The sequence below is a fragment of the Podarcis erhardii genome (genome assembly GCF_964252035.2).
Source record: "Podarcis erhardii genome assembly, chromosome: 3".
NCBI classification, from domain to species: Eukaryota; Metazoa; Chordata; class Lepidosauria; order Squamata; family Lacertidae; genus Podarcis; species Podarcis erhardii.
The window spans coordinates 98362315-98505337 of NC_138507.1; the positions used below are offsets into that span (position 1 = coordinate 98362315).

General features: G+C 43.7%; 5 protein-coding genes and 1 long non-coding RNA gene across 12 annotated transcripts; 3 read left to right on the forward strand and 3 right to left on the reverse strand.

Annotated features, from left to right (window-relative positions):
• Positions 1-2280: 2280 nt before the first annotated feature.
• VASH2 (vasohibin 2) lies at positions 2281-40495 on the reverse strand. 2 transcript variants are annotated; one of them, XM_081854947.1, is made up of 9 exons: positions 40342-40495; positions 38995-39456; positions 31914-32002; positions 29311-29367; positions 23358-23432; positions 12271-12652; positions 11585-11700; positions 10283-10321; positions 2281-3047 (listed from the first exon to the last, which is right to left on the reverse strand). In XM_081854947.1, the coding sequence occupies exons 2-9, from the start codon at positions 39262-39264 to the stop codon at positions 2975-2977; spliced, it is 1101 nt and encodes a 366-aa protein (XP_081711073.1). In that variant the 5' UTR covers positions 39265-39456; positions 40342-40495; the 3' UTR covers positions 2281-2974. The 2 variants fall into 2 exon arrangements, with proteins under 2 accessions (XP_081711073.1, XP_081711074.1); XM_081854948.1 differs by lacking the exon at positions 10283-10321.
• A 16587-nt stretch (positions 40496-57082) lies between these two features.
• Positions 57083-70449, reverse strand: FLVCR1 (FLVCR choline and heme transporter 1). 4 transcript variants are annotated; one of them, XM_081854781.1, is made up of 11 exons: positions 70198-70449; positions 68807-69681; positions 67441-67585; positions 66069-66209; positions 65238-65305; positions 64219-64322; positions 62242-62352; positions 61878-61983; positions 61041-61152; positions 59368-59432; positions 57083-58260 (listed from the first exon to the last, which is right to left on the reverse strand). In XM_081854781.1, exons 2-11 carry the CDS (start codon positions 69500-69502, stop codon positions 58186-58188), a joined length of 1623 nt encoding a protein of 540 aa, XP_081710907.1. In that variant the 5' UTR covers positions 69503-69681; positions 70198-70449; the 3' UTR covers positions 57083-58185. The 4 variants fall into 4 exon arrangements, with proteins under 4 accessions (XP_081710907.1, XP_081710908.1, XP_081710909.1 ...); XM_081854782.1 differs by having other exon boundaries at positions 68807-69676; positions 70368-70447; XM_081854783.1 differs by lacking the exon at positions 70198-70449 and adding an exon at positions 69928-70013 and having other exon boundaries at positions 64219-64318; positions 65234-65305.
• Positions 70450-70569: 120 nt separating this feature from the next.
• On the forward strand, positions 70570-79865 carry LOC309338082. The gene is made up of 2 exons (XR_014154681.1): positions 70570-71144; positions 79774-79865. It is a non-coding gene; the product is annotated as an uncharacterized lncRNA (long non-coding RNA).
• An 8786-nt stretch (positions 79866-88651) lies between these two features.
• Positions 88652-101384, reverse strand: TATDN3 (TatD DNase domain containing 3). 3 transcript variants are annotated; one of them, XM_081854982.1, is made up of 10 exons: positions 101251-101384; positions 99353-99385; positions 98676-98749; positions 96965-97049; positions 94425-94487; positions 92964-93073; positions 91995-92050; positions 90234-90346; positions 89723-89800; positions 88652-89052 (listed from the first exon to the last, which is right to left on the reverse strand). In XM_081854982.1, exons 1-10 carry the CDS (start codon positions 101299-101301, stop codon positions 88915-88917), a joined length of 801 nt encoding a protein of 266 aa, XP_081711108.1. In that variant the 5' UTR covers positions 101302-101384; the 3' UTR covers positions 88652-88914. The 3 variants fall into 3 exon arrangements, with proteins under 3 accessions (XP_081711108.1, XP_081711107.1, XP_081711106.1); XM_081854981.1 differs by having other exon boundaries at positions 89723-89803; XM_081854980.1 differs by having other exon boundaries at positions 98676-98751; positions 99354-99385; positions 101159-101365.
• Positions 101385-101411: 27 nt separating this feature from the next.
• On the forward strand, positions 101412-122842 carry NSL1 (NSL1 component of MIS12 kinetochore complex). The gene is made up of 6 exons (XM_081855007.1): positions 101412-101701; positions 106149-106227; positions 108684-108814; positions 112371-112425; positions 120137-120204; positions 120460-122842. The coding sequence occupies exons 1-6, from the start codon at positions 101510-101512 to the stop codon at positions 120733-120735; spliced, it is 801 nt and encodes a 266-aa protein (XP_081711133.1). The 5' UTR covers positions 101412-101509; the 3' UTR covers positions 120736-122842.
• A 5490-nt stretch (positions 122843-128332) lies between these two features.
• Positions 128333-142664, forward strand: BATF3 (basic leucine zipper ATF-like transcription factor 3). The gene is made up of 3 exons (XM_081856024.1): positions 128333-128696; positions 133781-133885; positions 141835-142664. Exons 1-3 carry the CDS (start codon positions 128478-128480, stop codon positions 142018-142020), a joined length of 510 nt encoding a protein of 169 aa, XP_081712150.1. The 5' UTR covers positions 128333-128477; the 3' UTR covers positions 142021-142664.
• Positions 142665-143023: the final 359 nt, after the last annotated feature.

The window sequence follows — 143023 nt, forward strand, 5'->3', positions numbered from 1 at the left end:
CTGCCCACCCTCCACCTTTAGCCTACACACATTGGTGTGAACGCCCAATGAGGCTAAGGCAGCCCTTATCCATGGATGCCCTCCAGATCTTCCTGGGCTACAATTCCCATCGTCCTTGGTCACAGGCCATGCTGGCTGAGGCTGATGGGAGTTGTAGTCCAAGGCATCTGGATGAGGAAGGCTAGGCTTTTCAGGAATACAGTCACAAAGCAGGAAGTCCACTGAGCCTCTCCCTTCCACCCGCTGGCTCTCAGCAGGGGCTACACTGCGGTGAGGCCCTGCGACACACCTGGCCATTTCCTTGAATGTGAGATTCTTCCATGATTACACAGATCTGGTGCAGACACATCACTGCTGATCTCTTAACCTTAGTTAAGAGAGCTAGAGGAGAGTAAAAGCTGGCATGCTTCTTTCCACTGCTTCATCCCTTCTTTTGCTCTCCCTCCTTTCCCTTGTCATCATGCTCCTGGTTCCACATTAGGGATGGACAAACGCCTCCATTCTGGATCTCTCCCTTTCTCATTTTCCCAATCTTAAATTCAGTTCTCTACATTCCTGCAATTTGGATTGTTTTTCAGGGGCGTGGAGAAATCCTCATAAAAATTAATTAGCATTTTGGCGCAGATTTGTGTTTGATTTTGGCTAACATACACTTTTTTGCAAGCCATTTCCCCTTAAATAATGTTGATTCGTCAGGATGCAATCAACATTATTTAAGGGGAAGGCTGGTGGAAATTAAATCCGATAGGAAAGGTGAGAAAGGAAGAGAGTTTGCCAGAGGATGTCGTGTTCATAGGCTGCAATCCTGTTACATGTGAACTTGGGATTTACCTCCAAGTCAGCATGCATAGGGTTTGAGGACAATGCAAATTTAAGACGTGTCGGCTCAGAAGAAAGACCCGTGAAATTCCATGGGGCTTATTCCAGGGAAGACTGTATTGGACTGAAGCCACAGATCTCTTAACTGTGTTTAAAAGACCAGGAGTGTTATTCTGCATCAGGCCAGTCATCCAGTAGCCTGCTCCTCTCCAAACCACAATAAGCAAAAAAAAAAAAAAAAAAAATCATTTGTCCAAATGCAAGGTGCATTCTAAAAGACAATTCCTTGGCCAGGGGTATCTTCCCTCATTCATTTTTCTCTGACTGCACTCTGCACAGATGGCTGTTTTCCCCTAATACTTTGGCCATAACAGCATACAGGATGTCTGATCTTAATATAAGATGCCAAGACATCATCAGCTTGGAAGTATCCATCCTTTTGAAGACTATTATTATTAATCATAATATTATAGGCATACAAACAGAGGAAGAAGAGTACATTCTTGAGGGAAGCCCATAGATTCTGACATTATTTTTAAGAATGTTCAACACACATACCTGATAGGACTGTCACTACAAGGCTCATCTGTACAAAACAGCCATCTATGGTTCTTCGGCGTGATCCAAAGGTCCCTAGGGCTCTGTGGCACAAGCCGGACGCCCTAGTCTTGTCTCCCTTGGGAATGCTCCCCAAGCATAATGGGGAATGCTCATCACATGCGCAGAGGACTCACCATTGCACAGAAGACAGTGGGCCAGGACCTACATGCACAGAGCAAAACGCAAACCTGACAGCTCGCAGATACGCACCAGAACCGCTGGGCCATTCCACTTGTGCTTAAAGACCAAGGGTAGCCAACGTTTGGTGCCCTCCAGGCCTCGCTGGACTACAACTCCCATCATCCTTGACAACTGGCGCTGCTGGCTGGGGCTGATGGGCACTGTAGTCCAACAATATCTGGAGGGCACAACTACACTGGCTACCCCTGCATAGCCTGACACAAAATATTTTCAAAACATTATTTTTTTAAAAAAAACACACCAGGTATCAGTCATTTGTTAGGCAGGTGAAGTCAGGATGATGCTCTCCAGGTGTGTCTGGACTGCAAGTCCCACCAGGCCCAGCCAAGCATGGCGAATGGTCAATGAACACCTTATGGTAGGCAAACAATTGCTTCAACTGTTAGCTGCATCCTTAACAGAATAATTGTAAGACTTCAGAGCTCTTAAGAAAACCCTTGCATATCATGATACTTTCTTTTGTCACACACATGCACATACGGGGAGTAAGGCGGAAGAGGTGGGGTCAGAAAGGGCCCAGTGAATGTTCTGCTACCAGAAAAGCTGGGGACACAGTACAAATCCGTTATAAAATCAAAATACTGTCAGCTTTGCATATCTATTGTCAAGATTCTTGAGGTAATACTGATATTCCGAAGAGAGGAAAAACCCACTCGCATGACTTTTCCGGACTGCTGCTCTTGTTGTTTTTATTGCTGAATGTCACATTTAAACACCAGACCGGAGAGACAAATAGCCTGCTGGCCTCTTCCTCTTCCATTGAGCTCCACTGAAATGGGGAGGGGGTTGCTCAGATCCCGTTAATTCCAATGGAAGTCGTGCAACGAAAGTTCCTGCTGGTCTATCGCTTCCTTTGACTCGCAGGCAACCGACCACACCCCCAGCCCCCTTTCCAACGCCGCGGGGGGAATATACTTTCATCGTCGCCGGTTTCTAAAACCCTACAGACAGCACACAACGCTCCGAGCTCCAATGCAAAACAGCCACGACGGAAACAATTATTTCAATCCAGACCGGGGGGGGGGACGGGGGGACCAAAGCCACACAACCACATCACCTCTCTGCTTTTCAGCTTGATGGAGAGTAACAACATTATTGTAGACAAAAAAAACAGTTTTCCCCGTTCCCCCTTTTCCTTGATTCCCACTTCACGAATTGAAAAATAAAACATAAAAATAAAAAAAAACCCACCAATGTCACTACTAGGACCCCTAATTCCTAGGATCTTAAATAAAATCCTCATGTTCATAATAAATAGTCGCAGCTCCCTCTTTCCACCCCTTTGTCCACAGATCGCAGGGTAAAATTCAGGAAGAAGCACCCTGGAAGCTGTCTCATTTGGCTTCTGGCTTTGTCAGATGCGGAGCTGATAGCCAACGTCGTTCAGTGTTGAGAGCTCGCTCACTTTCTTATCCAGCGCAGCGGGCCTAGAATCAAGAAGGGGAGAGGAGATGTTCAAAAGCAAATGATTAGATTTCCCTAGGATGAGACCACTGCCAACAGCGTTGCAGAGTTGTATCTGAAAGTCATTTTTTAAAAACATTCTTATTCCGTTTTAACAGCCGTGAATTTTTTTTTTCAAAGAAGAGCTCTCAGCTCTACAATTCTCAGCACCCATAACAAACTACAATTCCCAGGATTCTCCATGACTCCTAAAGTGGTACATGAGTGTTTTAAATGTATGGTGGTGGTGTTTTCAGGTGGTGAGTAATGCACCACCATTCCTAAACACCAAGTGTCACCAAGTCGTTTATTAATGTGAGAGTGCTCCTGTGGTCTTCCAGTCTATACCACCAGCAGAAGGCTATCATGCCCATCTAAATCTGGGGTATCCAATGTGATGGCTCTCCAGCTGATTTTGTTGTTGTTGGACTACAACTCCCATAATCCCTCACCAATCTTAACAGGATGCTCTGCTTCACTACACATCTGTGACATTTCCACCAAACAGCATCTCCCAGTGGGAGTGGATTATAATGGCAGCTTTGGGTATTAATAAGAACACAAGGAGTCTTCTGTATCAACCCAATGGCTCATCTTGTGTATGTTTAGCTTGGATAAGAGGAGATATGATAGCCATCTTCAAATGGCTATTATTTTTAAGCAGAGGTTGGATGACCATCTGTCATGGATGCTGTAGCTGAGATTCCTGCATCGCAGGAGGTTGGTCTAAATGACTCTTGGGTCCCTTCCAACTCTACAATTATATGATCCAGTCCAACATCCTGTTCTTGCAGTGGCCTAACAAGATGCCTATGGGGAAACTGGAAGCAGGATTTGAGCACAAAGCCCTAGACCAAATAGCACCCCATACGAAGTTTTAAATGCCTTATTTCTATTGCACTTGCACAACGTTGATGTCTGAGTTGCATATATGATTTATCCTTCTCGTATGAGATTATAAATAGGTATATAGAGTCATAACAATCACTCACATGCACACAACTTGTCAGATAGGCACTGATGTTGTAAATCAGGAGAGGGGAAGATGTGGCCTTACAGATGTTGCTGGTTTATGATTCCAGTCATCTCTGACCATTGGCTGGCTGAGGCCAATGGAAGCTAGAGTCCAACAAAGGGCCAAGGTTCTCCCACCCTGTTTGTAATTTTTTCCATCAGGAAGAACACAGGGTCATCATTCCTAGACATGCAATAGCTTCCAGTCAAATTGCAGCAAAGAAGGTTGGGGGGGGGAACATATTTTCCACCTTACATAACAAACCCAATCTAAGCAGAAGCTCACTTTGCTGTCGCACTCCCAAAGCATGCATTTCCAAAACTTCACTTGGAATCAAATGTGAATATAATCAATTCTGCTAAGTGACATTCTCCAAGCAGCTGCAGCTGGAGGCTGCTGTTACTTCCAGTTCTCAAGATTAATAACAGAAGAATGTTGCCTGGTTTTATAACCATGAAGTCGAGGAGTTAAATCGGAACACATAGACCGAAAACGGAATGGAAGCCAATGACTCCCAGTTCATGAGAGGACTCTATATCCCCACCTTCAGCCGTTCCTGTTGCTAGTCGACAGGTACACAGGTACCAGGCCTCAAGCAATCAAAGTTGCGATACTAAATTGTCTCACTCCATGTTGGACAAAATGGCAGCAACCTTTTATTTCCACAGCCAGAATACCAGCTGATGGGAATTGCAAGTGGGCAGAGTGCTGCTGCGCTCATGTCCTTGCATGGGCAACTGCTTGGCCACTGTGAAAACAGGATGTTGGACTAGATGGGCCTGATCCAGCAGGCTCCTCTTGTGCTTGGTATATAAGCACCATCAAGCATTGAGAGCTTGCAAACCCAACTTTCAGAATGTACAGGTGTCTCCTCTCCCACTTATGTGCTATCAACTTGCGCATGACCACATACACTTGTGGCACCAGGAAATAAATAAATAGATCAATTCAAACCTGGAAATGGTGGGAGAGAGATGGAGAGTCTTCATGGCTCACAAGGAGACTCTCCCCAGAGCCCAAAGAGGGCAGAGGACGCCCCAAGGAGACTGGAGGCACAGCAGGGCTCTGTTTAGTCTGCTCAGCCTCCCTGTCTAACAGCTGACATGCACAGAAACCTAACAGCTGCAGGCGCTCTTCCATGCATCCTCCTGCTCTTTAGTGCTAAACAGGAGCAAACATCAATCCAGATAAAACCCAAATGGCTGTTTGTTCTGACTGAGCGCTAAAGAGCAGTTTTCCACAGGGGAAAGCAGCGGGACAGGATGAAGTGTAGAGGAGCCCAGAGTTTAGAATCAGAGGTGTTAAAGACCAGTATGTAACTGCAGTCTCAGAGAGAATGAGGTGCGGGTCTTTACAACTTGGAATTCAATATCAGCATTGGTAAAGTCCAGGAAGCTGCTGCAGAACAAAGATACTCTGAGTAAATTATAAAGTATTGGCTGGAATTGCAAGATGTGCTGGTCCAGGAACCTAAGATCTAGTCATTAATTGGGCAACCCCAAGTCCCTCCTTGCATGGGGAGGCAGGGAAGAGGCTGTGGGCTCACAAGGTGGTCTTGGCAACAACTACCAGATAAGGCCAGAAGGTGTAGCTGGCTTCCTGCAGGGCTGTCTGGCAGCCAGGGGCAAGGAAGGGGCATAAAAGGTTTCCCGATCCCCCTTTGCTAAAGGGGAGTTCACAAAAGTATCTGATAAGACAAAAGTATCTGATACCGAGTTTTGTACAGTACTTGGGTTTTCAAAAAATGGTAAAGTGAATGTTGGCCCCGAAAGAGGCTTACGTAATCTAATTGTTGACAAAAGGCATTGACTAATCACAGCTCTCCATTAAGAAGGTGAAGCTTCCCCGTGGGGAATGCCAAGTCTTTTATTCAGCCCTTGCCAATGAAATTATGCAGCCCAGGGGAAGGCGGGGAAAGTGCTGACTGAGGGCTTGTTTCCTACCTTGTCACTTGATCAGATTTACCGTAATTAGCATGCCCAAGTAAAAAAATAATATCATAAATAAGGAAGCAAAGCAATCTTGGTAGACATTCATTATTTTAGCTGCGTCCGTGAGGGGAACCAGGAGTTGAAACAGCATCCTCCTAATTAATTTTGCTAGAGTAATCCCATTACATTTAAAGGATTTTCCCTCTGGGTTAAGGGGCCTGAAGGAGGCAGCTTGAAAATGATTACCATCTGATTAGGAATTTGAAGCCACTCTGATATACCAGGTACAGTGGTACCTCAGGTTAAGTACTTAATTCGTTCTGGAGGTTCGTACTTAACCTGAAACTGTTCTTAACCTGAAACTGTTCTTAACCTGAAGCACCACTTTAGCTAATGGGGCTTCCCATTGCTGCTGCGCCGCCGGAGCACGATTTCTGTTCTTATCCTGAAGCAAAGTTCTTAACCTGAAGCACTACTTCTGGGTTAGCGGAGTCTGTAACTTGAAGTGTATGTAACCTGAAGAGTATGTAACCCGAGGTACCACTGTATCCGAAAATTAAAAACTAGCCCCATTATGGGATTTAACTTATAACATAAGAACATAAGAAGAACCTGCTGCAATGGCCCATGTATCTAGCCCAACATCCTATTCTCACAGTGGTCAACTAGATGCCCACAGGAAACAGGCAAGTAGGACCCAAGCACAAGAACATTCTCCCTTCCTGCTGCTTCCAGCAACAGGTATTCAGACGCATTGCTGCCTCCAAGAGCACTAGATCCCTGCTCCAAGGAGCTTACACATTTCAAAGGGGAAGGAGAACAGAAAGAGAGAGGATGTGTAAGAGAGGCATGAGATGAAAGTGAGCAAAACCAAACGTAGTTGGGTCTACTTTCACTTCCTTTTGGTTGGGGTGTAGACGGAAAATTACAGGCTGTGTTCAGAAGTTTATCATTCGAGTGGCAAGTCCAGTGTACTCAGTACCTTTTGAACACTTGTACAGCTTTCATGCTCAAATTAAAATAGAGGAGAACTATTTTTTCCTAGCTTTCATAGAAGCTGGATTTGCACAGAGCCGATTGGTGGGCCTTTGTGTAAATCACAACACTACTGAACTGCTGCCTTCAGAGTCCCCTTATGAGTGTCCCAGAGGAATTTTGCTGGCCGCCATCAGAAACAGAATTCTGGGTGAAATGAACCTTTTGACCATCCCAGCAAAGCAATCCTCATGATCAAGGGTGGGGAACCATCCAGATGTTGGGCTCCAGTTCCCACCATCCCTCACCACTGGCCCAACTGGCTAGTGTGACAGATGGGAGCTGAAGTCCCCAACATTTTACAAAGCCACAGGTTCCCCATCCTCACTCATGATCCTCAAGCTCATCCTACTCCAAAACTGTCTTAAAACTTTAAATATGCTATAGGATCCTGTCACGTTTACTTCTAAGAACTAGAACAGACTTGGGTCTCCAGCTTTTCGGGGACTACAATTCCCATCATCCCTAACCACTGGTCCTGCTAGCTAGGGATGATGGGAGTTGTAGTTCAAAAAACACCTGGAGACCCAAGTTCGGGAAACACTGCTTTAGCTGTTTTGGACTACAACTACCATCGGCCCCAAACAGTATGCCCAATGGTCAGCAATGATGGGAACTGTAGTCCAGGAACATTTAGAGAGCTGCTGTTGGGAGTTGCACCCCGGGTTCACAAAGGCTGAACTAAGTCACACACTATTCAACTTTCAACTTGAACTTAGCCTAATCTTTTATTCCCCTTCCTTCCCTCCCCCTCCCCTTTTTATGAAGATTACCCGCTCTGGGATCCCACAGCTAATTCTCCCCTGGTCTCCACACTGGCCCAAATAGGACTAATTTAGCCAGCAAGCTCTGGTGATCATCTAATGTTTATTGGATGGATTTTCCCCCTAAACTGATTTTTGAATGCTGAATTTATTGTTATTCATGTTTTATACTGTATTTTATGCTGTTTTTTGTTGTATCACAATTAAGTGTTTTAAATTTGTTGTTAGCCAGCCTGAGCCCAGTTTTTGAACCAGGAAGGGCGAGGTATAAATAAAAAATTATTATTACTACTACTACTACTACTACTATTACTAGTATTATTATTATTCTGGAGTTCTGACCCTGCTGCTGACCAGCAAGACTTAAGCAGCCCCTCAGCCTACCTGTGGGCCATAAGTGCTGCAACCCATGAGCGTGCCAAGGGATGGATTTCAATTTCCCTTGCCCCTGTCCTGGGAGAAATTTAAAAGCAGGAAAGGAGCTAGCAACAGTGCACCTGGCGTTTGGCTCAGCAGTTGGCGCTCCAGAGAGGCCTGCTGAGCTGACACATCTTAGTCAAACACACACCTCCCCCTTGAACACTTGTGCCACCCTAGCAACTGTGGAAACAGCCACAGAAACAGGGAGATTAAAATACTCCCCTAAAGTAGGCGCAATGAGGCAAGAAGAAGGAGCTAGAGATTTGCAACCTCTGACAACTATAATTATCCAGACACTAAATGAGGCCAGGCACTCCTACCGAGAGGCCCCCAAGAATGCTGGTGGTTCAGCGATAGTATGAATTCGCGGGGAAAATAGAAGCGTGTGGTTAATTTAACAGCTGCAAGGAACATTGGGGTATATTTAGAGAGACAGTCTAGTGACACTTTTCACTGCTAAGAAACTGTGAAGAGACCCCTCCACAGACTTATTTAAAATGCAACTATCATACACATTATGGACCTAAAGGACACATTCAGATGTCATTCTAAACCATCGTTTAGACACAAGACACAGAAGGGCCAGAACAAACCTCAGTGAGTCCCAGGCTTATACAGTTTCCCTTTCCCTTTTGCTTCTTCCTCCAGCATGACTATTTGACTTGTGTTCACTTTGCTACAGCTTTGAAACAAACCAACTTGCAAGGAAAACCTCACCAATTTAGGAGAGGGGCAGAGGAGAGTGGGCAAGGCCGAGGCTTACTGTAGCTCAATCGCATCACAATAAGGCAGCCTTCTGCAACCTGGCGCCCTTCAGGTGTCCCCTGAAATATGACCAGCCCCAGCATTGCTAACATTTCAGTGTAGGTTGAAACATGTCTGTTTCTCCAGGTATTTGGGGATGTTACTCCACTGCTGCTTTGGGTGTGCTGGAAATTCTACTTGCCATTTAATTTATCTAAGAACCAATTCTAACTGTAGATTGCTGTTTGGTTTAAGGGATGTTGTAGCCTGCCCTGGGATCAGCTGGTTAAAAATATCCTTAATACATAGTGGGTAAATAAGTTTCGCTCTTGCAAACTTATTGCCCTGACCTTGTCCTTGTATTTTAAACTTAAGAGACAAGTTTTAACTTGCACACAGCATTTTTTAAATGTCTGGATCACCAAAGGACCACAAAGTGCTTCAGGGCTGCCCGCTTGCACAGCCTTGAACAGAACCCACTTTAGCCACACCCCAAATCCCTCAAAGGCACCCTGCCTCCGTTCAAGAGTCATTTCAATCCAGTGCCATAGACCTGAAACATATGGTGTAAAATGTAAGTGGGAGCCTTTAAACACGTACAGAATGTCTTCTTCTCACCTCTGCAAAGGCCCTATCAAATCCCAAGGATCTGGGTAGGGTTTGAAGGGGACCTGGGCAAAGTGTCATCTGAGGCAGGGACGAAACTAGGCTTTACTTCACCCAGGTCAAAGACCCAGTTTGGCACACGCACACCGCCTGCATTCGCACACACACACACACAGGTTGGGAGCCTCAGTGGTGCCCCTCTGGAGGCTTCACCCGGGTCAAATAAAACTGGCTAGCCCTCCCCTCCCCCTCCCGCCGCGTAGCTATGGCATTGCTCTAAGGGCCCCCTCCTTTAACAGTGGGTATACCTGGCTGTGGTGGCAATGCTCTAACCTGTACTAGTCAGCTGGGTCTAGTCACCCTTTCAGTTTACTAGAACAATGCTAGGTCAGGTGCATTGTGGGAAATTGGAACATGGCTATATCTGGCAGCCTGGTGCTGCCCGAAGCGCCAGGCCTGAAAAATAATTCAAGGGGGCTCAGGACTGGCATCAGCCACAGGCCCTGGCAGCTAGCCAAGGACATCAGGTGCTAACTCCAGTTCTCCAGAGAAAGCAGCGATAACGGTTTTTAAGTCAGAGGGTACAACTTCAAGACAAGCTGCCTGGCATTTTCCGTCTTAGAAATTAAGACTATATCTGATTGCCTCTTTCTTCCTAATATCTGAACGTTCTCACTATGAAAACCTGTGATGTCACGTGATACCTGAAGACTCCAGTCCGTTGGATAGGATTCAGTTTCTGCCTAAAAAGATCAAGAAAGCAGAATCTGCTGTGGGATGCATATTTTTGCTTTAAATCCACTACATGTGCTACATTCAGCATAGTCCCAGGCATGTATACTTAGAAGTAAGGCCCCTTCTTTTCAGTAGACCTTACTCCCAAGTGATTATGCACAGGGCTGAAATTTCAATCTTCATCTCTTCTCCTCTCTCTCTACAACAATTAAATTAGGTTAGGTCTGAAGTGTAACTAAACTCAAGCAGTTTCAACTTCAGGCACCATTTTAAGAAAAGCATTAAGTTGCAACCAAGTTTGGTGTTCAGTCAAGTTTGGTTTTCTGCTGTGGAACGTTGCGGTGTGGGGAGCTATTTGTTGTTGCTATTATTGAACAACTCAGAACAGCAACAAAATGGTGGTGTGGAATGCACCCATTCGTTGTTTCAACCATCCAGGAAACTCCATTCCATTCGCCCTCTCACACATCCCCAATTTCCCACCTGCAACAGACGCTTCACATTCTGTGACCACTGAGCATGTCAAGTCCTCACTGGGCTGTTTTGGGAAAGGCACTTGCCTCCTAGGTTTTTCATATATATGACTCCAGCAAAACTTGGAGTGCACCCAAGCAGGCTGATGCCTCCTAATTTGTCAGCAACCATGCTTTAGCTACATAGTCAGCAGCCAGGCTATGAGGCCACCACCTTGCTGAAGCTAAACATATCCAGGCCTGGTCAGAACCTGCCTTGGGTTCAATGATGGAAGCAAGGTGGGGCAGAAATGAGGGACAATAAATACCTCAGCATCTGAGCTCACTGCTAGTATATGACTGGGACTCAGAAACTCTTCCTGATCTACAGCTAATTCCCTAGAGATCCATCAGCAGAACCAAGTCTAACTTCTGCCCACCTGGTCCCTAAAATGTAGTCTTCCCTGCCCCTCTGGATTTGCATGTTGTAGAGGAGAGGTTTGGTCTGAAGGTACAGGATAAAGCAAACTTGCTGAAGTTCAGCCATTCAGTGCCAGGATGGGAAACCATCTGAGATTTTCAACATAAATTCCATTATGGAAGGAAGGCAAGCAATGCATTTTAAATCTTAAATAATAGGCAAGCCGTCTTCCAGCAAAGATTTTTCTACCACTACTTTTGTTTGAGGACACCTGAGAAGTTTCCAAGGAGGCTCAGGGTTTCCCAGGTCGGAATATAGCCTGAAAAGCATTGGAGGTGATATTCACCACAAATATCTGACCCAGTCAGCAGTGCAAAACGCAACATGACTATACTCACGATTTGTCTCTTCGGCAGGCCCGCCTCTGAGGGCTGGTTTGTCTTCTTCGGGGGGAGAGGGACTTCCCCCGTGTTCTCTGCTTGACTGGAGAATGGGCACTTGCGGGCTTCAAAATCTGAAAGAGGGAAATGGGTGGGTTAAGAAAAGTTTTCCCGTGCAAGTAGTTCATTGTTGGATAGGATAGAAAGTGCACCTTTCATCTATGAAACTGCATTGTGGTTTAACACAGCTGAAGGTTTTCTTTTCCATTCTGTTATAGATTACTCTGACAAAGGCAAAGGGGTATTTTTGGGTTCTTCTGAATGTATCTGCTGCTGGCTTGTGATTCAGCTTGTCTCCGCAGCCTTCTATGGACTCTGCTTATTTGTTTTAGTTGTGCTCTTTTTGGTGGATCACCTTAATATAAAGACTTAAAGGAGAGCTATCGTTCAGCATTTATACACCATAAAATATGGTGTATTTTAGGGGTCTGTTGAAGACTTTCCTGTTTCAAGTAGCCTTCTAAGTGCAGATTGTTGTTCCAGTCAGTATCTGTATTAGATATGAAATTGGTTTTATATACTTCATCGTTGTCAGTGGTTTTTAAAATTGTTTTATATGTAATTGCCTCTCTCTTGCTCCCTCCCTCGCGCGCACACACACACACACACACCATCTCCAGGCATCACACAAAATGGGCACATACCTTCATTCTCATATCTCTGGCATATTTCTCCAGCTCCTTCCTTATCTCTGACCTCACCATCTTTGACACATTGAGCACCAACTGCCTCCATTCGATGGGCTGAAAGCTGTGTGGTTCATGGGGGACATACAATCCAATTTTCACTTTTTTCACAGAGTGTAAATACTTTTTGTAGGACTCTTCAAATTCAAAGATGAGGTCACTCAGAGTTCGGAAAATCAAAGGCTTGTCCATCAGCTCCGATCTTCTGCTCATGCCCAGAGATCCATATCGACCATTGAAATAAATTCCAAGCACCACATGATGAAAATTGTTCCCTGAGAAGTGGGATTTAAAACTGATTGGGAATCGTTCCACTGAAGGCTGCCCATTGGTTAAGTATCTGGCAAGGCTACCGTTAAGGCAACAAAGACCCTCTGTTGACAGAAATGTCTTCCATGCTGCATATCATACACATATAACATTTGCCTACACTACTGTATTCAGACATCATGATCAGCTATGGTTTGTTGCAGTAGGAACAAACCTAGGTGAGCCTTGAGTTCATACACTCACGCTCCTACTGTGACCAAGAGATCAGAAGCCATTTCAGCTAACCACAGTTTAGCATTACATCCAAACGATGGTTCACCTCTTAACTGTGTTTTGTTGAAACAAACCATCTTCATAACCCACGGCTTGTAGCTGGCTTGTGTCAGAAGACATTACAAACTGTAGTTAGAATAAAACCAGAAGTGAAAGCTTTCAAACTCCTCTGTGTTGCTGTGATGGTGGAGAGGAGAAGAAAGGAGAGGAGAGGATAATACCAGTGCTTTCCTAGTGTATAATACCAGTGCTTTCCTAGGCTTGTTCCTGTCACAATAAGCCATGTTTTATTGTGATATCTGAATGCAACCGTTGGTCATTCTAGCCCTATATTATCTATTCCAATTAGCAATGCCTCTCCCAACAAGACACAAGGGTTTCCCAAGCACTACTATTGAAGATCCCTTTAAGTGGATATGTCAGAGATTGAACCTGTGATCTTCTACAATACATGAAATGTGTGTGTAATGGAGCCAATTACCTTCTACAGGGCAACCAATTTAGGCAGCTTCGCAGCAAATCTTAACCACCATTAAAGAGATGCTATCACTCAATTTATACTATATGAGGAGTCAGTACTTGGGTTTTATACCTCAGTTGCCAAAACGCTTGAGTCAGCCCTAGCCTTCTGCTGAAAGGACTCAAGATCACAGCGTACGTAAAGTGAAAATAAGGAAGGAAGTTTATAAAGATGGTGTTTGTTCTATAAAGTACAAAATGTTCAGAGGGGTCTCAAGAGCAACAATCACTCCATCAGTTCTGAGAGATGTATATTCTCCAACCTAATTGGAAACACTTCGGAGCAGTTGGTTAATGGAGTGTGGAAAGCAGTTTCAAGAAAGGGATTGTCCCTCACAGGTAGTTCTTTCACCTCTGCTTAAACAGGTTTTATAAAAGTATGAAACAGTATAAATGAAACCTGCAAGAACAGTTTAACAGAAGCTGTGGGACAAAAGATTATTTTTTAAAATTATTATTTTCTATGTATTTCCTTCCCTAAAGGTTCCGTGGTGCATTACAACCATTTAAAGTAAAATCTCACAACAGTCTAAAACAAGACACAGACACAAGCATAGTGTGGGTCCTTTATGTGTATAGTGTGGTTCCATTGTCCTTGCCAAACCACTTTTAATCCTCAGCTGCACATGACATACGTTTAAAGCACATTCCACCACCACCCAAAGAATCCTGGGAACTGTAGTTTGTCAAGGATGCTGGGACCTGTGAGGAATGAACTACAGTTCCCAGGATTCTGTGGGGCATGTGTGCTTTAAATGCATGGTCTGTATGCAACCTCTGTAAACTACTATCTGCCTTTAACTTCAAAGGGGTTTGCAAAGGAACTGTTCCCTTTTGAATGTGGGTTCTATGAGTGCCAAATTCTGATCTGAAGCTCTATTCATCTTTTTAGAACTCAAAGTTATCAAGATGACTGGGCTGCAGTCTTAAATAGATTTTGTAGAGGGCAAGTCCCAGGGAACCCAGAGCCTTTTAACATCCATGTATATTTGCTCAGGAAGGATTGTACTGTTAAAACACTCTGCACAACCTCTTTTCACCCACACAATATTTCCCCAAGTAATTATCCCAGCTGAGGGTCTGGATAATTATGACACTTAGGGTACAACCTAAGGAGATGAAAAAGTGAACTCAGGAGCTAAAGCATTTCCATCACTTCCAACATTGCAAAACGCCTTTGCAAAATGAAAAACAACAACAATAGGCTTTGTCTAACTGAAATGGCATGGAACTCAGCTGCGAGAAACCTGCCCTCCATTGCATTCTCACATAAACATGAACTCCCGAGGTGCCAGGAAAGTGCTTAAAAATGGAAGGACTTTTCAGCAGTCTTTTTTATCCAGATCAACATGTGTCATGTGCACACTAATCTTTATGCGCCACTGCTAGCACAATATCATTTTAGGATACGTCAGTACCCATTTATAGGAATCTGCAATATTTGCAGTCATGGTTTTCCCACATCGCTCCTACTGATCCTTTAAGCAAAAGCTACATTGAATGCAGGATATGCCATAGCAAACACTCCCTTCCTCCTTCTGTCACTCAAGGTTATTGATAGACCTACAAGGCTTGATCCAACATCGAATTAGAAGCAAAAACACGCCCGCTTCCAGGCAGGAGTTTGTTGTGGAATTGATACAGCTCACGCTTGGAGGCTGCTCACATCATCCACATAACATCATCAACATCAAAACGCTAACCTGTCCTTTTTCCTCAGAGGTTCCCCATTGCACAAAGTCCACTAAGTAAAAAGAAGCCGTTATGCAATCCTAGTCACTGCTAATGCGGAAGCTCTTTAGCAAAAAAATTTGGGTGAGCACCACATGTGTGTGTTGATGTTTCAGTGGGTTCTATCGTCACACCTCTCAGTTCAGAATAACTGTTCTCTCAGGATCTCCACACATGTGGTGGATTACCTCAGGTGTCATAAGAAAGCGGCAGAGATAGTGCAGGATAGTACACACCCCAGAAATGATCTCTTTCAGCTTCTGCCTTCTGGAAGAAGGTACAGGGTTATAAAGACTAGGACTAGCCGCCTGAGAAACAGTTTTTATCCAAATGCGATTTTGGTTTTAAACGCAGTGTAAGGTAGTCTCTGTGGGAGTATATTGTATTTAATTGTGGGGTATCAGTTTTTAGGGGTTTAACCAGGCTGGGATAGCTGGGATAGCTGGCTTGTTGGTTTTTGAATGTCTGATGTAGGTTTTTTCAGTTTCGTTGTTCTGTATGGGGCAATGACAATAAAGATTATCGTATCGTATCCACCAAGATGGGTGTGCATATATACACACATACACAGACATTTGGAGGTGTTGCACAAAACCTCTAAATCAGAATTCCAGAATTTCATTGCTATTGTGTATGTTTTGGATTGGGGGTGGGAGAGAAACATGACTGTGCTCCTAATAGCTATGGGGGCCTATAGCGTATTCCTAGTTTGAAGGAGGTATAGTGCCAGTCCCCACCAAAGCAAGCAGCAGATCAAGATAGTGAAATTATATCACACTCTGGACCAAAATATTCATTAAAAAAAACAAAAAAAACACCAAATGGATATGGGGGGAGGGGAGGCCAAGCCTCCATTTTGTCTGCTGTGAAACATTATAACTAATGGCTGGTAACACCTGCTCTTGTGCTCTTGCACACTTCTGGGGTACAGAAACAGCTGCACACATGCCTAGAACAAAAAAAGGGGGTAGCAGAAGGCAATGGAGGAGTGATTATGGGAAAAGATAAAGCTACACAGCACAGGAACATGCCACTTGGTGTGGAAAGCAAATGATTGAACAGCAACACATACCCAAACAGAATATGCTTGGTGTTGTTTCAGGTCAATCTTTTCTGTTGGGGGGATTTAGAGGCTTTGAATCCTGCAGATCCATGAGCAATCTGACACCTTTAAACACACACATGCACACACACACTATTGGTAGGACACAACAGATGGGACATTATGCTGGGAGCAATACTTTTTTTCTTAAAAAAATGTATAGGGGTACTCTCATTTTCCTACTCATATTGAAATACTGCCCCTCAATGAGGCCAAACTTAGATTCACAAAACATTTAGGTTTGTGTACCCCTGCATCCCCCCCCCGAAAAAAGCAATGGCTGGGAGAGTTCCAGCAATATTAGTTTTGTTCCATGCAAATACCTCCCTCTCCACTTGTGGGGTGGAACTCAAGCGGCCTCCTAAGGCCTCTCATACAGCTCTCAGCTAGTTTTAGAATCTTAAAATCAAAATGCCTTCTTGCTAATTAGAACTTTAAGTGCTTTGGGGTAACCAGAAGACAAGTAAATGTAGACTTCATCTCAGATAAATTATAATGCCAGTTGCATTTCTTCTTCAAGATCTGCCCTTTCTTTTGCTAGCATCTGTCAAGTCTTTCAGGCACTGATCTGATCCGTCACAATTGTTCCTTGCATCTCAGAAGAATTTAACTCCATTTGCCTCCCAGCAGATCTTTGTTAAGTCTGAACAGCTGCCCCCTGTCGCCACCTGCCCTTGTGTCAGAGCCATAAAGCCTTCAGGTCCCCAAATCCTTGCTATTTAATCCCATTAAATTCTAACTAGGAGGAGGAGAATCACCTTTGACTTTGCACTCTTGTGTACCACAGAAACAATAGCCAGAGAAGGGGACCTTCAGGCGTAGGACGCTTTGGTACCTAGTGCAAGTCAATGGCTGGGGTCAACCTCTTCTTTTGAAATGAAAAGTCTCATGGTGAATACAGTACAACCAGACACAGACCATGCCTACTCCTGAGCCTACTCTGAAACAGCAACGGCAGGAAAGAAAGCTTGCTTCCCCACCAGTGTTGTGTCCGCACAATGTACACAAACAGAAGTAAAGTTAACCCTCCACCCATATGGGGCTTGTCTCAGAAACGTACAGAATTTTCAGCTAGTCATAAGTGGAATTCTGTGGCTTTTGCTGGGCAGAAGGCATGCAACATCCATTCTCGTTCACTGTTCATGATTGACAGGTTGCTCCTGATGCAAACCACTCAGGGATGGCGCCAAGGGGTCAGCATAGTTAGGCATCTGCTGAGGACCCATACCCCCAGATGGGCCCCACGGACAAGAGCCCCTTGCACTTGCTGTAGTGTAGCAAGGGTGTAGATTCAGTGAAGAACAGGACGGAGTCCTATGTGACCGTCTTGCCCAAGAATTTGTGGCTGACACCGAAAGCACTGATAATAACCTTAATAATTTGGACATGTCTTCAGACTGATGCTGTGCACATCGGGGGATGATTTTATCTGCGTGAGCATTCATGAACACTAACTTCAAGATAGGGACATTGTTCCGTGCTTCCTTCAGCCAAGACGCAAGATCAGGAAGGACGGAAGAGCAGATTACTGCTTGTAACTGCTCTACAAATACAGAATTCATTGCCTAAGCCACACACACCCTGTGTTTTCTGGAAAATAGTGAAGTCTCACCTACACTGCCAGCCTTTTTATCGGCTTACTTTTGGCTCAGTAAATATATTTGCCTGAAATGACTGCATTGGTTGATACTGATTGAACCTCTGATTGCTTCTTTTCAAAAGTTTGTTTTTGAATTAAACTTTAATTTTAGTGACATTTTATCTTGCTTTAAAATGAAAATTGTCTTGCATGTTTGTTTAAAAGGGAAGGATGCAATACATAGAGAGAGAGAGAGAGAGAGCGCGCGCGCAGAGGATTGGATCTAGACTTAGCACCCTATGGGGGTGGGAATTGGGTGAATTCCCATTCCCCTGCAGCTCCCAACACCGCCTTCCACATGTTTCCAGGGTTTGGGAAGCCCCCAAGAACTGAACAGAGCAGCATTCCGAATCTGGTGCTCTCCAGGTTTTTTGGAACTGCAACTCCCATCATCCCTGACCACAGGCCATGTGCGTAGCAGGTCTGATAGGAATTACAGTCCAAAACATCTGAAAGGCATCTGGTTGGGAAAAGCTGATATAGAGGGTGGCGCTGGGGGCTACAGGGAGAAGGGGAGATATCAGCAAAAGCCACCTCTCCTCTGCTGGTGAGACCCCTCCATTGGATCAAAAGCCTTTTTTTTCTTTGGCAGAAGCCAAAGGCTGGATCCAAGTTAGTATAAAGAAATCCAAAGATACCAGCTATTGCATGGCTGTTGTTAGATCAGGGCCAGTGCACAACATGGGGAAGACATGGCGGAAGCAGTATGCCTCTGGGTACCTGTTGCTAGGATTCAGAAGTGGGTAGAGTGCTATTGGGTTCAGTTTCCACTTCAGGGTGTTGGACTAGAGCTCTTCTTATGTTCTTAAACAAAACTGAGCATGTTTCTTATCTCAGGAGGGCTGTAATCCAGGGAAGATTTTTGCAGGCCAAACAAATAGATGAGGAGAGGAAGCTATCTGGATTCCTTTGAAAATCTCCAGCCAGGCAACCCATATAATCTCCCCTGCTCTGTTTACTGAGAGTCCCATATAATCTCTCCTGCTCTGTTTACTGAGAGTCTGATATCCTGAGGGGGTGGGGAGGGAGTTTCTGATAAGGACTCATCAGCTGTGCCTTCAACCAATCTTGCAGTGAATTGAGTGCTTCAACTCACCGCCTCACAAAACTTCAAGAGGCTTCTAAGCAGGAAGAGAGTGCTCCAAAACCTAATTTGACACACAAAGAGATTACAGAAGTGATCTTTTTTTATAAAAAAAAGAAGGAAAATCACTTGTAAAAGCTGACAGTGCAAGCTGTCAAGAGACCTGATTAAAATGACAACTCAGTAATCTGCTTGGCGCTGGGAAGCTCCCGTGTTTTTTTAAGGACTGCTGCTTTGGCGTGATCCTGCCCCGAACGCAAGCAGCAGCGAGGCCTGTCAGCGTAATGAGGTTATTACTGCCTATATCTTATTTCCACAGAAGGAGAGGGACTCAGGAAGCTCAGTCATGATCTTGACATTCAGAAAGGAGGGGAGTGCTAATTTCTTGCTGACTAAGGGCCCCTCCAGACTGATGCATTTTGGTGGATATATCCTGCAATAAGTTATGGGTGCAATAATAGTGTATTGACCTTGACAAGGAGATAATAGCACTGCCGGCCGACTGGGGAGGGGCCCTCTCAGGGATGCTGTGACACCAAGCCAGGGTGGAGAGGTGTGATTTTTGTGAGGGGCCCCACCCGAGACTTCACCCTTGGTGGAGGCCAACCTACCTAACTCCTAGGTATGATCCTGGCACTGAGCGGTGGATTTATATTGGACCATGCCATCTTTTGGGGGGAAATATTTGTGACAATCATGGATCACTGCCTTGCCATGGCGAAGGGGCTTGAATAACTCAGAGAAGCTATGAACTATGCCGAGCAGGTCACCCAAGATGAACAGGTCATAGTGGAGAGTTTTGACCAAACGTGATCCACCTGGAGGAGGAACCGGCAAGCCACTCCAGTATCCCTGCCAAGAAAACTCCATGGACAAAGACAACAGGCATACAGTGGTGCCCCGCAAGACGAAAGCCTCGCAAGATGAAAAACTCGCTAGACGAAAGAGTTTTCCGTTTTTGAGGTGCTTCGCAAGACAAATTTCCCTATGGGCTTGCTTCGCAAGATGAAAACGTCTTGCGAGTTCTTGCGAGTTTCCCCCCCTTTTTTTTTTCCTTTTTCTAAGCCGCTAAGCCGCTAATAGCTGCTAAGCCGCTAATAGCCGCTAAGCCGCTAAGCCGCTAATAGCCGTGCTTCGCAAGACGAAAAAACCACAAGACGAAGAGACTCACAGAACGAATTAATTTCGTCTTGCGAGGCACCACTGTATAAAAGTTATGACGCTGGAAGATGAGCCCCTCAGGTCGGAAGGTGTCCAACATGCTACTGGGGAAGAGCGGAGGACAAGTACAAGTAGATCCAGAGCTGATGAAGCGGCTGGGCCAAAGCCGAAAGGACGCTCAGTTGCGGATATGCATGGAAGCGAAAGGAAAGTCCAATGCTGTAAAGAAAAATATTGCATAGGAACCTGGAATGTAAGAACCATGAACCTTGGTAAGTTGGATGTGGTCAAAAATGAGATGGCAAGAATAAATATTGACATCCTGGGCATCAGTGAACTAAAATGGACGGGAATGGGCGAATTCAGTTCGGATAACTATCATATCTACTACTGTGGGGAAGAAACCTGTAAAAGAAATGGAGTGGCCCTCATAGTCAACAAAAGAGTGGCGAAAGCTGTACTGGGATGCAATCTCAAAAATGATAGAATGATCTCGATACGAATCCAAGGCAGACCTTTTAACATCACAGTAATCCAAGTTTATGCACCAACAACTGGTGCTGAAGAAACTGAAATTGACCAATTCTATGAAGACTTACAACACCTTATAGAAATGACACCAAAGAAGGATGTTCTTCTCATTATAGGGGATGGGAATGCTAAAGTAGGGGATCAAGAGATAAAAGGAACAACTAGCAAGTTTGGCCTTGGAGATCAAAACGAAGCAGGGCAAAGGCTAATAGAATTCTGTCAAGAGAACAAGCTGGTCATCACAAACACGCTTTTCCAACAACACAAGAGACGACTCTACACATGGACATCACCAGATGGGCAACATCGAAATCAGATTGATTATATTCTCTGCAGCCAAAGATGGAGAAGCTCTATACAGTCAGCAAAAACAAGACCTGGACCTGACTGTGGCTCAGATCATCAGCTTCTTATAGCAAAACTCAAGCTTAAACTGAAGAAAGTAGGAAAAACCACTGGGCCGGTAAGATACAATCTAAACCAAATCCCTTATGAATACACAGTAGAAGTGAGCAACAGGTTTAAGGATTTATATTTGCTGGACAGAGTGCCTGAAGAACTATGGGTGGAGGCTCGCAACATTATACAGGAGGCAGCAACTAAAACCATCCCAATGAAAAAGAAATGCAAGAAAGCAAAGTGGCTGTCCAACGAGGCCTTACAAATAGCGGGGGAGAGAAGGCAAGCAAAAAGCGAGGGAGATAGTGACAGATACAGGAAACTGAATGCAGATTTCCAAAGAATAGCAAGGAGAGACAAGAAGGCCTTCTTAAACGAGCAATGCAAAGACATAGAGGAAAACAACAGAATGGGAAGAACCAGAGATCTGTTCAAGAAAATCGGAAATATGAAAGGAACATTTCGTACAAAGATTACCATAATAAAGGACAAAAGTGGTAAGGAAGTAACAGAAGCAGAAGACATCAAGAAGAGGTGGCAAGAATACACAGAGGAATTATAGCAGAAAGATATGGATGTCTCGTATACCCCAAGTAGTGTGGTTGCTGACCTTGAGCCAGACATCCTGGAGAGTGAAGTCAAATGGGCCTTAGAAAGCACTGCAAATAACAAGGCCAGTGGAAGTGATGGTATTCCAGCTGAACTATTTAAAATTTTAAAAGATGATGCTGTTAAGGTACTACACTCAATATGCCAGCAAATTTGGAAAACTCAGCAGTGGCCAGAGGATTGGAGAAGATCAGTCTACACCCCAATCCCAAAGAAGGGCAGTGCCAAAGAATGCTCCAACTACCGCACAATTGCACTCATTTCACACGCTAGCAAGGTTATGCTTAAAATTCTACAAGGAAGGCTTAAGCAGTATGTGGACCGAGAACTCCCAGAAGTGCAAGCTGGATTTAGAAGAGGCAGAGGAACCAGAGACCAAATTGCAAACATGCATTGGATTATGGAGAAAGCTAGAGAGTTCCAGAAAGACATCTACTTCGGCTTCATTGACTATGCAAAAGCCTTTGACTGTGTCGACCACAGCAAACTATGGCAAGTTCTTAAATAAATGGGAGTGCCTGATCACCTCATCTGTCTCCTGAGAAATCTCTATGTGGGACAAGAAGCTACAGTTAGAACTGGATATGGAACAACTGATTGGTTCAAAATTGGGAAAGGAGTACGACAAGGCTGTATATTGTCTCCCTGCTTATTTAACTTATATGCAGAATTCATCATGCAAAAGGCTGGGCTGGATGAATCCGAAGCCAGAATTAAGATTGCCGGAAGAAATATCAACAACCTCAGATATGCAGATGACAGAAACCTTGATGGCAGAAAGTGAGGAGGAATTAAAGAACCTTTTATTGAGGGTGAAAGAGGAGAGCGCAAAATATGGTCTGAAGCTCAACATCAAAAAAACGAAGATCACTGCAGATGGTGACAGCAGTCACGAAATTAAAAGACGCCTGCTTCTTGGGAGAAAAGCAATGACAAACTCACTTTCCAATTATAACCTTCAAAACCTTGTTTTCCTTACTTCCACCCGCCTCCTGATCTTGTATTCTATGTAGTAATTAGTTCAGCAAGATCATTCTTATTCATTTTCATTCTTAGTCCCTCCCTTTGTAGTCTTGTTTAACTTAATCACTAGAACCCCTTCTTTTCCTTTTCAATGTCCTGAGGCTCCAATACTTTGGCCACCTCATGAGAAGAGAAGACTCCCTGGAAAAGACCCTGGTGTTGGGAAAGATGGACGGCACAAGGAGAAGGGGACGACAGAGGACGAGATGGTTGGACGGTGTTCTTGAAGCTACCAGCATGAGTTTGACCAAACTGTGGGAGGCAGTGGAAGACAGGAGTGCCTGGCGTGCTCTGGTCCAGGGGGTCACGAAGAGTCGGACACGACTAAACAACAACAACATTTGCGACAAAGTGACTGATGTGAAAAGCCTGAGTTTTCCATCACAATTTCCTACTTTATTTAAAATTGAACCCTTTGCTCCTAGGTAATCTAACTAAACTAGGCCACACTAAACTAACTAAACTCTGCCTCACAGATGTGTAGCCCAGATGTTGCTGGACTTCAGTTCCCATCAGCCCCATTGTTAGCTATAATCCAGCAACATCTGGAAGGAAGCAGGTTCCCCAAACCAGCTGTGTTTTAACTCACCTTTGGCCAGTGCTGTTACACAGCATCCAAGTAGTGTAGGTTACCATTATATTATTATTATTAATAACAACAACAACAATGGATCCAAGCAAAGAACTTGTAGGTAAAAGGATACATCCCCAGGATAACTGCTTCAAGGCATTTGATAGGTAAAGATTCCCTGGTCATTTCTTTTGCCGATTCCATTAACCTACGAGAGTAGGGGAGGAAAAAGAAAACAAATCATTTATACAAATGCTGGACCAAGAATCACTGTGCCTGAAATCCACGGCCATGTACTATAGTCACTCAGAGAAAGCAACTGATGTTTTCACACCAGGAAGCTGCACACAGACTTTTTATTTCAGAAGAAAACAATGTTGAGAACTGCTTGATCCGGCACTGATGACTTCATGACTAAACAAACCTAACTGAGTTGTGGAGGAGTCTTGTGGAGCAGGCAGCCTGTTTTATACTGCTTTATTAATCCCTCATCGTGACTTAGTTCCACATAAGTAACTGGAGTTGTGAAACTGACCATATTGGCTTGCCAGGGGAAGGATGGCAGCTCAGTGGCAGAGGATTGCTTTGAGTTCAGAATGCCCCCGTTTCAGTCCTCAACATCTCCAAACAGGGCTGGGAGAAAACCCTGTCTGAAACCCTGCAAGCCAGGGGTGAAGAACCCCCAGGTCTGTGGGACAAATGTGGCCCTCCAATCCTCTCTTTTTGGCCCTCTGAACTCTACCCCCAGGTCAGCCCCCTCACTGGCGCTGCTTTGCACCCTCAGATCTTTTGCCTGGCTGAGATGTGTCCCTGAATTCCGGTGACGCCTCTTGCTTGTCTGGATGAATAAGGTGGGATGGGTGGGTGTTTAGAGGCTAGCCTACTGTGCAAAGTCAGTAGATATTGTGTTATGTACTGAGCTGAATCCTAGAACAATAGGATCCAGAATGCCGCAGTCTGATTGGTCCGCAGGAGCCACCCAATCCAGCTCCAGGTGGAAGTGAATCAGCGACCTGATTGGCCTGCAGGAACAGCCAATCAAGCTTCTGGAGGAAGTGAATCCACAACCTGATTGGCCTACAGGAGCAGCCCAGAATTAGCCAATCATGTGGGGCCCGTTGTGTAAATAATGTATAAATAGTAGACGTTTGGGGAAAGTTTCATTCATTGCTACTACGAGCTGAATAAAGAGTATGAAATTCACACTCGACTCCGAGTATATTTCACATTGGCACACTGCCTGGCAATCTTCTGGGCCTTTCTCAGTGTGGCAAGTGCCTTTTCGCAGGGCGCACCCTTGTAGTCCACAAGAGCTTCGCACTTTGCAGTTCCCTGTCCTCAAACCAGATGGGGATCTGTTGCTCTTTTTGGCCATAGGAGGACATAGCTGTCTTGCAAGGGTTACATTTGCATTCCTTGCTCTACCCAGGCTGCCCAGAAAGTCATGTAGACCTTGGGCTGCAAAAAACATTCAGGTGTAGACAGTATCAGGCTGGCTAGACCATTTCCTATGTTTCACCCCTTTCTGGTCTAGTCAGTTTCATTCCTAATAGAGACTTTCTCCTGACTGTTTGTAGCACACCAGAACTCCTGCGGATAAACAAATTTCAGACACAATAAAAGTTAGAACAATTCCCAAAGTGTTCCAGTTGCAGCATTAGAAGGGCTTTTCCCAGCAAGGTTCTTCTTATACTCATATGTTAATTATAGCCCTGCAATTCTGACTTGACGTCTCTGTGTGCTGCCTGCTGAACCTTGTCTGCTTCCAGATGGGCAGCTTCTAGCGCTCATAAACATTGCTCTTTCACTGCAAGCTGAATTACAATTGACTTTCTCCACATTACACTTCTGGTGTATGTTCATCCCGCTGGTTTCCATTCACACCAGTGGCTGTAGCATAGTTGCTGTAGTGCAGGAACATTCCCATTCACCTGAGTGCCACTTTCCAGGCATAAAATAGCAATTCCCTCTTTTCATAGCATCATAGAACTGTAAAGTTGGAAAGCACCCTGAGGGTCACCCCCTACAATGCAGGAATCTCAGCTAAAGCATCCATGACAGATGACCATCCAACCTCTGTTTAAAAACCTCTAGTGAAGGAGTGTTCCACTGCAAAACAGCACTTACTGTCAGAAAGTTCTTCCTGAGGTTTAGCCAGAATCTCCTTTCTTCTAACTTCAAGCCATTGATTTGGGTCCTCCCTCCAGAGCAGTAGAAACCAAGCTTGCTCCATTTTCCAGGTGACAGCCCTTTAGATCATGGGTAGGCATATTAAGGCCCGGGGGCCAAATCCAGCCCAATCGCCTTCTCAGTCTGGCCCACAGACGGTCCGGGAATCAGTGTGTTTTTACATTAGTAGACTGTGTCCTTTTATTTAAAATGCATCTCTGGGTTATTTGTGGGGCCTGCCTGGTGTTTTTGCATGAGTAGAATGTGCACTTTTATTTAAAATGCATCTCTGGGTTATTTGTGGGACATAGGAATTTGTTAATTTTTTTTCTTCAAAATATAGTCCGGCCCCCCAGAAGGTCTGAGGGACAGTGGACTGGCCCATGGCTGAAAAAGTTTGCTGACCCCTGCCTTTAGATATTTGAAGAGGGCTGTCATAGCTGCTCTCAGTTTCCTCTTTACCAGGCTAAACATACCCAATTCCCCCAACCATTCCTCATAAGGCACGCTTTAGGCTTATATGGTAAAGGGTAAAGGGACCCCTGACCATTAGGTCCAGTCGTGACTGATTCTGGGGTTGCGGCGCTCATCTCGCTTTATTGGCCGAGCAAGCCAGCGTACAGCTTCCGGGTCATGTGGCCAGCATGACTAAGCCGCTTCTGGAGAACCAGAGCAGTGCACGGAAACGCCGTTTACCTTCCTGCCGGAGCGGTACCTATTTATCTACTTGCACTTTGACATGCTTTCAAACTGCTAGGTTGGCAGGAGGAGGGACCGAGCAACGGGAGCTCACCCCGTCGCGGGGATTCTAACCGCCAGCCTTCTGATCTGCAAGTCCTAGGCTCTGTGGTTTAACCCACAGCGCCACCCGCAAGTCCTATACTAACAAAAGTCACGGCAGTAAACAATTGAGTCCCCAAACAGGACATCTCAGAGAAGCTCCATGTAAAAGTAGATGGGTGGAGTTGGAGAATAAGCCTTGTTTTAGTTATCACACTAGCCCAGTCTTGACAGCAATGTGTTTTTTGTTCACAGAAGCTTCAGATGTGACGAGGATGCATATGGAACAGGAAGCACAAATACCTGTCCATGTGCTTCTCCAGTTCACTCAAAAAAAGGCATGTCTGCATCTCCCCTGCAGGGAGACAGAGAATCAACTCTCCCCCCCCCCCCGCCCCTCACATCCCATCTGTCATCACAGCCAAAGCTGCTTACAGACACAGCTTCAGCGTTTTTCAAGGTCCCCATTCTGAGCATTGCTACAGGCACTGGCTCACCACGTTCACAACAATTCCTATTCACAGATAGGGATCACACTAAGGAAACGCAGCAGCTAAAACACAGACAAGCAGCCTGCTGTGCTGGGAGGAGCTGGCACAAACAGGCCCCCCAAGTAACACTGAACAATATGTCTCCTACAATTGTCTTCCAGCCAGTCCCGTCTGAGACTTACCAAAATGTCAAAATAAGTGGTGGACCCTGCAGAGCTGAGACATCTGCACTGCTGTGTCTTATGGAATGTTCCACCATATAAACAAAATTATTTATTATTATTATTACTATTATTTGCCTTTATTATTTATTTAGCTATTAAATTTGTGAACCCCCCTCACATCCGAAGATCACAGGGAGGTTCGCAACTTAAAAATACAAAATAAGAACACAAAATACATAAGACAAAAACAAGGACAAGGACAAAACAAACCACCGCTGCTGCCACCGCAATCACATTTAAAAGGCCACTGAATGTTTAGGGATGATGGGGGCTGTAGATCAACAACATCTGCAGAGACACAGTTTCCCAGTCTCTGTGGTTCTATTTTATATTATACAGTTTTACTATATATTAGTTTGGTGCCCAGGTAGTCCTTTGATCTAACTCAGCTTAGTAGAAATACTATGCACTTAGGTGAGAGGTGGAAGTTTAAAGCTCTTCTATTACACCAGTTGGGAGGAAGTAGAGGCTAGTTGTCGATCATCTTCCTGACTGGGTAAAGACACACAAAGAAGGATAAATAATAGTTGACCTTCTGGATCTCCACAGGAAGCTTCAGAGCCCCCTGCCTTGAGAACTTCTGACACCAGGCTCAGAAGCAGCAGGCCATGTGCATGCAAAGCCATGTGCAGCAGTCTCCTTGCTAGCTGGGGAAAAGGAGCGCGTCTTGGCAGCTTTTCAATACAGGGTTTTACAAGATGGTAATTATTATCCCCGCTTCCTGAAGCCATCAGGGTGGGCAGAATATTAATGGTTTCAGTGCCTGACAGTCTTCACCAGCTGAGCAGAGCAAACGCAAGCAGCAACTCATCCTCCTCTTACTGTTGAAATACCAAAGTCATGTTTTAATGTATGCACCATTTCCAATGCAAGACCTCACTTATCTGGATCCTCCGCTCACCAACATACTGAAGGCAGATATTTAAAATCCAAGACGCCGGGCATTTTGCTAGCTTAATTTAAGTAGACACATGTTGTCTGTCAGGTCACACAATACTTGCATAATTATTGATTGATGGATTGATTGATTTTATTTACTTAATTTATATCTCACCCTTCCTCCCCAAAAAACCCCAGGGGGGCATGAAGATCCACAATTTAAAAAGCAAAAGCAAAACCATTCTAAAAAATGGTTAAACACTTTTATATGGTATGATATAATACCCTGCTGCCACACTTTTGGGTTGTCAGTAATGAAAGGATATATATTTTTAAGTTAAAAGCTTCTAAAAGCAATTGCAGTTAGAAACATATCAAAGCAATTAGTTTAAAAAGTTGTAAAAGCAATTAAAAGCATTATTCCATCCAGTGATCTGGGGTTGTTACTGAAGTCAGCAGAACAAAAGCTTGCCACTCGTTACACAAGGAAGACTCTTCTGCCCCATTGTGGGACCATTGACTCAGCAACAGAGTTGCATTCTAAGGCCAAAAAACAGCGGCACTGTGGAAGGGAAATACAGGGGAGTGCAGCTCTCGACTTTTTTCAAGATAGGAGCAGTGATGTCATTGGCCAATGCACCAGGGTAATTGATGGACCCTTCTTGCTCTGGCAAATGAATGGGGCCTCCAAGATTATTTGTGACAGATTAGTATAGAGGAGGCCAGAGAAGGAGAAAAATAATCAAGGAGAGGCTGCATTCTTCTTTCTGTTCCCTGATGGGGCTCCCTTTCCTACTTCTCCCTAGCAGTTTAAATGGTAACCCTTCTTTGCAAGATGGTTTGCATTTCCAATCAAAAGCTAAAGAGGTTGCAATTCAGCAGACGGGGATCTTTTGTTTAAACCTTGTCTCGATGTGTTTTTCAAGATGAGCCTATGGGTTGTAGTTACAGCGAACTATAACGCGGAGTAGACCTAGTGAAATTAACAGACCTAAGTAAGTCACGTTGAATGCAATCCTAGGCAAGTAAACACTACTGAGTTCATTGGAGCTTACTCCTAGGAAGTCCTGCAAATGATGGCATGGCATCAGTGGATGAGCCATATAATGCAGTCTTTGGGACAATTCACACAATGACTTATCACATAGTGTTGGTCCACGATGAAGCAACGACAAGCTGGCATTTTTTGGCTAGGCAACTGGCCTTGTCACTGGTACAGACCTGAGCTAAGATTGTAACTTTCCACTTCCGGCCTCCGTTCACCTGGCCAAAGTTTCTGAGTTGCTGGAAACAGTTGTTGGAGAGGACAGGGCTCTTGTGCTTGCATCCTGCTTGCAGGTTTCCCATAGGAATCTGGCTGGCCATTGTGAGAACAACATGCTGGACTAGATGGGCCATTGGCTTGGTCCAACAGGCTTGTCTTATGTCGAGCATTCTGCCCTGTTTTATCCATGCAGACAAGTTACCCAACCTTAGGAGCTCTCTTTAAAACCCAAGCCCACCAGAGCATCCGGCATCCCCAATGAGTCCAATTTATACTTACCCACTTAGAGGTCTTGATTTCCTAATTTCAAAAAATTGAGTCCCTGTGTGATTATATCTGGGTTTCATTGGTTAAGGCAAAGTAACTGCATAACAGGGAGGAGAAATCAATTGGTTTGAACAAGTGATATGACCATCATCACTTCTAAAAATGCATACCTGAAGGAGCGTCTCCACCCCCATCGTTCAGCCCGGACACTGAGATCCAGCACCGAGGGCCTTCTGGCGGTTCTCTCATTGCGAGAAGTGAGGTTACAGGGAACCAGACAGAGGGCCTTCTTGGTAGTGGCGCCCACCCTGTGGAACACCCTCCCTTCAGATGTGAAGGAAATAAGCAGCTATCCTATCTTTAAAAGACATCTGAAAGCAGCCCTGTTTAGGGAAGCTTTTAATATTTAATGCTGTATTGTTTTTAACACTTGATTGGGAGCCGCCCAGAGTGGCTGGGGAAACTCAGGCAGGGTATAAATAATAAAATTATTATTATTATTATTATTATTATTATTATTATTATTATACCACCTATTAAAAGTTATTACCTCCAATTTAATCACAGATTTAAAAACATACACAATGGAAATGTATTTGACAATGAACGTGGGGCTACCTTTGAAGGTGACTCAGAAACTGCTATTAATCCAGAACGCAGCTACTAGACTGGTGACTTGGAGCGGCTGCTGGGACCATATAGCACCAGTCTTAAGAGATCTACACTGGCTCTTGGTATGTTTCTAAGCACAATTCAAAGTGTTGGTGCTGACCTTTAAAGCCCTAAATGGCCTCAGCCCTATATACCTGAAGGAGCGTCTCCATCTTCATCATTCAGCCAGGCCACTGAGGTCCAGCTCTGAGGGCCTTCTGGTGGTTCCCTGGCTGCAGCCAACAGAGTGGTTTATTTTCAGCAGTGTTTTAAATCACTTTCTGACTCAGAGTTGCAGCTTAATAGCCAGACACGGGATGGCCGCTTAATAGCCCAATGGGAACATCTGTTTCCAGCATGGAGAGCTGAACTGTAATGGAGTGATGTGTCAAAAAGGAAGCAAAGCATCAGGTTAATTTGCTGTTTTAGATGCGTGGGAAACTGGAGAAGCGGCTCTGCTTTAGAGTGGGGGTTTTTTGTAAGGCAGATCCTCAGGAGATTTAGAATGGTCAATTTTTTAAAAGCTGGTCAGGTTCGTTGCAATGTCAAACAAAGTTCACTCGGATTTTAAGACATCCTTAATGCTTTGTATACTTAAAGCACACTTCTCCCCCTCCAATCCATATACCACTCCAATATGCTAGTCTGAATTGCAGGCAATTATCTGGGAAAGGGCTGTAGCTCAAGAGCAGGGCATCTGCCTTGCATGCAGATCCCTGGCATCTCCAGGTAGAGCTGGGAAAGATGCCCTCCCTGAAAGCCTGGAGAGCTACTGCCAGTCAGGGTAGGCAATACTAAGATAGATTGGGCACATCCACACTGTACATTTGAAGCACATGGCTTCCCCCAAAGAATCCTGGGAACTGCAGTCTTCTTCTCACTCAGCTGCAATTCACCACACCCTTAGCAAACTACAGAGCCACGGTCTGTAAATGTATGGTGTGGGTTTCTCCTTAGGTGAAAACTCAGCTTCCTTCTTACAGGACTCCAATTTGCTAAACCGTATCATCTCCTCTCTTTCCAGGCTGTGAACCGCTCATGGCACTGCTCATGTACACGAGGATAGCACCAGTAGGCTTGGGGGGAACCCAAAATTTGCAAAACAGCACCTAAAAGAGGGGGAACCCAAGAAGCAGCTCAAGGAGTACTGAGCATGCTCAGTAGTCACAGAATACAGTGGTACCTCAGGTTACAGACGCTTCAGGTTACAGACGCTTCAGGTTACAGACCCTGTTAACCCAGAAATAGTACCTCAGGTTAAGAACATTGCTTCAGGATGAGAACAGAAATCATGCAGTGGCAGCACAGCAGCAGCGGATGGCCCCATTAGCTAAAGTGGTACCTCAGGTTAAGAACAGTTTCAGGTTAAGAACGGACCTCCAGAACGAATTAAGTTCTTAACCCGAGGTACCACTGTAGTACTGATTTGGGGTGCAGGGGAATGGCAAAATTTTCTTGCAGATCTCACTTGTTCCATCTAATGATCTACCGCACCAAGCTCCTAAGGCTTCACAGGCCCCTTCATCTCAATACAGGCCGCTCTGGCATTTCAAAGGTATGGCCGCCACCTTTTCTTCCTCAGCAGCAATTCATCACCACAAAGACGTGAAAATTCTCTTCCCAATGACCTTGGAAGCAGAGTTCACAAAGGACATTTTCAATCGATTGGATGCTAAATCTCCCTCTTCAATTACATCCTCATCAGTGTCAGCACAAGCTAATTGCATGGCCCTCAAGACCAAGCGAAGCAGGCCAAAGCTTAGGTAGCCTCACAAATCTTCCCTAGTGCCGGGGAAAGGCAGCAAAGAGAATTTTACTCCTCCTTCGCTTTCCATTCTCATGTCACATTTTACCCTTTTCCCTCCCTCCCTCCATTCATTCACTCACTCAATAGCTCGATGGAAAAGCTTAACATTGCAGATTTGGGTCTCCAGAACATATTTATATATATTAAAAAAGGATACTGCAGCATCTTCATGTAATTCTGTATTGCCTGAAGCCACTCAGGGATGGTCATGGAATCCCTGTAGCTTGGCAAGGATGGCATTGAAGGCTGTGGACGAGGAGAGAGAGAAATGTTAAGAGGTTGTTGCTTATTCAAGCAGGAAGGGGGCAGAGCTGATATCACCTCAGGATAACAGTGTTCTGCTCACACCAGAGGTCCGGTTATGGGGTGGCTCAAGCCCTGGGTCTTTTGTGCAGTGGCCCCACATCTCTTGACTCTTCGCTTCCCTGCTTTTTACCATTATTTGTTTTTTATTTATAGTTATATGGATAGGTATATGCGAGTACATTGAAAATGCAAGTACTGACATGGAAACAAGCACACAATAATTGCAGAGTTTAGACAGGATACATCAAATTGCAAGTAAACTTTAAATAACAATGATTTGTATAATCCAGAATACCCATAACCATGGACAAAAAATTAAAAGGGGGGGAAGCAAAGAAAAAGAAACCAGCATACTTAATAAAGTTAATAGGGGGGAAGTATTGGTTGGGCCCTTTGATTTATAAATGTATACATTTATGATATTTTGTTGAAGAAGTATCATATTCATTTGTTCTCATAAAATTGCAAAAAGTGTCTTGTCTAACTAACCATCTCTCTGACTACTGCTCCAAAGTTCTCTAAACATTTTCCATTCTTCCTCAAATGCTCTTTCTTAATTTTTTTTTTAAATGCTTTGCCAACAGGATTACTGGCCTTCATCAATGCCAGGAAGACCCTAGCCACCTACTCTCAAATTTGCACCAAGACACACTTTCCATTTATGCAGATACATGGTTCCTGAGCCTCATGTCCCAACTGGCCAGCAGCATCGCTGGTTTGCACTAAGGAAGTTCGTGCAGCCCAACCCTATCCAGGCGTCTAGGGCAGGCTTCAACCCCAGCCCTCCAGATGTTTTGAGACTACAATTCCCATCAACCCTGACCCCTGGTCCTGCTAGCTAGGGATCATGGGAGTTGTAGGCCAAAAACATCTGGAGGGCCGAGGTTGAGGGAGCCTGGTCTAGGGCCTTGTAGATGTTGCAGGACTCCCATTATCCCCAGTCAATATGGCCAATGGTCACAGATTATAGGAGCTGGAGTCCAACCACATCAGAAGGGCCACAGATTCTTTACCCCTGGCTTATAGCAAGTGCATAAGTGACAGGAGCCAGCCAGCAATAAATCATATGGAGTAAGCAAAGTTAACTCTTTATTAGAAGCATAGTCTGCCAGGCCTAATTAGCACAGCAATTCTTCTTCGGAAGGTCTTGCCCCTATGAGGGAGTTGTGGAGACTGAGGATACCTACCTTCCTACAGCTGTCAAAGTCTCATCCTCTCCCAGGTCCTTCCCAAGCAATCTGAGACTACGCTGGCATTTCTGCTTCTCTCACTTCATGCCTCTCCTGGTCCTGGGAGACCAGGGAGGGGGAAGCTTGTTGCAGCCGGATGGAGAGACACTCTTGCTTCTTCACCACCCTGACTCATCTCTGCCTCATGGCTTCCCTCATCCCGCTCTCCTGCTGCAGCTTCCGATTCAGAACTTCTCTTTACCTAAGACTCTCCCTTCTCACTGAGCCTTGTTACCTCTCCAGCTTCCTCCTCCCAGTTTGCTCCCTCTTCTCCCCCTGAGCACTCATCGTCGTCCCACCACCAATCCCCAGGTTCGGGGGCTTTCTTCCCTTTGGGGTTCCCCAGCCTCCCACCATTCTGCTCTCTTTCCAGCCAGTTCATGACAATAGGATTGGACAGTCTTGGGCAGAATGTACACATTAAGTGCTGCAAAGAGCCAACTTCTCCAGGCTCAGTTTGGTCTTCATTCCAGCGTCAGGCTAGCTCTGCCAAATCAAGTAACTGTTTTCTTAGTTTGGCCTTGCAATGCACAGAAGACAGTTCCCCATCACTCAGCACTACTCCCTGAGCCATACTTTCCCCAGAATATTCACCACAGCTGTTTGCGGCACTGTCAAAGGGAGCTGGTTATGATGCCACATGTCACTCTTCTGTGCCAGCAATTGACAAACGGACATGGACACATGCCTTCAGCAGCCGGACTGCTGGCATATGTGACAGGAACCAGTGACCAGATGCTGAAATGTCTGAAACACAAATAAGCTTCCTTTGCCATGAGAATTTCATGCTTGGTTTGTGAACAACTTTTTAAAGAAGTTTACCATTTAGAGCTGCATAACATATTTACAAAAGAATGTTGAGCACCCGCTCTTAACAATCTGATGTCGGCAGTCAGGGATTCCAGTACTGTCGCAGCTCTGGATCATGCCTATTCCTAAAAATGGGACACCGGTTTACAAAAATATGAAATATTGCCCCAGCCCTTTGATGCTGCTGTTCTGTTCCCCCAGGGTGCTAGATTTTGTTTAAGGAAGTTGTAACTTATTTATTTGTCTTTATTGCATTTTGCACCCCGCCTTTTCTACAAGAAGATTAAGGTGATATAGCATAGCTATAGCTCCTCCTGCCCATTTTTCCCTCACAACAACCCTAGGAAATAAGTTAGGCTGAAAGGCAGTGATTGGCGCAGTGAGCTTCATGGCCTAGTCGGGATTTGAACTCTGGTCTCTCGGGTCCTATTCAGACACTTGTAACCATTACACCACACTGGCTCATTAAGGAAGAGAAGGTCACCTACTAGTCAGAGAACCTGGGGCCCTCCATATTTATTTCTGCTGGACTCCAACTCCCATGAGCCCGAGTCAGCAAGGGATGATGGGAGCTGTAGGTGAACAACACCTAGAGGACCACAAGCCCTCAACTGAATTCACCAGAGGTGGAGTACTAGATCTTGACAGTGTAACAGATTGTTTTTTCTCCCATCCCCCATGGGCCAAGTTTGATGGTGGGCAACTGTGCCCACTTGTCAATCACCTGACATCACAATAAATAATCTGATCCGGGATGTGGCAGATTTCCACGCATGACGATGGAAGGGGTTAATTCCTGGTTTGCACGGGAATTGCCTTGTGCAGATGTGCATAGGATATTAAAAAATTAGTTGCCGCCCAGGGATCTACTGTAGGATCAGGCAGTCCAGTGGGTATCAGACCAGGTTTTCGGAGGGTTTTTTGTTTTGTTATGTTTTTGTATAAAAGAACAAATGGTCAGAGCAACTCTGTGGCACATAACAAAATGTCAACCTTCCCAGATGGACAACATGCTTGCTCACGACTGCTAAAACACAAGGGAGTTTAATAGGAAAGCCGTCTCACTGCCTGCAGTATGTAGCCTTGCAGACATAACAGGTGGCTGGAAGGGCAGCTATCTCTGGAGAGTTTCCATCGCAAGTTGTCTCCATCACCAGCTGTTTCATCAATCACCAGGCCAGCCGCAAGTCACATGGTGCAGAATTAGAATTCGGAATGGAAAAAGCTGAGGGAAGTAAGCATCTGCCTTGACCTCCTGCAATAGCAACTGGGGCGCTGGGATGCTCATTGAAACACAAATCCCGATTCCTTTCTGGCCGAGAGGAAATAGCGTGCCTCTGACACGCTAATAAGAAAATCATCACTAATTACAGATTTAATTTGGGTGGCATATGCCAGATTCCCATACATTGCAATTTAGCACTTACTTTGAATAAGTCCATTCACAAGGATTTCAATTGGGATCTAGCAGCTGATGAATTAAAATGGAGGGATTGGAAAGAGGGTTGCCAACCATCTTAAAAAACAAAAAAACTAAACCCAGCTCTTTCTTTCAACCCAGTGTTGCTCCTGTGCCTTTAATGCTTTGATTGTCATACATTCATAGCTGGTAACGCTTATCTGCATGATGCTTCACTCAGTGCCCTTCAAGCTGCCGTGACAGGTACAGGAGAAAGCCAGGTATGGGGGTTTTCTGGTCAGTTGGCAACCCTAATTATCACCCTCATTTTTCAAAGCAAAGGGGAATGCTGAAATAAATACACAACAGATTCTGGGCAGAATGGCTAGGGGACTATATTTTCATTTTGTTATTTATTTAAGGCATTTATATGTGGCTTTATATTCAGAATTTCTAAGCTGTGTACATAGAATGTTAAAAAAAAATCATACAAAGAATAAGATTAAAATTCATTCTAAAAACAGGGGTGGAAACCACTTTAAAATTCCTGCTGCATTAGGAAAGTCTTTGTCAAGCTCCCCACATTGGGCAAAAAAGATTCCTCCATTGGAGGGGGTTGGATAGATGACCCTAGTTGTTCCTTCCAACTCTACGGTTCTATGATTCTAAGCGTCCCAAATTCATCAGGGAGGGGTGTGCATGGCATCAGAGATGTAGGACATTTGCTTTTCTTTGAGGACTAGTAAATATATCCTACTTATTGTTAGAGTTATAATGCAATCATATTATGTAAGCCTGTTGCATTTGATGTTAGCTTACCCCGAATAGACTGAAATGGACAGGACTAACTTAGTCCATTAATTTCAAGAGGTCTATTCTAAGGATAACTTAGCTGGATACAGCCATATACGTTTCTGGGCACAATTCAGAGTGTTGGTACTGACCTTTAAAGCCCATAAACGGCCTCGGACCAGTATACCTGAAGGAGCATCTCCACCCCCATTGTTCAGCCTGGACACTGAGGTCCAGTTCTGAGGGCCTTCCGGCGGTTCCCTCACTGTGAGAAGTGAGGTTACAGGGAACCAGGCAGAGGGCCTTTTTGGTAGTGGCGCCTGCCCTGTGAATGCCCTCCCATCAGATGTCAAGGAAATAAACAACTATCTGACTTTTAGAAGACATCTGAAGGCAACCCTGTTCAGGGAAGCTTTTAATATTTGATGAGTTATTGTATTTTAATATTTTGCTAGAAGCCGCCCATCTGGCTGGGGAAACCCAGCCAGATGGGTGGGGTATAAATAAAAAAATTATTATTATTATCATTCATATTCATTCTTTCCACACACAGCGCTATATAAGGGCCTGTTTTATTTATCCATATGACCAGCCAGCCTCAGTGTCCTGGGATGCAGCTGCTTGGAAAGCTGACAGTGTAATTTGCTGCATATTCATGCACAATAGGGCTTACACCTAATTAAATGTACATAGGATTGCAGCAGTGGCAAATTCAGCCCACGTGGGTTAGTAGTGTCAGACTAGGACCTAGGAGACCAGGGTTCAAATGCCCACTCGGCCACGAAGCTCCCTGGGTGACCTTGGGCCCAGTCCCTGCCTCTCAGCCTAACCAACCTCGCAGGCTTGTTCAGGGGATTAAATGAGGAGAGGGAAAACCATGTATGCCACTTTGAGCTCCTGGAAGAAAAAGGTGGGATATAAATGTGATATATAAATAGATAATACCACGTCCCAAATGTTACACAAGGTTCTTAACTAATTCTGAAGGTAACTCCTGGAGGCCATTTGAATGCCCTTCTCCAATCAACTTATATTGTTGGGTATGTGTGGAGGACCTTGTATAGGGCTGAAGAACCATTAATCCATCTTGAAGTGCAGTCCGTCATCCTTAGTGCCGCCATGACTGCAAGCAATATCAGGCCTGCCTCTTTGCTCACCAACAGTGCAATTTTGCTTCTCCTTTATATTGAAGGTGTGGGCAGCCTCTGGAGATGACTGTAGCCCAGTAGCAGAGCACATCTGATAGAAAAGGGACCATAATTCATTGATAGAAGATCCCAGATTCAATCTCCAGCATTTGCTGTTCTAGGTGGTAGGAAAGACTCTGAGATCCTGGAGAGCCACTGCCAGTCAGGGTAGGTAAGACTAGCTAGATGATCTAGCCTAGACAGCTTCATGTAGTACTTGTAAGTGCACAGAACAAGCTTGGAGCAGCTGGTCAGAGTGAAACAATCCAAACTGCCTGGTTTGAGGGTTTCTACAGACTTCTCTTTGCATCCCATCAAATCCGAAATTCAACACAATCCTGAGCCAAGTGTCATTTTTCCTGCCAAACTGCAGCTGTTGTGCCACCTGTGATTTCATTTCATCACAAGAGCTGTTAGCAGAGAGCTGCAAACTTTCACAACTGTTCATGGAGGGAAACGACGAGACCCGACATTTCCAAATGCATGGAAAGCAATTCGTTGCTCAAAATTAAGTACTTAGCATGGAAATGCCCAGATGACTGTCGCTGTTAACCACCTCTGGCCTCCGCTCTAATGTGCAACTACAAGCATTTCCTCCAGGGATGAAAATGAACAGCTGCTGGGCTGCGTTTATAGATGTCTCAAAGGTCTACTAACGCAAGTATAACCAAGGCTGGGAATATTCTACACTACACCACAGTACTGCACGCATGCATACAAACTGGTACAAGCTTCTTCTTTTAAAGCAACTTACTAGTCCTCATGGTACAGGAAAGGCCTGGAAACATGTGGGCACTTAGGCAAAGTCTCAAAGACCAAAGGAGGCTGAGCAAGGCATGCACTGGTCCCTAGCCAAGACTTCAGTGCCCTCTTTAGAGCTGGTGGGTTGTGTCTAATGTTAGACCTACTCAGAGCAGACCCATTGGAACGCATGAGCATGCCTAACTAGGGTTTGCCAACAGGTAACTAGGGTTTCTTTTTCCCATTTCCATGGCTACCTCACCCAATGCCTGACTTCCTTACAGTTAATCCTTTGCTTGCAAAAGAAAGAGCTACCGACCTTCAATTAGCCTGCGGGATAGCTCAGTCGGTAGAACACGAGACTCTTAATCTCAGGGTTGTGGGTTTGAGCCCCACGTTGGACAAAAAGATTCCTGCAATTCAAGGGGTTGGACTAGATGACCCTTGTGGTCCCTTCCAACTCTACCATTCTTTGAAACCCTCACTGGGGAAAGCAGAAATGATCGTGCAAATGAGTAAATACACCCACACCCACAAGCTTGATTCACACACCTGGCCTAAGCAGAGGTGGTTAACCTTTGGCCCGCCATGTGCTGCATTGGACTCCATGTCCCATCATCCCTGACCATCTACCATGCTGGCTGGAGCTGATGGGATTTGGAGTCCAACAACATTAGGAGATCCGTAGACTAGCCACCTGTCTGGGCTAGAGAATCTGCGGACCCTTGCCACAGAATAAGGCCCATGCCAAAGGAAGCTGCAGTCATAACTTACTTTTGCAAGGTTGTCAGCATTCCTTATGGTCTCCACCATCTCTTTGCCCGACGGATGCACCTTCGCCACGTGGCCCCACATCCTCTCCCAGGTCTTCCCATCAATAGGGAAGCCACTTTTGTTGACGAGGAAAGCCACCCCCCCGTCTTTGTCTTCCTCTTCCGAGCCCCCGCTGTTGGCAAGGCCAACCGTCCGGGCGTGCGAGCTCCTCGAACGGCCCCCTTTGTCTCCTTTAGGGTGGCGGGAAGCATTGGAGCTGGACCCCGTCATCGCTGAGCCTTCAAAGGGACGAGAGGCACCTCTCCGGGGCAAAGCGGGAAGAGACGGACAGCTCAGTGTCCCAACCAGGTAGCACTCCCCATCCCCTCTTCCCCCACCCCCAAGGAATCAGGTTGGCATGAAGTTGCTTGCTAACAGCAGCCAAGCAGATCACCAGCGGGTCTCTCCTCTTGCAGGCAGAATCTATTCGAAAATAACAACAGAAGGTGCAAGACAGCACATGTTAGCGTCATGGTCAGACAAAACAGCCCGTTTCCCACTAGGAGAACTACCGAGCAAGATGCATCAGGCAGAGGCTCTCGTTGTTCTCAGCCAGAAATGGGAAACAATGGAACAGCAGTAATCAAAGCAGACACTTATCGGATACACCTATGAAACAAAAGAGGAGGACCCTCAGATCCTTCTCTTCCTCAGCACCCCGCTCAGGTTCTCTCTCACCGGAGCGCGGCAGAAGGCAAGAGGGATCCTGATCTCCCTCTAAGGACGCGCATCTACACATTTATACGCACACCCTGGAATAACCCTCTGGGAACTGCCACACAAAAGGAAGGGGGAGCCTGCTGCTGCAGAGCTTGGATCCCTCTCTTCCCGCATAACATTGTCCCGGGTGATCATAAATCTGTCACCCCCACAGCGAGGCTGGATTCCGCCAGATCTCCCTGCTTGTTGTGTCTGGCTACCCGGCTCCGCGCCTGCATGGAGCCTGACTTGGGGGCGGGGGGCGGGGAGGGGGGCGCACCACTAAGGCCGTCGGAACGAGGATCCGACCGAGCATCTCGGCGAGCCCCGCCGCCGTTCAGCAGTAGCAGCGGCGCGCTTCCTTCTCCCGGGGCTTGCATGCGGCAAACAGCCTCGGATGATGCAGGTAGGAAGGCTGGGTGCATGCACGCATGCAGGCGAGCTGGCACCGGTCTCGGGATCCCGACGTGCGGGGAGGAAGGCGGACCTGTCTGCTGTGATTACTGCAAGCCCTTTTTTAAAAAAGCAAGCGGTGCCTCCCTCTCTCGGCCGCCGGGCGACCGCACCCATCCTCGGGCTCCCCTTCCCGCAAAACCCGGCCCGCCTCACCTGCTCCCGCAGCGATTCATTGCACCGGAGCCTCTCCCGGCGGCTGCGGCTGATGCTGCCTCTGCAGCTGCCTCGGCCGCCCCGGCCTCAGCCCATGTTCCATGATCAAGTGTTGCTCTCTGACATGGAACCATGTTACCCGGCAGCCGCCGACGTTCCGAGCGCCCCCATTGGGCGCCGCAACAAAGAAGGGCGGGCCTCGCGGACCCGGGCAGCGGCGCGAGGAAGGCTGGCCGGGCTCCGATTGGCTGCCGCGTTCGGCGCCGAGCTAGGCCAGCCCGGGAAATCTGATCGCTCGTGCTGCGAGTCAGGCCTTGGTGTCATTTTTATAAAAAAATTAATATTAAGCGGGGTTCTCCCAGCAGCGCCCCATTCAAAGTGGGTGTAAGGGTCTATAAAATGAGGTGATTTCAATCTGCTTTAGTATTGTAACTTAAAAAAAAAAAATATTTTTTTTTAGTGCTTTCAGGAATGGTTGTGAATTTCCATTTTTATCTTTTGTAAACCGCTTTGGTGCTTCGTTTTTGTTTTTCAAACAAGCAGTGTATAAATTTGATGAAATGAATCCATTCGCTGCTGCGTATTCATAGCGATTCGAACAGATCTGAAGGTATCGCTTCCAACCCCACCCCTCCTCTAGGATATTCCACAAGTAAAGCTGAGCGTTATTTATGACTCGCCCGCCTGAGCTCATAGCTGATTTCAGTAGCAGATTCATATACATACTATATATACTAATCACCAGGCAGACGATTAAACATAAACAAGAGTCACTGGCTATTCTTTCCTGGTGCCGTTCATGTTGCTGGTGGTGGTTGCTTATAAATCCCTATGCAGCTTAAGACAAAGCGGCTTGAAGGACTGTCTCTTCTTATTGCGGGGAAGGGCCCTCGCTCCTTGGAGGAGCATCTGCTATGCCTGCAGGAGGCCCCTAGTCAGTGGCGTAGCGTGGGTTGTCAGCACCCGGGGCAAGGCAAGTTATTTGCGCCCCCTAACCCGCGGATTTGCGCCCCCTAACGCTAACCCCCAGATGTTGTGCCCGGTGCGGCCAGCCCCCCCTGCACCCCCCACACTACGCCATTGCCCCTAGTTCATTTTCTGACATCTCTAAGTAGGTTCTAGGAGAGACCCTGGAGAGCTGCTACCAGTCAGTGTAGACAATACTGAACCAGATGGATGGACCAATGGTCAGATTCCACAGAAGGCAGCTTCTTGTGGTCCTATGCTTCCTACGGGAATCTGTCTATCCTTTAACATCAGCTGTTACACTCCCTTGTGTGTGCCATTGCTTAGGCGAGACTGGTGGCAATGCATGATGGGGCTTTTTCTGTGGTGGCCTCTTGTCTGTGGAACTGCCTGCCCCAAGATGTTAAGCTACCTTCCTCTTTACCTGGGTTTCTCTGGCAATTGGAAGTGTTACTTTTTAAACAAGCCATTTTGGCCACCTTAATGCAGAGGCGGCCAGATGTTGTTGAGACTCCAATTCCCATCTGCTACGGTCACCAGGGCCAATAGTCAGGGATTATGGGAATTGTAGTTCAGCAACATTGGGCAAGCACTAGGTTGGCTCCCTCTGCCTTACTGCATTGATTGTGAGCATTGCTCTTTGTGCTCCTAGTTGGTGTTTTTTCTCTTTCTTTCTTTTACTGCTGTTTATAGTTTTTATCATTTGTGTTTTAATAGCTTGGTCAGTTTGGTCTTTCTGTTTGCTTTTATATTTTGTGCCACGTTGAGCAACTCCTGTGGAGTTGGAAAGCAGAGTAGATTTAAATATATATATATTAATGGGTAAAAATTATGTATGGAAAGAACAAAAGATAACCCAGGTTCTGCAGAATGAAAGCTCAACTTTTAACCTGACATTGCAAGAGTGTACTTTGATCAATAGGACCATAAAGAAATATAACAAATAGCATATATGTAGTCTCTTGCATGCTACATCTCCCAGGTCTGAGTTCTGGAAGTTTTCATTTTATACATTAAGAACTGATTTCTAAATATGCCAAACTCAAAGGGTTCGTCCACACTTCTGCTTGTCCTGTGCCTAAAAACCTGACTGATGTTTGCTCCAATACAGCAGTAAAGATTGAGCTTCTCTGGGAGCCAAGCAGAAGTCTGGATGAACCCAAAGTCTTTTCCTCCCTCTCACTGAATCCCCCAACCCCAATCCCATTTCATACATGTGAGATCTACTGTATTTTAGAGTCTTAGGGTAAAAAAGAAAGTGGTTGTTCTGTCTTCCGACTATAAACTTAAAATGTAATTGCTAAGATGTAAAATGCCTCCAAAGTAGCCCAGTTGGATTTCTTTTCCTTTCACCCTGATGGGCAGTGGCATAATCTGGGGTTTAGGAAAGTCCCATTATAGAGATCAGCAGATTTGATCCGTTAGACCTCAGATTCCCTTTTCATCTACCCCAGATGACAGATGGGGAGGAGGGAGGTGAAAAATGAACATATATGCTAAACTCGATGAGCATGTCAAGAATGAAAGCTATTTGAATGCTAACGTTTCTTTTTTTCTATACACCACACAATGGACTTACTCAGGACTGAACAAGATTCGTCCTTGGCCAGGGCACCATCTGCATTCCAGGGGATTTGGGTGTGGGGAAGTAATCTTACAAACGTTCTGATATGTGCCCATTTCTATGGGCAGAGCTGGCCTGACCATTAGTCAGAGTGAAGCATCTGCCTCAGGCAGCTCATTTTAGGTGTCATTAAAGGGCAGCAAAGGGTAAATCGTGTAAATTATTATAGTGGCATTGTTACCACCAGAAAGGGAGAAAAGTCCTTGTGAGACTTCCTGCCTCAGGTGCCAAAATCACCTGGGTAGTGTTTGGTACCTTTCCCCTTGACAGAGGACGGGGTGTGCCATTACGGTTCTTCCTCAGGCAGCAAAATGTCTTGTGCCAGCCCTGTGTCCAGGGGTGGCTGGTGGCTCCCTCTGGGACTGGTGGCATCAGGGGTGGATTTAGCAGAACGGGACTGGTGCGCCCCATTGGACACTGAGCCAAGAGGGCACTGCAGGGGGCATCACAACAAGGACAGACAATGGAAGGCTAGAGGCCAGGGGGCACTGAATTTTGGCATCACACAGGGAGCTGCTGAAATTTGAAAGCCCAAATTCCACCACATAAGTCAGAGCCAATGACAGGTGGACCCGACAGATCTAGCAGGCTCTTCTTATGCCCTTATGACTGGCATCTAATATTCCTAGGGAGCTTGGCCCATCCAGGAACCTCATGTGTTTGCCAGGACGGATATTGCACCTCCCTGTTCTCTTGGAAGCTTGAAGAGGACCACTGGGTATCTGAGCATGCATGGTTAGATCAAATAAACTATGCCGGGTTACATGATTGGTTAGGTCCCAGCCTCTGAGCAAGATCTTCGCGGCACAAGCCCTGAAACTGTATTTCTGGAGATGGAACTGACAAGTGTGGGTTGCGGTGGCATTTGTTTGTTTGCAGATCTGCATAATGAAAAGTTTTAGTGCTACCGACTGTGTTCAGGTAACCCCAGAGCCCTAGCATTGTTGACTTGAAAAGGCAAGCTGCCTCTTTTGCTTCCAGTGGCGCAGTCAGGACAGGACTGTAGGGCAGAAACGGCAGGAGGCCTGGCCACATTTTGTAGTCAGTGAAGTTATGCACATTGAAGAAGGGCTCCTCTCTTCAGTCTAATATTACATAACTGTTACAGCTTGCTCTGTAGGTATGAGCACACTTATTTTATGCTAATGCCACTCTCCGGCACTAAGTAATCCCCAGAGGAGCCAGCTCCCCTCCTGACTGTCTCCTTGGCTCGTGTTTCTCTCTCGGTGGAATTGCTGAACTCCATCATTAGCATGAGCAACCGGAAGACCATGGAGGTATTGTTTGAGGAGCTAAAGTAAACCAGCTGTGTGGGTTTGTGATGCCTGCAGAGTGTTTGGTTCCAGGAGAAAGAAGGGCATTCAGGAAGGGAACTGAAACAAAGATGCTTCTCTTTGCTGTGAATTTGCTGTGTGTTAAGGATTTTCGGCCCTGTTAACTCTTGGCTTCTGGGTGTGCTGACAACAAGCGAAACGGGACTGGTTTCGGACTAGGTTTCCTAGGAAGCTGACTTAATACTGTGTCAGACCACTGACTCCATTGAGCTTAATATTGTCCACACTGACTGGCAGCGGTTCTCCAGGGTTTCAGAGTTTTTTCCAAACCCTACCTGGAGATAGATGGATTCCTGCCTGGATTGAACTTGGGACCTCCTGTACGCAAAGCAGATGCTTTGTAGCTCTTCAGTTTCTCTGCACTGTCTGCCAGCATTCCTATTCCTTGAGCTGAAAGCGACAATGGCAGGTGAAAGATGCTCAGTTCAGCTTTGCTGCTTCTATGGGACATAGGTACATGTGTGGAGGGAGTAAAAGCACATTTATATCAGCAGCCTTCCTACACTGCAAGGACGCTCTCTATGGAGACATGGCTTCCGGCACCAGGCCTGTTGGCAGACCAACTCTGCATTACAAAGATGTCTACTAACATGGCAGGAAGACTGGCAACATTAACCCTGCCATGTGGGAATCCCTTGCAGATGGACCACACTGCCTGGAGACAGGCAGTCAAGTTGTGTATCCAAAGTGGTGACCAGAGGAGAAAAGGCCGCTTGGAGGAGCACAGAGAGAAGAAACACCATGTGCATCTGCAGCAGCACAACTGGACCCTTTCATCTTCCCTAGATGCAACAAAACATGTCTCTCCTGTATCGTTCTCTACAGCCACAGCAGGCACTGAAACATTCGAACAGCTTGACATCACTCCAAAGGCACACACCTCCATTGTCTCCCAAGACAGACAGTTGCCACAGCTCCTTTTTCCTCAGCCTCTGAATCTCCCTCCTTGGCTTGAGTTTTGTTGTTGTTTTTAAACTGTAACATGCATTAATTTTGATTAAATGTCATTGTTTTCAACAACATAGGAAGCATAACACACCAGCCTAATGATAAGATATATACACTCAATAAGTGAAAACTAGGGTAATGAAAACAAAAGGAACTTTTTTATATACAAAAATAAATAAATACTAACATTTTAGTCTTGTTCCAGCAGGTAGGACCCAAGCAAACCAGTTCACATTTCAAGAAGGGAGATCTTTTGACTGAACATTTGAAGATCTTCCTGATAGTACAAGCTGTTCAACAGTAGTGTTAACAGATTGTCTTGCAAGGTGGTGGACTCTTCATCATTACTGAGGCTCTTAAGCAGAGGCTGCATGGCCAAACTATCAGTGATTTCCTCTATTGACTAGATGACCTTGGCTGTCTCCCCCAATTCTACTATTCTAGCATTAATCAGCTCATTTTCTTTGTCCCATAAGACAGACAGAATTCCTCCAACCGGAAAAAGTCTTTTCACTGAGGGAAGCACTTCTCACATCAGAGGAAGGGAACATTTAGATCCAACCTAGAGTTACGAACTCTGTGGCAGCCTCACAACAGACCCTTCTTCTCCAATGGAAGCCCTCTGGTCATGTCGTCATCTGCCCTGCTGGCATTCCCCATGTTGTGTTGCAGCAGGAACTTGGAATCTTCAGCTTGGCTGTTTTCACCTGGAGGAACCCAAAACGGTTGTGGTTAAGCAGCACACCACATGTTTATAATAATAATAATAATAATTTATTATTTGTACCCCGCCCATCTGGCTGGGTTTCCCCAGCCACTCTGGGCGGCTTCCAACAGAGATAAAAAATACTCTATTTTAGGTTCTGGGAGATGGAAAGAGCAGAGTAGCACATATACTTTGCACACTCCCTAGTGGGAGAAACAGTCGAGCCAAATGACGCCACTGCAGTGGTACCTCGGGTTAAGTACTTAATTCGTTCTGGAGGTCCGTTCTTAACCTGAAACTGTTCTTTCTCCCCTCCATAATTTTTATTAAATTTTCCACAATTATAACAAATATTGCAACAAGCATTGCACAACTGAAGGGCAAACCAGAACAAACACAAAAAATACATCAAAGAAAACAACAACAACAAACAAACAATAAAAACAAACTTAATTGTTTTAAAAATCCAACCTTATGAACATGTTAATTGACTTCCTCTAGTCCCTCCCTTCTGAGTTTCCTTGTATCTCAATGTAACAGCTTTCCAATATCATTATTAAACAACAATATTCCAATTATAATCAAATTTATTCACTTTTCTTGCTGTTCTAAATCCCATTTATTTAATTAAATCCTAAGTTAGTCCTCTGCCTATTTGGTACTTTCAAGTAATTTCTAATTTTTTATTTTACAATATTTATTCAAATAGTCCTTAAAATTCCTCCAGTCTTCTTGATATTCCTCTTCTCTCTGGTTGCGGATTCTTCCAGTCAGGTCAGCTAGCTCCAAAAAATACATCATCCATGATGGAACCTGAAACTGTTCTTAACCTGAAGCACCACTTTTAGCTAATGGGGCCTCCCGCTGCTGCTACGCCGCCACTGTGCGATTTCTGTTCTCATCCTGAAGCAAAGTTCTTAACCCGAGATAATATTTTTGAGTTAGCGGAGTCTGTAACCTGAAGCGTCTGTAACCTGAAGCATATGTAACCCAAGGTACCACTGTATTCACATCGCACTTCACTCTGTAGCTGCGTTTTTGTGAGAGATGACGGTATTACCACCACAGTTATGTGGTTCCAGGAGAAACAACTTCCTTCTAACATGTGCCCCTGAGGCTGTTTTCCCAACGCTCCGGCGTGATTTTGTGGTTTCTTCTTCAGTCAGATTTTCCCTGCAGCTTGATTTCCAAGTGCAAGAAAAAACTGCTGTGAAAGTGGTGGCTGGGTGATTTATCATAAGCCCCCTGACTGGCCAGCGCCTGTGATGTCACTGATGCCAAAAGACCCTTTCCCAAGCCCACACAATTCTTGGAATTTTCAAAGGGTTTAGGATATAAAATACGTTTTAATAAGCTCTTCACGGGGCGAACAGTTTCTCTCTGTACAGCTCATGCAGCCCCCAACCTTTAAACACAAGATAGGAGAACTTGCTGGAGTTCCTTGCTAAAGGAGCAATCCTATACACAAGAAGCTGGTGTAAACTGAGCCAGTGTAAAGTTATACCAAATCCAGACCCAGTTCAGCAGTTGGGGCTTCTGCTGCTGCTCTGCCTAAGCCTGGCAGAGGGGAATAAAGCTTTTTAAATAGTGCTCTGTGCTGGGTTGCCAGGTCACATGGCCAAGCTGCACACGCTTCAGATCCAGCCCAAGTCCTGCTTCTCTGGTCCCACCCATGCCATGCCCCCATAATCTCCCTTTGGGGGGACTTACACTGGCTGAACCAGGAAGCAGCCAGCTGAACTGTAAGGGGCAGACTTTGGTATTTCAAATTTCAGCAGTGCCCTGTGCCAAAATTCAGCACCGTCCTCCCACTTCTTGCCTTCCATTCTGCTCAGTTGTCATAGTTGTAACGCCCTGTGTCGTCCCCTAGGCTCAGCACCCAGTACAGAAGAATTGGTCACACTGCTCTAAATCTGCCTCTGGAGCTGAGGATCTACATCCTCAACAGCTCGTTCCAATGGTTCTTGCCATAGATTGCCCCCTAAGTGAATAACATTTTTTTGAAAGCCTCCTTTGCTGGATTTGCCCTTTGTACACATTCCTTGCACTGACAGAACATTAGCACTCCTTTGAATATAACCCTGAGCATTTCCAAAAGATTTGTAGAAGCGAAGCGGAGGCAGCGATCCCCTCGGTAGCAGGAGAATGCTTTCATGGGATGAAGTGAGCCACATATTCTGCTTCTAGTCTGCAGAGGTGAAATTTCATCTCCTCCCACTTGCTCTTCGCCATTGATGCTCTGCTCTGGCAATTCCTCATTAACAAGGAGGTTTGCTGAAGGAGTGAAAGCGTCAAAGCAGCAGCAGAGCATTTCATTAGCGACTTTCATCTGAGGATCTCATAGCACTTCACAAACACCCATTGCCCATCACCCCACTTATTAGTGTGGATGCAATGGGTGAGTCAGAGATGTGTAAAGCCCCATGGAATATCATTACATTTGATGAAACTCTTCATGGAAGTAAAAAGTGTGGGCAGATCACTTCACCATCCATGTAAGTACTTTGGTTTCAATTGCTAGCCTTTTACTGTACGCATATATATCTAGTTTAGTAAACACTTGCTCTGTTTGGGATGCTCTTTTCCATCTGTAAAATGGGTATAACTATGACCTACTTCTCAGGGCTTTTTGTAAATAGATGATAAAGACTGGAAATAACTTTTCCTATTATGAAATACTGGGCTTTCACCTTTGATATGGCTTCAGTCTGAGGGAGGTTTCTTTGGGGGAGCATATTCATATGGGGTGGAGCAGCAGGCTGGGTGCTGAGTGCAAAGGGGTTTCTCTGTACAGTAGCACCTGATCTAGATCTAATCTGTATGTAGAAAGGTCTTTCCCTCTGCAAATAGCCTTGTCTCAATTAATAGCACAAGTCATCCTAAAGAAATGCTGCCACCTACTGAATAAACTGCCAACATCATTCTGCCTCAGTTTGATTTACTGAAGGAAAGTTGCAACATACAGACCCAGACCAAACACTACAAAAAGTCAAGGTTAGTATGCTCCTTGTGGCATCCTAGGCACCTCTTCATTTGCACTCCCCCAAGTTTTGCTGTAGCTTGGTCCAGTCTATATCATTTTCTAGTTTCCACACACACACACACACACACCACAGCCTAATAACCACGAGGATCAGAAAGCTTAGAATCAGCAAAACAGATTTGTCACCTATAAGGTCAGGAACTGATGTGATATCCAGCAGGCGGACACTGGTGCCTCCCATCAGAGGTGATGGATGCCTCAGTGAAGTCCTGAATGGATAAACCCTCTGTACCATACATATATGTGATTTCATGTTTCTATAATAAATTATTATTATTATTTCTACCCCGCCCATCTGGATGGGTTTCTCCAGCCGCTCTGGGCTGCTCCCAACAGAATATTAAAAACATGACAAAACATCAAACATTAAAAACTTCCCTAAACAGATGTCTTCTAAAAGTCAAGTAGTTGTTTATTTCCTTGACATCTGATGGGAGGGCCTTCCACAGGGCGGGCACCACTACCAAGAAGACCCTCTGCCTGGTTCTAGCCTTTCCAACAAACTACACACCGTGTCCCCCACCAGAGGTAACACCCCTCTCCTAACACCCCATAAGCCCTCCACCTAGACCATCTAGGAAAAGGAAAACCCTGGTCCTAAACCTCTGCTGCCTTGCAGGATACCTTTGGAAGACGAAAAGGCTAAGGAGTAAACCATACACAAATCCAGAGTGGAGTCCCTAAGACTGTTGGATGGCAACATATACGAAGCAACTCTGGCAACTCCTGCAGCTAAGCTGGCACCAAATGTATTGCTCTGTTTTCCTTTGGACCACATCAGCGAGGCCAAGAAGCTTCTTGTCTGGGCAGCCCAGGACCTCCAAAGACACTGTCCAGGCTTGTGCCCCAGGGAGGTCACTTTCCTGCTGCTAGTTTGGCTGCACCCCGGAGGCACACTCCATTGTCTATCGAGACAGGAAGATGCCAGCAACCCTTTCCGAAATTGTTTTCCCAAATGCTTAACTACACTTCTTCTTCTTTTTCTAGGATTCATTTGTATAATTAAGACAACATATGGATAATGGCTTAATAGGTTCTCAAAGAAGAATCCAGATTTCCAGGTTATGTCATGTTGCACTTTGAGTGCATAATTCAAGATGCATGACCCATTAGCAATCCCAGATAAGAGTTTTGAAAAAGGGAATTGAAATCAGCAGGAGAGGAAAGATTGGGGGGGGCACAGTAGTTGTACACATCTTGACAGTCGTTGCATATCTAAATCGGGCACCCTACATTCTAAGGATTTTGTTGCTAATTTGGTTTAGCAATCCTTCCCAGGATTTTTGAAGCATTTTCTTAGTGCTGAATAGTCTAATCCGATGTATGTCCCACTGAGTTCAATGGGATTTACTCCTGGGTAAGTGTGCACAGGACTATGACATACAGCAATTTTTATTTTTTTTACATTCACCTATAGGGCGCAGGTGGCGCTGTGGGTTAAACCACAGAGCCTAGGACTTGCCGATCAGAAGGTCGGCGGTTCAAATCCCCATGACAGGGTGAGCTCCTATTGCTCGGTCCCTCCTCCTGCCAACCTAGCATTTCAAAAGCACGTCAAAGTGCAAGTAGATAAATAGGTACCACTCCGGTGGAAAGGTAAACAGTGTTTCCGTGCGCTGCTCTGGTTCGCCAGAAGTGGCTTAGTCATGCTGGCCACATGACCCGGAAGCTGTACGCTGGCTCCCTCGGCCAATAAAACAAGATGAGCGCCGCAACCCCAGTCGGTCATGACTGGACCTAATAGTCAGGGGTCCCTTTACCTTTACCTATAGTCCACAAAGAGTCAAGTGTGTGAGAAGTTTGAAGTGGCTACGAGAAATGGTCAGGAATCAGGGTGCCCAACCAATGGTCCCCTTTTCCATTGAGGGGACAACCTCCAGAATCCAGAATGCAGCAGCTAGACTTGTGACTGGGAGCGGCCGTCGAGACCACATAACACCGGTCTTGAAAGACCTACATTGGCTCCCAGTATGTTTCTGAGCACCATTCAAAGTGTTGGTGCTGACCTTTAAAGCCCTAAACGGCCTCAGTCCAGTATACCTGAAGGAGCGTCTCCACCCCTGTTGTTCTGCCCAGACACTAAGGTCCAGCGCCGAGAGCCTTCTGGCAGTTCCCTCACTGCGAGAAGCCAAGTTACAGGGAACCAGGCAGAGGGCCTTCTCGGCAGTGGCACCCGCCCTGTGGAACGCCCTCCCACCAGATGTCAAAGAGAAGAACAACTACCAGACTTTTAGAAGACATCTGAAGGCATCTTTAGGGAAGCTTTTAATGTTTAACAGACTACTGTATTTTAATACTTTGTTGGAAGCCGCCCAGAGTGGCTGGGGAGGCCCAACCAGATGGGTGGGGTATAAATTTATTATTAGTATTATTATTAGTATTATTATATAACATTAATCAAAGGCCTTCCACTCAGTGCTTAACTGTGTAGCATGCTGAGTTTGCTAATATCACAAGGCCTTATACACGCTATATGCCAATCCTTTATCCTTTTATAGGATACGTCCTCATTTCATTATATGTTTTGTGGTTTTACAAGGAGTTGCCAGCCTTGTTCAGCAGCTCAGACCATGTCATGCTGTCTGCACTTGGGCTGCCTTCCAGCTGGGAGAGTGTTTAGAAGCCAGCTAGTAATTTAATTCACTTACCGCTACGGCAGTCACATATCTTGGGTCTCCAGTCCATTGATTGCTATTGGAGGCATGGAACCAATGCTCAAAGCTAACAGCAGAGGTCTCCCTCAGCTGAAACTTTAGCAATAGACAGTGATCTCCATGCAAACTCAGCCTTCACGAAAAAGAAAAAAAAAATGGCCAGCTTTTTACTAGAAAAGGGCATTTTAAAAAAACTTTCAGGGATGGAGAAGGAAGGCAAGAAAAGATGAAGAAGAAACCCTACTGGATTGGGACCATTAGTATAAGTAGTAATACACACACCCCAATATAGGCAAGTACAAAAATGGATTACAGTATTAATACAATCAAAAAGACAATGATTTTCCCACCTCACTCTTCATTTGCTAGCTTGAAACCACCTCCATTATGAAGGTTATGAATCCAGACTTTAAATGAAAGCCTTGCTAGGATCAGCAACCCTGAAATGACATTGTAATACTTTGGGTCTTACAACTCTGTAGAAACAGTTACAACACTTTTTTGAGGTGTCAGGAGGGAGTGGGAAAGCCTATTGGTAGAATGAGCTATATTTACTTTCAGCCATACAAGATAGTAGGGACCATTTGGTTCTAAGCAAGGAAGTAGAGGGTGCTGTAACACTACTGGGGCAAAGGTAAAAATCTTTCCACCCTAGAATCTGCCCGCAATGTTCGGTGTCAGAAATCAGTTACATCTTCAAGGAGGTCCATGTCCTTCAAAGTCTGACCTGCTTATTATTTAATCTTAGGAGCTATTTCTAGCACAGGATTAGGAAATAAGATCATGTGAGAAGACGGTACATCATACTAGCATATAGGAAACAAACCAGGTCGTTGTGTACCTAGAACGTAGCAGTAAGACCTTGCTGAATGATATGCTTAGCTGCAAAAAGAAATTGCACAAGAATGATGACTGTTTATACACAGGGAGAGCTATCAGATGAGGGGAGGAGGTAGATATGCCTAGCAGCCAACAATATTTTAAAAAATCAGTGGGTGTTCTCTAATTGTTGCAGAATTGTGCCAAACAGTGCCTGGTAGTTATAACAGCAGCAGTAGCCGGATGGCTGCTCACAAATTCTCTGCACTTGCAACTGAGTAATTAGTGTAGCACCTATTCACTAGATTTTGTTTATAGTCTCTCATGCTGCCATACCTGTGCCCACTCAAAACACTGAGAACTGTTAAGCAAGGGAAAAAATCACTTCCACTCTGAAATATTAATGACATGTACAGTTAGCTAGAATATGCAAGGCTTTTTTTTTTTTTAAAAAAGTGACTACAGTGGTACCTCGGGTTACATACGCTTCAGGTTACAGACTCCACTAACCCAGAAATAGTACCTTGGGTTAATAATAATAATAATTTTTATAAATAATTTTTATTTATAACCCGCCCTCCCCAGCCAAGGCCGGGCTCAGGGTGGCTAACAAGCAATAATAAAAACAAATTGAACAAATACAACTTAAAAAACAAGATTAAAATACAACATTAAAATATTGAAACATTAAAATATTAAAATGCAGCCTCATTAAGAACTTTGCTTCAGGATGAGAACAGAAATTGTGCTCCGGTGGCGTGGCAGCAGCGGGAGGCCCCATTAGCTAAAGTGGAGCTTCAGGTTAAGAACAGTTTCAGGTTAAGAATGGACCTCCGGAACGCATTACGTACTTAACCCGAGGTACCACTGTATTAAAAAAAAAAACCACTGTCAACTACACTGGTAAAGTTCATGGTTCACGTCTGGATGAATCCTTCCTAATAATGACTCAGAATCAAGTTATAGATCAGTTTAGGCCCGGCAGTGGTATCCAAGCTTTGATTTTTTTAGGATTTTATCCCAGGCAATAAACTGCCACAGGGGCCAAATTGGGCCCCCGAAACAGACTTTGGACATGCCTGGAGGGAGTTAATTCTGCTGTCAGAATTCTAACCAACTTGAAGCAGTTGCCATGATCAGACAGCTAAATAGGTCAGTATCCCCAAAGGTCAGGAACACGAGGAGGGTGAACAGCGAGTGACAGCAGGAATAAAGGGAGCCCTGAAGCAAATTAAACCAAGACATAGAAGTGTCTTTGTACTAAGTGTATATCAAGTTTTCTACTCAAACAGCTGTTTAGCCTCAGGGCCAGCTGAAACCCTAGTTGCGAGGTCAACATGACACAGCATAGAATATCAAGATCATTCCCTGGCTTCCTTGATCTCCTGAAGTAGTAGCGAGGCATAAATGTTTTGTCTACATACCTACAGGACCTGATGTTTGTATCTAGCAATGTCAGTGCTTAACTTACAGATATGTTTCATCTGTTTATATTTACCAAGGGGTGCGGTGGGGAGACAATGTTCATATTCCAAGTACAGAATAAAAAAATACTTGGTGTTAATGACCACACTTTTATGAGGACACAGTCCAAAATGCAAGCATAGCTACTTCGTGGTGTTAAAAGAATACCGAGCCACAAACCACCATTTTCTATTTATTATTATTTATTGAATTGCTACCCCACACTTCCTCCCAATGGACCCCGGGACAGCAAGCACATCAGCATTTCTCCATAGCCTTCACCAACCCAGATGCCTTGAACTACAATTCTCATCCACCTCAGCCAGCACGGCCTTGCCAGCTAGAGCTGATGGAAGCTGTATTTTTCTATTTTGTTTATTCATTTGGAGGGCCCCAGATCAGTGAAGGCTGTCTGGACATATTGTCTTTTAACTGTTTGTTGCATATTACCACATCAAAAATGTACACACAATGTAGTAGAGAGGCTTGCTCTGAAGCTGGATTTGCTTGGGAGGAAAATAAGGTTATGGAAACGACGAGAACTGGCAGAGAGCACTAGGGTCAACATCAGGTTCTTTGAGGATACACAACATGAGGGACTTGAACCAACATCTGATACAATGATTGCCATAGTAGATTTCAAGATTATAAATACATTGTGTTAAAGCTGTTCAAATTTATACAGTAATTCCGGGAAATTCCAGAACATTCCTCCTTTGCCTGTCAGAGTCCAGCTCCACCTTCCATGCGTGGTGTAAAGGGTTCCCCCAACTCTCCAAAGCAGATTGCGGGGAGCACAGTGGCTATGGGGTGAAGGGTTAAAAATATATCCTGCCCCCCTTTCACCCACAGCAGTGCCCAATAAGCAGAGCTCCACTCCAGCCCCAATGTAGATGAAATTAGAAAAAAAATAACATGACAAAAATCCACCCACTTATACCTCAATGGATCACTCAGACACTGCACATTTGAGAAAGCTCAAACCTGAGAAAGTATGGATTCCACATAAGATAGTGAAAGCAAAATGAGTTCCTAAGAGGCCGTAATGGAGACCCTCAGTAAGAAGATTTTGGACCCACTATTTATTGAAAGGGCTTCTGGCATGTTTTAGAGATACCGAGTTTAACTATCCAACAGATACAGGGCCGGCCCAATACATGTTGGCATCTGAGGTGAACCTCAAAATGGTGCACCCCTCCCTGCCAGGGAAGAAGGGGTAAGTGAAGAGCTATACCCAGGAACATGGAGGGAATAAAGATCAACATAGGGATCTGCTGCCCCTGTGGATTCTGCCGCCTGAGGCATTTGCCTCACCCTGTCTCATGGGTGGGCCATCCCTGAACCAATAGCACAACCAAGAATCCTGTCAAGTAATCAAAGCAGAGGGGCCAGGTTTCCAAGAACCCTGAATCTCTAGCCATGTGAGCCATTGTTTTTCTCAAACAGAAGCAACCCAAGCTAGATAACAAAGTGGTTTTGAAATAGAGGGGAGCATCAAAATTAGTTTGAGATACATTCTGGAGGTAAAAAGAAAAATCCCACTGGCTAGTACAACCAGCTAAGCAGTTCTTTGAAACCCAGCAAGAGAACTTAAAACGCCAGTTTTTCTAAGCTCAGAGATCTGCCTATAGATTCCCTTGTGAACTGAAATGATGCAAAATTCCACACTGTTCGGTATACATACAAGTAACATGTCGCCAGCTCCCCATTGACCAACAATTATTTAGATAGCAAATAAATTTGCCTATTTAAACTATGCAGCACACTTACCCCTTTTTATTTTTTATTTAATCCAGAACATAATTTGCCAATGTATACCTGAAGTCCCAGGGAAGAACTTGCACAGTCCCAACAGGGAGCCATTGTTGTAGCTGCCATTAAGCACTCATTACAAGGAACACTTGGATTTAAAAATCCCCACAGGCATTCTGCCAGGTCAAACTTATTTGGGAGCTTTTCAGAAGGCAGCTCTGCAATTTGGCAAAAGACATAAAACAGGGGATTCAGCAGGATTAAGGTTTTAACGTTAATTCTGGAAGGAAACTAACTTACTTTAAGCTCCAAATGTCATACTAAAGGTATGGTGATTTTTAAAGGTGGCTTTTGGGGGGGGTGTCAAAAATTGGCCATTTTAAATTTATATAACAAGTTTAGCTATAAAGCTATCTCTCTTATGAAAGATGTTCCAAGGCAAGAGATGGCAGAAAAAGAATGTTTCCTTCAAAAAAACAAACCACCCTAGATTTAGGGTGGGATTCACTTAATGAACAGCAGAAGGGCAACACTTCCCCACCAGAAAAAGTTGTCTGGGTGGGGTTGGAAACAGTATGTGGGGGGAGGGGAGATCATTCCACCTGCCAAGCCAATATGCTTGGGCAAACAGAACATTTTAAATGGCGTAACAATTGAATTCCACCTATGGGGGGGATTTTTTAATTGATGGATTTCTGCAGCATGTGGAATTACAGCTATAGATAATACCTGCATGTTGGTATGTGTCATGTGACAAAGGTACTTGAGAGCAGAAGCAGTAAAGGAGTCTAGAAATGTTGTGAAATGCTGAAAAGCTGCAGAATCATTTAGCATGCTGGATCACTGTGACTCATATTTAGAAGAAGAGAAGAATTTGGATTTGATATCCCGCTTTATCACTACCCAAAGGAGTCTCAAAGCGGCTAACATTCTCCTTTCCCTTCCTCCCCCACAACAAACACTCTGTGAGGTGAGTGGGGCTGAGAGACTTCAAAGAAGTGTGACAAGCCTAAGGTCACCCAGCAGCTGCATGTGGAGGAGCGGAGACGCGAACCCGGTTCCCCAGATTACGAGACTATCGCTCTTTACCACTACATCACACTGGCTCTCCACTTTCCTCCTCCCTTTAAAGCAGAGAGAGATCTAAAAAGGTAACCATCATTTACTACCAGGCAAGTTGTATTCAAGTGACATGAAGGAAGAACATTTAACAGACAAAATATTTCTCCAATGGACACACAAAAATTTCCACCAAATCAGCAAGCAGCAGAGGCTGAATATGTACTTTCAAGTTTTTCCTTAACTTCACAAGAGGGCATAAAGCACAAATCTGAGGCCTGATTCATTTGCTACACGATTCAGCAGGAAAAGGCACAATATTATAAACCTGCACACGACTCTAACCAGGTGAAGCAGTAGATATACATTCACTTTGTGCTCTTGCAATACTTTTATTTGCCCATTACTTTTCACCAACAAACATATAGACACACAAATGAAGAATGGCTGCACGTACATGCCTTTGTACGGTCTGGCAATGCTTTTTTTCACCATTCAAACATTAAGAAAAACACAGCTGCATTTTCAAAATGCAAAGGAAAAAAATATGGACAGATGAGGATCTGGTTTTGTAGCTCAGAAATCCAGACTCTCTCAAACAAGAAAAAAAAAGTATGAGCTTATGAAGCTCCCACATCAGTATTTAAAGACAAGAGGTTTCATAAACTATAATCCTTTCAAGGCCAACAGAAATGGCGAACAGAAACTACAGTATAACACATTCAAAATCTGAATTAAGTATACTGCATGTTGTGCTGGAGGAAATGCCACCTCCTGTAGAAGTGGCGGATTAAAATTTCCAATATATTTACAATAAAAAAAGTTTTAAAATGCTCCTTTAATTCATGCTAATCTTAAGAGCACACCTTCATATAAAAGATGTGTGGATTAATTAGTTGTGCAGCTTTTAATTAGAACTTACTCGTACTTGCCACAGTACTCAAGTTCCTTTGCAGCAAAGATCAGGACCTGTGCCCCCCCCCCCCAAATAACATTGGACTCCAATTCCCAGTAGCCCCAGGCAGTATGACCACTGGCCAGGGACAATGGAAGTTGAAGTGCCACAGTTTCCCCATCCCTAGTTTACATTACAGTACTATGCATCCTAACTTGGAAGTAAGACCGGCTGCATTTGTTCAATGGTGCTTATCCCACACTATGTTTATGATTGCAGTTTTTCTGTCTCTGCTGAAACTGTACAGCTTCCACAAAGGAATGACAGACTGCTGGAGATCTTAAACTGCACAACTAATAAATAAATAAAAGTTAAGAATCCCACTATAAATAAGTCGCCATAAAATTAACAGGTGCCTTCAGCAGAGTGTATGTGTATCTTGAGTTCATATATAAGCAGTACTGCATGATCATGACTGCAAACACGTTACTTCGAGACAGTTCTTGTTCTCTATCTGTCAGGTTGCTTCTACTTGGTCTAACTTGAAAATTATGAGTATCTGGCACTTCTTTCTTCCATCCTAAATGTTTAATTCAGACTGGCTTTTCGATGCGGTTTTACTCAGTTCATCTTCTGTAGGACCGTCAACTGACATCTGTGAGAAAAAATAAAATTGATGGCTGATTCAATCCATTCTTGACAGGGTTGCCTGGGCTCTGAGGCTACAATAATCATAATTTTAGAAATCAATAGTGAAAACTAGCTTGAACATAATATGAGTAGGGGGGCTTACAAATTCTGAAGAATGGAGATATAAGGAAAAAGCCAATAAACCTATTGCTTGGGCCACTAATTATTCCAACTCCTAAAACCAGCATTATTAATTCTAGTATCTGGTTCAGCTGGTGATAATGGGTATCAAAGTGAGCCCACAAAGACAGAAGTGCCTTATATTTTGGAGCTTTCTCACTGTATAAGTTTGAGAGTTCTCTAACTTTACATGCCTTGTAACTGATTTGGGATAGGCTATTGGATTGCTTGTTTTGTGTGCAATGTTCTATGATGTTTTGATTACTTTACAGGTGACCATTTCCCTTTGATTAAGATATTACTGAGACGAGTCCATGCAGCTCTCTCTTTTGTAGGTGGATCAAAGCATGGCCGTTAAGAAAGAAGTGCCACTACTTCTTGCTGCCTCTGAGTAACTTGTGACAATAAGCTACCAGTGTCAGAAACACCACGGACAGAATAATTGCCACACACAGGAAGAACAAGGATATAGTTTGAGTTCCTCACTTGCAGTTTTATATACCATTCAATGTGTCAGCACGAATAGAAGTTATTAATATTGCAGTTGTTGTATAAGGGATTATTATTATGACCGGAATGTAATTGAAACGAATTAAGATTTTAGAACGCAGAAAATAAGAAAATAATCAAACCATCCAATCTGGCACGTGGGAGGGCCACTTTAAGTAAATTATATAATTCGGTATTTGAATGATTGGTATTAATAGTTGTATTATAATTTGGTATTGTTATAATGAGGCTATTATTGGACTGTAATTGAAAACTAATAAAAATTTATCATGGGGGGGGGGGAATACAACCACAAAGCTCTTTTAAATAATGGCAAGCTGAACTTGAAATCTGCTACTCAAAGCAATAGAACTCTAAAGACATTGTGTTCAACAGTCTACTGCCGAGTGCCAGGTATTAGTGGTCGATTATGCCAGCAAATTAAAAGATTAAAACTACTTACAGATTTAATGTCAACACTTATCCCTGAATTCACATTGTGCCTTCGCAAATCTGATTTGATTAAAGCTAAAAGGAGGAAAGAAAAGAAGCATATGAATACCAGCATATTCACTGCCGTGCATATTTTTGCAGGATAAATTCTGTTGGTCTTTAAGGTGCTATGAGACTATTGCTTTTGCAGCAAAAGACTAACATCATTATTGCTCTGCAGACCACATGATACCTGCCTTATTCCTAGCTGTTGTTTCTCAGTCTACAACAGTGATTTTCAGACAGGTTCCAGGCTGAAACATGCAGCAGTTAACAGCCCTGGATGCTGAAACACATTTATCAAATGTTGACGAGGGTCAAATTTGACAATGGTGCAGGACTCAGCACTCTGAAAACTTCAGCTTTCATTAAAAAATAAAATAAAATAAAATGTTTCATGTGCTGCAGGCAGGAAGAGGAGGAGCTAGAACATATAATAATTTATATGATAATAATTTATTATTTCTACCCCACCCATCTGGCTGGGTTTCCCAGCCACTCTGGGTGGCTTCCAACAAAAGGTAAAAAACACATTAAAACATCAGTCATTAAAAACTTCCCTAAACATATTGTTGTTATCTTTGATATTAAACACTAATATTGCATATTTCTAGTTTCCACCTGGCTAAATTGATCTACCAATTTATACACACCCAAATAATTATGAACCGCTAGCCTATAATGGGGAATGAATGGGAGTCTAGATCAAGCATAGGCAACCTTCGGCCCTCCAGATGTTTTGGACTACAATTCCCATCATCCCTGACCACTGGTCCTGTTAGCTAGGGATCATGAGAATTGTAGGCCAAAACATCTGGAGGGCCGAAGGTTGCCTATGCCTGGTCTAGAGCCAAACTGTAGAAACACAAAGACCAAAAAGCCCATTTGTTGAATGAACAGAAGACGCATTCAACTTACACAGCAACCCTAAGCATATATACTTAAATGTACTGTGTTTAATAAGGTTTATTTCCAGTTGACCATGCTGGACATGTTTAAATCAGAATAAGTTTCCCCGCTTCCTGAGTGTGTTTAGGGCTGCAGCCTGTGTGAGTTTAGCATCACAGCACAGCTTTCATGCTCTTCAAGCAGTTTTGCTCATTCAACTATTTAATAACCTTGCTCACATTTTACTTCTTAGTGCAGGGTTCTACTGCTATCAGACAAAGGAAGATTTAGTTTTCTTTGTTGTCACAATAGTTTGGATGGCAGCCAGTAATCCTAATAAGCTTTCTTTACTCACATCCCACTCTTAAATCTAACTAGCTCTTTTTTTAAAAAAAAAGCAAGCTACCCACAGGCCACTTCCTCCTCACCTCATTTTTCCTCTTTTAAAGTAGATATAGCCAGGCAACCAGCTGTTTTTTATCACTTTTATTGATATTCCCCTGCTTTTGAGAACTTAATTATTTTCATCCATCTTACTTTGTCATATGGCTGCTTTTATGATACATTGTTGTTAATGTTGTTATTGTTGTGAGACACTTTGGGTATGTTTAATAGAAAGTCAGGATAGAAATGTTTCAAATTAATAAAACAGAAATAAAATATGAACGAATCAGGTCTTTGGGATGGACTGCATACTATTCCATAAGAAGAAAATACATTTATACACTAATTTGAGAAAGAAAGCCAACTCGTTACCTGTTAAAATGATACCTATAAACATCCATACGAAGAGGAAGATGTTTCCTGCACGGGGATTGTAATCTGTTGTGAGCTTTCCTTGAATCAGCGTAAAGATAATCCCAAATATCTGTAAATAGACCATAAGAAGGAATTTCAGATTGCTTCTCGATAAAGAGTATCTTCACTACAATGCTATCACAGTTAAAACTTGCATGGTGCTTGTTCACAGTGGTTGTGTTGCAGCAGAGGGAGAGATAGGAAACAGGGCAGGGTCATCAGCTCTGCTGAGATACTAGCTAAATCTTTCTTCACTTTTGGATGGTTTTCACTTGAGCTGGTCACTGTAAGAATTTTGTATTCCTATGAACTGGTGCCCTAGTTTGCCTTTCTTTCCTTTTCACATATTGCCTGTTGGGTTGTGTCTTTTAGAGTGCAAGCCTAAGGGCAAGGGCTGCCTGCCTTGCCTGTTATTGATTTTATGAAAGCTACAGTAGGAGCCTTCTCAGCAGAAGAGCCTGCCAGAAATGTATTTCATAGAATCATAGAATTGTAAAGTTGGATGGGACCCCCAAGGGTCATCTAGTCCAACCCGCTCAAATGCAGGAATCCTGCCCACAGCCAACCCTTGCTGGGCTCAAATCACCAAGCTTCTGGTTAACAGTCAGGTGCACTGGCCCACTGCACCACCTGGGGTAGAGAGTTTCACTTCTGCATTCTCTGGGTATGCCATTTAGAGACAATGTACGGTAAGTCGGTCTATCATGCCTGATAACAAAACAGAGTGCTACCAGAACTCAAAACAGAGCATTAATTATTGGAGCAGATTAGTTTTACAAAACATCCCATTGTTACCTGCGCCGAAGCATTCAGAAGCCCTGAGGAGGTGCCCTCTGATTCAGGGTATGTAATTTCCACAGCAAATTCAAAGCCAAGGGGGAGGTAACCAGTCATGAAGAAGCTGCCATAGAAACCCAAAGTTCAAATGAGCAACAGTTGTTATGGGAAAAAAAACAGCTATTTTTCATCCACAGGAAATACATATTGGCGCCAGAAAGCTCGTAACTCTTTTAAATGAAAAGTTATTAGACCCAGTGAAATCAGTTGGTTTAAGTAACTTAAGTCCACTGCGTGGCTTAGATCAATAACACCCAAGAGATTTAATTTAGCCTGCATTATATAATACACCAGTGTATTTTATTAATTTGTAGATCCATACCCTAGCACTCCACCAGTCACAAACACAACAACGAGGTGTCCACAGTCCAAGGTGAATGTAAATACAACCATCCCAACAAATGAGAGGATGTACACAACAAATGTAGTCTGCCTGTAAACAGAGTAAGAAGAAAACACAACGCTGTCAGGTTCAGATTGCATCAGTATTATTATTTTTGCTACAGTTTAAACCAAGCTACTTTGCAGTTCAAACACACATGCACAGCACTACATTTCAGTGACAACCTGTCACTTCCCTGCTTTGTCTCAGGACAGGCTGTCACAGTCTTGTGCTACTTGGTCAAAAAAATTTAACGTACCTTCCCATCTCTCAGGATACAGACAATATAAAAACCACAATAAACACCAATAATATTAGCAATGCAGGAATGCAGTATAGTTAGACAGGGTCTAGGGACAACTGATTATCTATAGAAATGCATGCCATCTCAAACAGCTCTCTTAACCTGTCACTTGAACCTATTCTGAGATCACCTTCTGAGGTCCTCCTTCATGTGCCTCTTCCTCGAGAGGCCCTGAGGGTGGCAACAGGAGAACGGGCCTTCTCTGCCGTGGCTCCCCATCTGTGGAATACTCTCCCCAGGAAAGTTCACCTGGCACCTTCATTATACACTTTTAGGCACCAGGCAAAAATGTTCCTTCTTAATCAGCCTTTGGTTGACCTGATTGACATCCTATACCAGGCATAGGCAAACTTGGCCCTCCAAATGTTTTGGGACTACAGCTCCCATCATCCTGTGCAGGACCAGTGGTCAGGGATGATGGGAGTTGTAGTCCCAAAACATCTGGAGAGCCGAGTTTGCTTATGCCTGTCCTATATTCTTTTAAAACGTGGCTCTTTTTCAGGGGGTGTTATTGGGTTATTGTTCTTATTTTGATTTTATACACTGTGATCTTTTCTGTGAACCACCCTAAGATCTCCGGGTATAGGGCAGTAATGTGTTTTGTGTGTGTGTGTGTGTGTGTGTGTGTGTGTGTGTGTGTGTATCTCAAGGGAGTCTGGCAAGTCCCTCTTGGAAGGGGCTGACACACTTTAGATTATTAGGATGAAATTTATGATATTTAAACCATACAAAAAAGAAGCTTAATAGAGAAAAAGTGTTAGCTACAAGCACATCAAAAGCACATTGACCACAAGCCCGCATGCAAATGTTGATCAGCTTGGGTTGCAGTAAGTAAAAAATATTTTTGTACCTTAAAAGTTAACTTGCATGCAGCTATTCAAAGCTTAAAATTGTCCTGCAGCACATAATCTACCCTACTTCCTGACATTCCAAGCTCCCTTTATATGTTGAGTTACTGAATTCCGCTTATTTATTGCTTCAGTACACCTTTCCTTATCATTTAACATCATCGTTAGTTCCCAACAAATAATTCAGTAAACAAAATAGGGGGCCCATAGGAATCTGAAATATTTCACTTAATATTCTCTTTACCATTCTCTGGACCACACTTCAACCACAGGCTTTCTCACAAAGCTGCCGCCCACAAGTGAAATAACAGGGAGATATGAGGGAAGGCCTCAAAAGGTAATGGGGAAGCAGGTTATTTACTAATTTTCCCTTCTCTAATGGTGGGAAGTTCCAGATAGGTTTGGTAGCATCCATTTACTTTGGTGAAGTCAGCAGTCAGCGGTTCGAATCCCCGCATGGGGGTGAGCTCCTGTTGTTCGGTCCCTGCTCCTGCCAATCTAGCAGTTCGAAAGCACATCAAAGTGCAAGTAGATAAATAGGTACCGCTCTGCCAGGAAGGTAAACGGCGTTTCCGTGCGCTGCTCTGGTTTGCCAGAAGCGGCTTTGTCATGCTGGCCACATGACCCGGAAGCTGTATACCAGCTCCCTCAGCCAATAAAGCGAGATGAGCGCCGCAACCCCAGAGTCAGCCATGACTGGACCTAATGGTCAGGGGTCCCTTTACCTTTAAGCCTTATTCTATGGTTTCCCACTCGCACACTTACTTGTATGTTTTGGTGTAATCCAGCCACAAGCCACAAATAACTGAACCCACCATTCCAGCTACCACAAGAGTCAGGCCGATCCTTCCTGCATTCACTTCTTCTCCCTTGGAATAACATTGTTGTGTAAGTATCTGTAAGCGGCACCCTCTTTACTACAATGAATATGTGCATACAAACTTATTAGAAAAGCCAAAATCTACGTAAACATAGCTGCTGTAGCTAAGTGTAAAAAATAACTGCTAGAGCAGGCTTACTCAACCTCTGCCCTCCAGATGTTTTGAGACTACAATTCCCATCATCCCTGACCACTGGTCCTGCCAGCTAGGGATCATGGGAATTGTAGGCCAAAAACATCTGGAGGGCCGAGGTTGAGGAAGCCTGTGCTAGAGCTTTTCACAGATGGGTTAATCCAGACTATAAAGACATTTCAGTGTACTCAAATCAATGAAATAAATGTTGGTAACAGGAGGCAGCCTGCCAACGTACTGCACAACCATAGTTTTCACTTTGTCATTTTAAAGTTTTCGATTGCTTCCGATTCTAACAGTTCCCATGACAGCATTAAAATCAGGCTACTTGCTTATAAGCACAGTGATTTTAAAATGTGTAGAAGCCAACCAACATATATAAAAAAATTCACAAAAGGAACAAACAGGTTCCAATCAAGTATTTAAAATTACAGCAGATTTGGGAGATGTACTCAGAGGCCAGAAGATGAACTACTTGTTACTCTTTAAGACTTCCCCAAGAAACTCAATCCTCTCTTTTGTGGCCACGAATATCACAAAGATTCTACCCTTTCTTCATATGTGCTATTGCACTATCCCTTAGTTTGCAGCCTGGAAACTGCTTCAAGGCATGACATACACATATAATCACCAATTCCTTAGGTCAGATCTGTTCCAGCCCTGAGCAAAACGACCCTCTCAACCCTAATTTGACAGTGATAACTGAAACAAGCATGACATGAAATTCTTTAAGAGAATAAATTTATCATCAGACAGTCTAGAGAAACTTGCCTCATAGTGAGTTATTATCATTTGGTTTAGTAGAGTTGAGACTGAATAAAATGCCCCAGTCATAATTCCTGCAATGAGAAATAAGACTGTTTAAACTACTGGTATGGTTACTGAAATGAAATCAAGCAAAATTAATTTTTATTTTTTAAAAGGAGAAAACTTGAATCATTGGTATCTGAAGGCTAAAAAAACAGTTCTATCACTTCATATTGTTTTAGTTTATTACAAACATAGCGTAGTTAATTAAGCTGTATAAGGCCATAATCTGATTAGACATGTAAACTTTATTTGAGTACATGAAAAGTGAAACAAAACACCAGTTTAAAGTAAGAATGACACAGTTCTACTGAACTTTCAAAGAAGAATTTTATATTGAACAATAAATCTTTGCTGCCACATGTAGGCTAAATATATTTGTATACATGTGGTGTTGACTTTACAAAAGTTTTTTAAAAGATGTGTGAATCTACTAAAAAAAATTGGAATAGTTAAGGAAAGTATCAGATACTACCTAAGTATTCAGCAATATTAATAGACTCTAAATGGAACTGATTGTACAGAAAATTTTTAAATGAAGAAAAACATTGTTGAATAACTGAATAAACTATATAAAGACATTGTTATATTGTCATCTGCTTCTTGTCACCCGTTTTTATCATTTAAAGTTGATAATGGTTAGATTTTATTGATTTATTTTAAAATAAAAAATACATAGTAGCATAAATCTTTACCTCCTAATATATGAATCTGTAGTAAGGTACATTGGGGGGGGGGGGTTACGGCAACTATGTTATACAAGACACATGAAAAAAAGATGCTCAAAATACTCACCATAACTGATCAACAAAAGAACAAAAGGAACATTTCTGAACAGGTTGATCATTGATTGCTTGTAGGAATAATTATCAGGTGAGACATCAAGAAGAACAGCCTGAGACTGACTTGGGGGATATTTAGGTTTTTCCTTAAACGCTAGGAAGAAGGTGACACAGACATAAAAGTTTTGCAAACCAGCTATTGTTATTCAAAATATTAATTAGCACCATGCAAATCATGAGATGAGGATGAGGTCACAGGGCGTACCTTTCCCATCATTTATCTAATCTGGCCTTTCCCAACCTGGCCCCCTCCAGATGTTGTTGGACTACAACTCCCATCAGCCCCAGCCAGCATGACAGGATTGGTAGTCTAGTACAGGGGGCACCAGGTTCAGGAAATCCAATCTACACACACACACACACACACACACACACACACACACACACATCTGACAAAGAGAAGAAGCACGCTTCAAGACCAGCAACAGTGTTTTCCCAGCTAGCAGAAGTTCTTTGATTCATTCCTCCCCTCAAGTTCAACCTGTTCTTTATGCTTCTCCTCATGATTTCCTTCGCTGTCAAGTAGTGCAACCGTTTATTTTCATTGTATCCAAAATGTATACTTTTTTTCCTACTGGAGTTGCTAAGATGTTGCTCCAGGCTCTCAGCTAGTGAAACATTTTATCCGTTTCCCCCAGCTCTCATTTCTAACTACCGCATTGGACTTGTTCTCTTTTATGCAGAGCTTTGATTTACTTGCTTCTATTCCTCTTCAGTTCAAACTCCTTTTGTCTGAATGTCCCCTTTATCTATGCCCTATTTCTGAGAGACGCACCGCCGCAAAAAAGAAATACATCTGGGTTGTTGGTTTTCAAAGTAGAAGATGGCAAGATTCCCACTGCAGATACTTTCAAATACCTGGTACAAAATGAATTGACCGGTAGGACTGTTTCACGGCAGCCCAACATAAACTTTGGAATTTTCTCCCTTCCTATTCCCGGAGTTAAGTGAAAAATATAAGTCAAGCTGCACTTTTTTATCTGCAGGTAACCCTAGAAAGGAAAATGATGAAGCAGCTATAGCCATGAAGGCAAAACTTGTAGGAATGTGTTTTAGAAGGATGGGGGGTGGTTAATGGAATCAGGTAATAATTTCGTAACTAGGCAAAAAGCATTCCAAACAGTATTTTTTATGTACTGTGAAAATATTTACTCTGTTGCTATTTTAACTGTTTTCCAATTTTAATTCTTTTTAATGGATTGGAATGTTTTGTCAAGCATAGCCTCATCTATGATATAAATATAGCCTTTGACTGACTTGGATTTGCTTTATTTGAGAGCTTTCTTCAGCTTTGACAAAACTGCTTACAGAGATATTTTACTTACCCACTGCTGCTAGTATAAAAAGGAATGTGGATACTGCTGCCGTACCATAGAACATAATGCGGATGTTATGTCCCATGAGGTCTATGTCATCAGCTGTGTTTGGAACTAAAACTGGTGGCAATAAGAAGCCGATTGCTGTGCCCAGCTGTAAAGAAAAGGCAACCTAAATGAGGTTTGGCAATTGAAACATATAACTACAAGTAAAAAAGAATGTTTGAAATCAAAGTGTTCCTTCATTAACCTGAAGGGGAACAGGTCCTGGTGGATTTAACTACACTTATAGTGTTTAAATAGTGCATCATTATTGAATTAAAATGCAAGGCATTTATAGTGGTAACAGAGAAAGTGTGTCATCCCATTTCTATAGGTATGTTTCATAAAGCGCTATCCTCTATTAGCATTTCTGTAAGGTGTTGCCTCTCTCTGAATATTGGTGGCAATCAAGGCATTGGCTGAAATTTCATATCTTGAAATATACCAGCTTCTCCATTTTATTGATACAGCAATAATTGATACAGCTGAATTTCTTTACTATTCTCTGTCAGCAGAATTAATTGAAGCACGTGGTTTAACTGCAAAAAAAAAAAGCATTAGATACTTCGTGCCTTTAGTTCAGAAATGCTACAGGCAAACATGGAAGCTTCGTAGTCAACACCCTTTTAAAACTGTAAAGCTGTTGTCTGCTTTTACAATGTTTTATCTTTGTATAATTCAGAACAGTTCTACATTAAGCTGCACAGGATACCATTATTGGGGTGGTAGGCAGACTAATGGAAATGAGACTGCTACAGTACTGCCTTTAGCTTCAAAGTCTTTCACAGCTCATGGAAAAATGTTTTAAGTTACAATTATATTGAAACATCATTCTCCATGGACGAAGCTGCTTTGACACACCACTACAGACAGGGCTTTTCTTGTCATCAACCTGCAACTAACTACAGTGGTGCCTCGGGTTAAGTACTTAATTCGTCCCGGAGGTCTGTTATTAACCTGAAACTGTTCTTAACCTGAAGCACCACTTTAGCTAATGGGGCCTCTTGCTGCCACTGCGCCGCTGCTGCACGATTTCTGTTCTCATCCTGAAGCAAAGTTCTTAACCCAAGGTACTATTTCTGGGTTAGCGGAGTCTGTAACCTGAAACGTATGTAACCTGAAGCGTATGTAACCCGAGGTACCACTGTACATGGCACAAACAAAACACACTGCTAGGCCTTCCCACCCCACCCGCATCACAAAAATTCTAGCCCTTTCCATTTAAGATTCCCTCCTGCCTTACAAATGCATGATTTCTCCAGATATTCTCCTGATGAGCATCCCTCACTGACACACCCCTGTCCCAAGCATCTTCCATTCTACATCCTCTTACCTGGTTGCCCAGAACAGCTACAGCACAAGCAGTGGACACTTCCTTGGGCCCAAACCAGACAGAGGCAATGCGGGAGGGCAGCCCCAGAATAAAGACCTGGGCTATGGAGCACACAATCTGAGCCACCAACGTGACCGCATACAGGTTTGGTTGGACGCTGGTACACTTAATCCAGGCACCCAGGCAGTTGAGTCCAGATCCCAGCAAGGCAGTGATGCGAAGCCCCCGAGTGTCCAGCAGCCAAGTGGCAGGGAAGATCAGGGGGATGTACGTCACCATATAGGTCATGGACAGCCAGTCTATTTGAGAGTTGGAGACGTTGTAATAACGGGTGAAGACATTGGTCAGTATACTGTACTGGATCCACTGGAAGGCGTTCACCAGCGAGTACAAGCTGAAGATAACCAGCACTACCAGCCTGCGCTTGGACAGCCGAGGGATAAGCTTCACTTCCGATGTGGAAGCAGGGAGCATGGCTTCTGCCTCAGGGTGCTCCTCGGACGCAACAGCTCTTCCAACCTCCACATCACTCACTGACACCAGAGGTGCTGAGCTGCTGCTCCTTTGTGTCTCCCTGCCAGGGAGGCACCCGTTCTGGTGCAGGGGAGGCATCAAGGCTACCTCCACAATCTCCCCACCCTCTCCCTCCTCTCCGCCTTCCCCTGCCTCTGACATGTCAGCACCATCCCCACCCATCCTCAAGCCTGGGTCCGTTTCCTTTAAGCCGGCTTCCCTGAACACACCCACAGGTCACACACAGGTGATCTACTGGAGACCTCCCCTTGCCCACCCAGAAAGCCCCTCCCCTCAGTCACACACCCCAAAACACACTCTCCTATCTTTTGCCCCACAGATACACCCCCAAAACGCCTATCCTTTGCCCCAGACCCCCCAAAACACACTCTCCTATTCTTTGACCCACAGACGCAGACACAAAACACAGATACACCCCCAAAATTCCTATCCTTTGCCCCTGACCCCCCAAAACACACTCTCCTATTCTTTGACCCACAGACACAAAACACAGATACACTCCCAAAATTCCTATCCTTTGCCCCAGACCCCCCAAAACGCACTCTCCTATTCTTTGACCCACAGACACAGACACAAAACACAGATACACCCCCAAAATTCCTATCCTTTGCCCCAGACCCCCCAAAACACACTCTCCTATTCTTTGACCCACAGACACAGACACAAAACACAGATACACCCCCAAAATTCCTATCCTTTGCCCCAGACCCCCCAAAACGCACTCTCCTATTCTTTGACCCACAGACACAGACACAAAACACAGATACACCCCCAAAATTCCTATCCTTTGCCCCAGACCCCCCAAAACACACTCTCCTATTCTTTGACCCACAGACACAGACACAAAACACAGATACACCCCCAAAACTCCTATCCTTTGCCCTAGACTCACACTCCCAAAACACACTCTCCTGTCTTTTGCCCCACAGATACACCCCCAAAATACAGATACAGCCCCAAAACTCCTATCCTCTGCCCCAGACTCACACCCACAATCCTTTGATGCACAGATACGCACACAAAACACCCCCCCACTCCTATCCCAGACACAGGCAGGATTATTCCCCGTCCTCCAAGGGACTAGCCCCTTTTATTGCCTCTATTGACCCCCCCACACACACACACACACCTCAAGGTCGCCTCCCCGCCACCTGTCCTGCCTCAGGTTCGCTCCCCTTCCCAGCCTGCAGCACAAAAGAGGATTTGCACGAGCGCCCACACGTCCCTGGTCCTTCCCCACCCAGCCAGCCCTCTTCTGTCCCGGGGGGCCTCTCGCTGCCACCCCGCCCCGCAGCACGGAAGGGCCAGGAGGGCTAAGCAACGGACGCGGCGCCCACCCTCGCTCCGCAACGCTTTCCGCCCCTCTAGCAACTCGCGGCCGGCTCCCGCATGCGCACACGGCGCTCACCCCCCTCGGCAGATACGCCGAAGCCGCTTCCGCAGCCAATGGGACGGCCGGGCTCGGGGAAAGGGGGCGGGGCTTAGCCCACCTCTCCATCCGTCCGAGGCTTGTGCGCCTCTTCCCTGTCACCGGGGGCCACGTGGAGCTCTCTACTGACCCCTCCCCGCGGGGGTTGCTGGGATCCTCGCCTTTCTCAGGCCCTCGTCCGGCGCAAGAGAGGTTTCCTCCCCCCCGCCCCCACCCTTGCCATTCTCCGCGCACCCCTTCGTGCCTTGCAAAAGAAGGATGCTACAGAGACACCCGGGCAGCTCCTGGAAGTCAGAGGGTGCAGTAAGGCGGATCCAAAAACAAAATTAAACTGTCCACAGAGAAGATGACTCATTGTTTTTGTATTGCCACGGGGTAGGTACTGTGTGAAATGTGCATTTGCACTGCACTGTTGTTGTTTTTTCCAGGATGGGTGGATGGAGGAAAGAGATAGAAAGTAGGTAGTGTGTCATTTTAGGCGCAGGGAAACACAGGTTCAGAAGGGCCGGATTGAACGTGATGTGAGAGATCCGTGACTGCATTTTCTGGCTTTTTCTTCTCTTGGCTAGAAGCACCCTTGCTTAAGATCACGGCTCAGGCATTTGAGGGTAGGGGGTGTCTCTAACCCTTCTCCATGAAATATTATGAAATATCAGGGCAGTAATATAAAAAACCCGTCAAAAGATGTACAAAAGGAGAGCCAGTGTGGTGTAGTGGTTAAGAGCGGTAGTCACGTTATCTGGGGAACCGGGTTCGCGTCCCCGCTCCTCCACATGCAGCTGCTGGGTGACCTTGGGCCAGTCACACTTCTCTGAAGTCTCTCAGCCCCACTCACCCCACAGAGTGTTTGTTGTGGGGGAGGAAGGGAAAGGAGAATGTTAGCCGCTTTGAGACGCCTGAAGGGGAGTGAAAGGCGGGATATCAAATCCAAACTCTTCTTCTTCTTCTTCAAAACCATCCTTAAGAGGACTGGGTACTCAGTAATATGTTAAACTGCAAAGGGCTTTGGGCATAAAATGTCTTCAAGAGATGTTCAAAAGTGAAGATGCCTACTGAATATCTGCTGGTAGTATGTTCTAGCGACACTAAACTGAGGCCAGTCATGCCTCTGTAACATGGTGGGGGGAATAACAGTCCTCCTCCAGATGATCTCTGCGATTGAGCTGATCTATAAGGGCTCAGGCAGTCCTTAAGGTCTCCTGGACCCAAACAGTTCAGTGCACAAGATACACAACTTATGCCACTCATGCCTGACCTAAATCATTCCTCTAAAGCTACATGTTGCACTAGAGGGGATACTATGCAGAGAGTTGGAAGGTAAAATAGTATCTTATTCAGTTTGTCCTTGTTTTATTGTACAGTATACTGTATCACTAGGTTCAGAGAAACCTCACACTCTTATCTGCAAGATCTAGGCTTTGCAGCAACTACAAAGACCTCTTCCTTTCCAAAAAAAATTTAAGACAACAAGGTTGGACAAGCAAACGGAAGACTTATTGCTAATTTAGTCATGATTTGTTTATTTATAAATATTTATATACCACTGTATCATAAAAATATATCACAGCGGCTTACAAGAATATAAAAACATAAAACCAAACAATAACATAACGAAAGTTAAAAATAAGTTTTAAACAAAAAGAAATTAAAAATAAACATGAACAGACCATTGTGGGGGATGAGTTCTTAATTGCCTACATAGGCCTGGCAGCACAGAAAAGTTTTCAGCAAGCTTTTAAAAGCTGGTATAGAAGGTGACTGCTGATTCTTTGAACTGCCAGTTGCTAAGCATCTACGGAACTTCCTGAAGTTCTAAACAGTCCCTGTTTTTCCATCAGGAGATCTAAGTTGGGAGTCCCACTCAATAATCTCTCAGGAAATCAAAGCACTGCAAGGTATGTGTTGCTCAAAGGTTGAGCTGGTATAGGAGGCCTCCACCTCTAGTTCCAGCATATTGGTAAGAATATAGGAGTACTTTTTGACAAGACATGTAATCTAAGAAACAACTACCTAATCAAGATTGGCATGCTGACCATGGTTTGCCAGAACAACCCTCCCCGGTTTTGATCTACACTTCCCATCATTCTTGGCCACTTGTCTTTGCTGGCAGGGCTGGCGGGAAATGCAGTCCAAAACATCTGGAGGGCACCAGCTTGGGAAAGGCTGTTCTGGACACCTAGAAATTATCATTTCTATCATGAATCAGCTATAAATAAAATGGTGCTTCGAACAAGGAGCATTTCTAGCACCCCTTCATGAGTTGGATGGCCAAGTACCTTCTTTTAAAGAGTTAATTTCTAGCCTATTTCACAACTTAGATGCATCATCTGTAAGAATTATTTATCCCTGTCATATTAGATATGTGTTTTCCAAAGTGGGTGATGCCGCCCCCTGAGGGGGTGTTAGAATGATCCAGAGGAGCAGTTAGTAGCCTCAGGTGCAATTGGGGGACATTGAATAAAAATAAGAGGGCAGTGGAAGCATAGAGAAGAAAATTTCAACAAAAAACACGTTTGTTGTGTAATAATGCTTACTACCAGGTCAGGCACTGTTGCAGGATGGCAACAACGCCTCCCCTGGATCTGGTGGTCGGGCTGCAAGTGAGGGGTTTTCCTGGGCTTAGATGAGCTCTTTTCAGCTTCCCATACCTTGGAAGTAGATCACAGCTTGCCTATTTGGCCAATGGCAGGCAGGCTGTGGCACCAGCCCTGCCCCTGGGGCAGATCAGACTGAGTTTGGGGTCGCTGAGTATTTTTTCTCTCTGAAAAGGTGGGGGGTAAGCCAAATAAGTTTGGGAGCCTCTGTATTAGATGATGGATTTAACCCAAAGGTAGCCAACAGGGTGCCCTACAGATGTCATGCCCCTTCCACAAGCGCACTCTACTTTAATAATAATAATAATAATAATAATAATAATAATAATAATAATAATTTTTATTTATATCCCACCCTCCCCAGCCAAAGCCAGGCTCAGGGCGGCTAACAACAATAAAACAGTACAACAGTACAACACAACACTCTAAAATCATTCATTATAAAATTAATTCAAAACAAACCACTGGCAACCATTGGGCCAGAGCTCCGCGAAGATTGCCGAAGGAGGGAGTCAGGCTGTGCCCTGGCCAAAGGCCTGGTGGAACAGCTCTGTCTTGCAGGCCCTGCGGAAAGATGTCAAGTTCCGCAGGGCCCTAGTCTCTTGTGACAGAGTGTTCCACCAGATTGGAGCCACAGCTGAAAAAGCCCTGGCTCTAGTTGAGGCCAGCCTAACCTCTCTGTGGCCTGGGACCTTCAAGATGTTTTTATTTGAAGACGGTAAGTTTCTCTGTGGGACATACCAGGAGAGGCGGTCCCGTAGGTACGAGGATCCTAGGCCGTATAGGGCTTAAAAGGTTAAAACCAGCACCTTAAACCTGATCCTGTATTCCACCAGAAGCCAGTGCAGCTGGTATAGCACCGGGTGAATGTGATCTCGCAGCGAGGACCCCGTAAGGAGTCTCGCTGCAGCATTTTTGCCTGGCTGGTATGGGGCCTTAAACTCAGATAATGCCTCTTGCTTTCTTGAACGGAAGACAGAGAGGGGTGTGGGAGTATCATCGCTCCAACCACTTTTTGCCTCTGGTCCCACCCACCTCTAGCATGCGGCCCTCAGAAGGTTGCACACAAGGGAAGGTGGCCCCTGGACACAAGTTTCTTATCCTTGTTTTAAAGCATCCTTATTATTTGATCCCAGAAACAGTAGTACTGATCAGCATGGGGGCGGAGGAAAAGAGCCGATTGTACCATCTTCTGTTGCACAACTGTATCTTAGGTTTCATTCCTATAGCAACTGAGCAGGGCTAAGGTGTCCTGCTTTCACATGGGCTAAAAGCATTTGAAGTTACTGAGGCTTGCTTATATTTTTGCTCTGCTTTTAAAAGCAGGACTTATCTCGGGATAAAGAGAAGTTCCAATTGACCAACATGGCCGAAGATGAGAAAAAGCTCTTGATTGAATATAACAAGTGGAGGGATCCTGGATGCTTGTTGGAAGGAAAGACCGAAACGGCCTGGCTCAGGCCTCAGAGGAGACATTATCCCTTTTCTAACCGCAATTCGGCAGAGATTTTTAAAATAGTGAAGCATGAGTACATCAGTGACAGGGCCTCCTGGATAACAATAGGCCCTCCTGAAAATAAGGAAAAGAGGCATTTCCCGGAAAAAAGTAAGCTAGTTTGTAATGTAGTGTGACACACAATATCGCCAATCTCCACAGCAGAGATTATACGGAGTTCCAGGCACTCTTTACCCCAGGTTTGTGATTTCTTTTGGACAATGAGGAACAGCGGAGACTGAGGTGTCTTTATGATATATGGTTTATTTACACATCTATACAACCTGAGCCTATGATGGAGGAGTTTCCAGCATTACAGTTCTGTTTCTCCCTTGGATTCTGCCTTAGATTCAAACTGTCAGCCCACATTGTGCTCTGACTCCCAACTTTCTCTACTTGCAAACTGCAATTATCTTTCCTCCAGCTTACACCATGCCCACTGCAATCCTGAAACTCCTTCCCTGAAACTCTGGTGTTGTCTTTGGCTAGCCATCCAGAACCTGGGGTGGAGATCCACCCATTTACTGGCTGGCACATAGTCTCGGCCCAGTGTACCTGAAGGAGTGTCTCCACCTCCATTGTTCAGCCCAGACACTGAGGTCCAGCTCCAAGGGCCTTCTGGTGGTTCCCTCACTGCGAGAAGTGAGGTTACAGGGAACCAGACAGAGGGCCTTCTTGGTAGTGGCGCCTACCCTTTGGAATGCCCTCCCATCAGATGTCAAGGAAATAAGCAACTACCTGACTTTTAGAAGACATCTGAAGGCAGCCCTGTTTAGGGAAGTTTTTTATGTTTGATGTTTTATCGTGTTTTTAATACAGTGGTACCTTGATTTACAAACTTAATTCATTCCAGAAGTCAGTTCTTAAACCAAAAAGGTTCTTAAACCAAGACACGCTTTCCCTAATGAGGCCTTCTGCCGCCAGTGCCCTTTCACCGTTTGTATTCCGTTTTTAGACCAAGGTAAAGTTCACAAAGTATTTTTTATATATATATAAATATTTATTAGAGTTTTTGAATACAAATGCACCAATAATAAACAATCTTACTTCTATCACAACGTAGTTTCATCACTTCTTTGGACTCCCTCACGTCTCCCGCTCCCATTTACATCGTTAAAAGGTTTTTCCAAGCAAATTATCAACTTGTTTACGATCTTATATCCACTCATTTAAGTATAATCTAGCAATTCTCCATAAAATTTATGTTTTCTTTAATCTCACTTATCATCAATTTCAAAATCTAATTTAGTGGTGGCCAATTTTTTATAATCTAGCATCCTTCTTAACATTCAACCAAATTACAATGTTTTTGTAAATACATCTTAAATTTCTTCCAGTCTTCCTCAATCCTCTCTTCTCCCAGGTCTCGGATTCTGCCAGTCATCTCGGCCAGTTGCATATAGTCCATCAGCTGCATCTGCCACTCTTCCAGTGTGGGTAGATCTTGAGTTTTCCAGTTTTTTGCGATGAGTATCCTTGCTGCCGTTGTTGCATACATAAAAAATGTTCGGTCCTTCTTTAGCACCTTCTGGCCGACAATACCCAAAAGGAAGGCCTCTGGTTTCTTGGTGAAGGTATACTTAAATACCTTTTTCAGCTCATTATATATCATTTCCCAGAAGGCCTTCACCTTAGGGCATGTCCACCAGAGGTGAAAGAATGTTCCTTCATTTTCTTTACATTTCCAACATTTATTATCAGACGAATGGTATATTTTGGCAAGTTTAACTGGGGTCATGTACCATCTATATATCATTTTCATTACATTTTCCTTCAGAGCATTACATGCAGTGAAGTTCAGCCCAGTGGTCCATAACCTTTCCCAGTCCTCAAACATAATGTTATGCCCAATGTCCTGTGCCCACTTTATCGCTTCTCGGCCTTTTGGCTAAGATCAAGTGTGGTAAAGTTCACAAAGTAAAGGTAAAGGACCCCTGACAGTTAAGTCCAGTTGCAAATGACTCTGGGGTTGCGGCGCTCATCTTGCTTTACTGGCTGAGGGAACCAACGTTTGTCCGCAGACAGTTTTTCCAGGTCATGTGGCCAGCATGAGTAAGCTGCTTCTGGCGAAACCAGAGCAGCACATGGAAATGCCGTTTACCTTCCCGCCAGAGTGGTACCTATTTATCTACTTACACTCTGACATGCTTTCGAACTGCTAGGTTGGCAGGAGCTGCGACTGAGCAACGGGCACTCACCCCACCACAGGGATTCGAACCACCAACCTTCCGATTGGCAAGCCCTAGGCTCAGTGTAAACCAAATCGTTCTTAAACTGGACTGTTCTTAAACCGAGGTACCACTGTATTCTGCAGGGAGCCGCCTAGAGTGGCTGGGGAAACTCAGATGGGCAGGGTAATAATAATAATAATAATAATAATAATAATAATAATAATAATAATATATTAGCCTTCTTAATGGCTTTCTTAATGGGTCATTACCCTTCCCTTTCCCCTCTTTCAATGGCCCATCTTGCCAGGAGATTGTTTCATCAGGAAGACAGCCTGGCTTATAATATTTTAACATTTGCTGGGTACAGGGATTAAAAGGTCTGTCACCCACAAACACATAACAATATATTACATTGCAAGTAAATGTTGAACTGTAGGAATCTGTAATTCCACCCCTCTCCACACGTCAACTTTGGAGGAGTAATGAGGGACATTTCCGCACAACAGTTTATCATGGATTCGGTGCTGTGCATGGATGCAATTTTTCATAGCATCCGCATGATGACATCCTTGTCAAAATACCAGCCCATATTTCCCTCTGTTTAAATCCAGATTTACTTTTCCCACAATTTATTTGTTTTTTACTTAGGTTTTCTTCTCTCACATTAATTCCAGATTAAATGGAGAAATAATAAAGGACAGCATTTTTATGTGATTGATGCAGTGGCGTAGTGTGGGGGGTGCAGGGGGGCGGGCCGCACCAGGCGCAACATCTGGGGGGGGGCGCGTTCGCACTTGCAGCTCTCTGCCCCTACCTGGCTCACTCTCTCTCTCACACTGCATTGCTGGCTGTGGGTCGCCGCCCACTGTGGAGGGGGGGGTGCCAGGCGTGCGGTGCAGTGTGGAGAGAGAGCAAGGGACTATCTGTGGGAGGGACAGTGCAGCGGCCGCCCAGCGCAGCGCTGAGGGCGGGAGAGAACCACACCAGACCAGACCAGGCAGCAGCAAGAAGAAGCTGGCAGCTTCATGGGTTAGGGGGCACAATCCACGGGTTAGGAGGTGCAAATTACTTGCCTTGCCCCGGGTGCTGACAACCCACGCTACGCCACTGGATTGATGTCATGTGCTTTGCAAAAATTGTGTGTATGCGTTAACCCCTTAGTTTGCAATGGGCCTACTGCTCACTCTCTGTCCATCCTGCCTCTTGTGCTCTTAACACCCATCTTTTTTGTTCCATTCTCCTTTACCCAGCATTAAGCTGCTGAAAAGTATGGCATTATCTTTCTTTCTCCTGAGGTGCAATTCAGCTGCATTGCTTCCCTATGTTGTAGAGTTATGCTTGCCTCACTCCCCCAAAGTGGTGAAAACTTTCAGGGGTACACACAGTGCTTACCTGGGTTTGGTGTCCTTTGGAAGAAGGGAGTAAATAGAACGAATATACAAACAGTGACAAAGAGGGGTTGGGGGTTGTTCAAAGAAGTGTATTCCTCTGAGGACATATTTCCCAAGCCCATCTGCCCACCCCCACTCCATGTGGAGACTGGTTGTTATTGCTCAATAGCAAGGAAAAGACAATCAGCTAAGAGACATTGTTGTTTAGAATGGGTGGGCATATTTCATGACTGAGCTTTGCTAATGCAAACAGGTACTGGGGATTGATCACTGACTCAGCCACCAACTAATTCCTTGTAAAACAAAACAGAAAACTGATATTGAGTGTGGGCTGAAGCAGCAGAACAGGTGTTACATCATCATCACTGAATTTATTTTAGATGCTGCTTGCAAAACAATGAGGAGAAAGGCAGAGCTTATTTATTTAGCTTTTTGCCTTATCTTGCCTGGCCCACAGTTCCGTGCATGATTAACTTTTAAGACTGGGAGAAAGGACACTGAAGCAGAGTTAAAACAATTTGGTCTGAAAAATTCCCTCGAGGTTAGAGATAGATGACTCTTGTCAGTTTTGCTTTCTAGTCTTTCGAAACTTACCTTTGGTTCTCCAAATTTCTGCAGCAACTTCCATGAACAAATAAATAAAATTATCCATGAAAATTCAGCAGCAATATAGTGCAATTTTCTCCTAATAAGCACATTTCTGTTTGCAGTTTTTTCACATTTTTGCAAGCAACTTTCCCTAACTTTTTGTGTAATTTTTCACTTATATGCATTTTTATACACATTTTCACCTAATTTTGTTTTAATTAGTTGGAGAACTAGATCACAACATTTGTAGAAGTGTGAATTTTGAATCATAGTGGCCAGAGACTGCTGGGATAGGGGAGAATGTTGGTTCAGTTTGCATTTTCTGAAAAGCAGCTTACCCTGGTCTCCCAGGTCCTAGACCAGCACTTTAACCACTACACCACAATGGCTCTTACCAGTACAGGTTACGTCATGATGGGAGCTTCCCACTTCAGACAGTAGCTCTCCAGCTGTTTGACGGGTTGGGGAAGGTGGAGCTGGCAGGCTGCTCTCTCTCTCATGTTGCTTTATTCCAATTCTTGAACATCTGTAGAGAGCTTGTTGATTTAACTCAAAAGTTAGCCAAGATGGTGCCCTACAGATATTGTGGACTAAAACTCCTATCATCCCTGATCATTGGCTATGCTGTTTGAGGCTGATGGGGCTTGTAGTCCACAACATCTAGACAGCACCACATCGGCTACTCTTGCTTTAACCGAATGGTTCTAAGAAAGTCGTCGTCTCCTACTGATTCTGTTTTATGCTTCTTTACTTTGTATCTTGCAGGCCATGCCATCTTTGGATGATGTGCTCCTCAAAGGCAGTTTCTCCTGGAGTGCTGGGCATTTCTCAGGAGCAAATAAACAATTATAATACTGTCCGTGTTTGAATTAAATTGGTTACCAAAAAATTAAATACAGTAGTTTGAAAATAAGTTATGTAAAATATACCAGTACGTTTTTTTTAATTTAAAAATTTGTATCTATTTCCTTGGTCCAGACTAAGTGAATAAGAAATAAATTTAACACACTTGGCTTGTATCTAATGCACTATTTAAGAGAACATTTTGTGTTTGTTGTTTCAGTAATCAAATAATTAAAGACAGTTACATAATATTAAAACATGGGGCAACTGAAATACTTTATTCTTACTGCTCTCAAAATTGAAAGAAGGGAGCTGCAGTTCAGCAGAAGAACATCTGCGTTGCATGCAGAAGGCTCTGGGTTCAATCTCTGCTATCTCCAAGGAGGGCTAGGGAAGACCCCTTCTCAAAATCCCACAGACTGCCAAACACTGTTGACAACCTGAGTTTGATGGACCAAGGGCCCTCCAGATGTTTTGGGCTACAACTCCCATGATCCCTAGCTAACAGGACCAGTGGTCAGGGATGATGAGAATTGTAGTCCAAAACATCTGGGGGCCTGAAGATTGCCTATGCCTGGTCTGACTTGATATAAGGCAGCTTCCTCGACAACAAAAAGTGCCATACCTTAACTAAAAGAGCAGACATGGCCCATGAGCTGCTGCTAGACAGATCTGCATGAAAGGAAGCTGAACACATTTTATTCTGCCTTAACTGAGACAGCAGAGCAAAAAAATATTAAAAAAGGGAATTAAAATGTAGCTTGGTCCCCAAAGTCAGCAGATGCCACTCTGAGTAAAACAGAAGGTGCCCAGATCTGTTATGTAAGAAGATGTTATTTTTCCTATTATTGCTTTCCAGAGTAGATCAGCTGTGCACCATGGCACCTTCAAAGGCTTTCACTGGAACACCTGGGCAGGTGCCCAAGACATTGAGCTTTCATTGAGGGAGGGGAAAGTACATCTCTAGCCTGCTTTGAAAGAAAGTTGTGGGGCAAAATGTGCAGTTGCCTTCTGTCAGGGACTGGCTGGATGAGGAGGAGTGGTAGGAGCTTCCAGCCCAGGAACTCCCCAGGGAGGGCAGGGAAGATGAGGACTTAGACTCCATGTCAGGAGTGCGTGCAGGAGCCAGGCCCTGTGACCAGTAGGACTTTGCAGGACTGGGGCCTTCCTATGTTTGTTTTGAAGAGGCAAGGTGCGGCTGCTTGGTAACTCACTGCACCTGGTGGCAAGAGCCGAGAAGGGATATAAGGTCAGCATTTCCCTTCGGCTCTTTGCCAGAGCAACACGTTTCCTACCTTGCTGCATTTGGCTCCTTGACTTTGTGACTCCTTGCTTCTTGATCCTCGGACCCTTGGCTTTTTGACTCCCGGCTCTCTGACCCTTGGACTCTCGGCTTCCTGACTCCTGGCTTTTGAACTCCTGTTCCTGCTCCCTCCCCGCCATTTTGCCCCCGGTCCTGACGTCCCCAGCCGGGACTTCGATTGCCTGTGAGCCGGACCATGACACTCCATGGTCCTAGTGGTGGGACGTCAGGGAGGAGACTGGGGGGTGGGGATAAGCTGGGAGGTAATAGAAGCAGGAAGGTGGAGCGATCGGGTGTGTGTGTGTGTGTGTGTGTGTGTGTGTGTCAGAAGATGAAGGCCTTTCCAGGGCAGGGCTGGAGGCTGAGCATTTCAGTGTGAGCACAGACACAAGGAGGAATTGGAAGGTACAGCTGCCATTGCACAGCAGCGCAGTCTCAATCCTGCTGCTCTCCTCCTCTCACAACCCGGCTCCAGGAGAGCCCTGCATGTTGCCAAGCAAAGGGCCAGGCAGGCCCATCGTCACGTTGCAGTCTCTGTCTGTTGGGGAGGTCTCCAGAGTAAGAGGCTAGAGGGGAAAGGCAGGACCCAGAAGTCAGTTTTCCAGCAATGTCTCAAGCTGAAGGAGTCGAGCCACAGTCCCCACTGTGTTACTTTCTGTGAATAGAAGTCAGTTGCATTTCAAGCCTCCAGCCTTTTCCTGACCTGCGGAAACCCAGCATTTCTCTGTCAGCCTCATGACACTAACTGGTTTCTGTGAAATGAGAGTGGGTGTCATGTGGCCACCTTGTATATTTTTCCTGGTAGTGAGGAATGTTCCCTCCCTATTAAGACAGCAACAACATCTGTGCTTGTTTGTGTAAAATCAGTCTTGTGCAACCTCTACAATCAGGACCTGGAGAACGTAGCTGACTTATGGGGAGCGTAAAGTTGTTGAGGATGGTTGTCTATCTAATTTTGGGTTATGTCACATGCCTCCCCAGAGGAGTTATTTTGTGGCTGGTGCCCCCAGCACTCTCCCAAAATTCAAAATGTGGCCACTGGTCCAAAAAGGTTGGCGCCTCCTGTTCTAAACACAGACCAACTCTTACTTCTCTCTCCCCCCCCCCCCGAGACGACGTTAAAATGCCTGGATCGGGGTGGCCGACTTAATTCCTCTGAGGTGTTGTGGACTACAACTCCCATCATCCCTGATCGTTAGTTATGTTTGGATTGATGGGAGTTGTAGTTCATAGTAGCACCAGATCAGCTAAGGCTGCCCTAGATTATTCACTGATGTTACATTCACTTTGGACCCAGTCAAGCACCAGTGGTTAATTTAGTTTCCTTATAAGCTGCTTTTCCACTGTGCCCAAAGCTGCTGAGAATAAACATCAGGTAATTATCACAATAAAGCAATGCGTTTGGAACAGCAATTCATTACACGTTAAGTTAAATATGATAAAAGGATACTATTATACTTCATTATTTACTTATTTAATTATACAACACTCAAACCGTAGGCTGCTAAGAGGTTTGCAAAAGGCAGCCTAAACTATTTATTTAAAAATACAGATAAAAACAAACATTAAAAACAAGTTAGATAACATTTGGTTACATAACAAGTTATCATACATTTTGACATTTGGGATTATGTTTTTAGGACACACCTCATTTTCATGGTTGCAAGTTGTTCAAAATTGTTTTTATATTGTCTTTTAATGCTGTAACTCACCCTGGGACCTTAGGGTAAAGGGTGGGTAACAAACAAACAAACTTGTTAAAAATATTTAAAAAACAAGTAATTTTTAAACCATTATATTTATTAAAACCACCTGTTAAAACTGCATGCTAACATTACATGCCTGGATAGGCTTGCTGAAATGTAACAGTGATGGCTCAGCTGGTTAGAGCATGGTGCCAATAGCACCAAGGTTGCAGGTTTGATCCCTGTATGGGACAGCTGCATATTCCTGCATTGTGGGGGTACCTTCCAACAATATGTACAACAAAGGTACTTGCCTAATATGGGCAAGGAGTTCCAAAGAGTGGGCTGAAAGACCAATTTCTTGCAAGTGGGGTGCAAACACTTGTAAAAGTGCCAGTTCCACAGACCTAAGTGATCGGATGAGCACACATGGAGTTAAAATATATGCAATACAAAAGCAAGATCAAAATTAATAGTAAATAAAATTACATAGCTGGCTCAGCTCACGCATATCTAGTGCTGGTCTACTCTAAGGTTGCTACAGCAGCCTGAAGTTGACATAGTTTGAGATCCTTGAATGGGCAAGGGCAGAATCATTTCAGTAGGTAAATGGTTTTGCTGGCTCCCTCTCTTTTTTTACTGCAAAGGAGCACTGGCAGCAATATGGTGTCTGTAATAAATGTAAAATTCAGTGCACAGAGAGAGACAGAGAAGGAGAGATAAAGTCTCTCAGCCAAACTGATTCAGTTTTGTGATACTTCTTGTCTCTGGCCCTTTGCAAGCACAGGCAGGCTTAGTTCAATTTCTACCACACAAATCTGAGAGCTGCTTAAAATTCAGTAAGCTAAGATAGTATGGTTACTGGGGTGAGCAGACCTCAAGTTTTTGGGATCTGCTTTGAGGTTTGTTTTTTCTAGACCTCCAAGATGGACCAGGTGCAAAAGGCAAATAGGTAAAATAAAACAACAGAGTGGCTCTGATCACATTATGAGTTTCCAGTTTCCAGGATTCTTTGAGGGGGAAATGTGCTACAGGCCTGCTGTGTTTGACGCCTTTCTGCTTAGCCTACAGAGTGCTGCCTTGACAGTACCACTGATTTTTGCTCCTGAAAACAAAACACATTTGATCTGAACTGAGAGGTGTGTGTGGAACCCAGCCACAAGAAACTGTTGAGTTTTGTTAAAACAATGAAGTTCAGAGGCGCCAGCTGTCAATGCTTTTCTTGACAGAAGCCCCATTTATATCCTGCCAGAAAAGCAATTTGAAGATCGAGTTGCTAGTTAAAGTTCCCTTTGTTTCTCTTAAAAGCTGGTCCAACAGAGTAACTTAGGATGGAGAAAGTTAATTCACACAAAGAGAGAGATTTTCCACTGAATAGGTGGTGTCAATGCTAGACGAATGCAAACTGTTATGTGGCTTAAAATGCAGCAATGTGGGATTTGATTCATATTTTGGAGTGATCATTGGAAACACTTGCAATGCTGCTGTTAATGCTCACCTCAGTTCTCAGAGCAATAAGATGCTCCAGGGGTGCTGCACTAATTCTGGTTTGGTTTCCTTTGGAAGGAGTCACTGGAAATGTTTTTGGTGTTTAGCAGCATTGTATTTTTACGAAATCAAAGAGGACACTTGACAGACTTGTCCAGGGCTTCTAAACTGGTTTGACTATTTTAACAGTCCCTCTCTTTTGCAGACCCTCCTCTTACAATGATAAAATTATTGGGCTAGCAGGGATCCTGAGAAGACATTCAGCTCAACCCCAATCCTAAAACATTGGGTGAAGTTCTATAAAATTATCTGCTAGAGACTTGGTGATAGAGATGAAGAATCCATACAGTGGTATCTCAGGTTAAGTACTTAATTCTTTCCGGAGATCCATATTTAACCTGAAACTGTTCTTAACCACCTACTTTAGCTAATGGGGCCTCCTGCTGCTGCATGATTTCTGTTCTCATCCTGAAGCAAAGTTCTTAACCTGAAGCAATATTTCTGGGTTAGCAGAGTCTGTAACCTGAAGCGTATGTAACCTGAAGCGTATGTAACCTGAGGTACTACTGTATTTGTATGAGAAAAGAATTTTTCCCTAAGAATGGGATGGCTTCAAACTTTAGGAGATGTTGTTTCAGAGGGTTAATTTCATGGCATATCATCTCAACAAATATTTTTTTATTGAAATTCACAAAGACATTAAGGTAAAGAGATGGCATATGTGCCTTGATTAACTGCATGGCAGTTAAGCCAAAAAAATCACAGTAACAAAGAAATCAAAACAGTCTTCACTTGCAATAGTGATCAAATTATTATCATGCTTCTCATGTGTGGAACAGCAAGATTCCAGCCAAGGCAAGCAAAACCTTACTAGACCTCAAAGCCTTAAAAGACCTTTGAAACAGCTATGGCAAAGCTTCTGAAACAGGCAGAAATACTTATAGCCAATTATTTATGTATTGTTTGTCACTCACCACAAGCAACAAACCTCCAGAATGTAAAACAAACATTCAAGCATGCAAAATACCAGCAAAATGCAAGCAATTCAAAAGAGCACAGGCAGTAAAAAACAAACAAAACCCCACAACACCTGAATAACACTATAAATCTAAGACCCCCAATGGAAGCTAAAACTAATTGCCATCAGATTGAACAAAGACTAATATAAAATCTGTCAACATAACAACATAACATAACATAACATAACATAACATAACATAACATAACATAACACATAACATAACACATAACATAACATAACATAACATAACATAACATAACATAACATAACATAACATAACACATAACATAACATAACATACTTACAACCAGTCCAGGGCTTAGTTTTTAGTTTCTTAGCCACAGTGTTGCCCTTGTAGGGAGGAGGATATGAACAAAACTAGAATGAGTTGGCTCTGGCTTCCCTAAGTGTTGGGTCATCCTGCCCTCTGCCAGTCCCAAATGTCATCAACTACCACTGCCATTTTGTGTGAGGCCACACTTTCCACAACAGCCATATTGTGTTAGGCCTCACCCCAAAAACAGCCATTAGGTGGCTGGCGCCCACGGCACTTCCTCAAAATTATATATGTGCCCACTGCCCCCAAAAGGGGTAGCGATGCATGTTCTCACATAGTAATTAGAATATTTCCCCCTAATTATTAGAATAAACTTCCCTGGAGAGGAGCTGGAAAAGCAGGTTACTGTACAATAAAAACTCTTTCTACTTCAGCTTTGGCTGTTTGCCAACCCAGCCCTGCTTGTCTCTGCTTTAACATGTCCATTCTTTCAGAATAGCAGACATCTTTTAGCTTCTTTGACCGCTATGTCTTTCTGGAACTGTGACTGATTTGAAAAACAACCTGGAGCTTATTTGTATTCTAAAGCACTGTTAGGGATGCAAACACAGGGCATCCAGTTCTGTGTTAGAAAGGAAATGAGCTAGACTTGTTATTCCCCCCCCCCCGAGTACCTATAAAGGAATATATATCTTGATTTCATACATGCCCATACAGTGGAAAGCAAGTGCATTTTATTAATCATTTATAAAGTGCGTAAAATTTGACAGGCACCATACAGACACCAGAAGCCCACACAAACCCTTCACTGTACTCTTTCTGGTGCCTACAAAACACATTTTTGTTTAAGAAAACAAAACATGGAAAATGTTGATTTATGTTTTAATCTATTTTTAGTTTATTGCTGGATTTTTTTAATATAAAAATGCTTTAAATAGTTGCTTTTAACAGTTTTACCTGATGATTTGGTTGTTTTATTGTCTTTGTAAACTGCTTTGAGGGTTGTTGGTTTTTTTTTTTAATCCATCAAGCAGTGTATAGATTTTATGAAATAAGTATGTAAGGCATGTTACTCATGCTAATTGAATAGCCAACAACATTGCCTTATCTCCCAGCAAACAAATCAGGAGGGAAGGCTCAATAAATGAGTTAACATATATTCTTTTAAATTTTTATTTATTGAATTTATATCCCACCCTTGTTCCCTAAGGAGCCGAGGGTGGGAGATCATATATATAAATATATGCATTAGGTGCACATTATTATTTTTTTACCTCAGATTGCCTTTTACCATCTGCTCCCATGTTTTATGGCAGATGCCCCACACCGTCTGAGAGCAATCTCTGCTTCAAATCCTTTCCCTTGTTATATTAATGGAGAGGGCTAATGGCACAGCTTCTGGCTGAAGCAAATTACTCTCCAATATCTGTGTGTGTCCGCGCGCCTGTGCATATACAAACACACGCTGCTTCCCTCTTTTCTTCCTCCCCACAGGAGAGCAGAGAAGCAGGAAGAAGTTGGCTTCCTTACCCCTTTGATCCCACAGCAGCTGCTGAGGTAAAGGGAGGTCAGGGAGTTTGCTGGAAGGAACATGAATCTGGCAGCGTTCTCCTCTCCTCACGCCTGGCCAGCAACAACTCCTGCTTAGCCCCAGGTTGCTAGAAAAACGGTCTCTGCTTCCCCATCCTATTTAATTTCAGCGCTGCAAGCAAGAGGACAGTATCACAGGAATGTGGCTCTCACACGAATTCCACAACAGGCATGTAGAACCTGTGGCCCTCCTGATGTTGCAGGACTCCTAGCTCCCATCACCCCCTGAACCAGTGTGGACAGTAGTTAGGGATGATGGGAACTGGACTCCAAACAGCCTAGGGAGGTCCACAATCTCCCCGTTCCCGGGTTGGACCAAAGATAAGGATAATCTAGCAGTCACATCAGGTGACGGTCCATTGCTCAGTAGTAGAGCACATGTGTTGCATGCAGAGGGGCTGATGTCCAATTTCTGTCTTCTCCAAGGATCAGGTAGGAGGCATAGACAGGTTCCTGGGAGAACAGTGTGTAGACCTAGCTGGGACTCACTCTTTGGTCTGATCAAGCAGGCCTCTCCTCAGAAAAGGTCACCTTGCCAGTCAGAGTACACAATATATGGACAGAATGGGCAAATAGTATGAAAGGGATGTGGGTGGCACTGTGGTCTAAACCACTGAGCCTCTTGGCCTTCTGATCAGAAGGTCAGTGGTTCAAATCCCCACGACGGGTTGAGCTCCTGTTGCTCTGTTCCAGCTCCTGCCAACCTAGCAGTTTGAAAGCATGCCAGTGCAAGTAGAGAAATAGGTTCCGCTGCAGCGGGAAGGAAAACGGAGCTTCCGTGCGCTCTGGTTTCTGTCACGTGTTCGGTTGCGCCAGAAGCGGTTTAGTCATGTTGTCCACATGATCTGGAAAACTGTCTGTGGACAAACACTGGCTCCCTCAGCCTGAAAGCGATGAGCGCTGCAACTTCATAGTTGCCTTTGACTGGACATAACTATCCAGGGGTCCCTTTACCTTATACCTAGTCTGATTGGGTATTAAAGCAGCTTCCTATGTTCATCATTTTGGGGTTTCAACTGGATACCTGCAAAGCCCCCACATTTTTAGTGGGGTAGCACTGTGGAAGGGTGTGTGTAAGAGTCACCACCATTAAAAAGACGAGGAAAAAGCATTATGAGAGCTCAAGGACACATTCCAGCTAGGCAAATGCACAAAAGGTCCAAGACGCAAAGCAGGGCCGGTGAGGGGAGTGGCCTGTAGGGTGTCTCAAGGGCCAGAGAGAGATGCCTCAAGGGCCACATTCCACTCCCAAGCGTAACGTTTATCCCTCCTGTGCTACAGTCTTCTACTAATTTGTTCTTCATGCATTCCTGTGAGGTAAATAGGACATCAATATCCCCCTTTTATATAGCCAGAACTAAGGCGCAAAGAACTCCATGGAGAAAGGGAAGACATACAAATAAGATAAATGCCTATATAAAAAAGTAAAAAACAAATCAATATAAATTGTTTTTTATTGTTTTTTAAGCACAAAGAAAATGTTACATTTTTTTAAACATGCAATGGTTATGGTCCTTTTATTAGGAAAATGCCAATGTCAAATTAAGGAGAGTTTGCACATAGCATCATTTTATATTTGGCTCAATTTACAGACACAATCAATAGGGAACATCATAACATCTTAAAAATTGTGAAGTTATGAATATATTGAAGCCAGGTCACACAAATATATTAAGGCACAGCAGAACATTAGTTATATTCAGAGAAAGTTATTCAGTTTGGGAAACAGTTTCTGTGCATTCTGGGTTGTTATGCCTATAACTTCTTCCACTGAAATCCCTTTTATTTTAGCGATGTATTCTGCAGCAATGAAGACGTTCTTTGGTTCATTTCTCACCTGAAATACAAATAAGTGATATTGGTCTCCAGCGACATCTATGGCTAACTCAGTTTCTGTTTAGGTTCAAATCCTCGTACAATCGTAGAGTTGGAAGGGATAATAGTAATAGTAATAATTTATTATTTATACCCCGCCCATCTAGTTGAGTTTCTCCAGCCACTCTGGGCGGCTCACAATTGAGTATTAAAAACAATACAGCATTAAAGGGGCATCTAGACCAACCCCTGAAATGCAGAAATCTTTTGCCCTATGTGGGGCTTGAACCCATGTCCCTAATATTAAGTGTCCCATGCTCTACCGACTGGGCTACCTTGTTGTGCTCTGGCTCTTATTAACGGCACCATTCTTTTTATCCACCTTTGAAACTGACGATTTTATGATATTCATGACTGAGCCCTTTACAGAGGTTGAGGCCCAGTAGGTCGGCTTACTGCACTCAAGCCTCCATTTACTCTACCCAGCCCTTTCCCAACACTGTCAAGACTTCTTGAGGTCTCCTCCTCCCAACTGTAGTTGTTTTGCCACACCATCACTCGGCATCTCAAGCAGAAGTTGGCTGGCCATCTGTCATGGGTGCTTAGCTGAGATTCCTGCGTTTTGGGGCTGAACTAGATGACCCTCAGGGTCTCTTCCAACTCTACAATTCTACGATTCTATGATACTTTACCTGTTTCTCAGGGCCGAGCGCAGGAGAGTCAGTTTCTAAGCAAATGTTTTCTAGGGGCAACTGTTTCACAAGTTTCTGCTTCTTGAACAAAATAAGGAAAGCAATTAGCATCATCGTTCTCCAAGCAGCCAAAATAAACATTTAAAAATTTGAACTGTCCACGGATTAAATAAGTGTTTAGTTGAGCCTCCTTTACCCAAATAATTAAATATTAATACTGCCAAATCTTGAATACAAATGCCTTTTCTGAGGACAGTGAAAAACTTTTTTGTTTATTAAATTGTATATTGCCAATAATTGGAAGCAGTTGTTAATGTCTTCTTTTCCTTTCCTTATTTCGGTGACAGGAGAACCAAAATAGCTTCCAAAAATTAGTGTGTCCTCATCTCCTACTGATTAAAGAAATCAATCAGCTAAAGCAGAGGTGGGAAATCCTTTTGGCTCCATGTACCAGATTTGAGATATGAACAAAGAACCTTATAGCCAGAAGCCAGGACTTCTTGAATCTCACCTGCTCACTCCTTATAATAGATGGAGGAATGGAGAAAAAATACCCAGCCTTCACCCCTTCCATTGCCACCGACGGCTTGCCATCAAACGCATGGAGCAGCACCCTTTCAGCACCTAAGGAGAACGACAGAAATCAGGAAAAGAACTTTTGCTTCCTGTAGAAACATCAAAGCGCAGACCAGGCAGTGAATGTGATCCAAAGATCCACAGGGCTCTGTGGCTAGAGGCCCACTTGTGGGATGCGGCTCTACAGAAGGGTTTATATCCCTTTACAATATATTAATGTTATATTTCATATTTGGCTGTGTGATCTCCTGACTTGCCTGGCATGACTCTGACCCAAACCCCAAAATGCAGCCAGCTGACTGCTGGCAGGCCCAGCTGCACTGGTTGCCAGTACGTTTTCGCAGAACAGGTGTTGATCTGCAAAGCCCTGTACAGCCTAGGACTCCGATATCTTTCAGGACATTGCCCCCAATATAAACCTACCCAAACCCTTCTCTCTTCAACTGAGGCCCTCCTCTAGGTGCCCCTTCAGAGGGTGTTGTGGCGTTCGTACCGAGCCCCCAGTCGTTTCACGGACTATTGACCCGTACACCACTAATCCGCTGCCACCAACCAGGTCCTCTCCGGTAAATAACTTAGTCTCAGTCAGGTTCTTAAGTTAACAATGAAGATTGTAGTTTATTGCAAACACAAATAAACTTTAAATGCATTCGAAACGCTGTTACCTTTTATCCTTTTATCCTCTTAGTCTTATTTTATTCTGTCTCTAACTCTTCTACCTCCCCTCACACAAGAACCAACTGCACTAACTGTCTCTCTATTTCCATCTGTCTGCCAACTGCTTTCCCAACTGCCTTTTCCCAACCAACCAACCAACCAACTACTAACCAACTGTCTAAACCTTGGGCTAAGCCCTTTTATAAACCTCTGCTTTTCTATTGGGCTACCTATTAACTCTTTCTCTCCCCCTGTACAGACATTTTCAAAAGAAGGGGCAAACGCCGCAGGTGGCAATAAGAGGGCACTTTTAGTTGTGGCTACCAGTTTGAGAAATGCTTTCAAGGTCTGCCTGCCAACATCATTAGCACCCTTTCGGCCTGTGGTAAAAATGTATCTCCTCTCCGAGGCATTTGACCGACTATGTCCTGCTGCTTATTGCTGAACTGTTTTCCGCTGATGACGTTTCTGCTATTTGCTGGGTTGCTTTATGGATCACTGTGATGGCTTTAGTGCATTTCCCCCTGGTTTTATGCTATGTCTTCGTCTCTTAAGCCTTTGCCAATTGCTTACAGACCTTATTGGAGTAAGCAACTAGTAAGTCAAATAATGTTATTTATAATAATAATAATAATAATAATAATAATAATAATAATAATAATAATATCATCTAAAGATAACTTCCTTCTAAAGTACAGTGCCCAGGGCCTTCAAAAACCTACACTTGTGCCTCTAATTGAGAAGGCTCTGGATCTTATGCTAAAACAGATGTGTAAGATTGGCTGAGCCTGGATAGCTCAGATGGTTAGAGCGTGGTGCTGATAACATCAAGGTTGCAGGTTCGATCCCTGTATGGGGCATCTACATAGTCCGGCATGGACTTTACAATTCTATGATCCTATTTCAGGCCTGCTTCTTGTTTCTGGTCTAACATCCAAAGGGGGAAAACCTGACTGTCCCCCACAGTGAACAGGCCCTGCGTATTTTGGCAAGAAAACTAAACAAACCGAATGAATGTAAATAAAACAAAACATTATACCTTGTTCCTTTAAGAGGTTAATGGTTGGCCTTCCAGCTGAGCGGGAATGGACATTTCTAGGATAAACAAGAAGAACAAAAGATATCAGCAGGAGTTGTTAGCAAAACTGTGGGCTGGGTTTTCATGGCCGGATAAACCACTTCCCTGGGTGGAGTTTTAGCATTTTTTATGTGATTAAGCTTGAATCAAGTTACATTTTTTAACTCTGTTTTTATCAACCTGAAGCCTTCAGAACAGGGCTATTAAAAATTATGTAAACAAATAAATTGCACTTTGATGGTCCACTGAATTGCTGCTTAAAGCAAAATAGGTAGGAAGAGTTATTGCAGAGTGCCTGGAAACATCTCAAAAGAACTATGCAAAGATTATACAGCAACACAGTCTGTAACCCTGAAAATACAGCAAAAACACTTCCTCCATTAATACGAGGAATAGATAATACAATAAATTGCATTAATAATTTTAATTAGACCACAGCATTTTAGACAATAAAGGTAAAGGTAAAGGTACCCCTGCCCGTACGGGCCAGTCTTGCCAGACTCTAGGGTTGTGTGCTCATCTCACGCTATAGGCCGGGAGCCAGCGCTGTCCGCAGACACTTCCTGGTCACGTGGCCAGCGTGACAAGCTGCATCTGGCGAGCTAGCACAGCACACGGAACGCTATTTACCTCCCCGCCAGTAAGCAGTCCCTATTTATCTACTTGCACCCGGAGGTGCTTTCGAAATGCTAGGTTGGCAGGCGCTGGGACCGAACAACGGGAGTGCACCCTGCTGCGGGGATTCGAACCGTCGACCATGCGATCGGCAAGTCCTAGGCGCTGAGGTTTTACCCACAGTGCCACCCGCGTCCCGAACATTTTAGACAATGCTCTGGTTTAATTAGCAACTGAATTCCAATCACATCAAATGATGTTTTCATTCACAAAAATAAAACCAATTGTCTCTCTTGCAACATACACAAGACCTACAAAGGCAAATCGAGTTGTTTTGCCAGCTGAATCTGCTTGATCAAGACTTGTCTTTGCCCTTCCTTCTGCTCATCAGTGCTTGCAAATCTGGGAGTGAAATCCAGACCAACCTGCAGGAAAAATGGGAGACGGGAATTCAAAAACACTGATAGAAATTAGGAGCACTAATAAAAGCAGACTTAACCCCAAAGTCTCCTATAGCAGTTTACACTTGACAAAAAAAGGTACAGTGGTGCCTCGCAAGACGAAATTAATCCGTTCCGCGATTCTCTTCGTCTAGCGGTTTTTTCGTCTTGCGAAGCAAGCCCATTGACGGCTTAGAGGATTAGCGCTATTAGCGGCTTAGCGGATCAGCTGATAAGCGGCTTAGCGGCTTAGAAAAAGGGGGGGAAAGGAAAAAAAAACCCGCAGGAACTCGCAAGACATTTTCGTCTTGCGAAGCAAGCCCATAGGGAAATTCGTTTTGCGAAGCACCTCCAAAACGGAAAACCCTTTCGTCTAGCGGGTTTTCCGTCTTGCGAGGTGTTCGTCTTGCGGGGCACCACTGTATTATTGAAGACCTGCTATTTTTGTGAAACACCCAAGGTCCTTAATCAAGCATTTAATCAGCAGTCCAATATGTTGACTGTTGTGAAAAATCCAAGAACTTGCTTAAAGTTTAAAGGGCTACATCTGACATGACACAATTTCTACATCAAAAATATTTCCTTGTATGAAAAACTGTGCTACTCACATGCAGATCATCATATGTGACAACTGCATATATGGGTGGTATAAGAAACAACATGTATAACTTATGTTAAAAATATTTATTTTCTATATTTATATCCCACTTTATATCCTTATATGAAATATTAATTATTATATAGGATGGTCACAGATATACATTATTTCAGTGTGTGCACACTTTCTGGAACACTATAACCCAGGCTTCCTCAACCTCGGCCCTCCAGATGTTTTGAGACTACAATTCCCATCATCCCTGACCTCTGGTCCTGCTAGCTGGGGATCATGGGAATTGTAGGCCAAAAACATCCAGAGGGCCGAGGTTGAGGAAGCCTGCTATAACCCATCACAGCTTCCCAGAACATGTTCTGTACTCAGCAAATTACATGTGGGGTTTTTTGTCATGCAAATATTTACACGACAAGCATTTCACATTGTTTTGTGAATCGTCAACACAATCCTCTAAGTGCTTAATTAGAAATAAGTCCCACTGAGTTCAATTGGATTTACTCCCAGTTTACATGTGCATAGGAGTGCAGCCTAAGGTTGAAGTCTTATGCACACTTACCTCAAAGTAAGCCTTACTGAGCATAACGGGACTTACTTTTGGGTAAACGTGCAAAGGATTGTGCTATGCAGCTGTAATCCTAGGGACCTACAAGTAAAAACATTTAGGGTTGTGCTGCCCAGTGTTTTTGGCAGCTGAACACCAAAAGCTATAAAGATTGTACTTACTTCTCCGATAGCCAACAAGCAGTCCTTATAGAGTTCTATGAGTGGCAATGCTTCGTCCAGATCCTGCACAAAGATTTTGTGTAAGTGTGAAATGAACACTTAGGCCTCAAACAATTACAGTAGACTCAAATGTCTGCTTCACTTCCCACCACTATTTCTCTCTCCTATTCCTATTTTATAACCCACTTTTCCTCATAGATTCCTGCAACTTGTGTACATTTAACTTGTGCGCATTCAGATTTATGTGTGTGGCAATTAAATATTTTTTTAAAGGGGGCAGGGTTCTGGGGAAAATGACTTTGGCAATCCCACCTGCCATTGAACTCAGTGGGCTTTTGACCATACGTGATTTGGGATTTATGCGTGATCCCTGGAACGTAACCCCCACGCAAGCTGTGGGCCTACAGTATTTAAGTAAGACACCACAGATGTTTTAACACATCTTTCTTGGATCATAGTTTTGTTCTTTGCTAATTGCAATTCTGTATAGCTAAAGCAATGCCATTTTGCTGTAGGCAGTGCCTTGTCCTGTTTAAGTTAGGTCTGCGACGTCAGCCTGGCAAACCCCGTAATCTGGGTTGTGGCATATAAACTTAATGCAGGGATAGTCAACGTGGCCCACTCCGGTTCTTGTTGGACTCACAGCCCAAATAGCCAATGGTGAGGGATAATGGGGCTTTTAGCCAAGCATTCCAAGCTAAACACATTGTAAGTTTACTTAAGAGCAGGGACAGGGAACCTGTACCCTACACCTACCAACAGATGTGGCTGCACTATAATGCTCAGCACCCTTGGCCATGGACTATGCTGGCTGAGACTGTGGGGAGCTAGAGCCTAACTACACCTAAAAGAGTTACAGGTAGGTAGCTGTGTTGGTCTGCTGTAGTTGAAACAAAATAAAAAAAATCCTTCCAGTAGCACCTTAGAGACCAACTAAGTTTGTTATTGGTATGAGCTTTCGCGTGGTATCTGAAGAAGTGTGCATGCACACGAAAGCTCATACCAATAATAAACTTAGTTGGTCTCTAAGGTGCTACTGGAAGGATTTTTTTTATTTTGTTACACCTGAAAGACTACAGATTCCATGATTAAGAGGCAGACTATGTGCATAGTTAATCACACATAGTTATTTTGTTACACCTGAAAGACTACAGAATCCATGATTAAGAGGCAGACTATGTGCATAGTTAATCACACTAGGATGCTTCAGATTGGTTGCTTTTATTTTGAAGACACAGGTACAGGTCCCCACCTAGAGCATGCTTCCTATCTGGACCGTACCCCTACACTAGTTTCCCCAATGAAAATTATTATAGGGAACCTGTGCTCCCCTCTCCAGATGCTGCTGAACTACACTCCATCACCTCTAGCCAGACTTTTAAAAAGCATGTCTTAACTGTTTGCTATCCAAGGTACTGTTTTTTTTTTTTAAATATTTTTTATTAAGGATTTTCTTGTTTTACAGAAGTGTAGTGCCTCGTTTTTTTTTTCTTCTTCTTCTTCTTCCTCTTCCATGTAACGTTTTTACAAATCCGTTTCATTTGTTGAGGCATTAGGGGGAGAAGGAAACAGAAAGAAAAAAGAAAGGGGGGGTGGGGAGAGGGAGGATGGATGGGGGTGGGGTCGGGTGGCGGTGTTTCTATTATGTTTAATGTATGTAGAGTTTGGTGTCAGCGTTGCTTGTGTTGTTCACTTGTGTTCCTTTGGTGGTGAGAGAGGTTGGGGTTGGCTTAGGGTGTGATTGTTTGCTTGTGATTGGCTGTGGTGATCTTTGTTTTCGTGTGTGAGTGAGGTGGGTGGGTGTTTTGGATCAGGTTAGCCATATTGATTTGTATGCTGTTGGTGGATTATTGTCGTTGTCCTGTTGGGCTGTGTATGTGATAAAGGGGAGCCATACCGGGGTGAAGGCGTCTTCTTCTGTTTGTCCCCGTGTCAGTTTCAGTTTATTAGTTAATTTTTCTAGTAGGGCTGTTTCCCATACTATTTGGTACCATTGGTCCATGCTTACTCCTGACAGGTCTCTCCAGTGTCTGGTTATGATGTTTCTGGTTGCTGAGAGCAGGTGGGTTATAAGTTCTTTGTGGTGTAAATGGGCATTGTTGTCTTGGAAGATGTTTAGTAGGGCCAATTCTGGGGTGATGTCTATTACTTGCTTAGTTATTTTACATATTTCGTATCCAAGGTACTGTTGAAAATCACCTCCTGACAACACATCCCTGCTCTGAAGTAAGCTTGTTATGCATCTAGCTTGGAATTATGTGAACCTCCATTGATGACAGCTAAGTTGTAGATCTTGCTTAGATGCCTAAAAAAGGATGGGAAGTTATTTTGCCCAGCACCAATTTTTATTTTCTTTCTGATGCTCCTTTGAGGATACCTCTAGTTTGCTCTGGGAGAGCAGGAGACAGGGAAGAAGGGGCTCCATATAAAAAATAGTGCTGCAAGACCACATGCAATAGGAACTGATAAGTTTACCTGGCAAACTGAAAAACAGTACAGAAATTGTTAACTGCTGCAATTGTAACTGGTTGCCATTTCACCTTTAACGTAACACTGCGATCATTTCCCGTTGGACTACTTTGAACTGGATGGATGCCCAGACATGGAAAGACAAATCCTGGGTACCTGGATACAAACAGGTGTTAAGTAATGGGAAAGGGCAGACATGTATTATGGTTAAATAAAAAAGAAAGAGGACTAAAAAGGTAACAGCTTTTGCTATTCCAATCAACACAATCACTAAGATTTTATTGCTCCTATTTTGATTGCTTATGAACAATAGCATTTTCAAATTTTGCACTCTGACCGTGAATGTCTCTTAAAGCACCATTGTTTTATTTACCATAACATTTTCCACATAAAACAAGACCAGAATACATTTATTTTATGAGATAGTGACAAGCTCAAGAGCATTCAGTGAGTCTTGTGGGATTACTGATCTCATCAAGGTTCAACATTCTCTCCCAGGTCCAAGTTCAATATTCCACCTGCTATGATTGATTACTGTAATGTGTTTTAAGCAGGGCTACCCTTGTATATGGTCCAGAAACATCAGCTAGTGCAGAACGCAGTAGTAAGACTATTCACAGCAACAGATTACTAGCAACATGACACCCTGCACTGGTTGCCAGCTTGCTACTGGGCCAGATTCAAGGTAGTTGTGTTAATTCAGCTTGGACCCAAAGTATCTTAAGGACCATCTGATTCCTTGTGCTCCACCTTGATCATTGAGAGCCTCTGATAGGGCAGTGAGTTCTGGTGGTTCCCTACACTCCTGAGGTTCGATTTGCCATCATTAGGGCTGAGCCTTTAGAATGGCAGGCCCTGCATCCTGCATTCATTCAGATGTCTCTTGTTGCTTACACAGGCTTTTGCAACATAAATTTTCTTTTTAATTTGATCAGTATGTATTAATGCTTTTAATAATGTATGAATTATGTTTTTAGATATATCTTTGTTTATTTTGTTTTTCTATACTGTATTCTGTTATGTTCTTTTTTAATGAGAGTGCAGCTTATAAATTTGTAAATAAATAAGTATATTGCACTGATTCTCCATTATATCACTATGAATCTTTTTTTAAAAAAAGAATATTTCAAGTATCACAGAATCAACTACATCAAATTGCTAAAATTTATAAAATACTATGGGAAGGCTCCAGAAGTGTTCCTTTTGCTTGGAACACTCCGGGCATTCCAAAGTCCAGTGAGATTTTTTTTTTCTTTTAACAGCACATGGTTGTTAAACACAAGCTCCATCATTTAGCCTAGACACTGAGGTCCAGCTCTGAGGGCCTTCTGGCAGTTCTTTCACTGTGAGAAGTGAAGTTACAGGGAACCAGGCAGAGAGCCTTCTTGGTAGGGGCGCCCACCCTGTGGAACGCCCTCCCATCAGAGGTCAAGGAAATAAACAACTATCTGACTTTTAGAAGACATCAGAAGGCAGCCCTTTTTAGGGAAGTTTTTAATGGTTGATGTTTTACTATGTTTTTATATCTGTTGGAAGCTGCCCAGAGTGGCTGGAGAAACCCAGTCAGATGGGCAGGGTACAAATAATAAAATTATCATAATCTCACAATGTAATTTTGACTTAAACCAAAAACAGTTACCATGCAGCATGACAGAACTGTCATATGAGAAGCAAAATCCAAAGTATCTGGATGTGCTAAACAAGTTGTTCATTATTTTGGATTCTAGCCTGTAACTATTTTCTACCTTGTAAAACAGACTGAAGAACTAGAAACTTTGTTACCTTTCTGAAAGTTGAATAATTTTTTCAAAATCTTCTCTGTATTCAGCAACTACCACCAGAGCCAAAACTTTACACTGAAACAACATGGAAAAATGTTAGCTACAGTTGACAATAACAATGAGAAGTCTTATAATCTGATCATAAACACATCTGTTTGAAATTACTGATTTTGCCATATCTTCCTTCCAAATAAATGTGATTCCTGTTTCTTAGTTTACCTTAAAATGGCTCGGCCTTTAGGAGAAGTTAACTCAAGGAAGTTCATGGAAGAAAAGTTTTCCATCCCCCCTCATAACTGCTACAGGTACCTGAAACCCCTCAAAAAGCCTTTCCAGAAAGGGAGGGGGGCTTCCTGAACAATGTGGGATGGAGTGGGGGGGGGTCTGGGGGGCTCCATGAACTTCCTCACTTATCTTAGGCTCCAAACTCGATTTTGGTAGAATCTTCTTTCCCCAGCAACTCATTACCTGTTGCTCAGGAGGGGTCCTGATCATTCAGAGATGATTTCAGGGGCTGCAGAGGACTGCAGAAGAGAGGTGGGGACAGACTTTGCTTCAATTAACTTCCTTAAGTTAATTTACCTTAGTATACAAACTAAGCCCTTGAGCTATCAAAATCTATAGATCTACTGCCTATAAAACTTTAACTGCAAAAAATATATAGATATAACTACAAACCTTTTTTGCTTCTTCCAATACACTTTCAATGTCCTAGAAGATAATAAAAATATACGTAATTATGCTAGCAGAATAATTTGTAAACAAGGGGAGAAAGCAGTAGAAATGGCAAATGTGTCCTTTCTCTTTCAATAACTCTTTGCTCCTAAAAGTGGGCAAATATTACTTATTGAAACCGCCACTGTCCCTTATTTCAAACAGAAGGAAAGCTATTACTACTACAACTACTCATGAAAGTGTTTTTCCTTTTCAATTCATATATTCAGGTACAGATAAAGGCAAACAAATGCACATTCATTTTGCAAAAGTAAAATGAATTTTTTTCTGGTTTTATGTTATATGGGCCATAGATGAGCTGTTTACATTTTTACTGATCAGTACTGGAGACATCTATCCCCTTTCACACGGGGACTGAAGTAAATTCAGATGTCCCAGACCGAGAGGTCTTGCTGAGATGAATAACTGCGGAAGGAGATGGGGCTTTTCACAGAATCAGAGCTGGAAGGCCTCACTGAGCTCGAAACCATGACCCTGAGATGAAGAGTGTCTCGTGCTCTACCGATTGAGCTATTTCGCCTGCACATCCTCCCCGGGGAGGAGGCATGTTAATTTTACTTGGTAAACAAATACTGCTTCCAATCTGGAAAAGAAATATGGTTTGTTAATGCCAGACATTAAGTAATTCATACTTAAGGAAGCTAATAGTAGATAGCATGCGACTTTATGCATGTGTATAGGGAAGTTTGTAACGTTTGACGTTTTATTATGTTTTTATATTGGTCAACGAAAGAGCTTTAAAGACTGTCTCAAGGCAAATCTTAAAAAATGTAGTATAAACACCGACAACTGGGAAATACTGGCCTGTGAGCGCTCCAGTTGGAGAACAGCGTTTTCCAAAGGTGTCATGGGCTTTGAAGACACTCGAAAGGGAGAAACATGCTAAGAGGAAGGCACGCTTGGCAAATTCACACCGTGATCAACTCCCGCCAGGGACCCAATGTCCCCACTGTAGATCCAGAATTGGCCTCCACAGTCACTTACGGACTCATTGTTAAAACCGTGTTTATGGAAGACAATCTTTCTCGGCTACGAGTGATCGCCAAAGATATTCTGAAAGTTTTTGACGTTTTATTATGTTTTTATATTCTGCTGGAAGCCGCCCCGAGTAGCTGGGGAAACCAACTGGCCGAGATGACTGGCAGAATCCGTGATCTGGGAGAAGAGAAGATGGAGGAAGACTGGGAGAAATTCAAGATGTATCTACAAAAACATTGTAATTTGGTTGAATGTTAAGAAGGATGCTAGATTATAAAAAACTGGCCACCACTAAACTAGATTTAAATTTGATGATAAGTGAGACTAAAGAAAATATAAAATTTTTTGGAAGAAGTGCTAGATTATATTTGAATGAGTGGACATGAGATTGTAAACAAGTTGATAATTTGTTTGGAAAAAATTTTTAACGATGTAAATGGGAGCGGGAGACGTGAGGGAGTCCAAAGAAGTGATGAAATTGTTGTGATAGAAGTAAGATTGTTTATTATGTGTGCATTTATATTTAAAAACCTTAATAAATATTTATAAAAAAAAAATATGAAAGTTTTTGACGTTTTATTATGTTTTTATATTCTGCTGGAAGCCGCCCCGAGTAGCTGGGGAAACCAAGCCAGAGGGGCGGGGTATAAATAATAAAATTATTATTATTATTATTATTATTATTATTATTATTATTATTATTATTAGGGTTAGCCACCGTAGGAAACCGTAGGAAACGGGTCGCTGGACCAGATGGGTCCTCGATCTCACCCAGGGAAACTCTTCTGAGATGAGAGGGAGAAGGAATTATAAGCGGCGGCGGCCAACCGCAGGGTGCAAACCGCCCCGCGCCGCCCACTCACCCCTCGGAACTCGGGCGCGGCAAGGTGGCAATGGCAGTCCACCGCCCCCATCTCGACGACGCGCGCGGAACCGAACGCCGAGGGGGCCTCGCTTTCCAGCCGGACCTATTTTGCCGAAGCTCCCTCTCTCTCTCGCGCGCGCGCACAGCCAACCCGCCTTTCAATACGGCTCGGCTTAGCACTGCTTCCGGGTGAGGGAGGGAGATAAAAAAAATCGACGAACGGTTTCTCCGAGAGAGCGGGAAAAAGGCAGGCCGAGATGGAGGAGGCGCCGCCGCCGCCGCCGGCTGCTGCTGCTGCTGCTTCCCCTCGGGACTGCCGGGTGCGGTGCTGCTCGCGGCGCCAGGCGGCCGAGTTGCTGGGCTACTGCCAGCCTTTCGTGCGGAAGCTCGGGGAGGGCCAGCCGGTGGAGGCCGAGAGCTTGGAGCAGGCCGTGGGGGAAGCGATCTGGGTAAGGGCGGCCGGGAAGGGGGAGGCCCACACGACCCCCCCCCCAAAAAAAAACACAACCGCAGCTTTCTGGGTTTCGGGCGGCGCGGGTTGCCCAGTTTCTAAGGCGTATCAGATCCAAAATCATTTCTCTCCATTGAATGTCATTGAATTGCTTGTGAAGCCTTGTTCTGTGGTGCTGAGATGTCTGGTGCAATAGTTTCTTTTTAAAAAACTATTACTTTTCCATATATAATAAAGTGTTATTATTACAGTGGTACGTCGAGTTACATACGCTTCAGGTTACATACGCTTCAGGTTACACACTCCGCTAACCCAGAAATAGTGCTTCAGGTTAAGAACTTTGCTTCAGGATGAGAACAGAAATCGTGCTTCGGTGGCGCGGCGGCAGCAGGAGGCCCCATTATCTAAAGTGGTGCTTCAGGTTAAGAACGGACATCCGGAACGAATTAAGTACTTAACCCGAGGTACCACTGTATTTATTCTGCCTTTTTGTCAAGGCGGCTTTAAGATGAAAGAGAAACAAATCATTGCAATACAAACATCACTGCTCCAGCCGTTTCCTTAAATATAATTTTAAATGCAGTAAACCACAACAGCAGCTAGCCTTGTCATTTTTTGAGGTGGGAACAGGGGAAGCATATTGGCAGCTTAAAATTAGAACCATGGCTTAGATGCATGTTAAAGGCTCTGACCCAATAAGTCTCTCCAGATGTTTCCTCTGAGGCAGTGGTGTTTTTCTAGAAAAAGAGGTGCTGGAACTCGCCATGAACGCCTTCCTTGTTCTGCTATACAGTGGTACCTCGGGTTACATACGCTTCAGGTTACAGACTCCGCTAACCCAGAAATAGTACCTTGGGTTAAGAACTTTGCTTCAGGATGAGAACAGAAAACATGTTCCGGCGGCGCGGCGGCAGCAGGAGGCCCCATTAGCTAAAGTGGTGCTTCAGGTTAAGAACAGTTTCAGGTTAAGAACAGACCTCCAGGACGAATTAAGTACTTAACCCAAGGTACCCCTGTAATGGCAGTGGTGCCCACCTGAGATGTGCCAAAACTGAGTTCCAGTCTTGATTTCTTGTTTCTCATCTCATAAGGAGATTAATGGATGCCAGGTGTAAAAGTATAGAGGACTCATCTTGACTCTGGCAAGACCATACCTGTGAGTACCAGGAATTTCTTGAAAGGCCTGCTGCAGAGCACCAGCATTTAGCAATTTCTAAATTAGCAGCGACCAACAAAAACGTCATTATCTCCTGATGAGTTACATGTTGATTTGATTCACCCATTATTCCTAAAAAGATTAACAAAGGAGTTTGGTTTATCTTTGTATTTGCAATAATTCCTGATTTCTGTAAAATCAGCCAAAGATATAGATAGGGAGGGAATTAGATAAGTGTATAAATATTTAAATACATAATTTTGACCATAATCAACCAGTAATACTAAAACAGTATGAACATGGATGAAACCAGAAAACATACAGAAAATGCTTGTTTGAATAACAAGGTTCTCAAGAAAGGGAGCCCATCAGACCTCCCCAGGGAGGATATTCCACAGGTAGGGTGCTGCAATTGAGAAAGTACTGAGGTGCTGTCCTTGGTACCTGTCAAATAGATTTCCAGGGCAAACAGGTCAGAGACCAGGACCTTTGATGCTGATCATAAGGCGCTTGAAGGCTCATATGGGTGAAGGTGGCCTGTTAAGGTTAACCCAATATATAACATTAATTCTGGAAATGAATGAAGTTATAATTCAGTGGCTGAAGTTTCATGAGTCCTTCTTTCAGTACTAGGAAAAACAGCCCCTGTAAATTTTCATGGTTCCAGGATCTGGTTAAAATAGTGATATTATAGATGGCTATTGTATAATTCTATTAAAAAATTGCTTTTTCTAAATATTTAAGGTTGTTCACATACAGTGTATTACAGTGAAAGTATACATGTTTATTTGGAAGTCCAATTGAGTTAAATGAGGTTTAAACCTGGCTTAGTAGGTTATTTTAGGAGTGCAGCCTTTGTGATTCTTGCAGCAGACGTATTGACTAGGCCAGGACTATCGCCATATTACAGGGTTGTATTTTTTCTCTTCAGAGTGAACTGAAGTATGTTATAGTCTAAAAAAAAGTTTAAAATAGAATGTTAAACCACAAATGATGCAGACTACCTTGTGCCTTAAAAATAGAGCTGAACATTACCTTTGCATGGAGATGAGGACCATTCCTGCCATGGCATCCTTGTTTTTGTAACCTGAGAAAGGCAGGAAAAGCATAAGCTTATCAAACTTTTTTTGTGGGGAGGGGAAGCATTTGACCTGGTGCTTAAAAATTGCCTAGGCATGGTATATGTGCTGAGTCCTAGGCTGGTGAAGTAACATTGGCATGATTTGCATGTACTGTAACTTTATGCCAGTTTAAAATAAACTATGGTTTAATTTGAAAAAGCAGTGGAATGGTCCCCCTCCCCATATATAGACCACACATATAGCACACACAGTCTCACACATACACACTTTCATACATGCAAACATACACATCTCTCTCTCTCTCTCTCTCTCACACACACACACAGAGAGAGAGAGAGAGAGAGAGAGCGCGCACTGTGTCTTTTCACAGCTGGGAGAAATACTGCCTTTTGCTTTTCACAGAATGTTTTGTGAAGATTAAAAGGAAGTTTTTTTTAAACCCCCCTCCTCATCTAGCTTCAGCTTTAAACAAACAACAGTTTCCCAAGTTTGGATGCAACAATCCAAATGTTACTTCAGCTGAAATAGTCACATATTTTTTCTGTGTTTACTTCTGTCTCTACTTCTCTCTGCTGTTTCCCCTAATATTTCCCCCTTACCAACATAAAGGCACTGTTTGCATTATTTTTTGCTCCAAAATGTTTTGGGTCATTCTTCTGAGTCTGTGTGAATTGGTTGTAAAAAGGATGTGAAATAGATTCTCTGTTCAGCCTTATCTGTTTATGAAGGCCTTTTCCTATGGTACTGCTGGCCTATTATTGGGTGGGGGGGGTCTCTGTGACAGACATCCTCACTTAGGATGGGTGCTGGATAACATGCCTGCTATTTGTGTGTGTTCTTTGGTTAAATCCTCTCTGTAGTCCCACAGCAGGGACTTTGATTTAACTGTTTGTGGAAGCATGCTTGTGAAGGGACTCTGACCACTCAGTCCTTGCCCAGAAGAACTAAGAAAGAATGAGGCACTTTTAAAACAAAACAGGAAGTTTATTTGTCTACACATAAAGAGGTTATAGCTTAGTGGTTACTTTTGCAAGGCACAATACTTTGTTTCAAATAGACACTCTCAACAGAGATGGTTAATAACTATCTTAACACTTCCATACTGTAACTGGGCAGAGAAATTCTTTCTAGAATGGTTATTGTTTTACGCTACAGTGGTGCCTCACAAGACGAAAAGAATCCGTTCTGCGAGTCTCTTTGTCTTGCGGTTTTTTCATCTTGCGAAGCAACCCTATTAGCAGCTTAGCGGATTAGCGCTATTAGCGGCTTAGTGGCTAAGCGGCTATTAGCGGCTTAGCGGCTTAGAAAAAGGGAGAAAAAAGCGAAAAAATTGCAAGACTCGCAAGACGTTTTCGTCTTGCGAAGCAAGCCCATAGGGAAATTCGTCTTGCGAAGAAGAAGAAGAAGAAGAGTTTGGATTTGATATCCCGCCTTTCACTCCCCTTCAGGAGTCTCAAAGCGGCTAACATTCTCCTTTCCCTTCCTCCCCCACAACAAACACTCTGTGAGGTGAGTGGGGCTGAGAGACTTCAGAGAAGTGTGACTGGCCCAAGGTCACCCAGCAGCTGCATGTGGAGGAGCGGAGACTCGGACCCGGTTCCCCAGATTACAAGACTACCGCTCTTAACCACTACACCACACTGGCTCTCAAGCACTGGCTCTCAAGCGAAGCGCCTCAAAAACGGAAACCCTTTCATCTAGCGGGTTTTGCGTCTTGCGAGGCATTCGTCTTGCGGGGCACCACTGTATACATGAAACACTTCCTGCTTTTCCTATAGCCCAACCTTCCCCTCTGGTAGATCTTTGTGTGCCCAAAGATTGTCTGTTTCCACTGACAGATAAAACTTAAGTCCACTCAAATAACCAGAGATTCCTTCTGCCCACCAAAACAGAAAGTCCCTTACCTGAAACCCAGGTCCCTGTCCCTTTCGGACTGTTAAGTGTAAGCATCTATTCCACACACTCTTTCCTGAGTGGCTGAACTACTAGCCATCTCCCACTGGTTGTTGGGTTACCAGGAGGCAGACCCAAGGCCTGTCCATCGCAGCCTCTGTCTCCAGAGTGATGTGAGCCAGCTTTTCTCCATAGCTGGCTACTACTAGAAGTAGGAAAAAAAGGTGACAGAATAAGGTAGGTTATTGAGTGTTATATTGCATCAGTAGATTAATTAGCATTTTTAAGAGTTCTGATGTATACATTTTCTACAGAACTTCGAAACAGCTGTACAAGAGAATATTACTGTTAACGGACTCCCATGGCAGGAGTCATCAGATGACCCTCAAAATGGTATGTGAACTTTTGAATATATTTTTCTTATTTCTGTGCTGACTTATTTATGTTTTAGTCTTCTGCCTATGATCCCCAAGAAATGTATGAACAGAGGGCACCTGCAGGTGCCTTTTAATATACCAGTCCCCTGGCGAATAGACATTTTGTTGTGGCAACCGCAACCCAGGTTTAAGGTGCCATTTGGCACCTAGCTTAAATATCTTGAGTTTCTAACAGTGGTTGGGAACCATATTTTTAGGTGAGGCAAAACGATATCTGTAAGCTGCCACACTTCAAAAATAACTTTTTATAATTTTTAAGTGTACCTGAAGCAATAGAAACATCTGCGGGGAAGTTGCATTAATTTTGTGTGTGCAATTGATGGATCTTTTGATATTCTTTTATCATCAATTGTACAATACAATGTTAATAATAATAATAAGTTTGTGTTTTTTAAAAATATTGTCAGGTTTTGTTATTACTTTATTTGGACTATTTGTAGGAGTAAAAAAGCCCCCAAAACTTCCTTTTCCCAGGATTTTCTTTTTTTTGGTGTTACCATGTTTGTCCAGCAGAGGATGCTCAAAATACATCCTTGGCAGTAGCAGTACCTCCATTTAAGAGGGATAGCCAAGTTAGTCTTTTGCAGCAAAATCAACAAAAAGTCTTGTGGCATCTAAAAGGCAAACAAGCTTATTATGCCATAGATTTGTGAACTAGAGGAAGTAGATTCTGGCTTATATAATAATAAATGCTCTTTGTGCTTTATGCATCTTCCTTACCTAGAAGCTGGTCTGTTAGCCATTTCTTTAGGCAGTAATTTTGCAAATAATTTTAGTTTTTGAGTAAATCTTCTAAATTAGATGCCTGGTTTTTAGAATGGAAGTACAGCTAAAAGTTTTGCTGTCTTAATTTAATCACTTGTTGCTATGAACCTGCTACCACCTGTTGGGAACAAGAAATGCCTTTGGCTTAAAACTTTGCTGTCACTAGGGGGTGTGTGTGTGTGTGTTTAATGCAACTTACTTTGATGGCATCTCCCTTTTGAAGCTGTTGTTTTCTAGTCAGATGAGGTAGATACCTTTCTGCTCCAGTTCCCTCACCACCCCAATTAGCAGTTACAGCATTTTGGTAGTTGTGAACTCCACCTTTAATTGTACCTGAAGTTGCGCAGTTCAACAACTTGGTGTATCCATCTTCTCTGATCCTTCTCTGCTTTATACTGTGCTGATCAGATCAAACCTAGAGTACTTTTTCTAGTTCTGGGTACCACAGTTTCAAGGAGGGCATTGACCATTTGGAGTGTTCTCAGTGGAAGGCAAACAAGATGGTGAAGGATCTGGAAACCAAACCAAATCCCTATGAGGAGCAGTTGAAATGATTCATTATGTTTAGCCTGAAGAGGAGAAGATAAAGGGTTGCAGAGGAGACACGCATGACAGCAGTCTTTCAAGCATTTGACAAGTTGTCATACAGAAGGCTATGCTCTGCCTCCACAGATGGAGGTAGTAATGATTCTGAATACCAGTTGCTGAAAGCAGCAGGAGAGGAGGGTGTTCAGGTCTAGCTTGTGTGCTTACCACAGGCATCTGGTGAGCCAGTGTGAGAATAGCATGCTGGACTAAATGGACCATTGGCCTAATCCAGCAGGCTCTTTTGATGTTCTTTAGATGGAGCAGAATTGCATCTTTGCTCCAAGGCACAGGACTAGAACCAATGGGTGGAAATTTTAGGGAAGCAGATTTCTGCTGCACATTAGTAGAACCTTTCTCAGAGTAGTTCAACAGTGTTCAAAAGCTGTTCAACAGTGGAACAGGCCACCTTGAGAGGTGATGGACTATCCTACTCTGGAGGTATCTGGCCTGAGGCTAAAGAGCCAACTGTCAGGGATGCCTCCTGCATTGAGCAAGTAGTTGGACGGTTTGACCTGCATCCCTTCCAACTCTATGATTCATAGTTCCACATATCCCTGATCAAGATGGATTCAAGTACAGTGGTACCTTGGTTTACGAACTTAATCCGTTCCGGAAGTCCGTTCTTAAACCAAAGCATTCTTAAACCAAGGCGTGCTTTCCCATAGCAACATGAGACTCAGTTTACAAATGGAACACACTCAACATACTCTGTTTCCAAGGCAAAGTTCACAAACCAAAACACCTACTTCCAGGTTTGCTGCGTTCTTAATCCAAGTTGTTCATAAACTAAGCTGTTCTTAAACCAAGGTACCACTGTATAATACATCTTTCAATTTTTAGTTCTTACCTGGTAACTGAAGGTATCCTTGTGTGTTTCTCAGGGAATGGGGTGGGGTGATACCTTAGCCACGCATTTCTCAAAGCTCCTTGGGGGATCTTTAAGACCACTGGGCTTGGAAGAGGAAACATTTTTTTTCAGAGATATTGCAAACAAGACTTTCACATAGATTGTCCAAATAATTTTACATACCGTATATTCATATCTGTCTTGTGAATTAGATACGGATATCAAACTCCTTGAAGATCAGCTTGATGAGTTAATAGTGGAGGTGGCATCCAAACGCAATCAGTATCCCAGAAAAATTCAAGTGCATGTGGTCCAAGCACTTAAAAGAAAGCAAGAGTTATTGGTGAGTATCCTTAATTCTTAGTTCACTTGATTCATTTCAAAAGAAGAATGTTGTTCATCTGTTGCTTATGAGTAGGCCAGCAGATACTTTTGAATGTTAGAAAGAAAATGTAAATTCTAGCTTTTAGACTACATGAATTCCTCTCCCTTAATTTCGCTGTACTCCAATTAGGGAGATCATGTCAACAATTGCTGTAAGGATTGATGAAGTTTGTGCTGAGTGCACACTTGCCCTACAAATGTATTTTAGAATAATACCTTTAAAACTGGTTTTTCAATGCAAGGGTTTTTTTTTTGTACCACCAGAATATGTTAAATGCTTCTTGGGGGAAAAATGTTGTACTGATATCAAGTGTGAAGTGACACCACTTTTGGTAGTGCACATAGGGCCAAAGATATGGTTTAGCATGTCCAGGATATGGTTGCAATTAATTTCTCTTTCTCTTCATCTTCTTGGGGCACATCAGTCCTTCCATCCTGAGTCTGATTTTTAAAAGTGCAAAGTGTATAAACATTAGTTCCAACTTTGCCATTAAGTGCTGAGTCGAATCCTTAAATTGAAGGTATTGATGAGTTATAAACTATCACAGTATCTGATTCTGCTCCTTGCACCCATCCTGCAGGTTTTCCACTAGTGAGCATATTTGCCTAAATGTTGCTCTCAAGAATGTATTTAGTGAAATGCCATCAAATTTAAGTTTACCAGATGGACATAATAATGAATAGATAGTTCCTAGCTGCACTGTGTCTTCTGTTCCTTACTGTTTTCCTGCTGCAACTATTTTAACCTCTCAGATGCCAGCTGTGTGCAAGCTACTTTTCAGTAAAGAAAAGCTTTCCCCGTTTCCACTCTGTATTTTTTATTTTATCAGCACGTGTTGAAAGCTCAGATTCTGTGTGCCTCTTACAACAGGCTCTAGTGTGCATGAGATAGTGCACAACTGTGTCGTCAAATCTTGGTGACAAAGAAGTGATCTGTGGGACAGAAAAGATGCCTGCACTGGTTTCTGATTTTTACTTTTATTTTAAGAGAGAAGGAGGTGACATACAGTAAAGCTATCAGTGGTTACTAGTTATGATGTTCACCTTCCACTGTTGGAGGCAGAATGCCGCTGAATGAATACCACTTGCCAAGAAACACAAGTGGGGAAAGTGACCGTGCTCTCAGGTCTTGCTTATGGGCTTCCATCTGGCATCTGATTGGCCACTGTGAGAAAAGGATGCTGGACTATAAGGACTGTTGGCCTAATTTAGCAGGCTGCTCTTACATTCACTTAGTTTTTTGTGCCACTTCCTAAGCCTAGCAGCAGAGGGCAGTGTTTGGTCATTCTTCTAAATTGCATTAGAATTTGAGAATGCAATTGTTTGATAGTTCAGGTTAAAATTTCAAGTGTATTATCATGGCAGTACAGTGGTACCTTGGGTTGCATACGCTTCAGGTTACATACGCTTCAGGTTACAGACTCCACTAACCCAGAAATAGTACCTCGGGTTAAGAACTTTGCTTCAGGATGAGAACAGAAATCGTGCTACGGCGGCAGCGGGAGGCCCCATTAGCTAAAGTGGTGCTTCAGGTTAAGAACAGTTTCAGGTTAAGAACGGACCTCTGGAACGAATTAAGTACGTAACCAGAGGTACCACTGTATTTAGGCAGTCTAGATAAATGAGGAAAATGGAACTGCTTTTGGTACTTCTTTGTACTGGAACAAGAATGCTGGATGCTGTTGGATAATCCTACTGTATGCCTATCAGAATGAATTCAATTCTCCATTTTCCATACAAAAAGAATCAGACACTCTCAGTTGTGAATGATGTCCTGTTGTAAGCTTAATAAAACTCAAAGCAAGCCAAATACTTAGCAATGGAGGTTTTAAATAATATATTTGTTCAGGCCGAATTGCTGCTATTAAGATGAATGTATTGCCAAAAATGTTATTTTTGTTTCAAACGCTACAGATTGTGGACAAAACGGAGTGCTTCCGGAAGTGGCAGAAAGATATATCTAAATTTGTCTGGCAGGGCAAAAAGCCCAGAATTAAGTTTAAGATATTAACAGATGCGAAAGAAAGAGGGGGCTTTGCCCTGCCAGACTTAAAGTTGTACTATGAAGCCGCAGCTTTCTGCTGGCTAAAAGACTGGCTACTTCTTGAAGACACTGACGTACTGGACCTGGAAGGTTTTAACAATGCTTTTGGTTGGCATGCATACTTATGGTATGACAAAGTTAAGATCAATAAGGCCTTTAGGAACCATATTGTCAGGAAAGCAGTGTTTAACGTCTGGACAAAATATAAAGACTTATTGGAAAATAAAACTCCAAGGTGGCTTTCACCTCTGGAAGCTAAGGCCCGAAAAAGACCCAATATGAAGGCCAAATGGCCAAAATATTGGGAAATATTAGAAAAAGATGGAGACAATTGGAAATTGCAGAGTTTGGAGAAAATGAAGGATAAAGTGCGAGACTGGTTACATTACGCTCAGATTAAAGAAGTTTTTAAAAATGACAAAAAGTTAGGGTTCCAGGTGGAGAAATCGAAGTTAGAAACAGAATTGTTAGAACCAAAGACTAAGGTACTATCTAGAATGTATAACTTGCTGTTAAAATGGAATACACAAGACGAAATGGTTAAATCGGCTATGATAAAGTGGGCGCAGGACATTGGGCATAACATTATGTTTGAGGATTGGGAAAGGTTGTGGACCACTGGGCTGAACTTCACCGCATGTAATGCTCTGAAGGAAAATGTAATGAAAATGATATATAGATGGTACATGACCCCAGTTAAACTTGCCAAAATATACCATTTGTCTGATAATAAATGTTGGAAATGTAAAGAAAATGAAGGAACATTCTTTCACCTCTGGTGGACATGCCCTAAGGTGAAGGCCTTCTGGGAAATGATATATAATGAGCTGAAAAAGGTATTTAAGTATACCTTCACTAAGAAACCAGAGGCCTTCCTTCTGGGTATTGTCGGCCAGAAGGTGCTAAAGAAGGACCAAACATTCTTTATGTATGCAACAACGGCAGCAAGGATACTCATCGCAAAAAACTGGAAAACTCAAGATCTACCCACACTGGAAGAGTGGCAGATGCAGCTGATGGACTATATGCAACTGGCCGAGATGACTGGCAGAATCCGAGACCTGGGAGAAGAGAAGATTGAGGAAGACTGGAAGAAATTTAAGATGTATCTACAAAAACATTGTAATTTGGTTGAATGTTAAGAAGGATGCTAGATTATAAAAAATTGGCCACCACTAAATTAGATTTATTTGATGATAAGTGAGACTAAAGAAAATATAAATTTTTTTGGAAGAATTGCTAGATTATATTTGAATGAGTGGACACGAGATTGTAAACAAGTTGATAATTTGTTTGGAAAAACCTTTTAACGATGTAAATGGGAGCGGGAGATGCGAGGGAGTCCAAAAAAGTGATGAAACTATGTTTGTGACAGAAGTAAGATTGTTTATTATTTGTGCATTCATATTCAAAAACTTTAATAAATATTTATTAAAAAAAAATAAAAAAAATAATATATTTGTTCATACAGGGTTGCTATCGACCTCTTGCGAATCATCAAGAGATAAAAGCAGAACCTTCTCAAGGTAATGGTTTGAAATGATGAAATTATCGTTTAATGCTAGCCTGAAAATGTCACCATTGCAAAAATAAAAATAAAATGCTGCACTTTTTCATATTCTCAACAGTTACAATTTAAAACACTTACTGCTCTGTTCACTCTTTTCCAGATAGCCATGTTAATCTATTGCTTAAAAAACAGTGCAAATAGCACATTTATTAAGGCATAAGCTTCATGGACTAGAGTCCATATCATTGGATGCAAGAAGTGTTATCGTAATTGGTAGGCATATATACACACAGTTGTAGGGGTTTATTTTTCTCTCTCTATCTGTGTGTGTGTGTGTACCTGCCAGTTTAGCTGTTACACCTGACTTGGACTCTAGTCCATGAAGCTAACGCCATAATAAATACGTTAAGTCACTGAAGCCTCTTGTTTATTCTCTGTGGGCAGTAGTGGCTTTGTTTAAATATTTTAATTTATTTAAATGTTTGGGAAACCATCTCTTTGTTGTTTTTACTGTGCTAAGCTCCTTAGAGGCTGTGGTAATTGTTGTTAGTGTTATAATAATATTTATTTATATCCCGCCTTTTTCCTTGACAGGGACGCAAGGCGGCTTATAGCTAAAATAGAAAAGAGCTAAAAACCTAGATAAAAAGCAATCATTAAAAAACAATTAAACATTAATAGAATATATATATATATTCTATATATATGTAGTGTGTGTGTATCTGTGTGTGTAGATAGATAGATGGATGGATGGATGGATGGATATGGATACATAGATATAGATATATGACATACAGATCATTACAATAAAAACATCATAGCACCAGCCCTTTCTGGACACCAACTCTGAATTGTGCCTAGAAACACACTGGTATCCAGTGGAGCAATTGTAAAACAAGCCCCAGTCAGCAATTTGGCTGCAGCTCTTCAAGCCATTGACATTTCGGAGCACTTTGACTACTGTTCCAGTGCAGTCATTCTGCCCCTTTTTTCTAGCCCATGTTCTGTTCTTCAGAGGCACGGCTTTTCATTTCAAAACTCTTCAAGTAGGGCACTAAACAGGAACACAGGCTAGGAGCATAGCAGTCTCTGCCTTATGCCAGGCCAAATTCTTTGTCCACTTACTTGCTCCACTTATTGACAGCAACTGTCCAGAATCTTTGGCAGAGGTCTTTCCCATCCCCTGCTACTTGTTCTGGGATTCTCAGCATTGAGTCTGGGATGTTCGGACATTGCATGCAAAGCATTGTGATACCACTGAGCTACAATCTATCTTCTTGGTTAGTAGATTGTGTGTGAATTCTGGTTAGTAGATGGTGTAAATTCTGACACCCCAGCAGGTGATTATCATTAACACTTTGTTAAACACGCCCTTAATTTAGACCAGGGGTTCTCAAACTTTTTTCTCTGGCCAGAGAATAAAAAATTGCTCGCCCCACACCAATTATTTTTATTGATAAGAAAAGCATTGGAAAACAAAAGGAAACAACTCCTAGCAATGCTTGATTTGTAGCATAGAACACAACTACTTTATAACATGATCATGGGGCATCCAGAAAGTATAGGACAATGCAGCTAAATAAGAACATGAATCATTCCCAATATATAATTATAAACAAGCTTATTACAGATGTACCTTAAGTATGTACACAAACTCCATGCTTGAGCTGTTTTTTTCCGGGTAATCTCATTTAGATTAGGTCTAATTTGAGGCAAACTCACTCTCATCTCCTCATCAACACAAAGAAGCCTTTCTCTTTTCTGATCTTTCATATTTGTCAGATTTGAAAATCCCTGTTCACAAAATTAAGTCGTGGAGAACTGTAGAAGAATAGCCAATGCTGTTGAATAAAGGCATGGATACTGCTCCTGGTTGTGTATGCATACTACACTGAAATGTTTAAATGTGTCTTTGATTGTCCTTGAATCTTCTCGCCACCCTTGCCATCCTCTGCCCTTTGAGAACCTCTGATTTAGACAAATATAAAGTTTTCCCCCATCAAATTTGGGTTGAGTTCTGGTGACATTTTTTCTGGCTTAGAGGAGCTGCTGCTTCCTGTGCAGCAAAGGATCCCCACTCCCACCCCCATATCTGGCTTTGGGTGCATTTGTGCTAGCAAGTTGCACATGTTTCCAGAAGTTGCGTACAAACTGCATTAATCCTGTGGACTCACTGGGTGACTTGAGGCAAGACTCTTTGTCTCTCACCAGTAAAAAGTCAATATTAATTATTTAACTTGCAAAGTATTGTAAGGATGAGTATTTAGAAGAATTGTGAATAACTTTCAAAATGAAAAGAACTATAAATATGCTTTAGTAACAAGCTTGAGTCCTTTTTTGCATATCACAGACAGTGCCCAGCAGTGAGTGCTTCTTAACTTTATGTCTTAGCAGAGCAGAAATACAAATTACTAACAAAAAATATCGTACAGAATTATGCACTGTGTTCAAAGTGTTTATTTGCATAGTTTCTGGGATGTTCATGCATCCCTGTTTAGTAGCTGGTGGCCAGAAACCAAAGATATTTAGATTACTCACTACCTCTCATTTCCTTTTTTCATTTCCCTGTGCTTTGAAAGCCATGAACGTATTTCTGTTACTAAATATCAAGCACCTTTAATATACTGTCAAGTAACAATCTCTCCAGCGTATCATATCATATAGGAACTGTTGGGCTGGATCAGTTCAGATGATGCAGTTCTCTGTGTTCAAAAGAGGCCAGGCGGATGCCTCTGAGAGGTTCGCAACCTTTAGTTGTTTGTAATAAACTTGTACTCCAGTTTCTAGCCAAGATAGACAGGTACTTCAGTCTCTGCAGTGATGGGCAAGAATGTCCAGCACCCAACTGTTTAACAATAGTAGCAACAAAATGATCCCTTGAACATGCTGCTGCTACCCTAAGTTATATATTGCTAAAATGAAGAAAGCTTGAGATAACAAGGAGTGGATTTCTGTCTGGAAGCAGTGGGAGATTTATTCAGTTCTGGTACTGACAACAAATTGTTTTGCTCTACATTATTCAATCTTGCTCCAGCTTCAAGTATGTGGATCTTGGGTTGCTAGAAAAATACCTAGTAGATCTTGTAATCCTGAAGTCTGCCCACTGCTGCTCTAGCTTGCTGCAGCTCCTGTTATTAGTGGTCCCACTTTTCAGATTGAAAACTGAGGAGAAGAAGGAATATTTTTTTATTTAATTTAATTTACATACTGCCCTATACCTGGAGGTCTCAGGGCGGTTCACAGAATAAAATCAAAATATAAAACCACAAAATACATAATCAAAATAAAAACAACAACCCAATACCCCTCGTAAAAACCCACATTTTAAAAGGCATAGGATGTCAATCAAATCAACCAAAGGCCTGGTTAAAAAGGAATGTTTTTGCCTGGCACCTAAAGGTGTATAAGTTCACTCAAGCGGCTCGTGGGTGAGCTGGAGTTTGTAACGTACAACATGCCTTGAGGAGTACAGGAGTAGCTTATTGAGGAGCAGGAGGGACAGAGAAAAATAATGGAGATAGAGGCAGGGGTAAATGGATGAAGAATGGGTGTATGTTTCAGATGAAGGGTTTGAAGGTGGTACGAGTAGTGGTGTCATGCAGGTGTTCAATAAGACAGCTGAAGCTGAAGAGAAAAGGTATGAAGATCATTGGCAGGATTGTAAAGAGATAAACAACTACCTGACATTTAGAAGATATCTGAAGGCAGCCATGTTCGGGGAAGTTTTTAATGTGTGACATTTTAATGTATTTTTAATCTTTGTTGGAAGCCACCCAGAGTGGCTGGGGAAACCCAGCCAGATGGGCGGGGTACAAATAATAAATTATTATCATCATCATCATCATTAATTCTCCCACATAAATTCTGGGGTGCAAAAACCATGCAATCCTGGCCCGCCTGCCCAATTCACAGAGGACTATCAGAAGATGTGAGCTGACCTAATAGGGCACTCCAACTCTGTGGCAACCTCCCAGACACATGGAGCCAGTCTGTCAAACTCCAGTAACTGTTGCTGTTTTCTGGCTCAGAACTTGTGGGGGAATTGTGGCACACTTGCCCACAAGGTAACTACGTTGTATTGTCCTATCAAGGCTCCTTATTGGAAAACCATTGTACCTTTGAGCAAGGGATCACAGGCGAACGCTCCTTAGGGTGGCTTTTATTCCCACATAGATTTTCTTTTTTAAATAATATTTATTAAGTTTTCCATTTTAATAATCCAATAAAAACGACATTAAAACATTCCAAGTTACAGTACAATCAAGAAAGCCAAATATAAATGCCAAATTATATATCTTTGGGTGACTTCCAATGCTCTGAATTTCACGAAGTGCTGATCATCTAATATCACATTGCATTTCTTAGTTAGTCAATAAACCATTCCGATGTTAATCCTTCATTTAATTTAAGTCCCACATAGATTATGTCCTGTCTGCCTTCTCCACTGCTAGTAGACTGCAGATTGTCTTTATAAGTTTGCTACTCCTAGTATTCTTTCTTGAGTGAAGTGTTACCTTTGTGTCAATTCTTTCTGTGTTAGCACTTTTAATGTATGGGAAAGTACTCAAGGAGTCATTTCTAGCTAATTTCATTTTCTTTTTATTATTACAACAATATCAACTTTTTTTTAATGCTTTTAACGTAATCATCACATTTCTTATAATTTCTTATTTCTTCCTGAGTTTGACCCAACAGTGAAAGTTCTTGTTTTGCAGCAGGTGGGATTTCCACTTCTTTGTTTCTGGCTTAGCTTTTTTTCACTTGCTAGGTTTCTGTTGACAGGAAAGCATATAGTTGCAACTTCACAAAGTGAAAACTAGGGCTGAGCTGGAACTTCTTGCATGCTTTTGCTTTTGCTGAGGTCAGCTGAGCGAGCTGTGCAGTCCCCCAGCTAGCTGGGAAACTGCCAAATCGTTTGGGGAGTCTTGAGGCACGAACATTTTTTGTTCATGAGCCTGTTCATGGATTCAGAGAAATGGTCCACCCTGTTGAAAGGGCAAGATTCAGCACAATAATGCACCAAATCCACAAAACGCTGCTGAGGGCCTTTAAGAAAAGAGCCCGTTGCAATTATGGCAATCGTCTTGATTTCTGTTGAACAGGGCAGCTGTTATCCAAAAAAACAGCAAGCGCCCAGGCTTACATTTGCCTGCAAAGAAAACTGCAAAGGTTTGCCTTCTCAAGGGGGTTGTGCGAAATCCATTTGTCTACCAGTTGACAATGCAAATGTTGTTGCTTAGTGTCCTGGGCTGCAGCTGGTGGCTGTATTTCGGGGGTTGTTTTGTGATGCTTGCCCCTTCTCTTTACCACAATCTCTGCCACTTGAGGATGCCTCCCCCAGCATTTGCTCACAGAACTGCTCTCGCAAGTTACTCTGCGAATTGGGAAAGGGTATTCATGAGTCAGAGCTGATTCACATTTTGTGCTGCAAACGTGTTTGCAGCATTAACAACGTTAAGTGCAAAGTGTGCATTTGTAAACACTCAGCGGACATGTGCTGAGGAACCTCTGTAGATCAGAGTTCCCAGCACCTGTTCACCTCAAGCTTACAAACATGCGTCGGTGCTTTAGGAGGCTTCCTGATGCAAACACACTTTCCACATAAAAGGCAAGCTGACCCAATATTGCAAATGGGGCAATCTGATTTGCATAAATTGCATTGCTAGTAGAAATAATTCTCTTAGCCTTGGTTCATATCTTTAGGAACCAATACCTATTTCCCCAGGGGCCTGATTGCATGACTTCTCTCTGCCTGAGTGAAATCATGTGAGGGGCCTTTTGCAAGAATTGTATTTGCCTTGTTCATATGGTAATTTAACCTGCACAGTAGTAACAGGCCACTTCACAGGGAAATTTGAAATGGTGCTTGGATTGAATGCTCTCTGGGGCACAAGTTATTTTATGCATTACTCAGTTTTCTCCTATGTACATGTTTTGAGTTTAGGTCCTCTGTGCCTGTTATGTGTTGTACATGTAGTAATTATGCACTTATAAATGATCTCTGGTACGCGGGTGGCGCTGTGGGTTAAACCACTGAGCCTAGAGGGCTTGCCAGTCAGAAGGTCGGCGGTTCGAATCCCCGCGACGGGGTGAGCTCCCATTGCTCGGTCCCTGCTCCTGCCAAATTAATAGTTCGAAAGCATGTCAAAGTGCAAGTAGATAAATAGGTACCGCTCCGGCGGGAAGGTAAACGGCGTTTCCGTGCACTGCTCTGGTTCGCCAGAAGAGGCTTAGTCATGCTGGCCACATGACCTGTACGCCGGCTCCCTCGGCCAATAAAGCGAGATGAGCACCACAACCCCAGAGTCAGCCACGACTGGACCTAATGGTCAGGGATCCCTTTACCTTTACCTTTAAATGATCTCTAGTAATGAAGAAAAACCACAACCATAATTGTGAAGCAGTCTTTACAATTCTGTTCCATCGCAGCTAGAAATTTAGTGGAACTCAATTAACATTTCCCCCTTTTCAGTTTTAAAAGCTTTAAATAAATAAATATTATTATTATTATTATTATTATTATTATTATTATTATTATTATTATTATTTATACCAAGCCCTCCCCAGCCAGGACCGGGCTCAGGAAGGCTAACATCAAAACACGCAATACATTAAAAACACAAAAATCGAACAATTGATTAAAATACAGCTTAAAATCAAATTAAGATCAGAATGGCAACCCACGAATTATAACTATAGGGGTTGGGAACATTAAGTGTGCACCAGGCCCCAACTCTTCCCATCTGTGTTATTTGTGTGAGTCTTAGCTATTTGTGCTGATCTTATATGAGCTGGTGGGAAGAGTTAGGGTTGTACTAGATAAATAAAGGTTATACTAGAGCTGGATTAAGCAGCTTTGTGTTTATGGCAAAGAAAGTATGATTTCAGGCAGGAAGTAAGCAACCTAGATTTATAACATGACAGTTTAATATCACAGGCTTGACTCAGAGAATCTTTTCAGAGGGTTTTCAAATAGTAAGCAAGCAAACAAACAAACCTAAACTTTTTATTATGCCTAATCTTGTAAACAAACCCACATAATTTACTAACCCATAAAAACTTGAATCAACCCACCTGTCCACATTGTACTTAGGCTAGTCATTTGTGATTTGTGACTGTGAGCAGTCTGTAATGTTTCCTGTCTGGTCAACTGGAAATGATAGTTACTTATCACAGATAGCCATGTACAAGCATGCTTTCATTTTTTTATATACAGTATATTTTATATCTTACATTTTAAGCCAGTTCTTTATCCAAGGAGCCCGGACTCTCTCTGTGTGTCCATTGTATCCTCACAGCAATCAGGCGAGATACTGTGACCAGCTAAAGGATACATAGTCAACTTCATGGCTCAACTCAAATCCCCCTGGTCTAGTACAACTCTCGAACTGCTATATCACATTGTTTCTTTACTTATGTGCTGAGTGAATAGGAGTTTGCTCAATTTCAAGAGATGCATCCTGTACATGTTCATGGATTTTTTTCCTCTTAAATTGTTCGGTAATCTGGCCAGTGTAGAAAGATCACTGCCGAAACCTATTCGGTACCATTCCTTCATGCTAAAAACTTTTGATGCTTTCTCAGTGAAATAAAGTATTTTAAAATGATGTGAAATAGTGGAGACTACCCGTAATAGTGCTCTTGTAATCCTTTTTTTGTACTTTGTTGTGGGCAAATGAATTTTCTCTCCCTTTTATAGGATATGAAATCATTTTGTTTCTTTGCAGATTCTCGTATGGCCGACTTGAGGCTTTCAACAAAAACTGCATCCAGGGACATTGGAGAGTCGTTTAAGGTAAGATCTGGAAGGGGAAGCAAGAGCTACACAATCAGCTAGGAGCATTTATACTTATTTTCAGATATTGCCATAGAACAGTGCTGAAGCCTTGCAAATGAATGCTGAAATTGTGAATCAGTATCAGTGAAGGTTTTGGCATCCATGGTGGGTGCGTTAATCTTTGAATCCGACTGTTGTTGAGTTTGCAGTACTGCAATTCATACTTGTTCCTTTTTCACTAACTTAAAACCTGTTTTGTTCTCCCCACCCCAGTCTCTGTCATCCCTTGTAGAAAAAGCAGAGGGTTTCTCAAAAGCATTGTCTATGCAACCAACTTTGGGATTATGCAAACTCCATCAAGAAATCTGTTCTGGCTCAGAAGTGAAAAAGGCGGATAACATTGAAGTCAAAGATCTTTTGTCGCAAGTGGAAGTCACACCCCCAGAAAGTGGTACCAACAATTCCATTCTACTGAAAAAAAAGAGACGATCTTATTCCCCACAGAAACACTACCCACTTCGAGCAGGGGTAATTAATCTTGATACATGAAAACTTTTTTGTGGGGGACTACTGTGTAGCCTCCCCTGCCCCTGAATCTGTCCACATAAACATAGACTGGTTCGCAAAAGCATCAATATTGATGTCGCCTGGAATCTATACCACCAAACTGATCTTAACTGGAAGTTACAGAGTTTTGTTGTTGGGTCCTCTCATATAGCTCTGAATACTTCGCTGGACCATTTCTTACTAATTTTGAGCATTGTTCTTTGAAACCTGAGGCTGCTATACTTTTGCTGTATTATAGCAGACTGATCCAGCTACAACGTCTTGAGCTGCTTACAACTTCCGAATGGTCAGGGATCTCCAGGGCGTACGAGCAGGAAGCTGTGCTCTAGTAAAGCTCAGTTCAAGCAGAAGACTCCATGCCACGGGGAGCAAAGAAGAAAGCTAAAAAAACAAAACCCTGCTTCAAACGTCCAAGTCTTTTGACATAGAAGGGCTGGTGGATCACAGCAACAGTTTGCAATTGTGTGTCAGTATTGCTTCAGCATATAGTTTATTTGCACAGGTTTGTTGCGAACATCAGGAGATAGGTGCAGGCAGAACTGGATGTTTGGTTGCAGAATCAGTCTCCACTAAACATCTAGGAAGTGATGGAGGAAGGCTCCAGTTTGGAGGTTGGCAGGAGTGTTTAAGCCATTCCACACTTGCGTCTTCTCCTCTGCATTCCCTTTCCCAACTGCTTTTCTCCTAGTTACAGAACTAATGCACTGAGGATTCCTGCTGGGCAAAGGTTATGTAGGGGACGAATAGCAAGCGAGGAAACGACTAAGGATCTGTTGCATGCCCACCATTTCTTCCTTCCAAAACTGTTTAAATGTTTAATGGCGAAGCAGGTGCCAAAACATAGGTCTGCCACCAGATGTGTTGTTTTGTCCTGAAAAGTAACCTGGAATATATGCAACATTTGGAATTGTAAGGGAATTCTTGGCTTGCATGTATTGTGACATCTTGAGACAGTGTTCATTATGGTGTGTATATACGTCTGCCGTTAACCTTCTTATGGTCTCTTGAGTACTGCCCTCATCTGTACCTCAAGCGTACAAGGTTTAGGATTACTAATCCATGTAGATCACAGTATAAATCTAGAATTCTCATAAGTTAATTTTGAGCCATGCTGCTTTTCTGTCAAACTTGCCAGTACATCTTTGTTTGCCGTTCTCACAAAAAGTGGAAGAGATGGCCTCTTTTAGGGGTCTCTTTAGAACACAGTGCCTGATCATAGATGGTGCTTGCTTGATGGGCAGTTCGACTGCTGATCACCTAAAGCCAGAGGGGAATGTACTTTTGAGTTGCATCTGCCTGCTGAAAGGAGTGGAGTGAGCTGAAACAGAATTGTTTGTTCTGAACCTGGCAGCGTATATTCAAGGAGAGCTGTAAAAAAGCTATTTTGAATTTGGGGGTACAGGACTTGTATGCATGCTTGCTTTGCCACAGAATGCTTGGTCAGTGTGTACATTAGTACATACATTACTACACTTACTTAGCTTCCCCTGCCTGTGAAATTCCCACCATTTCGGAAACAATATATATACAGTTTAAAACAAGACTACATTGGTGAGGCTTATTTATGAAGTACCTAAATCAATGTTATTATCAGGTATTGTTTTCTTTTTTCCAAGTTGAAATTTACTTAGAATTACATTTTTTTCCTGAAAATGGAGGAAAAATGCTTGCCTCAATGTTAATTATTGTGGGGTAAATCCATCTAAATCATATTTGGAGTAGATTCATTAAAATCAATGGATTTAAGCTAATCATGTTTATTTCAATGGGTTTACTCTAAATATGACCTAGTTGGAGTCCATCCTGTTTCTTTTAAAAAATATTCATTAAACAGTCTGGCCAAAATACTAGGAGTGGTATCTGAATGGTTGGTAGTCGTTAGACATGCCCATTAATGAAAAAAGGTCTCCTCTTAAGTATGTCTAACATACTTAACATCACCTTAGAAACATATTTAACTCTGCTCTTGAAATTCTATTTTTAAAGATTGTGCTTGTGGAATAGGCCTTGCACAGTGAACATGTACACTTGCCTTGTCTCCTTTGTAAAATGTATATTTGTATATAAAATACATTTTTTGTACACCACATTCATCAAAATGAGATTTCTGGATTTTTGGTTTGGATTTATGCTCATTTTTTTGCTTGCTTTACCAGTTTTTTGGGTTTTTTTGCAAAGCAGTTCTGAGTCATGTTTTCAAAACAGTTGCAATTCAAGTGCGTCTGAAATGCTATATGCAGTGGGACTTGGTGCTACTTTTTTTGCATAAAGAAATTGTCATTATAAATTAGGAAATGGATAGTCAGGATCCAAACAACTGCAAACTAGTTATGCATATACAAGGTGGCTGGCTTGAGTTTCTCTTCCCTCAATACCACATGGAAAATCTCTTTTGAAATGGAGCTCTGTCCAAAACATTTCTAGAGAATAGGGGTCTGTTGATCAGAGCAAAACTTAACAAGCATCCCTTAAAGTAGATATTAAAAACCCAGCCATGTTTCAAATCCGCCCATTATGAAGTTTTACGTTTTACATTTGGATGATCATTTAAACATACTTTCAGTACCGACCAGTCCTGTCATTACACAGATAATAGTAATTTCCCTCCTTGTAGTAATTTCTCTTGTCCATAATTTTATTAATAATACATTGTTTTTGTGGTTTGCTTTGGGACCTGTATTTGGTAATCTAGGTGCTTTTCTTTGTTCTTGTCTTTCTGCAATTAGGAGAAATAATTACTTATTCTGATTCTGTTTTCAAAATGCCTAAAACAGAACAACTTGGGGTCCAAAAGTAGTTGTGCACCCATTCATTTTGAAAAAGAGCAGTATGACTTGTCAGTTATTTCTGACATAATGGAGATGCTCCTCATCTGTGCATAAAATTAGTATTATAACCTGAACAGTTCCATCTCATGATACCATCTGCACAGCACAAGACTTTTGGTTTCTCTTCCCTCTAGCCCAGGGGGCAGCAAACTTTTTCAGCGGTGGGCCGGTCCATTGTCCCTCAGACCTTAAGGGGGGCCGGACTATATTTGGGGGGGGGACGACGAATTCCTATGCCCCACAAATAACCCCAAGATGCATTTTAAATAAAAGGACACATTCTACTCATGTAAAACCATGCCGATTCCTGGACTGTCTGCGGGCCAGATTGAGAAGGCGATTGGGCCAGATCTGGCCCCTGGGCCTTAGTTTGCCTACCCTTGCTCTAGCCCACTGCAGGTATTCAAAATCAGCTCTAAAGGGTCCCCCCAGAACAGATGTGGGATATGTGAGGGGCTGTAGAGGAGAGAAAAGAGAAGCCCTATTGCAGAAGCAGACACTCACTTGGATTAATCTTAGATCTCAGCCGCAAGTCTCTATAGGTGTCAAATGCCATTGAGAATAATTGTACTAACAATATTGAGTTCCTTTCACGTGTCAGCACAGTGAACAAGAATTGGTTGAATTACATGTAGGTTTTCCAGTAGGAAACAAGCTACATGTAGGTTGTTTCCAGTACATGGAGACAATCAGAAACACCCCCACCTCAGTGTACCCATTTCTTCAAAACAAACTAATGGAAACCTCCACAATGCTTAAACATGTTCAGGCAGTCCAGTGCTATTTTTCTAGAAAAACAGGTGGCAGAACTCACCATGAACACCTCCCTCGTTCTCTTAGAATGGCAATGGTCCCCAGCTGAGAGGTGCTGGAAATGAGTTCCCGTGAGGTCCCTCTGGGGAAAAGAAGCCCTGACACAGTCTATGCTTAAAGCATGGAAAGGAAAAACAGGAAAACAGTCCCCATCCTCACTAATAACCCTGGCTCACAATGCATTATTCCACTATGCATCCCAAAGCATCCAAGTAAGAATTGGGCAGACCAAAGTCCTACACCACCTAACAGACTTCTACAAGAATGGCAACCCCATACCAGTAAGGAAAAAACAAGATAAGCTAGAGGACACCCTAATGCCTTGGCTGATCCACCACCTTCTGAAACAACCCAGCAGCAGCCACTAGGCCACTGACTAACTTTGGAAAGCTCCTCTTGACAGCAGAGGGACACAGCAAAGGAATGGTATCTACAGTATATTACTCCAAGACACTACAAATTCCTTCACCACAATTAAAGACCCATGGGAGCGTGACATAGGATATGAAATAAACTCTACCCAATGGTCCAAACTGTGGTCTATGCCACCATTTAAATCCATCTCAGCCAACAGAAGAGAGCTCACCTCGAAACATTTTTATAGATGGTACCTAACACCATGGAAGGAATGCGGGTGGCGCTGTGGTCTAAACCACTGAGTCTTGGGCTTGCCGATCGGAAGGTTGGCGGTTCGAATCCCCGCGATGGGGTGAGCTCCTGTTGCTCGGTCCCAGCTCCTGCCAACCTAGCAGTTCAAAAGCACGTCAAACTGCAAGTAGATAAATAGGTACCGCTCCGGCGGGAAGGTAAACTGCGTTTCCATGTGCTGCTCTAGCTCACCAGAAGCGGCTTAGTCATGCTGGCCACATGACCTGGAAGCTGTACACCGGCTCCCTCGGCCAATAAAATGAGATGAGCGCCGCAACCCCAGAGTTGGCCACGACTGGAACTAATGGTCAGGGGTCCCTTTACCTTTACCTTTTAACATCATGGAAGCTAGCACTGATAGAAGAAGAAGAAGAAGAAGAGTTTGGATTTGATATCCCGCCTTTCACTCCCCTTCAGGAGTCTCAAAGCGGCTAACATTCTCCTTTCCCTTCCTCCCCCACAACAAACACTCTGTGGGGTGAGTGGGGCTGAGAGACTTCAAAGAAGTGTGACTGGCCCAAGGTCACCCAGCAGCTGCATGTGGAGGTTCCTGATACATCCAGGAACCTCACCCAAATGCTGGAGAAGCTGCATGTAATGCATGAAATATGTAAGACATATTTCAGAATGAGCATGTTTTGAAGTGGAATCCATTTCACAAAGTTCTTGCCACTTTCCTTAAACACAATATTTCTTCTTTATTGTAGCCTATCCCTCAAAACTGCCGCAGTCTGATTTACGATGCTGAGTAAACAGGGTTGCACTTTAAGACATGTTTTTGTAAACTGAGGCATGGGCATTCTTTCTGATCTGACTCTTAGAATGGAGTTAACTTTTTTTGTTTTCTGGAGAACAAAATATAAAGCTGACAGGTGAAGCAATGCAGTGTTTGCTTTGGGAAAAGGATTGTGCTCAGTTTTTTTAAGCTATCACTCTAGGAGTCCCACTTTTGATAGGAGTGGCATTGCCTTTCAGTCCTTTACATTTAAGGATCTTGTAAATAAGGCAAGGAGAGTAGTTTTTCCTGGAAGCATTCATGATGGATTGGTCCAGTGGTATAATTGTTGCATTTTTGAAGTGAATTACCATATTTTTTGCACCATAACACTCACTTTTTTCCTCCTAGAAAGAAAGGGTCTGTGCATGTTATGGAGGGTATGCCTATGGGTGGCATGCCTACAGATTTTCCTCCTCTAAAAACTACGTGTGTGTTATGGTCGGGTGCGTGTTATAGAGCGAAAAATACGGTATATTAAGTAAATGCTATCTCTTAGCTATGTGTAATTATTTTGCCTTCTAACTTACAGGAAATCCTATTGTTGTAAAAGCGAAATCCAAAATCTCCTTTTACTTGAAACGTTACAACATTCAACATTTTTATTTTTAACTTGGGCATAAACTGGTGTTGCATCAGAAGGCGTCTGGCTGTTTTCTTAATATAGCTCATCAAGTTCTCCGAGGGACACCTAATAAAAAGACGGCTGCGTGATCCTTGTGTGCATCTGGGCTTGATAGTGTGGTACATTGCCGAGACTGAAATAGGCAGGAGGATTGTGCCTTGGAAAGACTAATGAACTGCAGCGAAAAGAAAACAGTGTTGCATGCAATAAATCTAGTACACAATGGAAAATTATGCCTTCGTTTCATTCTGGAATTACCAAATTATGGCTAGATGGGAAAACAAGAATATGTGACACTATTTCATCACTTTGGCAAAGGGTCATAGGTCAGTGGTAGGGAGTGAATTTTTCATGTAAAAGTTTCCCAGTTCAATCCCTGGCGTCCCCAAGCTGGGTAAGACCAGCCAGTGCACACAATACTTAGCTAGATGGACAAATGCACTATCGTGGTATAAGATGGGTTCCTGTGTTGCATCTTTGCATCAGTTGGAGGCGACCTTGAGGGTCATCTAGATCTGTCTCTGCTGTAAGGCAACCTGTGATCTTTGGATGAAGGGAGGCATATAAACTGAACAAACAAACAAAGGGAAGGGGGGTGTTAACCATTCAGTGGTCTGCCAAGACCCTTGGCAATTTTCCTTTTTAAATATTTATGTTTTATTGAAAATTTTCCTTTTTTTGGAAAGTTTTATGGACACTTCTCAGAATACATTGTAATAAAAAACCAACTAATCTAAACAAATAGAAAAAAAGGAAAATGCAAAGTCCTCTCTGATAGGACTCTTACCCACACACAGAGAGGCGGACTCTCCTGGCTCTCATCTGTGAGCTTCCCTTTCTTATCCCAGCCTCTCACCCTGGGAAATGTTACTTTCGCTGCCTCTCACACAGGGTCCTTCACCAACCATTCATCCCCTTCATCTGCGCGTCATTTCCTCGTTAACCCAGAGTAGAGGATAAAAGCAAAAGCAAAGCAGGGGGAAAAATATATTAGAGGGATGAAAAAGAAGAGGGGAGGAATAAAAAAGATAAATGAATGGATGCCTTTTTCTGACTATTTAAAGAAATAGTATGATGAACTCGCTAGCAGGATTTGAGCTATGAGCAACAAAAGTAATTAGATGGTAATATTGTGGTTATGATTTGATAGATAAAAGACAGGGTGCAGCAGAAGTGGAGAAGCAACAACTCCATGGTGAAAGGGGTGGGAAGTCGACAAAAATAAGAATTTTATTTTTGTTTTAACTGCATATGTTTAAAAAGTTGAAACTTAATAAGATATAATTAAATATATATATAAAAGGAAGACATTAGCAGAAAATACAGAAGAGGAACTTCCAATTTTCCATCTGCTGTTTGCATAAAATACGATTCTTGGTTGAAAGTTTTCGGTGCGAATACAAAGTGAAAGAAAAAAATATAATCACAAAAAGTTTTCTTTCAAAAATACTTGAATTTGTGATGCAATACGAAATATAAGTCTGTAAGTACTGGAAGCGTGAAATTAATAACAAGGCGATTCTTTTTTCAAGCGGCACGTGGGCGGCGTTTGGTGGCGAGGTGAGGAACTTCTGGTTTCACACGCCCCCTCGGCGCTGATCCGGCCCGGGATGGCAGGCGGGCAGGCGGGGAGCGGTTCTGGTTGGGGCCGCTGCTCGGGGCGAGACGCGGCGGTGGGGAAAGGGCGAGGGAAAAGCCCCCGTGGCCTCGCTTCCCCCTCGGGCGGCTCCCTCGCCGCCCCCCGGCCTGTGGGCGCACAGCCAGTTCCCTCCGAAGTTTCATCCGGGGCGCCACGTGATTTCCACGAAGCCCGCCTCGGAAGGCGCCGCAGCCGCCGCCGCAGCCCGGGCGCCCCAGTCAGGCGAGCGCGGGAGCGGGAGCGGGCGCCTGCCTGCCTGCCTGCCTGCCTGCCTCTGCTCTCTTCCCGGCCGGGTTCTGCCCCAGGAAGGCGGCGAGCGGCCGGGGAAGCACGCGCGCCTCGCGGTTGCCGGCAACTGGCGGGATGTCCCGGGCTGGGCTTTCCGCCTAGGCTGAGATGCAAAGCAAGCCAGCCAGGCAGGCAGGCATTCGTCCGGCGCAGCGCGGCGACGACGACGCTCCCCCTCTCCGGGGCTCCCCCGATGCGCTTTGGCCGCCGCCTCCTGCCGGCTGCGCGCACAAGGAGGAGCGCCTGCGCCGCCTCGGCGGGATGTCTCAGGGCGCGCCGGCGCCGAGCACTTTGCGAAGGAGCTCCTCTTCGGAGGGGACGCAGCAGGTAAGGCAGGGAGAGGGACCGAGGCCGGGAAGGGGGCTGGAAAGGGGACCCGGGGGGAGGGTGGCGACAGTGGCGTAGCGTGGGGGGGGTGCAGGGGGGGCCGGCCGCACCGGGCGCAACATCTGGGGGTTAGGGGTAGGGTTAGGGGGCGCAAATCCACGGGTTAGGGGGCGCAAATTACTTGCCTTGCCCCGGGTGCTGACAACCCACGCTACGCCACTGGGTTGCGTCGAGTCGTCCTGGCGCGCTCCTTCCCAGCAGTGGCGGACCTACATTTGGGGGGGGGGCTTGAAGCTTGAGCTGCTATGGGGGCCCCTTCACAACCAGCAACGGGGTCTAACCACGGTTCTCTTCTTCCATGGGGTTGCTCCACGGCAGATCACCACAATTTGCGTTTTTGGGTATCCAAAATTCATAGAATCATCAGAATCTTAAGAGTTGGGAAAGACCCCCAGGGTCATCTAGTGCAGGAATCTCAGCTGAAAGCACCCATGACAGCGTGGTCATCTAACCTCTGCTTCAAAACCTCCAAGGAAAGAGAGTCCATCACCTCTCGTGGGAGTCTCTTCCACTGCCAAACAGATCTGACTGTCAGAAAGTTTTTTCGAATGTTTAGTGGGAATGGCCTTTCTTGTAACTTTAAGCCATTGCCTCGAGTCCCACCCTCCAGGAGAAAGCGAGCATGTTCCCTCTTCCATGTGACAACCGTTAAGATATTTGGAGGTGGCTATCATAGCTCCTCTCAGTCTCCTCTTTTCCAGGCTAAACATACCCTGCTCCTCATAAGACTTAGTTTTCAGACCCTAAGCTTAGTTTCCTCTCTAGGGTCTGTTTTTTCAAAAAAGGGAAGGGGTTATATTAGCCACAGCAGAACAGCCAGCTTACTGTGCTACTAACACTCAGACTTTGTTGAAATGTACAGTGGTACCTCAGGTTAAGTACTTAATTCGTTCCAGAGGTCTGTACTTAACCTGAAACTGTTCTTAACCTGAAGCACCACTTTAGCTAATGGGGCCTCCTGCTGCTGCCATGCTGCCGGAGCCCGATTTCTGTTCTTATCCTAAAGCAAAGTTCTTAACCTGAAACACTATTTCTGGGTTAGCGGAGTCTGTAACCTGAAGCGTATGTAACCCGAGGTACCAGTGTATGCAGCAAAAAAAATCTTATCTGATTTGTTCTACTAGACCCAAAATTTTTAATCAAAGTGGACTGAAGTCACTTCTGGGGCTCCTCTGGAATTTGAGACCCTGAAGCTTGAGCTTCATTTAGCTTTGTAGTAAATCTTCCCCCTGCTTCTGAGGGATCGGAAATAAAACCACCGTGATCCAAGCAGGGCTGCAGAGGTTTGGTGCTGCTGTGCAGTCTCAAAAAACAAAATCAGATCAAAAAAATATATGGGGGTAGAGGAGCAGGGCAGCCAAAATGACAGAGGTGTGTGTAGAGCGGTTTACTTACCAGGAAAGGCTATGGGTTTTGTCTTTTCCTTGTTTTTATTACATATTTTGTGTTTTTAATCTATTTTTGGGCTGTGAACTGCCCTGAGATCTTCAGGCGAAGGGCAGTATATGAATTTAATAAATAAATGAAATCGCATGGGGTATGTTTTAGAAGAAATCTGTGAAGCGGATGAGGGCGGAGGAACAGGTGTGCACAGAAATAATTCCAGGTGAAAGTTTCCTGCATGGCAGATGACACTCGTGGCCGTTCCAACTCTGCAATTCTATGATTCTAAGGTCTATGACTTATAAGTTACAGGTTGTCAACTTGGCTGTTCTAAATCTTTATGCGACCGGGACCCCTCTACCCCACTTGGCACCACTGAAAGGAACCCTGGTGGACTGTGTCTGCCAGGGATCTCCTATGGGACTATACATTTCAGAACAAACTTAGAACACGCTGCTCTGTTTGTCCATTTGACACTAACAGAGCAAAGGCACGCAGCTTGAATTTGCCCATTGAACAACAGCCCTATCTTTCTGTGGCTACAAGCCATGATTGCTCTGCCTCCACAGCTTGGAGGCACCAATGCTTCTGAATGCCAGTTGATGGAAACCAGCAGAGGGAAGAGAGAGGGCTCTTTGCACAGGCATCTGGTCGGCCACTGTGAGAAGAGATGCTAAGCTTAGATGGGCCTGAATTTAAATTGCGTAACAATAACTAACAGATCAGTGACTGAGAGAGTGAGAAGAAATAAACTGACAGCGAGGTGGAAGGAGGGAATGAATCAGAGTGGATGGAAAGAGAAAGGAACAGGGAAGGGCAGAAAGGACAATCTCTTTCTCCAGATAGGCCACATCCTTGTTCATCCTGAAATGCTAATTTTTAAAAGTCTCCAGGGAAGGAGGCTAGAATTACCCATAGACATCAATGGGGAAATTAAACAATCTGATATAACTAGGATCGGGCACAAGCATGTCCATTTCGCCCTTCCCAAAGCAGGGAGTAGAAAACCACATTGGAGCGGAGCATCCTCACTTAGGGTTGGCATAAGGCCACAAGCAGTGTCTGTGCGGAAATCATCAAAAATGTCCGGGAAAATCCGGACGTATGGCAGCCCATGTCAGGAGTTTCGTTTTTGCAGATTTCCCTCAGAAATACGGTAGCTCGAAAACATCCCATTTCCTTGCGATTTTGCAATTAAAAAACCAAAAGAACTTTTCTGTCTAGATTTTTGCTTTTTGAAATATGGCAACCCTATCCGTGGTGGGCATGGATTTCTGTCTATTAGGAGTGGATCTTGGGGTAGGGGGATGGCATGGGGAGTGGCTGGAACCCGGAACAAAATTGTACTTCATACTGCAAAATTTTGTTGCAGGACCCACTGTATAATTCTCTAAATCAAAACCCACCAGTGGTCATAAGCGACTTGTTGGTCATGCCTTGCCGGAAGGCAGTAGGTACCCTCAGCGATACCGTCTTGTGTGTGTTTTTTAAAGTTGCTTTTCAAAGAGAAGGAGAAGGAGTGGGGGTGGGGGACAATGGGGGGGAGAAGGAGTGAGTTAGATTGGAAATTTGATGCATTCTCAGTGGGGGAACTCCCATGCACATGCAAAGTCTTTACCATCACAGAAGACAGTGGGAAGCCTCAGCGAGCAGATCATACCCCGAAGGGGAAAGCAGAGAGAAGACCCAGGTCCGCTTCAGTGATTTTGCTGGGACCTAAGCACACCAAAGCCTTCCAGGGCCCATTAAGCTAGGGCTTGCCGATCAGAAGGTCGGCAGTTCGAATCCCTGCAACGGGGTGAGCTCCCGTTGATCAGTCCCTGCTGCTGCCAACCTAGCAGTTTGAAAGTGCGTCAAAGCGCAAGTAGATAAATAGGTACCACTCTGGCGGGAAGGTAAATGGCGTTTCCGTGCTTCTCTGCTATGCCAGAAGCGGCTTTGTCATGCTGGCCACATGACCCGGAAGCTGTATGCCGGTTCCCTTGGCCAGTAAAGTGAGATAAGCGCCGCAACCCCAGAGTCATCCGCAACTGGACCTAATGGTCAGGGGTCCCTTTACCTTTTTTAAGCACACCAAAGCCTTCCAGGGCCCATTAAGCAGAGTGAAGGGGCCATGCCATGCTTCTGAATACCAGCTGCTGGAAACCACCAGAGGGGAGAGTGCTCTTGTGCTCGCGTTGCACTTGCGGGTTTCCAACAGGTCTCTGGTTGGCCACTGTGAGAACAGGATGCTGGACTCAATGGGCCACTGGCCTGATCCAGCAGGCTCCTCTTATGTTAAGCTGCAGATGCTACAGCAGCAGCCAATCTACCCTCCATTCCCATTTTTGCAAACAGCAGGTGTTTCTTTACTAGTGCACCTTTAAAAAACAAACAAAAAGCACACGCACCAGGAAGTGTGCAATAACAAATGTTACTGGTGTATTTCACAGTGGTCAAAATGAAGAGTTGTGAATTGGGAAAGGGATTTTAATTAAGAAATAAACAAGATTCTAGTCCATCTAGCCCCCAATGCTCCGGTGATTCTTCCTTCTTTCCGTGTTCTTGGGTTAGTCCTTCACCTTTTTGTGTCCACATTCCCATCTCCCTTCACTCCCAATTAATGTTTACATGTTGTAGTTGTGTGTGTGTAGGTTTTGCACAAGACCTCTGTATTAAAATTTAAGAAATATAAAGGTTTAGTTATGTTTGGCAAACATACCCCCAGCATGCAGTAGTTGGAAGTAGGCATGTTGGAAATGTGTCGGCAACTGCAAAGGACATCTCTTGTATGTGCCAATTTCTCCTGAAGCGCAGTTTTAATTATATTCTTAATACTGCTGTTTTGCAGAAGAGCAGCTTAAAAATAATAATAATATGATTACCTTCAGCCACAGTTGGTGGAAATAGCCATGATGCATCCTTTCCTTTTGGCTGATGGAAACAGAATGGCTAAGCTGTGCTCAGGCAAGGAGCAAACGAAAGTAGAGGATGCAGCAATAGATGGCATGTTGTTATTGTTTAGTCGTTTAGTCGTGTCCGACTCTTCGTGACCCCATGGACCAGAGCATGCCAGGCACTCCTGTCTTCCACTGCCTCCCACAGTTTGGTCAAACTCATGCTGGTAGCTTTGAGAACACTGTCCAACCATCTCGTCCTCTGTCGTCCCCTTCTCCTTGTGCCCTCCATCTTTCCCAACATCAGGGTCTTTTTCAGGGAGTCTTCTCTTCTCAGGAGGTGGCCAAAGTATTGGAGCCTCAGCTTCAGGATCTGTCCTTCCAGTGAGCACTCAGGGCTGATTTCCCTAAGAATGGAGAGGTTTGATCTTCTTGCAGTCCATGGGACTCTCAAGAGTCTCCTCCAGCACCACACTGCAAAACTTCACTACACACAAACCCACACACCTACACAATGTGTTCATTGCATCCACAGTCAGTGCACATGATTTTATACTGGATGCCTCTACAAACTGGATTAGCCGTGGATTGGAAAAATCTTAATTAACTTGGCGGGGGGGGGGACCAAATTAACTGGCTGGCTGTTGGATGAATGCTGTGAATGCTGTGGGGTGGGGTGAGGAATGGAGGCACAGGGAGCTTCTAATCCACATTAAACTCCTTTGTAGGTGAACCCTAACTAAGTCATCTGATTTTGTTGGCCAGGGTCATGAAGACGATGAAAGGAAAGTACGACGGAGAGAGAAGAACAGAGTTGCGGCCCAGAGGAGCAGAAAGAAACAAACACAGAAAGCAGATAAACTCCATGAGGTGAACATTGCTGTGGGTGCCTGAGGGAGGGAAGAGCAGTAATATCATTCCCAAGTGCAAATGAGGGCCCTCTTCATACTTGTTTAAGGGCTGAACAAAATGGCAGCATTTGTCAGGGCTGGGGAACCTTGTTGTTGAGCAGCTGTAAAGTAGCAATGGGGAGTATGTGTTTTGTAGCAGAAAAGCAACTGGTGGGAGGGGGGTGCTTAACCCTTTCTCTGCCTACTGGTACTACGGTCCTCCCAGCCCACGCTGCTGCTTTTTCCTTAGATGCAGCAGACATGAGTCTGGAAGAGAAGCAGCTGGGGGGAGGTGTTGTATGGAGAAGGAACAGCCAGCGGAATCACTTGCCTTGCAGTATCTGAAGGGCTTTCAAACCCGAGAGAGAGCTGATGTGTTCTCTGTTACTTGCAAGGGGTGGCACTAGAACTGATGGGTGGGAATTGCAGGGAAGCAGATTTTGGCTTCAACATTTAGGTGAGATGTCCAAATGGTTATGGGTTGTTTGACAGTGGAACAGCCGGCCTTGGGAGGTGTTGGGGTCTCCTTTGCTGGAGGTATTGTAGCAGAGGCTATAGACAGCCATCTGTCAGGGAGGCAGCAATTGCGTCCTGCGCTATAGATCCTGCTTTGAGCAACGGATTGGATGACCTACAAGGTTCCTTCCAGTTTTATGACTCTATTATGTTCACATGCAAACGTCTGTGGAATTCATTGTCTCCTTCTACCATTTTGCATCTGTTCATTCACTACCCTGTTAGCAGTTTGGTGATGTGGCAAACAATGCCTTGCATGACTGGAATGGATGACGTTTTTAAATTATTATAAATGATCATACATAAATACATCATTTTATTTGTATGCCATAATTCTAGAGTTCAACCCATGCTCAAGGCGGCTTACAACATGAAAAACCGTATTTTTCCATGTATAAGACAAGGTTTTTTGCTTTAACAAATTAGTAAAAAAATTGGGGGTCGTCTTGCACATGGAACATGGGCATCTGGGGGGGATTTTTTAAATATTTAAACAAAGGTCTGGGATTTTGTTTTTGTTTTTTTAAAAAAACATTTATTAAAGTTTTAAAAATAGTACAAAAAGAAAAGAAACAACAAAAATATAAAAATACAAAAATATAAAAATACAGAAATAAAAACAATTTAAAAACACGTACAGTTTCCATTCACTTATTTTCTTTTACCTTATTTTCTCGACCTCCTCACACCTCCCTTTCTTATATTCCAATTCAGATTATTTGTTCAGCAAATCCTCATCATTAATTCTATTACTTATTTCAAAACCTTATTTTCCATATCTCTTAGCATTTCAGCTGGAAACCACTTAATTTCTATCCAACATCATTCTAACATTCATTAATTTTACAATATTTCTGCAAGTAGTCTTTAAATTTCTTCCAGTCTTCTTCCGCTGACTCTTTTCCCTGGTCTCGGATTCTGCCGGTCATTTCTGCCAGTCCCATCAAAGGTCTGGTATTTTGGCTTGGGTGGACTGAGCCGGTCCTTCCTTCTGCCATTCCCTCTTTCTCCTCCCCCTCCGGGCTGTACACTGGTGACTGGCTCGCCCCCTGAAGCTCCCGCCAGCTCGATCATCGGAGCGAGAACAGCCACTGCTTCCTCGGCCACCTCTCCTCGCCCTTCTTTCCTTTTTTCCCCTCTTCCCCTCTCAAACTCCAACCCCGTCCCCAGCTCACCACCTTCCTCAGCTTGGATTGCTTGACAGCATGGCCCAGTGCAGAGCGGGCACTGCCTTCCCCCTGCTCTTCATCGGCATGCTGTTTGGAAACCTCCTTCCCTGCAGCAGCCGCAGTAGGGGAAGCATGTGGGGCCCCAGCTGCTGCCTTTGCTTCCACCTCAAAAAAGATCAACAACTTGCCGGCACCGATCATCTTCTTCTACATCGTCTTATACGCGGAAAAGCACGGTAATTGCAAATGTAATAAAAATGGTCATAAACAATAATTAAAAGACATTTAAAAAGTACATAACTAAATAGAACAACTTCCACATTAAATCACAACAAGATTGAAGAGTAAAGATACAAAAATTAATATCAATAGCAGCAGCAACCTCTCACTCTCCTCCCCACAACAAAACAATACCCTAGCCCGAGAGTCTGTTCAGCAGCCTAAGCTTTTGTAGCTGGAGTCAGTCAGGGCCCCAGCATCCCAGGCCAGGTGGGAAAAGGCCTGCAAGGCAAGGAGCAGGTCTTCCACGACTCATAGCCAAGATGGTCTCTGGCCTCTTCAGCAGCCTCAGCTTCTGTAGCTGGAGTCAGTCAGTCAATCCTGTGACCAGGCAGTCCATGATGTGATGTGCAATAGTGTTATTTGGCTTTGAATACTCTGTCATATGTTATCCCAGAGTGGCCAACCAGATGCCTATGGGAAACCCAGATGCAGGGCATAAGTGCAGAAACCCTCTTCCGTCCCCCGTCCCCCAGCAGCTGGCATTCAGAGGCAAACTGCTTCTCATCTTGGAGGTAGCATTTAGCCATTGCTAGTTTTCCTGAAGGAGCTCAGCCTTGGTGTGTCAGAAAACCTTAGGCCCATCTATTTCTGCATTCTGTTTCTGACAGAGAGGCCAGCAGGATGCTCAGAAGGCAAGGTGCAGTGGAGCTGAACACCCCAGCTGTTTGAACAGGGCATTGGTGATCAGTGGTAGACTGCCTCTGATCACAGCTGTTCCATGCTTCACCCTTGAGGCTCCTAGGCGGTTCTTTCCTCTGAAAACACATTTTCCAGGATGCTTAAACTCGTGGTTCTCAATGCAGCCTGGGGCAGTGAATTCTGCATAATAATTACAAACCACATGAAGTACAGTTTTGACTGGCCTGCATCTTACACACCCTGCCAGGTTCAGAAGATCCTGGAGTATGTCATGTTTTGACTCAGAATCGGTGTGTTTTTCACTATTCACTCTCTCTGCAATGTTCATGATATTAGAAGTCTGTGCCACAGCCCTTCTTGCTGTTGCGTGTCTTTCAGGGCTATAAAGGCTTTCCTTTTGCTCTTTTCTATGTGTCTTCTATGTAACAAGTAGAGCAGAAGAATACAGGGCTCCTACACTTTAACTGGTGTACAGAAAAGGAGCTTTCAACAGGTGTAGCTTGTGCGGAAACTATTTTTTACCAGAGTCATGGCAGTTCTCCAACATAAATTTTTTTTTGCAGGCCACTAACTGGCATGAGAGTGGCCGCTCAGTAGACCATTTAGTAAATCTTTTGTTATTCTACAAATCAAAACACAGATTTCAGATTTTAATAACATTTCCCCTTCAGTGTTGGCATTGTTGTCAAAATAATTGCTTTGGTATCAAAATGTCCTTTTATCTAGTAACATATAAAGGGGAATAATAATAATAATAATAATAACAACAACAACAACAACAACAACAACAACAACAACAACAACAACAACGATGACACCACCCTTCATTGTAAGATCTCAGAGCAGTTCACAGAATAAAATACAGGAGAAAAACATGTAAATAATTAAACAAGGCAGCAAAACAATAACCGGCCCCCTTCTCACAGACAACATTTAAAAGGCTGTAGGATATAAATCAGCCAAGGGCCTGGTTGAAGAGGAATGTTTTTGCCTGGTGCCTAAAAATACATAATGAAGGTACCAGGCGAACCTCCCGGGGGAGAGCATTCCACAGATGGGGAGCCACTGCAGAAAAGGCCCCTTCTTGTGTTGCCACTAGGCCTGGGTGATACATCAATATATCGCCCAGGACCAGTATGAGGAGCAGACTGCAGTGTCTGCTTCACTCAGTGATATATCGCTGGTGAAACCGCCACCGCTCCTGAGTCCCTCTGCTAACGACTTCCTCCAGTGAGCGTTACTAGCAGAGGGACTCAGGAGCGGTGGCGGTTTCACCAGCGATACATCACTGAGTGAAACTGCCATCCCACGCTGCCCTCATACTGCGCAGAGGAAGATAACAGCTGCATCGGTGAGGCGCTGATACAGCTTGCGCCTCTCTCTGCATCTTTAAACTGCTTGGCTAAAGAGTGTCTGGTTGCCGCTCCCCTCAGCCGAGCAGTTAAAGGATCCCCCAGCCCAGCGCTGGCTCCTCGGCAAGTGGGGGGGGGGAAGACCAGGGATGGATCTTCCGGGATTGGGGAACCCTCCCGCACCCCAGCTGAGCCAGACAAACAAGCTGCATTGTCCCAGCCTGCTAGGCACTGGGGTGAAACCGCCTCAGCTTCCGCAGTGAGAGCTGCGACAAATTATCCCGGCACCTCGCAGGCTGAGGCCAATGCAGCTTGTTTTTTCAACATCACAGTATATCGCCAGACCACGATGTTTGACTGGTGATATACCGCGATGTTGAAAAGATGATATTGCCCAACCCTAGATGCTACCCTTTGGACTTCACGTGGAGGAGGCACATGGAAAAGGGCCTCAGATGATGAATGCAGAGTCTGGGATGGTTTATATGGGAAGAGGTGGTCCTTGAGGTACTGCGGTCCTCAGCAGTTTAAGGCTGCATCAGTACTGTATTGTGAAAATCACAGAGAGTAGTCAATAATCTGTCCCTGATCAAAGCAGTCCCAATCTCCTTTAAGTCAATCAATCAAATGTCAGGCCAAGAACATATATTGTTCATTGTTCTACAAACTTCCTGCAGACTACCTGAATTGTCTGTCGTTTGAGAGCCCCTGGCTGGGACCATGTTGCAACTTTAGAGTTGTAGTTTCTTTAGTCTCACATTCCCCTGGAGTACATTTCTGCATTCCTTTTAACTCTCCTTTCCCTTTCACTCCTTTAACTGATAACTGTAAAGCTGATTTTCTTTAGAAGAGAGGCTCAAAACTGGAATAAGAAGGGTGTTGGCCAAGACTGTGTTCAGTGAGGTCGTAACAACTACTGTGAGTTTTATCATTTAGTGCTTCAATGCTTTCTTATGAGCAATCCTGAATGCATTTTAGGAAATTAGGGGGGGAGAACCAGAGAGATTAATGTGACATTTCCGTAGAAGAGAACAAATTATTCATCCCCTCCATGTGTGGTACGTGGCACGCTTCAAGCAGGTAATGAACTTAGTGACTATAGCAGCTGTTCCGGGCAACTGCTTCTATCTACTTTTCTTTTTTAAGGTGTATTGCTATAAATTCTCCTAGCCACATTCAAATCAGGGGGGGGAACCAGCAACCTGCTGTACATTTGCATTGGTGCCTAAACCACCTCTCTTTTCCCCACCTGCACTTAAAAAATAATAATTTAAAAAACAGCTTTGCGTCTATGTTTCATTTGACAAGCACACCGATGAAGAAAGCAGATAATGTTTGATAAAGGAGCAGAGAGGATGGGAGACTACAGGAAGTGCAGATTATTAAGATTGTTTCATTTTAAAAATGGAAGCTGTGATGATCCAGGAAAGGGTTTGCAAATGATGTGGGTTTTGTGGAAGGATTTGAAAGAGGAGAGTGATATATGCAGAGCTCACCAGGGGGCTTAATAAACTTTCCTGCCTCCTGGTTTTCACCTGTTCTTTTTTTAAAACAACAACACAAAAACTGACAGACCACAAGAGATGGATATTGGGTTGTGTTTGGTTTGATTGCAAGCCTCTCCACAGTTATGGGTGTTTCTTTATTTCCAGTTGGTTCCTCTCCTCATAATAGACATGTTTGTGTGCATCCGTTTCTGATGGCAGCAGATCTAAGTAACTGCTAGGTTTTCAGAACATGGGAGGACAGCAATTGTTGCCTTTCCCCCTCCAGCAACTGAAAGGGAAGCGTCATAGCTCAGTGAGAGAATATCTGCTTTTGTATACAGAAGGTCCCAGCTATCACTACGTACTGTAGGGCATGTTCTGAACACCTGGAGTGCTGCTGTCCGCCAGTGTAGGGAACACTGAACTAGATGAGCCAATGGTCTGATTCGGGGTGTGTTCCCATTAGTGCACAACGAAGTTGTATTTTGCGATCAGCGTCTGTGTTTGTTTCACAGCTCTTCCCCTGGCTGTTCACATCAGCACAGCTTCATCAGTGTCAGATTCATTTCTGTTTATGAATGCACCGGGGTCATTGACTAGAGGCAAAGTAGAAACAGCTTAAGGAATCCAATTGATGTGCAGCTAATTTGAGAAATAGTGCATCAAATTGTATTATTTTATAATAGGGGACAGGAACTCAACAGTAATGTCTCATAACAAATGCAACTGATCTGTAGAAACGACTGTGCAACTTGAAAAAAGAGGCAAGGCGTGTACTTTTGTAAACCAAGAAAATCTATAAAAAGAAGAAAAAATAAAAATAAGAGAAGACAGGACCCATATGTGTTTTGATGGCCCCATGTGTGAATGTGAATTAAAAACCCAACACTGGAAATGCAGTGTGTTCACAGCTATTTTCATAAGACTCTTGTAATATGGACAGATTTAGGGGGGCTGTGTTTCTTGCTTGCAGAGGACAGGCCTCCCTTTGAAGGTGTCCTCTGTCTTAAAGGACTGCCACCTGGTCCTAGTCCAGTGTCAAGATAAGAAGGGAGAGCAGGAAGGACCTTGAAGTTGCACATCAACAGTTAGCGGCATCTGGGCCGCAGATTGTGCAGGCTCCTCTACATGTATAAATTAGCACATGTACATTTTAATGCAAATCAGTGCCTTCATGCGTCTTCTCTTGCTTGGGCGGTAGATTCCTACTGTATCGTCATTTCTCTGTCATGGCTAATAGTTTGGGGATAGGTCTGTCTGCCATGAATGTGTCTATCCCCTCTGAGCTACCACAAAGTGCCAACGCCTCTGATATGCAAACAGTAGATTTGCATTAGTGAAGGCCGCAGTAATTGAGGGCTGTGTACACACTAATCTTGTTCATAGCACACAAAAAATGTAGTTTTTCTCAGTCGGGAATTATTCATGCTCATCCTCAACATGGTGGCTTCTAACAAGATTGATTCTAAATCCTGCCATCTCCACAACTTTTCCTGTTTACATATACCGTATCCCAGGGGAACGAAGAAGGAAATGGTCATTGTGACTGCTCACCCACTCATTTATTGCCATTATAGCCTACATCTGTTTTTAAATACCATAGGTACAGTGGTACCTCGGGTTAAGAACTTACTTCATTCCGGAGGTCCGTTCTTAACCTAAAACTGTCCTTAACCTGAGGTACCACTTTAGCTAATGGGGCCTCCCACTGCCGCTGCGTGATTTGTGTTCTCATCCTGAAGCAAAGTTCTTAACCCAAGGTACTATTTATGGGTTAGTGGAGTCTGTAACCTGAAGCGTATGTAACCCGAGGTACCACTGTACATAGCAATCGTTCCAAAATGGGCTTTATTTTCAGAACAGGTTTCTCAAGAAGCACTTTTTGTGGGGCCAAAGATATGTACTAGGTTATGTGTGGACTTTGTAGGGAAAGCAAGAACTCGTTCTCCATTGGTTGCCGCATAAAATGTCATGTGTGTGCAGCCAGAATCTCACGTCTGGACCCAGATGTCATGAAGCTTACTCTGTTGCCTCAAGGTGCAGTCATTTACATATCAAACTTGCCTTACCCCTTAAATTACTATCAGTGGCTACTTACCAGTATGCTTCTGACTACAAGTTGTTGGAAACCATAGGAGGGGAAAGTGCTGTTGTGTTCAGATCCTGCTTACATGCTTCTCATCGGCATGTAATTGGCCACTGGGAATAGGATGCTGGACTAGACTGGCGATTCACCTGATCCACCAGACTTTTTAAATGTTCTTAAACTAACAAAGCCCAGACCATGATGTACAAGAAATATCACACAGAGACGCGATCTTCAGAGTAGCTCTTGATAGCTGATACCAAGTCTGCTTTTATCTGATTTCTTCCCCTTGCCTTGTTTTTATTTACTTTGCAATGAGGAAACAGCGAAGTGGGGGAAATGTGCCTGGCAATGCCTGGCTGGGTTGCATGCTTAACTCATGTGATAATCCGTTTCAGGAATACGAGTGCCTTGAGCAAGAGAATATCTCCCTGAAAAAAGAAATTGGAAAGCTGACCGACGAAATGAAACACTTGAGCGAAGTCTTGAGGAACCACGAAAAAGTCTGCCCTCTGTTACACTGCTCTTTAAACTTTGGCTTGATTCCTAGACACGATGTCCTCAGTGGCCCCTTGCCAAGATGAGGAGGCCACCTTCAGAGGATCTGCAAGTTCTACTGATACGAGAGAGTTTTTGAGAGCCTCTTTCTTTTCCACCATGCTTCATGGACATGACAAGCACTCTCGCAACTTGCGACTGGTTTCCCACCACGAAAGTCTAGTAAATAATCAGGATGCTTCCTTGAGGATGAAAAACATGAATGGACTGCAACCTTGTGGGAAAATCTTTGGACAAAGTGCTCTCTCTCTCTCTCTCTCTCTCTCTCTCTCTCTCTCTCTCTCTGTGTGTGTGTGTGTGTGTGCATGTTTCCACTGTGTGCTGTTTGTCCAGCAAGGAATCTGAAATGTGGCCTTGAATGCAAATAATGTCATCACATTTATTTTTAAAGACACAACTTTCTTGTCCTCATTGTTGCTAAGAAATGTGCTGGCGATGATGAGGAAAGGGGAAGAGCCTTTTCTGGAGCTTGAAACCAAAAGGGATAGTGGGCACATCCTGGAGCCAAGGATTGCCACTTCTGCATCTCTTGCCTACCTACCCGATTCTTTGTTCCCTATGTGCCTTGGGCTTCTCCTCTTCCACTCTCTGTCAAGTTCTGTGAAAATCCAAACATTGCATGTATACTTTTCGGGCTTGTTGTAGTCGTACGTAAATTCAGTGATACAAATGCAGCCATCTCCCCTGGTGATTGGGTAGCCCACATCCTAGGCCTATTTTTTTCTTCTTCTTTTTGGTGGCGGCGGGGGGGGGGGTGTTCCCAGTTTTCAGGAGAGGCCTGAGGGAAGCATGCAGAGGATGGCAGAGGGAAGAAGAGAGGAAGATTCCCCTCTCTTGAGCAGTACCGTGGGGTTTCTTAACTGCGAGCACACCATGAATTTAAAGCACATGAGCTCCTCCAAAGATTCCTAAGAACGCTAGTTTATTGTAGCTCCGTGAGGGGCTAACTATGGCTCCTAGGATGCTCTGGGGAAAGCCACATGCTTTAAATGTATGGCATGTATGTTCTTTCATTCCTTTCAAATAATG

Excerpts from the sequence above, each read along its gene's own strand:
- VASH2 (XM_081854947.1), bottom strand. The coding sequence starts at position 39,264 with ATGACGGGGTCCAGCTCCAATGCTTCCCGCCACCCTAAAGGAGACAAA. Across the intron at positions 29,368-31,913 it reads AATTACATGAAGATGCTGCA|ATATAATCACACAGGGACTC; the intron begins GTATCCTTTTTT and ends AATGAAACCCAG. Across the intron at positions 3,048-10,282 it reads CAACGGACTGGAGTCTTCAG|GCCCGCTGCGCTGGATAAGA; the intron begins GTATCACGTGAC and ends TCTTGATTCTAG.
- FLVCR1 (XM_081854781.1), bottom strand. The coding sequence starts at position 69,502 with ATGGGTGGGGATGGTGCTGACATGTCAGAGGCAGGGGAAGGCGGAGAG. Across the intron at positions 65,306-66,068 it reads TCTTTTGTTGATCAGTTATG|GAATTATGACTGGGGCATTT; the intron begins GTGAGTATTTTG and ends TTCTCATTGCAG. Across the intron at positions 61,984-62,241 it reads GTGACTGGTGGAGTGCTAGG|CTTCTTCATGACTGGTTACC; the intron begins GTATGGATCTAC and ends TTTCTATGGCAG.
- TATDN3 (XM_081854980.1), bottom strand. The coding sequence starts at position 101,301 with ATGGGGGCGGTGGACTGCCATTGCCACCTTGCCGCGCCCGAGTTCCGA. Across the intron at positions 98,752-99,353 it reads GTATTGGAAGAAGCAAAAAA|AGTGTAAAGTTTTGGCTCTG; the intron begins GGTTTGTAGTTA and ends CCATGTTGTTTC. Across the intron at positions 92,051-92,963 it reads AAACAACTCGATTTGCCTTT|AAATGTCCATTCCCGCTCAG; the intron begins GTAGGTCTTGTG and ends TGTTTATCCTAG.
- NSL1 (XM_081855007.1), top strand. The coding sequence starts at position 101,510 with ATGGAGGAGGCGCCGCCGCCGCCGCCGGCTGCTGCTGCTGCTGCTTCC. Across the intron at positions 108,815-112,370 it reads AAAGAAAGCAAGAGTTATTG|GGTTGCTATCGACCTCTTGC; the intron begins GTGAGTATCCTT and ends TTGTTCATACAG. Across the intron at positions 112,426-120,136 it reads AAAAGCAGAACCTTCTCAAG|ATTCTCGTATGGCCGACTTG; the intron begins GTAATGGTTTGA and ends GTTTCTTTGCAG.
- BATF3 (XM_081856024.1), top strand. The coding sequence starts at position 128,478 with ATGCAAAGCAAGCCAGCCAGGCAGGCAGGCATTCGTCCGGCGCAGCGC. Across the intron at positions 128,697-133,780 it reads CTTCGGAGGGGACGCAGCAG|GGTCATGAAGACGATGAAAG; the intron begins GTAAGGCAGGGA and ends TTTGTTGGCCAG. Across the intron at positions 133,886-141,834 it reads AAGCAGATAAACTCCATGAG|GAATACGAGTGCCTTGAGCA; the intron begins GTGAACATTGCT and ends AATCCGTTTCAG.